Source organism: Microplitis demolitor, chromosome 9, assembly GCF_026212275.2.
Source record: "Microplitis demolitor isolate Queensland-Clemson2020A chromosome 9, iyMicDemo2.1a, whole genome shotgun sequence".
Lineage (NCBI taxonomy): Eukaryota > Metazoa > Arthropoda > Insecta > Hymenoptera > Braconidae > Microplitis > Microplitis demolitor.
In genome coordinates, this window is record NC_068553.1 from 288,570 (window position 1) to 423,647 (window position 135,078).

The window sequence follows — 135,078 nt, forward strand, 5'->3', positions numbered from 1 at the left end:
AAAAGTGAATATTATTAAAAATTATTTTTATATAGTTTTTTTTATTTAAAACAGAAAATTTTATTAAATTAAGACCTCAAATTTATATTAAACATTGCGAAGATTTTTTCAAGTGCACGCTAATAAATTTACGACACGAAGAAAGTATTCCAAAATGGGCCATCATGAAGAGAATATATAAAGCGATAACTCCCGTAATTCTTGATGGATTTAAATAAAATTTTCCACAAATATTTCTCACAATAAATATCTCCATAAAATTAAATTACGCCAACAATATAAATCCCATTAATAAAATACTACCAATTAAAAACTATAAAAAAAAAATCTCCCATAAATCGAGCTCTCAATGCCTTTAAATTGTCATAAATAAATAAATCTAAATATTTATTAAATTACATCGATTATTTAAAATTATGTCATTTAAAAAAATAAACTTTTATTATTTAACAATTTAACGTCCATTTAAATCCATAAGTACGATTTTCGTCCCAGCAGAAACTTGTCAGTTCGATAGCTTACATAATTACCAACAGATTAATATTTTATTTCCTATACCGATTCTCAGAGTCAACATCTCGGCCAAGTTCGACAACGAACTAAATCTGTCCCCCATTTGGACCCAGTGGGCATTTATAATTTAAACAATTATCAACAATCACCAGCCCGTTGATAAGAACCATTTTTCGTCCATAACCTTTTTCCGTTCCGTCAAACATGGCCGCGGTTTTCGGTTCTTCATTTAATTTATTAATTGATCCTTATATAGATCCACAACTTTTTATTATATGAATCTTTATGGATTTAACGGAAAAATTATAAAATAAATCTTGCTGTAGTATAATAAACTGTTTATATTTTAATCATTCTTGAATAAATGGTTGCATAAGATCCATGATCTTGGCCTTGACATTGCATCTTGATTACTACATGCAACTTATACATATTGTTGCACAATAAACCCAACATAATCCATTTCATATATTTATCTAGCCGATCATTTTACTTGCTCGTTGAAAAATAATATAAAAGTTGAATTGTTGAATTAAAGAATGAATTTTTTTTTTATTACGAAAGACATTACGTGTATTACGGGTACTAAATAACCACTAGTAAAAATACGTACTGATATATTAGAATAATGGCTGAGAATTGGTGTGCTTCTATGAAGACAGATTTAAATGGGCGGGGATTTAAAAATGAAAAATACTTTTTAAAATACAAATAGAAGAGAAAGTCTTGCTAGACCACTTTTTTATCTAACACAATACATAATAGTAATTTACAGATGTATATGTACGTTGGATACAAAAGTGGGGTAAAATGGACCTAATAAATGATAAATTTTCATTTTTTCGAGAAATAAAAATTTTTTTTTAGTTTTTACATGATTCTGCCTAATAAATTGAATTTATGACAAAATTTATAAGAAACTTTCTTGTAGGAAATTAAATTCTCTAAAAAAATGTTCCCTATAAATTTTATCATATCACTGATAGTTTAATCAGAATTTAAATTTAAAGTTTGGTAACTAGTAAATTTTTTTCCAAAAATCACAAAATTTTTTTTATTTTTCTTTGAATTCATTTTCTGATTAAATTATTAATTTTATAAAAAAATTTAATGAGAGCTTTTTTGTAGGAAATTTAATTCTCTACAATTTTGATTCTAACAATTTTTACCGCATCTCGAATATTTTACCCAGAATATCAATTTAAAGTTTAGTATATTTGTATTAGAATTTTTATAAAAAATTAGACTTTAAAAAATGAATAAAATAAGCTTACATTTTCCTACAATCAATCAAAACTCATGATCCATAGAGCTTACACATTATTTTATAGAAAAAAAATTTATTATAATGACTAACTCATTGTAATAAAAAGAGCCGGTGATTTGAATGCTCGGAACTGGTAGGAAAGACCGGCAAGACGTGAGACAGTCACGACTACCAATTTAAAACTATTATATTATATATTATATTCTCACAAAGTCACTGTCTTATATATTTTTTCCATCATCTATTACAATCTAACTAGTCTTCCGCATATTTTCCTCCATTAAATATTATTATAAATTATAATAATACAATAAAAAATTACTATTTTAACACTTTTACATTTCTAACCTCTATATATATTAATAAAATATATATATATATAAATATTGTAATAAATCAAACTAACGTTGGTTAAGCCAAGGTCAGGTGGTTTAGATCACCTTTCGATAATTGTCATTCACTACATTAATGTATACATAATTCATTTATTATGTATACATATATATATATTTTTTTTTTTTATCATACCAATCATTATTAATAACTCGTACGAGTAATTTGAATATTGATGAAATATTGAATTAAAAGACGGTAAATTAAATGAAGAACCGAAAACCGCGGCCATGTTTGACGGAACGGAATAAGGTTATGGACGAAAAATGGTTCTTATCAACGGGCTGGTGATTGTTGATAATTGTTTAAATTATAAATGCCCACTGGGTCCAAATGGGGGACAGATTTGGTTCGTTGTCGAACTTGGCCGAGATGTTGACTCTGAGAATCGGTGTAGGAAGTAAAATATTAATCTGTTGGTAATTATGTAAGCTATCGAACTGACAAGTTTCTGCTGGGACGAAAATCGTACTTATGGATTTAAATGGACGTTAAATTGTTAAATAATAAAAGTTTATTTTTTTAAATGACATAATTTTAAATAATCGATGTAATTTAATAAATATTTAGATTTATTTATTTATGACAATTTAAAGGCATTGAGAGCTCGATTTATGGGAGATTTTTTTTTTTATAGTTTTTAATTGGTAGTATTTTATTAATGGGATTTATATTGTTGGCGTAATTTAATTTTATGGAGATATTTATTGTGAGAAATATTTGTGGAAAATTTTATTTAAATCCATCAAGAATTACGGGAGTTATCGCTTTATATATTCTCTTCATGATGGCCCATTTTGGAATACTTTCTTCGTGTCGTAAATTTACTAGCGTGCACTTGAAAAAATCTTCGCAATGTTTAATATAAATTTGAGGTCTTAATTTAATAAAATTTTCTGTTTTAAATAAAAAAAACTATATAAAAATAATTTTTAATAATATTCACTTTTTTTGTAATTATCAAATAGTTTAAAAATGGCTATAACTCAATAAATTATCCATTTATAAAATTGTCCCCTGGACATTTTTTGTAGTCCACTCAATTTTCCTCAAAATCTTCCTCAGACTTTTTTACATAAACTCAAAATTTTACGCGTGATGAGTCATTTTAGTAAAAATTTTAATATCAAATCTAAATCATAGCTTACAAAATTCTCTTATACTTTTTATATTCCAATCATTAATATAAAAATATTTTCTTAAAAAACGAACCTGTATCTGAATATATATTATGTAAAATGTAGTTTTGCAATAAAAAATATAATATCCCCTATAGAAATGAAAGAAAATAAAAATGTTGAAAGCCATAATATAATAAAAATAAAAAAATAAAAAAAGGCAACAGTATAATGCCGTACAAGAGTACAGTATTATAACGTGTGATGATGATCCAGAGGATGAACGCAGGAGTAACTAAAAGGTCCGTTTTAAAACATACAAACACGGCATGGCAATGAAGCTCAACTCTCCAGTTCTCCAGTTCTCCATATAATACTCCGTATAGTAGCCTACAGCGTGTAGTATATAGTAAGCAAGTCTGAGCTCACACATGCTCATACATAAGTCCGTGCAGTATAATGATATATACTAAGAACCAAACTGAAGAACAGAGGGAACAGTAGATGTAGAGTATAGAGCGAACCGCTTCAAGTGCGTCGATTTGAGTCGAGGCATGACTATAGTCAGCTGTATAGACGCGGGGGTAGAGACGCCTGAGGTTCAAATTGAAGAGAAGAGTGGTATGTAAGGAGAAGTGAGGTGAGGATACAATTGTGGCGGCGGAGAATCTACTCGTAGTGGTAGTTGTATTATGGGAGCCAAGGTAGCTCAGGCAAGACGTGCGAGCCAGTACCCCGAGTCGGCTACACGGGGTGGGGAGAGGTGAGCGGGTGATCAGGTGAGAGGCTGCGGGGGAAGGGGCCAGAGTGAACCGGGGCCAGCAGGTACAAGTAAATACCTGTGCTTGGTAATCCGGTGGGGGAAAAAAATGACGACTAACTCACGGTCGGGGCCCAGGGTCCCGTCCGACATCTCTCAAAGCCCCAGTTGCTCGCGAGAGACCCTAACGTACTCTTCAGACAACGGAACTTGGACCACACCTTACATTTTTTTGCATTTTTTTAAAAAAATTTTACGACCAGTCGGTAAATCTTTGACGTGTCACGTTACAGTGAAGTGATAGTTGTTAAAGATTTTTTAAAACAATCAGTGCCCTAAGACATTTTTTAAACTAGGATATTAATCCTAGATGTCAACAAACAGCCTAAGAAATAACGATTGATTTTCAAGTGCTTTTGTATTATCAAAGTGCATAAGACTTTCAAGGTGATAGAAATAGTTATAACGTGGACATTTATCTACATGTGGTGACTTGACACTTGTCAAGGACTATTGTGATTTATGTTTATACGGAAAACGCTATTTTATAATTGTACCGTGGAGTAAAAGTTCAAGGTCAATGTGGAATCAATTGGGGAGACCCATTGTTTGAGTAGTCTATAAACTTGTTTATCAAGGGTGTAAATGTTTGTGAAACAGGTATTTTGAACTTGAGGGGGTTGTTAAAATGCCGAAAATATTTTTAATTAAAAACCGTTTGCACCAACAACAATTAAGGTTGTTGGAAGCACAACATTTGAGTAAATCGCCGCCTAATGGAAAGGATAGTCCATTAAGTACCGAACCACTCAGTCTTATTGTTAATAAACATCAGTGTAAGTATACAAATCTATATATATATATATATATTTTTTTTTTTTTTCAATTATACGATACTGTACGCTTGCAACAGGTGCCGACACCTGTTGCTGACCACCTTCCGGTTTTTATTCTTTACAATTACACAGTATAATTCACCTTTTATCCTTTCAACAGCCAGCATTTTTCGTCATATTCTACTAGCCGGTGATTAGGGAAAAATTAGATAATCGGTGAGTTCAATGCTGGACCGAGCAACGAACTTTGGATTAGTCAGTTTAAGTCGAAATTTAACAGAATACTGTCATTAGTAGAATCACGTTATACAATTACAGAATGACAGGGAAAAAAGGTTCTCCGATTTGAATCATGGTAGCATTCCTCGGTCTTAAAATGGACGCTTGAAGCGCCGCTATAAGAGTCGCGATTTGTTGCCTCGGATAAGTACCCTTATGCTACGGTATTCCATACATACATAGTGACTTACACTGTGAACCGAACAAGTTTTATCCCTACCAATGCATTAAATAAAAATAAAACGATACGGGACTACAGCAACCGAATAAGAGTTTATTGTCGATGCAGTACACGCGCATTCCAGTTAAATCTCACGGTCACAACGTTCTCTGGCTTCGAAACCTTCCTTTCAACGAATAAAAACAAAAAAAGCAATAAAGGTAAATCAGTAAGAAAAACAACTTTGTTTCAGATCGCGATAAAACAGAGGACGATCGTGCGACAACGCCTGAATCTGTACGCAGCAATAGTCCAGCAGTATCACCACCACCACAATGGCAACCAACATCCACACCCGCGAATCCAACCTCGACACCAAGGCGTTTTATATCAAGTATTTTAGGCGGTGATGTCCCGTACGGAAGTCGTACGCACGTACTTACGCGTGCTGAACGTAAAGAATATGGAAGTCCAGCGATTGTACCAACGGGAGACAAGTTTCCACGTAAAGCTGATAAAATTGAATTACCTAGACCACCGACTCCTCCCAAAACACCACGAGTTGAACCTCCGACGAGAGTTTCGGTGATACAGCGGGTGCCACCTCAGACCCAACCTCCTAGACAGGAGCATACTAAAATAGAGATACCGCGGACAACGGAACCAGAACAGGATCAGCCAATTGACTACGCGGTGCCGAAAAAAAATAAAGATGAAGATCAGGATGAGGAGCAGAGTCGTGAAGGGGCTAAAGCTTTGCGAATCGGTAATTCAATTGCCCGGCCACTTTTGGCGATGAGATTATCGGGTCCTCAGACAGTAAATGCAGCCGCTGGACATGGGAGAGCTAGTTCTGGTAATTCGGGATCCAGTGGTTCGAGCGGTGGTAGCTCTGCAGGAAGTGGTGGTGGTTATTCGGGTTCTGGGTCAGGTGGAGGTGATATTGGTGGAGGTGCTATGGGTGGTGGTGGAGCTGGGGCTGGGGCTGGGGGTGGAGCCAGTGGTGGTGCTGGAAATGGAGGTATGAATCCTGGTGGTAATGGTGGTCGGGGTAATTATGGACCAAGTTCACCACCTTCGGGTTCACTTCCCCCGTTTTATGAATCGCTAAAAGGTGGGAATAATCTAGCTAATTTTGTAAATCAATATACGGGACAGAATGGTGGATTTTTGACGCCAACTAACGTTGGTATGGAATGTGATACTGGGCAGCAAGATATTCAGCAGCAATACAACTCGCAAGAGGGTAAACAATACTCATTGATGCAGAATGTATGCGCCTATGGGCTAGTGCTTAAAGAAGAAACTGACGAAGACGAGTTAGGCGATTATAAGATTCAGCCCAATGACTTACTGTCTGGACAGTACGGAACTTACGATGTCACTGACTCGGGAATGATGGTTGACATGGTAACCGGTGCCGTAGTAGATCCTTTGCAGTTTACTGCAACCCTCACATTTAGCTCACCAACGGATCACACGGCACTCCTAGAAAGCTTGGCAGCAGACGCTACAGAATTATTTCTGCCACGTTTGCCAGCTGATGAAGGAGGCAACGATCTACTGGAAGATTCACTCCATTCTCCTGGATCAGCCACTAGCCTCGGCCACGATGGACAGATGGCTACCCCTGTAGAACCTTCAGTAGACCCATTCCCTGAACACAGTATGGCTCTTCGAGGTTTCGATACCACAAGACATTACAACGCGAATCAATTTTCCCTGTCAAAGTTATCAGCAATAACTTCGTATCCTTCCGATGAGTCTAGTTATCAGCCGCTTGCCAAAGAACGCCCTGAATTGGCGTTACACATCAACAACCAAAATCAGACGCATCAGGAACCGCAGCTCCAACAACTACAGATTCAGGTCCAGATGCAACAGCAGCAGCAACAACAACAACCTGCCACATCCCCACATCAGCATCATCATCAGGGATTGTTGAGCCCTGGTCTCACCTTCTCTGGAAGTGGTAGGCCTTTTTTTTTTTTTTTTTTTTATGAAATTTGATATCTGATAACACCGGAAGCTAATAACGATAACTTATTGTTTTGCATACAGGTTTAGACCTCGATACCGGAAGCAGTACAGGCGGTAGTTTACCCAGTCCAGGTGCCGGAAGCTGTTCCATTGACGCAACTTCAACAAGTACGTCACCAGCGTGCGGACTTATGGAACACGCACCAAGTCCATCGGGTGTCACAGCAACTGTGAGTTCATCAATCAGCGTTGGCGACCCGTCCTTAACACAACGGCCTGGCGTACTCCAGCAGAGGGTAAGCATTCCTGATTGATAAAGGCAAATAAAAGCATTAATTAATTATGCAGTGCCAATCAACTTGAGTGCTTAATCTCTTCCTAAATATGTTATCCCTTTCCATTAATTCAATATCCGAACTTAAAAGTGATCGGAATTTATAATTATATTTTATGTTTGTATTCAGTTGGGACTTCCGGGTGATTGTCAATTGGAATTCGTGAATGGCGGTCATGGAATCAAAAATCCATTGGCTATTGAGGGACAGCGGCAGACTAGTAATCGCGACGAGGAACGCGTTAGCCGACCAGCTTCTGGCAAAGTAAGTTTTGTTGAACAAAGACAATGCTTCTTATTGATTTAGAATGAAAATCTTATTGATTGGTCTTTGGGTTCTTTCAGGACGATGATCCAAATCGTTTCTCCTGCCGCATTTGCAGCAAAACTTTTAGCTTACAACGGCTACTAAACCGCCACATGAAATGTCACAGTGACGTTAAACGTTACTTGTGCACATTCTGCGGCAAAGGTTTCAATGATACATTTGACCTCAAGCGCCACACACGAACACATACTGGCGTAAGGCCGTACAAGTGCAATCTCTGCGAGAAAAGTTTTACACAGAGGTGCTCACTCGAGAGCCACTGTCTCAAGGTTCACGGTGTTCAGCATCAGTACGCTTACAAGGAGAGACGGACAAAGGTAAAATCTTAACTCTCAGGCAAATTCTTGGCTTGTTGGTACTCATTCCAAAGGGCTTTTAATCACGAGCACTAATTTTGCTATTACAGGTCTACGTTTGTGAAGAGTGTGGACACACAACTCAGGAGCCCGAAGTCCACTATATTCATCTCAAGGACAAACATCCTTACAGTCCAGCCCTGCTGAAATTTTACGACAAACGACACTTTAAATTTACCAACACTAATTTCGCTAATATGCTACTGCAGGTGCGCACCTAAGAAAAAAATTATATATACATATACTCCTCTCGCCTACTTTCGCCCTTCAAGTACCTAATCGTGATTCTCTTCGGCGACTTATTTGATTTTCATTAGCAAGAAAAAAAACTTACGAACGATCGATCGTTTTTCTGACACCGATTTAATTGTTAATCTAGTAACCGGAAACTAGGACTCAGTATTTTTAAATTGTTAAATGATAAAAGAAATTAATTTATTATTTTTAATGTATATAACTATCGACTATCGGGTGGTGGCGGGAATTTCTTTAAATAAATGGGTATATTCGAAAAAAAAAAAAAAAAAAAAAAAAAAAAAAAAAAAAATGGTTTACTCAGTTAAGCTGTGGATGTACGGAAAGATATTTTTTTAACGGGTCCACCGATTCTAATGATTTTTACAGTGATTGGAAGTGCCGATTTTTTATGATCTCTGACTTCTGATTGCCGTGAGGATTATTTAAAAGAATATCACGGAAAATTTTATATACATCTTATTATAGGGCATTTTAGGTCGAAATAAAAAGAATTTTGAATTTTTAGATAAAGTAAAAAACATATGAAAAGTTGATTATTTCATTGTAGTATCCGAAGATTTTACTTGAAAAATATTCAAAACAGAATACTTGAAAAAAAAATAGTTTTTTAAATCTTTTCATTATTCGAAAAAACCCAGATATGGTCATATATGGCTAAGTATGATCAAATATTATCATATATTAATTTTATTTTAATAAGCCATGAATATATGACTATGCATGGTATCTGACATTACAAATTACATGATCTGATGTGATCATATATGATCGTAATTGACATCAGACGTGATCATGTCCGTAGAAATACTCAGATTTGATAATGTATGATCAGATGAAAAAATTTATCGTATCTAATCAGATGTTTCATGACATTAACGTTCATACATGTTTATATTTGATCATATACCATCAGATATGACTATTCGTATATGATCATATGTAATAACTCGTATAGTATGATTATATATGATCAGATAAGACTATTTATATATGATCAAATGTAGTAACTCATATATTATGGTTACATATGATCAGATATGGCTATTTATATGTGATCATATTTAATAACTCATATAGTATGGTTATATATGATCAGATATGGCTATTTATATATGATCAGATATGATTGTTCATATATGATCAGATATGGCTATTTATATATGATCAGATATGACTGTTTATATATGATCAGATATGACTGTTTATATATGATCAGATATGACTGTTCATATATGATCAGATATGACTATTTTTATATGATCATGTATAATCAGACATAACTAGTCATATATAACCATATATAATTACTAGTCTAATATGATCATATATGAGTATTTATATTAGATCATATCTGAACGTATTTGGTCTTACAAAGGTATTCTTAGTATCTGGCACATATAGAATTTATATAAAGCCATATAGAATCACATCTGAGTATTTTAACTCGGATTTTAATGGAAAAAAAAAACTTATCTTGTTATTGACTGCCCTAAATTGCTCTATATATATTTAAAAAAAAGCATTTATACAACCGGTTAACCTGTGATACGGAATGGTTTAATTTTTCATAATATTTTTAAAAATTACATTAAAATAATTATATATATTTAATTTTATTTTCGCAGTGATCAAGAGGAAATCATAAATATAAGATGAGATTATTATAATTATTATATAAATATTAAAATGCAATAATTAAATTTCCTCATACGATCATTTATTTATTAATTGATCAATTAATTAATAATTTATAATTATTAAATTTTTGTTTATTTTATGATTATTTATCATAAAGGGGGTTCGTGCAATTATATATATTTTTTTTTTTAATTAAAAGGTTTTAAGATAATTATAATTTTGCACCCGGTTAATTATTATTGATAATAAAAAATAATTAATTGTTAGTGGGTATGTATTTTTTTATATTAATGGTGCATAAAATTTATCATAATAATAATTTTAAAAAATATATATACATATATATTTTATGTAAATAAATAAAATTGAAAATATATGACAAGACTTTGTCAAAGCTATCGATGCTGTTTTAAAAGACTGTAAATAATTAAATAATAATAATTATTATATTTAATGGCACGGTACTTATGCAATGTAATTTTTTTTTTAATTTTAATTAATTAGTTTTTTTATGAATAAAATCACATTTTTTTTTATCACAAATACTCAAATTATTAAAAAATTTTTGCGAAAAAAAAAACTATTTACTATAAATATTTTTTTTTTTTTTTTTTTACTAATTACTAGATAATTTAATTTATAATTTTTACTGTAATAGTTTATTTATTTGTTTATTGATAGTGATAATTATTAATAATAAATAACTAAAAAAAAATTTTTATATATATATTAAATATATGTTCTTAATTATATTTATAATGTTTAAAATATACGATACAGATTGTGACAAATAAAAGAATGAATAAAAAAAATTTTATTACTAATTTTAAAAGATTTTAATTTTTATCATCTATTGTCAACAAGCAAAATTAGCATCAATTCCCTGGTGGATCCGAACTATGGTAAATTACAGTAATTACCTAAATCGCTCGTAATTTGTGGTATTCGAAAGAGTTACGGTATTCTACAGTAAAATACCGGAATTTCCATAAAAATACAGTACGATAGTATTATTGAATGTGCTTGGAAACATCACAGTTTGTGGTAACATTGGGGTATTTTACCGTAAATGTGCAGATTAATTGCAACATTGAGGTATTTTACCGTAAAGTGAAATATTTCACTGAATTTCAGAAAATGCCACAAATTGCGGTAAATTTTCCGAATAACTTTCAATCGGATTTATTCCGAGTAAAAATTTTCAAGGTGTACGCTGCAAACATTACTTGTAATAAAATCTATACTAAAATAAACCTCATACTTCATGTACTTTAAGAGGCAAATTCTACAGTCATGCGATATTGCGATATGAGCTTAAGGCTTACGGCCTATTCATATGCGCCGTATGTCGCTAGTTGTGGATGAGTAGAATAAAAAATATCAGCTGATTGATGGAATTTTTTATAAATTTTTTATTTTTACTACAGAATATTTTTATAAGTCACCACACTATTATCCCATTTAAAAGTAATTAATAATTAAAATATTTTTTAATTTAAAATTTACCCGGGCATATCTAATATTACGTCATTTACGGTAGGTCTACCATAACTTACTGAAATCTACCGTAAAATTACCGTATTCCTACAGTGATGCTACGGAATTATCACCATAACTAGATGAAACTGATGCTAGCGGCTGAGATAAGTAGCGGCCAGAAATTTTTTGCGTGGCCGCTACTTATTACACCCGCTAGCTTCAGCTTCATCTGTAACTAGTGGTAAAATTACAGTCTATTGTCCAAGTACCATAATATACGTTAATTTACCGTAACCCTGGGTTCGCCAGGGTAGCTGACCTATAGTGTATTCTCAGGCATTGGACGGATTATACAAAGGATTTATCTCCTTGGTTAGACAAAGTTCGCCAGAAATTTTCAAACAATTGAATTCTACTGGGTCATTACCAACGGGTTTCCATTCAACAGGAATCAGCTTATGAGATTGATGATTATTAGGATTTCTAATTAAAACAACGTATGGTTATTAATTATTTACGACAGAGTAATTTGTTAATTTACCCGGTTTTTGCGAATGCAGTCCATAATTCAATAAATCGCTGCTGAATATTGTGCTCGGTGGAGCCTGATTTTGGCGGGTCTATTCCTATTTTTCTGTATACCTTCATATTAAACAAGTAGCTTGCATCCTCGCAGTGACATGCTCCTATTATAAATAAATTAAATTAAATTACCAATAATGATTTATAATAAATTATAATTTACGAAAGCTAACCTTTCAAATTCGTTCGCAATATCTTTTGCATCATAGATGTATTTTTACAATAATAATCAAATTTAAATAAATAAGTTGGCATATTAGGGAACTGCTGCTGAATTTTAATTATATGATAAATATTAATTATAAAATTTGTCATACTTATTAGATCAACAAATCGCTCGATATTTTCGAGTGAAATTTTATTGTCAGCCATATAAAATTTTCTAATACCCTCAAATGAAATTTTTTTTCGGTCTAAGAAATTTCTTACTGTCGGATGCAGTAATATGCGTTCATCAGCATCAATTTCTGATAAATTTTCTTCGGTCAGTTCTAAAAATCCGTAAAATAATAATGATTATTAATGGGTAACCTCAAAAACTGATATTGTGTTGATAAGAATTAATAATTTTTTTCAGTACCGGTAAGAATCATGATTGCTTCATGGCTAGTAACACCGAATATACATGGTACTCTAATCCCTGAATTAACAGCTTCATCTATTGGAATTTTTATAAATGGAGTCTTGGATTTTGAATCTATTGAGGGCCCAAATGTGTTGATACTTAGTCTGTTCTGATAGTGAAGGCAGGAAAACATTTAAAACACAAAAAACGATGGACAGAGGGGGAATGTAACATATTCGTTTGCACGCGTCCAAGAGAGAGAATGAACCTCGGGAACTGCTCCTACTACCCCGGGAAAAAATGCTTAGATATGATCATATCTGAACATTTTTTCCCGGGATTGCCCAATATCAAACTGTCTGAATAAAAGTGGGAGTAAAAACCGGGAACCGAGGTTCACTCTTTTGTTGGGGCAACTTTAGATGACGAGTGTGTTGGTAGCATTGGCCTTAGGCTCTTGGAACCAACTACTAAGTTCTAAGCTGAGTTTATAACTATAAGCGATATTATACCTTCCAACTCAAAAGGGATGCTTCTGCTTTCAGTATATCACCAAAATCCGCTTTTCTAAGAAACTCAATGAGCTTTTTGGGGTCTTTCGTCTCATAACCAAGTATAGCTGTGATTTTTTCGGCAGTATCTTTCATAGATTCTATGGAAACACTAGCCCATGGGTTTGTAGCAACGCCGCTTTGTAAAATAGCTTTATGAAATAATCCTGAAACGGGCAAAAGGAAATTAATCAATTTACAAGGAAATTATTAATAGAATACTGACCTTGAGCCAACGGTGAAAGGGTTAAATAATGAACTGAAGCACTTCCAGCACTGTATCCAAAAATAGTAACGTTATTCGGATCACCACCAAATTTAACTATATTACGTTGAACCCATTTCAATGCCATAACCTGATCTTTTAATCCCTGATTACCTGGCGCTTGTTCATCATCCAAATTAAGGAATCCTGTTATAGTAATAAATTTATTTATATTTAGTAATTTATATTCCACTATATGAAAACCAACCCAGTATTCCAACTCGATAATTTATTGCCACTAAAATGACGTCTTTTTCTACGATAAAATCCGGGCCATGAATGTCGTCATCGCCAGAACCAAATGAAAAATTTCCGCCATGTATTAAAAACATTACGGCCTTCAAATTTTTCGGATACAATTCCGTTGTATAAACATTTAAATACAAACAATCGTCGGTTCCTATTATTTTCCTAGAAAACCAGTTTATTTGGGCGCACTTGCTGGCATATTGAGTTGCGTCTTTGGTACCAGACCACGGTTCCAAGGGTTCAGGGTCCTAAATTATGATAAATAATTTATTTGAATAAATAATTTCTCATAATAACAATATACAAACTTTGAATCTTAATTCTCCAATTGGTGGCTTCGCGTACGGAATACCTCTAAAAGCGTAAAAATTGACTCCATTATAATTTAAATCTTTGATACCGCGTAATTTACCCTCCTGGACTTTAACGATCGGTCTCTCCATATTTAGTCACTCATAAATAATACTAACTTGCGAGCGTAATAATAATGACAAGTTATCAAAAATAACAGCTTTATATACTTACTAATAAGTAATAAATATTTATTTTAATATATATTTTAATGATAAATTGCTACTCTTTGATTCAACCTTGTACTTAGTAATAAAATAATAAGAATATTTATTAAGTAATAAACATTGAACGCAATAAAATTATGAAACTATTTATATATGTAAGGCAAAAGTTAACGATCAAGTTAATTGTTATACTTGAAAATACATTACGCAAGATAATGAAATTAAATTGTATTTTTTTTTTAATATATATATTAGGGTGGCTCAAAAAAACCGACTATTTTTTTTCGAGTCTCTTATGAAAATTTGTTAGTTTACGATGTTTTAAGAAGCCTCTCCAAAAATCGAAGATAAAAATTTTTCAAGAGGTCGCTCACGAATTTTTAAAATATAAAAAATTATTGAAATTTGAATTTTTATTTCAAATTTTTTTCTTTCTTGGCAGCAATAGTTTATATTTGTGAAATCATGACTACGCTGAAAATTCAAGCCCAAAATTTAAATATTTAAACGGCGCTCAAGAATTTTGAATGTTTTCTAGCGACCCTTGAATATTAATAATAAAGCTTCTCGATTTTTTGACCATCAGCTTGCATCACAATCAATAAAAAAATAACGGAGAAATATAAATAATAATTTATTTACATACTTTTTTATTTTTTAATTCAATTTTTCGGTTTTTTCGCTTATTAAAAACTTAGCAAATTTTATTGTTTAAGACTGCCCTGTATATTTTTCGTTATGCAAAAGTTATATTTTAGTGCAATGACAATAATTGAGTAATAAAAAAATACAAAAACTAATTCAAAGTATTAGTCACATATTATCAGTTAATACTCAAAATTTTTGAGCGCCATTTAAATATTTAAATTTTGGGCTGAAATTTTCAGCATAGACATGATTTTTCAAATATGAACTATTGCTGCCACGAAAAAAACAAAATTTCGAAGTAAAAAATCCGAATTTCAATTATTTTTTATATTTTCAAAATTCGTGAGCGACCTCTTGAAAATTTTTATCTTCGATTTTTGGAGAAGCTTCTTAAAACATCGTAAACTAACAAATTTTCATAAGAGACTCGAAAAAAAAAAAATAGTCGGTTTTTTTGGGCCACCCTAATATATTAAACAGTAAAAAAAAAATTTTTTTTTATTAAAGATATTTCAAAAGGTACTTTAATAAAAAAAATCTCAAGTACGGTTAAAACTCCAAAACTTCCCACTGGTTTCGAACTCAGGAAACAGAGTATAGATTTTCTATAGAATTTCTTCGACAGCGATCCTGATCACAATTGAGGGGTCGGTTAGATGTTTGAAGGCTTCAGGGGTATCAGGCAAGTCTTCTAAAAATAGGTCATTCACGATAAATACTGTAATTTATCATAATTCCGATCCATTAGGGTCAAATATAGTCATGTATTATCATTAAAAAAAAAATATTTACGGCATATATTAAAATTATTATTTATGGTTTATTGGTCATGAAGTTGTAATTGCTCGCAGCCATCCAAAATACAAGAGTTAAAGACACATAGTAAACATTGTTGTACACAGAGAGAAAATTATGGTAACTGTTCCTAGTACGTTTATGAAATATCATCCCATACCGTTATGGTAATGATTACTTGGGATTATGGGATATAGACCCATACTTTCTGGGAAAACTTTCCATAAGTATGGGAACAATTTCTATCATTATGGTAACAGTTTCCATATCGCATGTGAAAAAATCATGGTAATGACTACCATGCTTATAGGAATAGTTCCCACAAGCAAATAGTAAGCGATCCTATAACCACATTGTAATGGTTCCTAAGTGTATATGTAAATAAGCCCTATATATTATGGTAACTATTCCTATAATATTATTGTAAACATAACCATCATATTATGGTAATGGTTACCATAATATTATGGTAATCATTCCCATAATGTATGGAAATTATTACCATAATATCATGGTAATAATTTCCATAATAATATGGTTACCATTAACATAGTTATATGGTAACGATTACCATGATTCTATTGGAACTATTCCGATACCATATGGGAATTATACCCATAATTATAGGAATAATTACCATAATATATATGGGTGCCGTTCCTATAATCAACATTTCAAAAAAACCGGTTACCATGCAGTATGGGAACCATTCCCATAATATATTGTAACTGTTACCATAAATTTCTCTCCGTGTAATTAACATATTGTTGAAAATTATTTATATTACTTGAACTAGAAATGAATTATTATATTTAGCCCACGACAATTTGGCAGCACAAAACAATCTTGATATATATCACTTCTGTGAAAATGAGGCTCTATAATAAATGAATCTTTTTTAATAAATTATTTTTTATTTAAATACATAGTTTAATATATTAAGCAAGATAAGAAAAACTCACCCTTTATATTGTATTAGATGTTTGCACTTAATTATCCGAAATATGTAACGAACACAAACATGAAGCTTTCTCTGTAATCTAATTGGTTGTTGACTAGTAATACCAGTATATACATTGCAGCACAATAGTCAAAAATCGGAAATATTTAAATCATGAGTAATTTTTTTACTCATTGTAAATTGAATATATTACCGTACACTGATAGAAATTTTATATTGACTCAAGAAATACTTTATTGAGCCGAGAATTTATTTCGGTAGAAATCCAATTGTCTTGCTTCAAGAAATTCTTGTCTTGATTCCGATTTTCCTGGCTCTAAAGATTTTGTATCTTTGATGGATAACTCTCGTGTCTTGACCCGAAACTATATTATCTTCAATCGATACTATTGAATTTTTCAAGCAAGACCACTTGTCTCTTCAACTAAAAATATCCTATTATTATTTCAAGAATTTTAAATTTTTGGTTAAAGTAATAATTCCTTGACGGAAGATGTTTTTAAGGTAATGAAAAAAAAAAATTTTTTTTAAAATAAATTTCTACTTTAACATATTTGAAGTAAATGAATGTAGTCCTAACAAATCACTTTACAATTTTTTATTTTTAAAATAAAAAAAAAACGTTTTTTTTTCAAGCTGAGTAAATTGATATCTTGATTTAAAAATCCCGCCATTCTCGAAACAAGTCGGTAGTGCCTTGAACCTACATTTTGCCTATCTTAGTCCAAGAGCAAGAAATTCTTAAGCGAAATATGTCAGAATTTTGTTTCGAAACAAGAAAGACTTGATCGGAGAATAAAATTTTCAAACGAAGAATTTTTTTTCTCTATCAGAGAATTTGAATATTTTGATACAAAGACTTATTTTTTGAATTAAATCAATTAAAAATTTCGAAACAAGAACCACATTTTGAAGAAATAATTTTTCTTGAATCAAGATTGTTTTTCTATGAGTGTATATACTATGATTTATAATTACATCGTGCCAAAATCGAAATATAATTATTGACAATTTTTTTTTCTTAGTTATATATGAATTAAATAATAATAATAAAAATATAATAAAATATCTTTCGAACATTAATAGATTGTCTTTCGATAAACGGTTCGTATCATCTCTAACTGAAAGGCTACAATTGCAGGTGCTGCTGTCTCATTCAGCCATGCTACGAATTCCTGCCATTCTAAAGTCATCATACTCTGGATAAAAAAGTTAAAAAAAAATAATTAACACAAAATACGGTGAATTTATTAATCGATTTAATATAATTAACTTACTTTGAGTATAGAACCTCCGGCAGGGATTCGATAATTTAAATTTATGATCGAAAATCCGTAGAGCCATTTGGCTATCCTCCAATGCTGACAATCAACGACAAACATTATTGGGTCCAAATAGATCCATCTAGTTCCCAATGTATTGGGCTGCGGATACCCGATAACCAACGGTAACTTCATCAAATCCGATAAAGGTTTTCCATTGGCTTTTGTATAGATTGATACTATCTGATTAGCCGTAAAAAATAAATTCAAGTTGTGCTGCTTCCAAATTCGCTGGCTTAAAATTTCATGATGATCAAGACTGAGCTCAGTCATTACTAGGGGATTATCTATTTCGGCTAGCTTCTCATCATCAGTTAATGATGTCGAGATTGTGTCATCGTCATAATCGGATACGAAACAACTAGATTCAGGCACGTTATAAAATATCATTTTAGGCAAACTAGAGTATGTAGTGATGAAATTTTATTAATTTAGTAAATATCTTCACTTATCTGGTAATTAAGGTGCAGATAAACTTGATTTTTTTTAAGTTTGATTACGGAGAGAAAATTATGGTAATTGTTCCTAGTACAAAGTATAAAGTATTTATATATAAAATATCAACCGGCAATGTTATGGTGGTAATTATTTGGAATTATGGGGTATATACCCATAATTTTTGGAGAAAGTTACCACTTGTATGAAAAATACGTATATGGTCGAAATATATGATAAATAACAGAAAATATATGTGGCGAATTTAACTATATTTTATGATATATTTTTTATTATATTAAAAAATATAATATTCATCATATACGAGTCCGTATATGTTTAGTATATATAAAATATATATGTCGATCATATACAAAAAATATATTCTGATCATATATAAAAACATATATTTATATTGTGTATAGAAAAAAAAAGGTTTATTATTCGTATCTGTATGAATGAATATATGGTTAAGATATATAAAATCACATATATTTGCAACCAAAAAATTATATGATATATTATATTGTATATTATAAAAAATCATATAAGGATTTTCGCTGATTTTATATAAAATTATATACAGTAGCAAATATATGTATTCCATATATGTAACTTATATGTTTTTTATAATTAGCTATATATACATCTACATTTATCTTATAATATATTGTATTGATATATTTCTTTTTATATTAAAAAAATATAAAACTTTTATATGAAATGAAATATATGGTAGCATATAATTAATATTATATAATCCACCATATATTTTCTTTGTTATATTTAAGCATATATTATATTCAGTGTATATAAATGTATATGAGTATATTATATATTCGCATCAAATTAACTAATTTTGAAAATTTTATATGAATAAGAAACTTTTTTTTTCCATACACAATATAAATATATGTTTTTATATATGATCGGAATATATTTTTCGTATATGATAGAAATATATATTTTTATGTATATTGAAAATATATTTTTTTTATATGATTGATATATATATTTTTCGTATATGATTGACATATATATTTTTCATGTGTTAAATATATACGAACTTGTATATGATGAATATTATATTTTTTAATAAAAAAAAAAATATATCAGAAAATATAGTTAAATTGGCCACATATATTTTCTGATATTTATCATATATTTTGATTATATATGTTATTTTCATACGGGTATGACCCACTTCAATTAAATTAGATCTAAATTTTAGTATACTCTATTAACTGCAGATAAAATTATCGAAATTAGTTAATTTGAAGCGAATATATAATATACTCATATACATATATATACACCAAATAAAATATATGCATAAATATAACAAAGGAAATATATGATGCCATATATAATATAAATTATATCCTATCATATATTTCATTTCATATAAAACTTATATATTTTTTGAATGTAAAAAGAAATATATCAGTACAATATATTATAAGATAAATGTATATGTATATATAGCTAATTATAAAAAACATATAAGTTACATATATTTACTACTGTATATAATTTTATATTAAATCGGCGAAAATCTCTATACGATTTTTTATAACATACAATATATCATATATTTTTCTGTTGCAAACATATATGATTTTATATATTTTAACCATATATATTGTTTTTTCATACGAGCATAACAAAAAAAAAACTCACCCCCGGAACTTAGACCCGGTATCCCCTACTATAAAAAGTTAACGTGCGCAGCTCAGATACCAACTGACAGCTTTGCGGCATCGACGATTTCAAAACAATAGATTATTGATTTATATCGAAACCTAAAAGTCCGCGTGAATTATTTATTGCTACACGCATTCAAGTATCGACACGTCAGAGCGTCTCAACCCTATACTTATTTTTTAACTTCCTATTTTTTTTTTTTTTTTTTTATGTTTCGCACCTTTTATAATATGCAAGTTACAGACTGCATAAAAAAAAGTTTCAATAGATATATTTATTATTCACGTTCAAATAATATCAAAAGCAAGGCACGAAAACTAAAAAAAAATATATAAAAGACCGATCACTATACATTTCTTTTCAGTTAATGTTAAATATTATTTCGATTTTGATAACGTCAAATATATCACTCATTTTTTATACGAACAAAGGCTGGAAATAAATAAAAATATTACAATTTCAATATGGAAAGGACACCGATTAATAACCATCGTGGTTTGATGGAAAATTCCTCCTATTTATTAATGTACTCGAGATTAAAACTGTTGTTTCAAAACGGGGCTTCATCCATTTTCAATAAAGTTATAATTGTTTACAATATAAACAAAAACAAATACATATATATAATTGAAAATATTTTTTACGGTACTGTAATTATTTAAAAGATAATTTGGTCTACTGCACATGATACTTAACTACGACTTACATTCTGAGTATTAAAAACTGGTTACAAATATAGTGAATCTTTGAAAATTAAAATAAAATAAAGTTTTTTAATGTATGTTATACACTTAAAAAAACCGAGGTAAGTTTATGCGGTGTAGGTACTAATTTTCGGTATTACTTAAATTTCAACACCGCAAGCGGTAGAAATATTCTTTACCGGTGTTAAAATACATTGATAGAAAAACAATCTTGTTTCAAGAAAAATTATTTCTTCAAAATGTGGTTCTTGTTTCAAAATTTTTAATTGATTTAATTCAAAAAATAAGTCTTTGAATCAAAATATTCAAATTCTCTGATAGAGAAAAAAAATTCTTCGTTTGAAAATTTTATTCTCCGATCAAGTCTTTCTTGTTTCGAAACAAAATTCTGACATATTTCGCTTAAGAATTTCTTGCTCTTGGACTAAGATAGGCAAAATGTAGGTTCAAGGCACTACCGACTTGTTTCGAGAATGGCGGGATTTTTAAATCAAGATATCAATTTACTCAGCTTGAAAAAAAAACGTTTTTTTTTTTATTTTAAAAATAAAAAATTTTAAAGTGATTTTTTAGGACTACATTCATTTACTTCAAATATGTTAATGTAGAAATTTATTTTAAAAAAAATTTTTTTTTTTCATTACCTTAAAAACATCTTCCGTCAAGGAATTATTACTTTAACCAAAAATTTAAAATTCTTGAAATAATAATAGGATATTTTTAGTTGAAGAGACAAGTGGTCTTGCTTGAAAAATTCAATAGTATCGATTGAAGATAATATAGTTTCGGGTCAAGACACGAGAGTTATCCATCAAAGATACAAAATCTTTAAAGCCAGGAAAATCGGAATCAAGACAAGAATTTCTTGAAGCAAGACAATTGGATTTCTACCGAAATAAATTCTCGGCTCAATAAAGTATTTCTTGAGTCAATATAAAATTTCTATCAGTGTAGAGTTCACTTATCTCCAATTTTTTGCGGGCACCATGATGTTTTGAGACATAAAATGGCGGGGTTGGCCCACTCGGGAATAATATTCTCAAAGTAAAATATTTTAACACCAATAAGAATGTCTACATAAGCGGCGGCGTTATTTTAACACCGCTTTCGGTGTTTAAATTTAACACCGCCGATTTTAATAACTACACCACTTGGACTTACACCGGTTTTTTTTACAGTGTAGAACATTATTCAAAAGAAACCAATAGTTTTTAAATATTCCCTAGTCCAATATTTTTATTTGTTTACTTCGTCCATATTAGCAGAGGTGTAGTTTTAGACAATAAGATTAGATAACCTTAATTGTGATTGAAAACTGGTGGAGCCGCGGTTTTTAAACAATTACCGAAATAAAAAATAATTATTAAATATTTCTTTTCCTTTATATTAAAATTATATAAATTTTTATTCGCATTGAAGGATGTTTGGGCCTTTTCGCTATTACAGTTCAAATATATTTCTGCGAATCATTGTTAATTTATTTAAATTTGTTAATTTGGTAATGCAAGTGAGCGTTATAATAACAACAGGAATTGATACTGTTAGAAACATAAATAACATTCCAATTGTATCGAATAATATATGTTACATATTTCCAATGACAACGATATTGACTAAAGCGACATTTTCATTTTTTAATGAACAGAAAATGAAGGATCTTATTAAACGGGTATACAAACCTATTGATACATTACGTTTTTCTTCTGGTGAGTTTTTTTTATATTTTGTTATTTATTAATTAAATCTGTATTAAAAGCTGAATTGCATAGAAACTTTTTCTCAAATAATAAGTTTATAACAGCGTTATATGAAAAACGTGTCCGTATAAAAAAACAATATATGGTTAAGATATATAAAATCATATATGTTTGCAACAAAAAATTATATGATATATTATATTGTATATTATAAAAAATTATATAGAGATTTTGGCTGATTTAATATTAAATTATATACACGGAGAGATAATTATAGTAACAGTTACAATATATTATGGGAATGGTTCCCATACTGCATGGTAACCGGTTTTTTTGAAATGTTGATTATAGGAACGGCACCCATATATATTATGGTAATCATTCCTATAATTATGGATATAATTCCTATACGGTATCGGGATAGTTCCTATGAAATTATGGTAATCGTTACTATGTACCTATAGTAATGGTTACCATAATATGATGGGAATGGTTACCATAATATTATGGGAATAGTTACCATAATATTATGGAAATAGTAACCATAATATTATGGGAATGGTTACCATAGTATTATGGTAATGGTTACCATAATATTTAGAAATTATAATAATTTTTTATTTCTATAGAATTTTGCAGTGTAAATTATTATGAAGTTATTTATTATTATTATTATTATTATTATTTACAAATTAATTCTTATCTGACCAAAAATAATATTTTATTGTAATATAATTTCACAAAAAGATTAAATATACAAAAAAAATGCTTATTACAAAAAAAAAATTATTATAATTTCTAAATATTATGATAACCATACCCATAATATTATGGTAACCATTCCCATATACGCTTAGGAACTGTTTCAATGTGGTTATAGGATTGGTTCCTATTTGCTTATGGGAACTATTCCTATGAGTATGGTAATCATTACCATGATTCTTTCACATGCGATATGGGAACTGATACCATAATGATAGGAGTTGTTCCCATACTTATGGAAACTTTTCCCAGAAAGTATGGGTCTATATCCCATAATCCCAAGTAATCATTACCATAACGGTATGATGATATTTCATAAACGTACTAGGAACAGTTTCTTTAATTTTTTCTCCGTGTACAGTAGCAAATATATGTATGCCGTATATATAACTTATATGTTTTTTATATTAAGCCATATATACATTTACATTTACCTTGTAATATATTGTACTGATATATTTCCTTTTATATTAAAAAATATATGATTTTCATATGAAATGAAATATATGGTAGCATATAATTTATATAGTATATGGCATCATATATTTTCTTTGTTATATTTAAGCATATATTTTATTTGGTGTATGTATATGTATATAGATATATCATATATTTGCATCAAATTAACTAATTTTGAAAATTTTATACGAATAAGAAACTTTTTTTCCATACACAATATAAATATATGTTTTTATATATGATCAGAATATATTTTTCGTATATGATAGAAATATATATTTTTATGCATGATAAAAATATAGTTTTTATATATGACGAGAATATATATTTTCATATATTATAAAAATATATTTTTTGTATATGATCGACGTATATTTTTATTCATGCTAAACATATATGGACTCGTATATGATGAATATTATATTTTTTACAAATTTTTTTTTCTCAACTCACTTGTATCTAGATATCGGAGTATTAAAAATGATACGTACTGCATTGTCATACCAATTTTTCGACAGCGCAATATACATATTTGTATGTATAAGTGTCAGTGCATCGACATTTTTACTTGCGAATTACCACAATCGTGAGTTACCCATTCGTGGTGTGTTTCCAATAAATTCAACAGATACACCGAATTATCAGATAATATATGGACTCCAAGTGTACGCTATTTTAGTTAATTGCGTATGGGTGTACAGTTTTGACATGATACTTTTGGGAATGATAAGATGGATGACCATAGATTTAAAAATACTTCAACTTAATTACAGAATGTGTCCATATTACCAGGAACCACGTACTAATTTTGTTGTACCTAAAGAAGGATTTTCAGTAATCGAAAAATTTAGCTATTTTGCTGAAATAAAGCTAGATGATGAGATAAGCCGATTTGTGGCATTTAGTGAAAAAGAGGCCAACGTCAAAGACGATTCATTTCTAAAAAGATTTTTATCTTGTGTTATGCATCAACGTAAACTTATTGCTAATATAAATGATACTAATGATTTGTTTAGTGTTGTACTGTTTGTACAAACATTTTCGAATTGTTCGTTAACTTGTATGGGTCTTTTTGGACTCGTTGGTGTAAGAATTCATGGAATTATTTGAGTATACCCGGAAAAAATTACAGAGATATGACCATATATGTATGATCATATATAAAACTGTAAAAGTCGATACCGATGAAAATATATGATCATATTTGATATCATATATGATTTTATATGATCATTTGTAATCATGCCATAGTAACATGTGATCATACTTAAAGCTACGAAATTGAATCACTTCATCTATCATCATATTTTATCATAAATAAAATTTGTTTTCGTATCTGATCAGATATTGGTATTATCAGATAAATAGTTAAATACGACTGTATATGATCATGTCTTACATTACATATGATCTTATATGAATTAATCTAAAAAATTCGAAACAACTGCATATATATGATCATATTTGATATCATATATGATTTTATATGATCATTTGTAATCATGCCATAGTAACATGTGATCATACTTAAAGCTACGAAATTGAATCACTTCATCTATCATCATATTTTATCATAAATAAAATTTGTTTTCGTATCTGATCAGATATTGGTATTATCAGATAAATAGTTAAATACGACTGTATATGATCATATTGTACATTACATATGATCTTATATGAATTAATCTAAAAAATTCGATACAGCTGCATATATATGATCATATTTGATATCATATATGATTTTATATGATCATTTGTAATCATGTCATAGTAATATGTGATCATCCTTAAAGCTACAAAATTGAATCACTTCATCTATCATCATATATTATCATAAATAAAATTTGTTTTCGTATCTGATCAGATATCGGTATTATCAGATAAATAGTTAAATACGACTGTATATGATCATGTCTTACATTACATATGATCTACATGATTTTATCTAAAAAATTCTATGCAGCTGCATATGGTTATATTTGATATCATATGATCATATATTATCATAAATAATATTATTTGCCGTATATGATCAAATGTATCTAAAATCGATATTAAAGAATAATATTGTTGCAGTAGGCTACAGATCTAGCTGAGCTAAACATCAATCTTGTGCAGCAAAGACGCAACATATCTTAGTATTTTTTTCCTGTGTTATCTAATATTTATCTTAACTTTAAAAATAACTCAGGTCATTACCCTGAGCTTATATCGAATGAATAAATTTAATTTATCTTTCAGAGTATAAAAAAACACAGAAATCCAATGAATGACATCGTGATGCTACAAATTGGATTTTTAAATTTACTTTACTGGTGTGTGTTTGGGCATTTTTTGATAGTTCAGGTAATGTCACTAATTTATGGTTTTTGTCGAATTACCGCGAGGGCTAGAGTTCGAATCCTGCCTGGTGTTTTTGATAAAAATTATAAATAATAATTTTTTTTTTTTTTTTTCAGCATGACTGTTTGATAGACAGTATTTATGAATGTGGTTGGGAAGACCACTTGACAAATAAAAAAGTACCGCAGCTTATAATAAATACAATATTACATGGAATGCAACCGATTGTAATAACAGCTGGACACTTTTTCGATCTCTCTATGAAAACTTATCTTGAGGTAAATCTTAATATTATGGCTTTAATTTTATTTAACTTTTTTTAATTATCAATTTTTGTTATAAAATAACATAATTTTTTAAGTGCAGATCTAAAAATAGATAAAACTATTCCCTAGAAAAAAAATCAGATGTTTTGTATTTTTTTTAGGTTAAGTACTTAATTCCTTAGATTATTAATAAATAATTATTCGTTTAGGTTTTGAACAAATCATATTCATTTTTTGCAATTCTTAATACTGTAACAACCGAGGATGATTTTGAATAGATATTGAAACAATTTATAGAATAGAGAACAACTTTGGAGCCACTGTCTTTCAAGACTATTGCGATGGACATTGTCACTTTGTCACATGTACTTATTCTCGAGGGTCATTAATTTTATCTAAGCTTGTCGTGTTTGGTTATCCCTAATTTAAAAAAGGGATTTAAAAAGATTCAAAATAAAAAATTTTAAATACTTTATACTACTTTTGAATCGCTCTTCTTATGGGAATTTAATATTGCAAATCGTTTTAAATCCCTTTTTTAAATCAGGGATAGCGTAATGTACACATGCACTTTTGTATTTACTAAATAATGTCAATGAATAAAATGAAAAAAAAAAAAAAAAAAAAAAAAATTAATAAAAAAATGCTGCTGTTTCTTAATTTTTGACGTCATCTTAACCTATATTCAGTTACAGTTATCAAATTCAGTATTTACTTTGGCGAATTCAAATTAGGGCAATTTATCAAAATTTAACAGAATTTGAGATGAAAACAATAACTTTCCGAATTTTTCGAAAATCGATCTTACCTAAAAAATAAATAGGGGAGGCTAGCTTAGATTCCTATGTAGATTCCCTCAAGACGCGTATTAATAGACGATAGACACAGAAATCCAGATATCCCGAATTCTATAGAAATTACTTATATAAGAACTTGGATATATAGATTTTCCACAAAAAATTGTGGAAATATGGGAATTCAGAATTACTGTAATTTACGACGAAATGCCGTATTTTACGGTGATTCTCCTAAATACCGTAAATTACGGCAAACTTGCAGTAAAATATCGCAGTATTGCCGTAATTTTACCGCTAATTTGCCCCAAAATACCCCGAATGCCTTAAATTGCGGTAATTTACAGTTATTTGTGGTAAATTAGGGTAATTTACCGTAATTCAGATCTGCTAGAGTACCCATGCAATCTCACATGGATTTTTTTAATAGGGGTTGATTTTCATAGCGGGAGATTAAAAAAAAGTTGTTAAATAAAATACACTATCTAGACGGAGAGAAAAGTATGGTAACTGTTCCTAGTACGTTTATGAAATATCATCCTATACCGTTATGGTAATGATTACTTGGGATTATGGGATATAGACCCATACTTTCTGGAAAAAGTTTCCATAAGTATGGTAACAATTCCTATCATTATGGTAACAGTTTCCATATCGTATGTGAAAAAATCATGGTAATGATTACCATGCTTATAGGAATAGTTCCCACAAGCAAATAGTAAGCGATCCTATAACCACATTGTAATGGTTCCTAAGTGTATATGGGAATAAGCCCTATATATTATGGTAACTATTCCCATAATATTATTGTAAACATAACCATCATATTATGGTAATGGTTACCATAATATTATGGTAATCATTCCCATAATGTATGGAAATTATTACCAAAATATCATGGTAACTATTCCCATAATATTATGGTAACCATTACCATAGGTACATAGTAACGATTACCATGATTCTATTGGAACTATTCCGATACCATATGGGAATTATACCCATAATTATAGGAATGATTACCATAATATATATGGGTGCCGTTCCTATAATCAACATTTCAAAAAAACCGGTTACCATGCAGTATGGGAACCATTACCATAATATATTGTAACTGTTACCATAATTTTCTCTCCATGTAAGTTCTACTATCATACAACGTATATTTGAATTAAACTGTGCGTAATAGTATAAAAAGCATATTCCGCATGAAAATTTTTTATCTGATGAAGATATATTAAGGCTCGGCCGTACCTCACAAAATCTCGAATTTAAAAATTCTGATTAAATTTTGAATATCTATAGGGCACGAATAATAAAAATCTTCTAAGGATGATCGTCTTCTGCTTTTTGTCGGAAACTAATAAAATTGCTGTTATGATAATTATTCAATAAATATTTCGTAATCTTAAATTCGAGATTAGGTTAGGTGCGGCCCAGCCTTAAAAAATATATGTTACTGAATGAATATATATGTGACAATACATGAAATTTTATATAGAACTATATATATTTTTTGGCCAATTTTATTATATTTCTTCATATATGTTTTCTCTTATATAATTTCATATATTTCGCTATAATTTGAATATATTATTCATATATCTGAAAGCTTATAAGATATAATATATTAGAAAATAAATGTTTTTATATATGGAAACAAATAAGAATACATATATAATACACCAATATATGGTACGAAATACTGATCGAAGGATCTCTTAGCATTTAGAAATGTTGCAAACGGGATTTGTGTTGATTATATAGACTCATTAGATAAATAGGTGTGCTAATACTTATATATTATAGATAAACATTCATAAATTACTATTCCTCTCTCAGAGAATTTATGACTGTGAAATATGACATTGTTGTTTTCATTATCTGTAAAATGCAAATTAATTATATATTTTATTTGATGGTTATATATATATATTATCTTATAATATAGTATATAGTTACTGTACTGAAACACTCCAAGGATACACGATAAAGTTTACCCAATGTTATAGAACAGGGTGTTGACAACTTAACAATCATTGAAATCAACATTTTCTGTGATTTAGCTGAATATTTGTACCAATTGGTTTGACATCTTAAAAAGCATTAAAATGTTTATATTTAATATCTATTGATATCTCTAGAGTCATGTGGAACAAGTCTGCGCAAAACCATAAATTTCGGACTGAAAAGCATGAGTTTGCACAGTCTTACCCTTTGCGCACACTCGCCCCACATTACTCCATATTAACTTAGAAAGTAAATTAAATATAATTACGCGCAAAAATATAAATAATCACTGCTGTCTATTAATTTTTGGCCATACCAACAGAGAATAAAAACATCTGCTATTTCTGCTAGACCACAAGTTACGTATCTTATTACTTCAAAAAATTCGTCTTTTTTTATTATAGCCTGTTAAAAAAAATTATATTCATTTCATGGATTATTTAGAATTTTATTTTATATGAAAATCGACTATTTTTTTTTTTTCGAGTCTCTCATGAAAATTTGTTTGCATACGATGTTTTAAGAAGCCTCTCCAAAAATCGAAGATAAAAATTTTTCAAGAGGTCGCTCACGAATTTTTAAAATATAAAAAATGATCGAAATTTGAATTTTTATTTCAAATTTTTTTCTTTCTTGGCAGCAATAGTTTATATTTGTGAAATCATGACTACGCTGAAAATTTAAGCCCAAAATTTAAATATTTAAACCTCGCTCAAGAATTTTGAATGTTTTCTAGCGACCCTTGAATATTAATAATAAAGCTTCTCGATTTTTTTACCATCAATTTGCATCACAATCAATAAAAATATAACGGAGAAATATAAATAATAATTTATTTACATACTTTTTTATTTTTTAATTCAATTTTTCGGTTTTTTCGCTTATTAAAAACTTAGCAAATTTTATTATTTAAGACTGCCCTGTATATTTTTGGTTATGCAAAAGTTATATTCTAGTGCAATGACAATAATTGAGTAATAAAAAAATACAAAAACTAATTCAAAGTATTAGTCACATATTATCAGTTAATATTCAAAATTTTTGAGCGCCATTTAAATATTTAAATTTTGGGCTGAAATTTTCAGCATAGACATAATTTTATAAATATAAACTATTGCTGACACGAAAAAAACAAAATTTCGAAGTAAAAAATCCAAATTTCAATTATTTTTTATATTTTGAAAATTCGTGAGCAACCTCTTGAAAATTTTTTATCGTCGATTTTTTGGAGAGGCTTCTTACAACATCGTAAGCCAACAAATTTTCATAAGAGACTCGAAAAAAAAAAATAGTCGGTTTTTTCGGGCCACTCTAATATATATATATATATATATATATAATAATTATTCGACATACTTGCAAGCCGGTAATACACAGTGTAATTATACTTATAGTCATCGAAAAGCATAAAGTAACTGAATAAATATCCTGAAATTTTTCAACATATCTAAAAAATAAATATAATTTATTAGCATAAACAAAATTAATAATGACAATTACACTGAATTAAATTATATATTACTGGAGCATTTTTTGGTGCATTTGTTCACATGTTCTTAAGGATTTGAAGAAAATTTCATTATTAGTGCGATAACCTAAATTTTTTTCATTCATCGTTTCTTTGATCGTCATGTCAAGATTTTTGAGCCTGTAACTGTAGTAAATTTTAATTTACAAATAAATGAATATATATAGGATAAATACACCAATAGATGGACGAATATAAGACGAGTATAATTCATTTTATTATATCTTATTTATATTTTTTTGGAAAACATGAGAGTCTGCTTAACCGTCCATTTATTGGTACGCTTACCCTACCACATTTATCTATCCCGGAAGAAAACGCCATGTATTATCATGCATATTTGAAATATGCATGCTTAAAGCATGACTGCATGATATATGTGGTGTTTGATCATGGAGATTTATATTCAATGCATGACGAGTGGAGCAGTTACACGTGATACATGCATGATCCTACATGTTCATGTAGGTTTCAAACATGACTTTTCGTGATTTATACATTCATGCCTGCTCATGCAAAGTCATGTTTAATCATGCATGGTTTATATCCAGTTATGCCTGATCATGCATGACGAGGGAAGAATAGTCACATATGATCTGTGTGTGGTTCATGCATTGTCACACATGATTATACACTTTCATGCATGTTTCAATTAAGACTTTACGTAATTTATGTAGTCATACTTGATCATGTAGTTATATTAAATCATGCATGGTTCATGCAAAATCATGTCTGATCATTCATGACTATGCATGACGAGGGACGAATATTCACATGTCATCCATGCATATGGTTAATACAGGATCATCATACATGATCATGCATGTTTCAAGCATGACTGCATGATTATGCAAAATCATGTCTGATCATTCATGACTATGCATGACGAGGGACGAATATTCACATGTCATCCATGCATATGGTTAATACAGGATCATCATACATGATCATGCATGTTTCAAGCATGACTGCATGATTATGCAAAATCATGTCTGATCATTCATGACTATGCATGACGAGGGACGAATATTCACATGTGATCCATGCATATGGTTAATACAGAATCATCATACATGATCATGAATTTTTCAAGCATGATTATGTAAAATGACTGGTAATCATGCATGGATCATGCAAAATCATGTCTGATCATTCATGACTATGCATGACGAGGGACGAATATTCACATGTCATCCATGCATATGGTTAATACAGGATCATCATACATGATCATGCATGTTTCAAGCATGACTGCATGATTATGCAAAATCATGTCTGATCATTCATGACTATGCATGACGAGGGACGAATATTCACATGTGATCCATGCATATGGTTAATACAGAATCATCATACATGATCATGAATTTTTCAAGCATGATTATGTAAAATGACTGGTAATCATGCATGGATCATGCAAAATCATGTCTGATCATTCATGACTATGCATGACGAGGGACGAATATTCACATGTCATCCATGCATATGGTTAATACAGGATCATCATACATGATCATGCATGTTTCAAGCATGACTGCATGATTATGCAAAATCATGTCTGATCATTCATGACTATGCATGACGAGGGACGAATATTCACATGTCATCCATGCATATGGTTAATACAGAATCATCATACATGATCATGAATTTTTCAAGCATGATTATGTAAAATGACTGGTAATCATGCATGGATCATGCAAAATCATGTCTGATCATTCATGACTATGCATGACGCGGGACGAATATTCACATGTCATCCATGCATATGGTTAATACAGGATCATCATACATGATCATGCATGTTTCAAGCATGACTGCATGATTATGCAAAATCATGTCTGATCATTCATGACTATGCATGACGAGGGACGAATATTCACATGTGATCCATGCATATGGTTAATACAGAATCATCATACATGATCATGAATTTTTCAAGCATGATTATGTAAAATGACTGGTAATCATGCATGGATCATGCAAAATCATGTCTGATCATTCATGACTATGCATGACGAGGGACGAATATTCACATGTCATCCATGCATATGGTTAATACAGGATCATCATACATGATCATGCATGTTTCAAGCATGACTGCATGATTATGCAAAATCATGTCTGATCATTCATGACTATGCATGACGAGGGACGAATATTCACATGTCATCCATGCATATGGTTAATACAGGATCATCATACATGATCATGCATGTTTCAAGCATGACTGCATGATTATGCAAAATCATGTCTGATCATTCATGACTATGCATGACGAGGGACGAATATTCACATGTCATCCATGCATATGGTTAATACAGGATCATCATACATGATCATGCATGTTTCAAGCATGACTGCATGATTATGCAAAATCATGTCTGATCATTCATGACTATGCATGACGAGGGACGAATATTCACATGTCATCCATGCATATGGTTAATACAGGATCATCATACATGATCATGCATGTTTCAAGCATGACTGCATGATTATGCAAAATCACTGGTAATAATACATGGATCACGTGTGACTATTTTTTCCTCGTCATGCATGATTTAAACATGACTTTCATGCTGATAATGCAAAGCTGTATTCAAAAACTCACTTGTGAGATCAAAACTATCTTCAAGGAATCTATATTTTAAGCAAAGCCCCATTTTTCCCAAATATTTAAAATTAAAAAAAATAGAGCGTACTTAATTGAAAAAAAATTTTTTATTACTATTTTTTTTATGACAATCTGAAAAATTTTATACGATCAAGGTCGAAATTTTTTTGTAAAGAAGTAAAAATATTCTTGAGAATATCTTTAAGATGGAGTAAAAATGTCGCCATATACCAAATATGTAATTTTACAACATGTGTCACTTAAGCTTTGAAATTTATTTTTTTTTAAATTACTAATATCCGGATTCGACTAAATCGAATCGAAAAAGGATATTCTGAGTATAAATAAAATATTACATACCCTATTACTTCGAACATACCACAAGCATGCTGACAACAATTACAGTATAGTGATCCGGTTGCGATAATTATTATTGTTGGAAATGGACTTATTATACACTGATGGAGTAATATTACCCATGAATATTCAACAGAGTCGAATAGATACTCAGTGTGATATATTACGATTTTTGGCCGTGATTCATTGAGGGGCATAAAAAAGTCCATTGTTGAAGGTATTAATGGTACGAAAACCAAAAAAAGTATTGCAATCACGTAAATCCAAACTAATTCATGTTGTAAAGAATAAAACATTATTATATTTAGAAACAAAAAATTGAGCTGTTTTTTTTTTCGCTTATTTGACTTTAATTAACTATGAAAAAAAAATCATCTAGAAAAATAGGGGTACATGGAGAGAAATTACAGTAACCATTTTTCGTACGTTTATGAAAAATCAACCTATGACGTCATAGTAATAATTACTTGGAATATATGGAATATACGGCCATTTGCATGGGTATTCCTATAACCGAATGAAGCCATATGATATAGAAACCATTCTCACAGTATATTGTAATGATTACCATCAATTTTTTTCCGTGTACTGCTAGATGCTTGTAATCGTAACAATAAAAAAAGCTTAAAATAAATAATTATATCATAAATAACTTACTCGAATAAGCAAGAACAAATAGTCGGTTTAACCTTCCGGTATCTCGTAAAATCTGGTGCTCATCCTCAGTCAATTCTGCAGATAGATTATCTGATTTTATTACATTGAGCAAAGCTATAATCTGTAAGAAAAAAAAGCTTCTAAATTTTGTTTATTTAATATTATTTCGGAAATTGTTAGTATTATTTTACCTTATCCATATTTACAACACAACACATCCACTTAACAGTACACACACAATGGATTCCTATTAGTGGAAAACAATCAGCAAACTCTTCCATATCACGCCAAATATATGTGAATTTAATAACCTTCATTTGAAAAATAAGAAAGGTATGCATATATTAGAAATTTGGATTTGTTACTTTGAAATTTTTTCTTTGTGGTAGCAATAGTTTATATTTGAAAAATCATGTCTATGCTGAAAATATAAGCCCAAAATTTAAATATTTAAATGGCGCTCGAGAATTTTGAGTATTAACTGATAATATGTGACTAATACTTTGAATTAGTTTTTGTATTTTTTTATTACTCAATTATTGTCATTGCCCTAAAATATAACTTTTGCATAACCAAAAATATACAGGACAGTCTTAAACAATAAAATTTGCTGAGTTTTGAATAAGCGAAAAAACCGAAAAATTGAATTAAAAAATAAAAAAGTATGTAAATAAATTATTATTTATATTTCTCCGTTATATTTTTATTGAATGTGATGCAAATTGATGGTGAAAAAATCGAGAAGCTTTATTATTAATATTCAAGGGTCGCTAGAAAACATTCAAAATTCTTGAGCGAGGTTTAAATATTTAAATTTTGGGTTTATATTTTCAGCGTAGTCATGATTTCACAAATATAAACTATTTCTGCCACAATAAAGAAAAAAATTTGAAATAAAAATTCAAATTTCAATCATTGTATATATTTTCAAAATTCGTGAGCGTCTTCTTGAAAATTTTTTATTGTCGATTTTTTGGAGAAGCTTCTTAAAACATCGTAAGCCAACAAATTTTCATCACCGACTCGAAAAACAAGAAATTGTCGGTTTTTTTGGGTCACCTTAATATATATATATATATTTATTAGGGTGCTACATTTTTTTTTTTTTTTTGAGTGCTTTTAGAAAAAATCATAGTTCACCAGAAAAGAAAAATTTTTTAACAAAAAAAAATTCTATATCGATTACAAAATCTCCTGAACGATTAATCCGATTCCGAAAATCGGACCGAAACCAATAACTTTCGTATTTTTCAAAATTTCACATTTTCTTAGCGGAAAGTTAAAAAAATATTCGGTTTTCTCAGCACAATTCAATTTATATTTTAAAAAAAAGTAATGTTTTTTTTTTTTATTTTTAAATTATTATTTCACCTCTGGTAAGGTAATGCTTTGGACAGACAGAATAACAAAGAACCCTATCGCCTTTTGGAGAATTGATTTTTGAAAAGGCCATACACCTAAAGTACACAATTGAAAACGTAAAAAACGCCAGTCTGAATTTCTCCAGAAATCCATGCTTAGATCTTTATCAAGGTTTATAAACGAGTGATAATTTTATAAAACCATAAATAAAAGCTTACGGGGTGAATATTGACCTTTGATAATAGTTTAATTAAAAAATTAAATATTCAAAAGTTTTAAGATCTAACAGACTTTATTCAAAGTTATAAAGTCAATTAATATTTAATCCTTCTAAAATAGCTTTTGCTGACGTGTGTCACGCAATAATAAATAATCAATCTATAGTTACAGTTGCCATAACACTTGACTTGATGTTCAGTTTGTCAAGAACCCTCTTTAAGTTTAAATCATATCGAGAACACTAGATATATAGTGGGCAAACAGGTGTCAAACAATTTTTTTTTTTTTTTTTTTTTTTTTTTTTTTTTTTTTTTTTTTTTTTTTTTGTAAACATACTTTAAAATACACATAAATATTTTTTTTATACATGTTATCTTGAATACTCATACTGTTTATTATGAATAGACTATTATTAAATGAATATTTAATCGAAAAAGTAGACTTGGGCGCCATTACTGTTTAGATGAGGTACCATTTTGAGCAACGATGACAAGTAATATAATCTATGGGTGTAATTAATCTGATGGATTACTCTTACTAATAAGCTATCGGAGATATCGTAAGGTATTGTAATTTTCCAACCCACAGTTTAATAAAAAAAATGTTTGAATTATAGAATAAATGATTTTAGGCACGTTTGTGGTTGGACATTATCTTACATTAACAGATTAAATTATTTAATATAATTAAGAGTTGTTTTTATTTTTAACACGAAATAGGGTCTAAACGTCACTAAACGATAAAAATAATGATTATCATTGAACATATTATTTTCAATGATTTACTGTATTATAACTTTGTTACTTTTAGGCGTATTCCATTTAATGGAGCCAGCAGAAACAGCTTTTCATCAATTGTGTAATTCACGTCTGTTTCATCGCAAACATCAATTTTGAAATGCTGGATAAGTTTTATCACAGCTATTTTAACTTCCATCTTTGCGAAACGTAATCCTGTTTTAAGAATAATAAAATTATTTTACTATTTCAGATTTTTTAAACCACATGTAAAATAATAGTGAATTGTGTGGCATATATGATCACGTGTGGATTATGATCATATGTAAGTATTATTTAGTAGATAGTATACTTTATTACTAAAAAGTTGTATTTCCTACCGATACAATTTCGCGGGCCGGCGCCAAATGGCAAATAAGACATTTGAGGACGATTATTTATTTCCTCGGTTTTAAAACGCTCGGGATCGAATACATCGGGGTTTGGGTAGTATTCGGAATTGCGGTGAATCCCAGCAATTGGAATCCAAATTATTGTACCTTTGGGAATTGTTAAATTAGTACCGGAAAATTTATATGATTGTGTAGATCTTCTCAGTGTAAAATTTATTGGTGGATATTTTCTCAAAGTTTCTGAAATAAAAAATATATGTACATATTTATTTATTTATTTATTTACTTATACTCACCACAAACAACTTTATCAAGATATTTCATATTTTCAATTCCATCATATGTAATATTGCCATCACAAGAAATTAATTCACAATTTATTTCATCTCGCAATTTATTTTGGATTTCGGAATTTATTGCCAATTCAAAAACACAATTACTTATTGTCGATGCTGAAGTTTCATAACCAGCAACGAAAAAAATAAACAATTGGGCTGCCAAAACTGAATCTGTTATTGCTACAAAAATAATATATATTTTTATCCTACGTCAAAAATATATGATCATATATACTCTTAGATATGATCCTGCTTCGTAATTTATAGTAATGCCTGATATTAGATATGATCATATATGACTATATTTGGTATCATGTATGACCATATAAAATTTTATCCGGTATTACGTATAATCATATATGATCATATTTATAATCAGGTTTCAATTCATATACAATTATGTGATCATATTTGGTATTATCTGATATCATATATTACCATTAAAAATTATATCTGATACGATATGTGATCAATCATCCGTAGTCTTATCTGATATTATATATAATCAATCAATGATCATATATGTATAGTCATACATAATCACATATGATCATATCTAATCAGGTTTAATTTCATATATGACTGTATGTGATCATATCTGGTTTTATTTGATACCAAATATGTGATCAGTCATCTATAACCATATATCTGATAATATGTATAACCATATATGATCAATGATCTTATATGACTATACACGATCACATATGATCATATCTAATCAGGTTTGAATTCATATATGACTGTATGTGATCATATCTGGTTTTATCTGATACCAAATATGTGATCAGTCATCTATAGCCATATATCTGATAATATGTATAACCATATATAATCATATCTAATCAGGTTTGAATTCATAAATGATTATATGTGATCATATCTGGTTTTATCTGATACCAAATATGTGATCAGTCATCTATAGCCATATATCTGATAATATGTATAACCATATATGATCATATCTAATCAGGTTTGAATTCATAAATGATTATATGTGATCATATCTGGTTTTATCTGATACCAAATATGTGATCAGTCATCTATAGCCATATATCTGATAATATGTATAACCATATATGATCATATCTAATCAGGTTTGAATTCATAAATGATTATATGTGATCATATCTGGTTTTATCTGATACCAAATATGTGATCAGTCATCTATAGCCATATATCTGATAATATGTATAACCATATATAATCATATCTAATCAGGTTTGAATTCATATATGACTATATGTGATCATATCAGGTTTTATCTGATACCAAATATGTGATCAGTCATCTATAGCCATGTACCTGATATTACGTATAACCATATATGATCATATCTAATCAGGTTTAAATTCATATATGATTGTATATGATCATGTGTGATTTTATCTGATACGATACGTCATCACGAAAGATCATGTCGGATACCAGATATGTGACCATCATCCATTATGTTTTATATTAAGTATGATCATATATATTATTTCTGATGTTATGTATGATCACATATGATCTCATTTGATAAATTATATTTGATCATATTTATAAATAGTTTTACCAAGGAATTAGTAATTTTAATTAAAAAATTTACCTGTATCATATGAATCCTGAGAATTTTCTTTTAATGTCATTAATAAATCAATAAAATCATTACGATTTTCATTAAATTTTTTGCGATGTTCAATATTATCACGTGTGAGTGTAATAAAAAATTTCTGAAGCTCCCAGTCTGTAAACCACCCGCCAATAAATTTGTACAAAAATGGCGCGTATGATTTGAGTCTCAATCTTAAGAAATTTTTAAGAGTTGGTTTGAAAAATCTGTGACCCATTTTATAAAAAAGGTTATCGTCATCGAGCAGTGCGTCAATTTTAAGACCAAATGCGCAGACTCCAATTACATCGATTGCGTATTTCTTCATCACCGGTCCTATGTCAACAACATGGCCGTCAACTGACGTGAGATTTTTAATGAGAGGATCAGTGCAGCCAATCAAAAGACTGAACATTTTTTTTAGTTTCGTTGACGAAAATACCGGCGTTAATTGACGTCGCAATAAGCGCCATCTACCTTCATCAACTAAACCGACATTTGCTGACAATGGCTCATGTTTGTCGTGATATCCTAACCCTCGATCGACGAAACTGGAAAAATCTTTTACCATAACGTCTCGAATTAATTCTAAGTCACGCAAGATCAGAACTTTTTTAGTTCCCGCGTAAACGCCGACCATACGCTCGCCGGGATACTGATCGTATATTTTTTTAGTGTAATTTCCTATTGACAGTTTGCCAATAAGAACTTGAATTATCGTACCGACAAATGGAAATGGCTTTGGTCCATTTATTTTGTTTAATTTCCAATAGCTATAGTTTTTTATATAAAAATATAATAACAATATTGTTATTATTAACAAAATGATTATAAAAACATCCATGATAATTTTTCGGATGAAATTTGAAACTTTATCTAAAAAAAAGAAAGATTATATAAATTTCGAATCAAATTTTACTATTTAATTCGACCTAATAATTACCAAGTTCGAATTGTTTATATACCCCTAATATAATACGTATAATATATATATATATTAGGGTGGCCCAAAAAACCGACTATTTTTTTTTTTTCGAGTCTCTTATGAAAATTTGTTTGCTTACGATGTTTTAAGAAGCCTGTCCAAAAAATCGACGATAAAAAATTTTCGAGAGGTCGCTCACGAATTTTGAAAATATAAAAAATAATTGAAATTCGGATTTTTTACTTCGAAATTTTGTTTTTTTCGTGGCAGCAATAGTTTATATTTGAAAAATCATGTCTATGCTGAAAATTTAAGCCCAAAATTTAAATATTTAAATGGCGCTCAAAAATTTTGAATATTAACTGATAACATGTGACTAATACTTTGAATTAGTTTTTGTATTTTTTTATTACTCAATTATTGTCATTGCACTAAAATATAACTTTTGCATAACCAAAAATATACAGGGCAGTCTTAAACAATAAAATTTGCTAAGTTTTGAATAAGCGAAAAAACCGAAAAATTGAATTAAAAAATAAAAAAGTATGTAAATAAATTATTATTTATATTTCTCCGTTATATTTTTATTGATTGTGATGCAAATTGATGGTAAAAAAATCGAGAAGCTTTATTATTAATATTCAAGGGTCGCTAGAAAACATTCAAAATTCTTGAGCGAGGTTTAAATATTTAAATTTTGGGCTTAAATTTTCAGCGTAGTCATAATTTCACAAATATAAACTATTGTTGCCACGATAAAGAAAAAATTTGAAATAAAAATTCAAATTTCGATCATTTTTTATATTTTCGAAATTCGTGAGCGACCTCTTGAAAAATTTTTATCTTCGATTTTTGGAGAGGCTTCTTAAAACATCGTAAACTAACAAATTTTCATAAGAGACTCGAAAAAAAATAGTCGTTTTTTTTGGGCCACCCTACTATACATATATATACGTCTAATAATTACCTGAACGATTGCCGATAGAATGTTTTACTATGAACACTTCGAAAGTTGAATGTGTTGTAATGTCTTACTACAAAATCGATTGATGTTTTAACCAAAATAAAATAGTATATCGGGTGGTTGAAAAAAAACTTTTTTTATTAGGTCTTAAATAAATGAATTTAGTTATGATAAAAATTAAAAGCATTACAAACTCAGTACTGACGCATTAAATATATTAAATTTATAAAAGGTTTTTTTTTAGTCCCGACCTGAATAATAAAATAAGTCAAGGATCTTGGAGCATAAAAGTATATTATAGATACTTTATAAAATTGCTAGTATCTAAGTATTACTTTGTTGTGTAATTATCTATAATGGGATCATATCAATATCAATAAATAAAAATTATTAGTTTTTAGGAACTGTAATATTTATTAGCGAAATAATTTATTTTATTATTAATAACATTTTATGCTTTAGGTCAAGCAAATAATTTTATCTGAACAAATTCATTTGATAAAAAATTTCTATGTGACCTCGGGGTGACGTCAAATTGAATACTATGATTATCAGTGCGTGAGACTGGAAAAGAGCCTAAAAAATTGTGAAGGATGAAAATTAGTTGGTAAAATAAAAAAAAAATATTAAATGGACCGACAGAGCAGATGACCGACATGGATCTCACGAGTCTCGGACTCTAATAATTTTTTTCCTCCAGTATTTTCTATTATTTTACATTGAAAGTCTTAGAAATGATGTCTGCTGTAACAGACCTGATTCACCGCAAATTACCGTAAATTTACCGCAATGTGCGGTAAATCGACCGTAAAAAAATTCGGGCATATTTACCGTAATTTACGGTAAATTGGTAAATTGCTGTGGAAATACCGTAATTTACGAAAAATCCACCGTAAAATACGATAGAGTGCGTTACAGCCTCCGTAAAATATGATAATTTCACAAAGATACGATTGCGAAATCCATCTAAAATTCCCTAATGAACCCGAATGAAGGTAAATGACCGCAAATTACGATAAAGTATTTATTTACCGTACAATGCGGTAAGTTTACCGAAATTTACGGTAAGTTACCGTAATTTGGGTCCGTTAGCGCGATGATAATCAATAGGTAAAAAAAAAATTGAAAGTTGTCTGACTGCTGGTCAGCCCCGAAATTTTCCGGTGTTTTCGAGCTCAAGAAGTTTGGTATCATCGACAAACCACTTTTGATCTTTTGAAGCTCGAAAATAGTAATGTTGCATATTTCATTGCGAAAATTTGAGTAATTAACAAGAAAAAAATGAAGTAAATCGTTTATTTCTATCACCTTATGGATCGGAATTACGGTAAATTACCTTATTTTGCGGCAAATTCGCCGTAATTTACGGCAAAATGCCATATTTTACGGTAATTCTTTTCAATACCGTAAATTACGGCAAATTGGCGGTAAACCGCCACAATTTTACCGTAAAATTGCCGTAAAATAAGGTATTTACCGCAAACTACCGTAATTTGCGGTAAATTACGGCAAACTACGGTAATTTACCGTAATTCTGATCTGGTAGGGTCAGCAATGTCTTTTGAAATAATAAACCGATTTTGACGTTCAAGGTAATATTCATCGCAGTTTTTTTTTCTACTAACGTAAAAAAACAAAATTGTCATCAATTAGTTTTTCGAAATTCTTCCGACTTTTTTTTTTTTGCACTAATGAACCGATTTTGATAATTTAGGTAGCATTTGACGCGACTTCGAAACTTTCTGAGCTTATTAGATTTTAGAATTAATCCACCGAGTAGATCACAAATTATCCGAAAATATAATTCTTGAAAAAATCCAATTTTCGGAATATCTCCGAATACAATGTACTGATTATGCTCAATTTTTGAAACTAGTAAGCCGGTTCAAACGCCCTCAAAAAGCCAAATTGGTTCATTTTGTTCAAAAGTTTTAATATTTACATACATACATATACATACACTTGGACATCATTCTGAAAATGGTCAGAATAGGTTCTTAGGATCCCAAAAATTCAAGATCTGTTAAAAACTCGATTTTCAAAAATCGAAACGAAACCAATATTGTAGGGGGAAGTCAAAAAAATTAATTAGAATTAAAGTAAAAATTTTAATATGCTATCACTAAAATTTTTTTTTCTTATCATCAATATGATATTATTTTTTTTCTTGTAAAAATAATTCAGCCTCAGTAAATTTCTTTAAACTATTTCCCACTGATATTAAATATGTACATATTATATTAACACACCCCTCTGAGGTGTGAAATATTATTTATTATTCATAAATTTACTGTGAGGTAGAGGCGGTTTTTTATAGTCTAATCCTTATAAAAAGATATAAGAGGTAAAAATACTTTTGTTTAAACTAAAACGTTAGCACATTGAAAAAAAAAAAAATATAATTTCAATATGGAAAAAACGCCAATAGATTCACACTGCAAAGTTTTGGACATTGGGTTGCGTTTCGCAAAGTGAATAATAATTTTAAAAATACAACGTTTATATAATTTATAATTGTAATTTTTTAAAATTTTTAATTTAAAGAATTTGGGGATTATTCGAATTTAATAATGAACCGCCAGGTAAATATATTGCGATAGTTGCGTTTCAAATATTCAATTGGGTGATGACGACGGTTCTCATCATTCTAAACACCGCTGACTTCATTGTTAATTTTGCCGACCTGGGTGAAGTATCCTATAATTTGGGTTATATATTCCCAATGGTAACGGCAACTATGAAAGCTTACACACTTATTAAACATCAAAAAAGTATTCGTAAGCTCCTTGATGATATTCATGAGCCTATTACGAAATTGAAATACTCATCAGGTAAGTTAACATATATATATTTAGTTTAATTACTTTTTTATCTTTGCACTCTTTCAACGCTGTGGTATGATCATATATGATCAATTATGACGACACATTTTATCATATATGATCATATGGGAAGCTATATTAGCTACTACAGCTTTAAACATGATCATAAATTACCATAATTAATCTTATATGATCTTCCATAATATCATGTGTGATCAAGTATGATCACAGTAAAGTAATGGTGTTTTCACCATGATTTCACAGTAAATTAATGGTGATTTCACCATGATTCCACAGAAAATTTATGATGATTTGCCTATAGTTTTATGGTGATTTTAGAATAGCAAACAAAAAGTTGTTCAAACATTCTTCAACTTTTTTATGTAATTTTTTTAAATAAACTGAATATTTGTGTCATGATGGCCATTTTTAATTTTTGTTTGTATTCTTTTTTTTTTTTATTTCAAAGTTCTCTGAACACTTAAAAATTTTCAAGATGTGTTTTGAGAAATGAGTTTAATGGAAAAAATTGCAAAAAGCTTCAAAGTTTGATATTATAGAATGACAAAAAAAAAATAAAAAATGATAGTCATTGAAAATTTTTGTTTTTTCTTTTATTTGAAATAAAAAAATGATGGTAGGTTTTAATAACTTTTTTGTATTTTTTTTCCACAGTGAATTTCCAGTAAACTTACAGTAAATTCACTGTGAATTTACTGTAAGTTTACTGGAAATTCACTGTGGATTCACTGTGAATTGGCTGACCTTTGCAAATTTAGCGTCTCATCGAAGAAATTGCGAAATCAAAATGACCTGAATTGAGAGGTCTACGTTAGGTCCGTATAGGTCCACCAAAATTATCGTTAGGTCCCCTACAGTTTTTTTATGAATAATTTTTGAAATTTTGCAAAAACAAATATTTCATTTTAGCATGAAAAACTAAAGACCAATACGGACCTAATGATAAGGAATGCAAAAATGATCAAATTTATTGGTTTCTTTCTGAATGAGGTGCTAAAATGAAATTTTTTTTTTTTGCAAAATTTCAAAAATTATTTATAAAAAAACTATAGGGGACCTAACGATAATTTTTGTTGACCTATACGGACCTAACGTAGACCTATCAATCCAGGTCATTTTGATTTCGCAATTCCTTCAATGACACGCTAAATTTTCAAGATGTGTTTTGAGAAATAAGTTTAATGGAAAAAATTGCAAAAAGCTTCAAAGTTTGATATTATAGAATGACAAAAAAAAAATAAAAAATGATAGTCATTGAAAATTTTTGTTTTTTCTTTTATTTGAAATAAAAAAATGATGGTAGGTTTTAATAATTTTTTTGTATTTTTTTTCCACAGTGAATTTCCAGTAAGCTTACAGTAAATTCACTGTGAATTTACTGTAAGTTTACTGGAAATTCACTGTGGATTCACTGTGAATTGGCTGACCTGTGCAAATTTAGCGTCTCATCGAAGAAATTGCGAAATCAAAATGACCTGAATTGAGAGGTCTACGTTAGGTCCGTATAGGTCCACCAAAATTATCGTTAGGTCCCCTACAGTTTTTTTATGAATAATTTTTGAAATTTTGCAAAAACAAATATTTCATTTTAGCATGAAAAACTAAAGACCAATACGGACCTAATGATAAGGAATGCAAAAATGATCAAATTTATTGGTTTCTTTCTGAATGAGGTGCTAAAATGAAATTTTTTTTTTTTTGCAAAATTTTAAAAATTATTTATAAAAAAACTATAGGGGACCTAACGATAATTTTGGTTGACCTATACGGACCTAACGTAGACCTATCAATCCAGGTCATTTTGATTTCGCAATTTCTTCGATGAGACGCTAAATTCGCACAGATGAATTGGCTGTGGTGCCACACTAAAATTACTGCAATACCACTGTGAGGTAACTATGAATCGACTGTGATAACATAATAAGATCACTGTGAAACCACTATCGAATCACTGTGAGATAACCATAAAACTACAGTGACCGAATGGCACAAAATCACTGTGATTTTACAGTGATTCCAGGTCCGCGAGGGCATGTGTGAATTCACACATGGTCATATAATTATTTAAATGATCATAGATAATTATTTGTTCATATCTAAAGCTCATTATTGAACATAGATCTAGGAGCGTTAACAACTGTCAGAATAGGACTAACATACCAAAATATGGATTTCATTATATTTATAATTGCCTGTACATTTGTTGTGTTAACACTTGTATTGCCATTGCCAATAATATTGAAGACACGTCAATTACCAATACGTGTTGTTGTTCCATTTGATAAAGAACCGGATCCGATATTTCAATTAGTATATCTATTTGAACTTTACGGCTTATGTACCGAATGCATGTGGACTGTTATATACGACCCAATGGTTATGGGACTTATAAGATGGATTGTCGTTCAAACAATTATACTAGAAGCCAACTATGGTCATTGCAATAGTCTCGAGATACCTCGTGCGACTTTTTCAATGGACGAACAAGAATACAGAACAATTAAAAACTACAAGTATCTCGACGTAACTTCAGAACAAACAAAAATACATGCATTCGTACCTTTTTCATCGAAAGAGGCCCATGTTAAAAATGATTCATTTGTAAAAAGATTTACACTTTGTGTTAAGCATCATCGTCGACTATTAAGTCTTATCGATAGATTTAACAGTACATATAGCGTTGTATTGTTTGCCCAAATATCATCAGATTGTTTATTAACATGCATTGGACTTTTTCAAATGGCTTTAGTGAGTATGATTGTTTATATATTTTTTCTAATGTCCCTGATTGAGAAATCCGATTAATTTCGATAAGATTCTTCTTCAACAACAACCTAACCTATATTAGCCGCGCGCATATGGCTCATAACTTTTTGACAATATTGTAGCAGGTCAACTACCTTAAAAATATAATTTTTTATTTTATAGGCACTCAAGAAAAAAAGAAACATTTTCCGAGATGTTATTATGCTCGGATCCGGTTTGATCCATTTAGTTTATTGGTGCATTCTTGGAAATCGATTAATTATCGAGGTGTTTCAAAGATATACAAGTGATAAATCATCATTAAATTAACATTTTTCGTTGTTACAAAAAAATATATAGTTACTGATGTTTAGAGTCATGGCTTCACCTGTTTTTAATTAGAAAAAATCAAATTTTAGATACATCACTTTAAAACGAATTTTAACATCTTAAGCAACAATAATTGATAAGTTATACAAAAGTTATAAAATATGATTAATTTAAAAAATATATATGAAAATTTTTAGTTCAGTTAAATTTAACATGGGAAAAGGATTTATTTATGAATATTCAGAGTGTGAGCACTTGGAACATTGATAAATCTGTGGAGCCACGCACCTAAACAATATTAACCAAGTATATTTTCATTTTTCATAGTCATCATTAGAAAATCATTATCAACCAACGTCCAGATAATCCTATCAAAAAAATCCATGTGGGATTGCATGGGAATCCATAGGAATCTGTACAGAAAAGTATGAAATTATGTACGGATTCATGAGGTTTAATATAGGAGTGTATGAATTTATATAAGAATCCATTTAGGAAACCATGGGTTTCTATATAAGTAATTTATATATAATCTGGCGGATCTTGATTTCTATGTCTATCATTTATTGATACGCGTTTATAAATAAAACAACAGATTAATATTCCTATGGGAAACCATTCGAAAACGCCATGTGGGAACCCACTAGGAATTTCGACTGGATTTTCATATGGACTTTTTGATAGGGAACTTCAAAATTGTAAACCAACCAATTTTTATAAGGAACTCGAAAAAAAAAAAAATAGTCGGTTTTTTTGGGCCACCCTTGTATATATATATATATATATATATATATATATATATATATATATATATATATATATATATATAAGTAAAGAAATTAATCATCATACATGTAATTATTCATTTTTGCATTTACCATGCATTAAATAAGCATTGTTTTCACGTTTGGAATTTTTTTTTTTTTCTGAGATATCACATTATAATTAAAAAAAAATTTTTTCGAACATAGGATGATAAATTATGGAAATCTATATATACGAGCGGATGGGAAAATAATATTGGGTCTAAATCGAAGCAGCTTGTGCTGAATGGATTATTACAAGGGTTGACTCCCCTGGAAATGAAGGCTGGCTATTTTTTTGTTTTCTCCATGAAAACATATTTATCGGTAATTATAAGCAGCTATCTATACAGCGAAATTCAGTTAACAATATATGAAGATCTAGTGAATGGTTGAATTTTTATTGGTTGCGAATCTATACCAGAACGACCATTATTTGAATAATATATTTTTTTTTAGGTTATACAGAAGTCTTACTCATATTTCGCGATTCTTAACACTGTGATGGATGACGAGGAATAATTCGTATCAGAAATTATTGGAGAAATAACATTATATACGAATAATGTATTTTAATAAAAAAAATTCAGCACGAAAATTTATTTTTACATAATTATTTTAAACAATAAATACATAATTTTAGATTCTTTTTTATCAACGGCACTCTCGGTGGCGGAATAAATCTGTAGAGCAATCACACATATACATATATATATATATATATATATATATATATATAAGTGATTATTAACAATAATTTATAAATTTATAATACTTGTTTATCAATGGCATCAAATTGCCATTTCCACGTGTGATTATAAAGAAATGGACGATGATCGTAACGATTGTCGTCCGGCGAATAAGATTCGATGTGACAAGATGGCGTCAGTATTGTCATTTTATGACGATTTATTGCGTAGCAGCGATAAAAATGTTTAACCTAAAATAAATAAAATTTATCGAATTAGGTTGGAATTTTTTTATGATCATATATCATCATATTTTTCAATGCAGCCTTATATGATCATATAGTATCATATACTGACATAATATAAAATTAAATATGACTATATACAATCATATATGATCACATCATCATATATGACCAGATAATGTCCTATGTAGCCACATAAAACTCTATATGATCATATAGTATCATATATTGACATAATATAAAAGTATATATGACATATACAATCATATATGATCATATCATCCCATAGACCATATAATGTCATATGTGGCCGCATAGAATGCTATATGATCATATACAGTCATACTTTATCATATATAATCATATTCCGTCATATATGACCATATAGTATCATATAGTACATTACTCCTGACTTGTAATAATGTAATATAAATTAATGAAACAAACCTTATCAGCAACTTCTTTAGGTGTACAATTGTTCCAAAGTGGTACCAATTTGCAAAACATTGAAAATGGGCCAGCGCAATGAATTTTTCTCAATTTTCCATAAGTCGAAAGTTCCGAGTAGGTCATGCCCATATCAATCTCATCAAGTTGTGCCAGCTGTCCATCCATCAGTGGCTCGAGTTCAGCAGTCGCTGGGGCCTTGATAATTCCCTCTAAAGCCGTTAGATTAAATTTTTTACCAAAGTACACTATGAATTTTTTTAAATCCTCTTTGGAGATTCCACCAATAGGATTTATGTCAGCGCTACTGCAGTCGTATTTTGTGAAATAACCTCTGAGTGATTCATCGACGTTGCTGGAGCCCAGGACGAGCAGACCACCAGGTCGCCCACGTACCCAGAGCATCAACTGGGCCAGCAAATACGATATCACCATACGCAAACGCGCCTGGACATTTTGCAAGGCCAAATTTTCTCTGGGCGAGCCGCCATGGACTCGGAATCGGGGGGTCAGTTTTGAAATCTGTTGGAATATTCCAAGTACCGCAGAAACTGCAGCGTCGATTACTATGTTGTGGTGATAGGATCCTATTTGGGCGGCTAATTCACTGGCACGGACTTTTGTTTCGGCGCTGGAATTTTCCGTGCCCATGTAACACGTCACTAATAAGGTGTTGCAGAGTTGCTTTGGATCTTTGGGTACGTATTCATAGTCGCCGACTATTTTCTGTACATCTGCCAGAACTTGATTGTCTGTAAATATGTTTAAAGAAACTTATTTCCTGTTCAAAAGGTTCTGGGTTCAAATTCCTGATGGATTTGTTTTTAAAAATACCTCCATTTTCGATAGCATCGACAATCATATTACACATGGAATAAACTAAGCAAGCAGTTGATGACGAATCAACACCACCACTTAGAGGTAAAAAAAATCCTCCCTGACAAGAACGTCGCAAATAATCCCACATCCAGCACGCGGGCGCCATTGAAATTTCTTCCTCAGCAGAATGAAACTTCAAATTGTCCTCGAGATTTTTATTTCCGGTGCCCAACTCTATTGGTTCGTTGGTCAATTTAAAAACAACGTCATCGGCTGACAATGAAAAGTCTATTTTAACTCTCGGATACGGACTGCTACGGGCGGCCGAGTGTGTGCGAGAGCGAATATTGTTTCTGTAGGTTCTAAAATATTAAAATCAGTTAATTGGCTAAAGTCCTCAAGCGAGACGTCTTATTTATTAATAATCCAAACCTTATATCCTCAAGATCGATTGTAGCAACAGTAATTTCGACTTCAGCAAGCGAAAACTGTTTACCTGCGCTTATTATTTCCCCATTCATTGAAATCGATGACGAGCCATTGAAAAACATGCGGCCACCATCACAGCCACGTAAATTGCTGTACAAATACAACCCACCAGATTTTGCGGTTGCCGATTTAACACGATCGGTTATCGTATAGGCTTTACGGATTACAAAAACAGAACCACTGGAATTAGATATTATTTCAACGCCATCTAGTGACATATTTATGTGATTGGACGCCGGATGCCATAGCTCTTCGCATATTTCAAACCCGATACACGTGTCACGTGTCGATATCACAGCGTCACCTATCGGTACGACTGTTTGACCGGTAATTTGAGTTATTATAAGAGGTAGAAAGTAATCTTCAACAGTTCGTTCCTGTAACATTAAAATTTTTCATGATTTCAATGAAAAACTTCTTGTATATGATGGTATATGACCGTGAATATCTGATCAGATACAAGAAAAGGTATTATCTGATCAAATATGATCATATGTGATTATATATGACTAGCAATATTTGATCAGATGCAAGAAAAGGTATTATCTGATCGAATATGATCATATGTGATTTTATATGACTAGCAATATCTGATCAGATGCAAGAAAAGGTATTATCTGATCGAATATGATCATATGTGATTATATATGACTAGCAATATCTGATCAGATGCAAGAAAAGGTATTATCTGATCGAATATGATCATATGTGATTATATATGACTAGCAATATTTGATCAGATGCAAGAAAAGGTATTATCTGATCGAATATGATCATATGTGATTATATATGACTACTAATATCTGATCAGATGTAAAAAAAGTTATTATCTGATTGAGTAACGTCAAATATGACGACATATGACCACATATTTCTCATTAAATACCAAAAGTACCCTATCTGATCATATGTGATGATATGTGACCACTTATATCTGATCAGATAAAAATAATAGACGTATCTGATAATAAATGATAACCCAGAATAAAATATTTAAATATGATTATATACAATCACTAGTATCTGATCAGTTACAGATATATTTGATAATATTTGATGTTATATATAATCATTCACGATCATATAAGGTCATATAACTGATAATAATTTACCAGATATGATCATATATGACAATATCTGACCATTTTTACCCAAGTGAGTCAATTATTTTACTAACTTTGGTCCATGGAGAAAACCATCTGCTCTCACGATACATCATTGAGTCACATAATTGCATTTTTGGGCGTATCAATAAAATACGTGAATTTAAGAATGCAATACGGCAATTATATGTTACATTTTTGTGCATCACTGGCATTCCAACATCAACAATGATATCTTTGCAAACACTTGACGACAACAGTGTCGCCAATACTTGCCAACTGTGATACCGAGTATCACTTTCGAAAAAATGATCCTCGCAGTTGTATCCTCTGTAAATTTATTTTTCAAATAGCCTGATTATTTTTATTATGATTTCTATTAAAACAATTAATTAATTACTCACGTTATTTCTAATTCAGGCCCACTGCGAAATTTGGCGCCAGCCAATTTAGCTTTTTCAATGCTTTCTAATATTCGACGTAAATTACCCTCGAAATCCATTGACCACTGGTTCAAAGTACTTACAGCGACTGTTACAATTCGACCCATCTTGTTTATTTATTTTTATCAAAATTACTAGAAGAAATTTTTAAAAAATTCGGTTAAAATAATTTTTCTTAACCTCAAAAATAAAAAAAATTTAACTATGCTTTAATTACATTCTAAATGCAGTAAGTTCGTTAAAAAATCACTAAATTCCCTTTGTTCACTTCTGTTACGTCAGAAAAAAATTTATTTTTAAATTAATCAGTCTAATTAAATTTACTATAGTCGTTTGAAAATTCCAGGTGACACAAAATGGCCGACGTATTTATTTTTGTATAGGGAATTGATTAAAAAATTCAGGTTTTTTTAAATTTTCAGTAAAGTTAAATGAAAATTTGTAATACGGAACTGATATTAAGTATCGCTACGTACGTTGTTAGACAGAGTAGGGTAAACTGATTGATCGATACGCGGTTACATAAAGTAGTAAACATAAAATCAGAGTTCGGATGGATTAAAAAGTTTTATCACGTGAAAATATGGATAAATGGATTTATTAAGTAGTCAAGTTCAATTATTACAAGCTGCCTTATTTCCGGTTCATCCTATACCAGGTAATTGTACTAAATAAATAACTGATTTAAATCAACAATAATTTTTCATGAGTCAAAAAAATAAAATGTATTAATTTACAATGAGCAGAATATTAAATAAATTTTTGAGGAAATGAAAAATTAAAGAAATTATAAATATGAAGATATAATGCAAGAATACTTTGAATCCAAGACTGCCGAAGAAAATGCTGGTGAATAATTTTTTATGTAAAAAAAAATCGGCATTAAAATCGGCATATTTTTTTTTTTGTAAAAGTAAAATTAAATGTAAAATTTAAAAAATTATTTACAGGAGGTCTTATATCATCGGAATGTATTCAAGACCGTTTTGGAATAATAAGACGTGATTTAGATTCAGTGTTGCCAATAACAACGAGTGTGTACAAGTATCGTGAAGTTGACGTTCAATTGACAGATGTAGTAGCGCAAGAACCACGTTGGCCAACAGAGTGTAAAGTTTGTAAAAAAAAGCAGCATAAATTTATATAATTTAATTGAATTTTTCTCTGCATTTGTGTGTGAGCTTTAATATAAAGCATATAAAGCTAAAACACTTATGCAGAATAAAATTCGGTAAACGTCAGCGAAAAATTTTAAATTGCGCACATCAAGTGTGGAAACGCTGAGAGTGCTACGATCGACTCATTCACTTAAATTAGATTATCTCAACACCTTAGATGACACTAAAAGTGCTCGAATTATTTATTAATACACAGAAAGATAATTCCACTGAAATTTATATTGTTATCGTAATCCTGGACTACCCTAGCGGATCTGAATTACGGTAAACTACTGTATTTTCTCGTAAAATACCGTAATTTACGGTAAATTGAGTGAAAATGCGGTAAATAACCACAATTTGCCGTAGATGACTGCATTTTTACCGAAAACTGTTGTATGCTATGATAAAAAAAGCCGTATTTACGGTAGTTTTTCTCAAGTATCATAAATTACGATATTTTGCGGTAAAATACCGCAAATTCACCTTAAAATCACGTAGTTAACGTAGTTTACCGCAAAATACCATAATTTACGGTAAATGCAGTAAATAATCACAATTTGTCGCAAATTACTGCATTTTACCGAAAGATGCTGTATGCTATGGTAAAAACACTGTATTTACGGTAGTTTTTCCGGAAGCCGTAAATTACGATATTTTACGGTAAACTACCGCAATATTGCCACAAATTTACAGTAAAATACCGTAGTTGCCATATATTACCGCAAATTACCGAGTTTTGCGGTAATTTACGGTAATCCTTCTGATCACCTTACAGGATGCTAATTTACCGTAATTCGGATCTGCTTCTTAAATGAAGTTTTCAATACTACATCGTAAAAATTATGCTTTTAAAGGTATTGTCGTCCGCTACAGTAACTATTAGGACAAATTACCATGCTAGCATCGTAAATTTGACTGGAATTTTTTTTCGTGTACTACATCTATACATTTCAGCATTGCAGCTCTAAAATATATATATGTATATATATATATTTTTTTTTCATGGAAAAAAGTTTTAATTATAATGTTTATGCAATAATTATTTTATTGATTATTATAAGGTTATAGCTGAACGAATACGACATATTGATTACATTCCACCAATACCAGAGCCGTATTATATACCAACAAATCGTGAACCTAAACCTAAACCAGTTAGTGATGAATTTGGTACTGTTATATTTAATTATTGTCCGACGAGTGTTACTAATTATGTGCGTATTATTTAATTATGATCAATTAGATTTAATCGAATTATTAAATTTTATTAACTGATACGTATGAGAAAAAATAAGCAGATATTACCTATAAAACAGAATATGATCAGATACAATCGTACAGAAGTATATATGGTCATATATAATCAGAAATATTTACGTATGACCTTATCTGTTCATACATGATTATATAAGATCACATAGAACCAGATAGGAACATATCTGGACAAATATAATAATATATTACGGTGATCATATATAATTAGATACAACCATATAAAATAAGATATTGTCATATATAATAAAAATACTCACATATGACCTTATATGATCACATATAATCAGATACACCTATATAACATCATATATGGTCATGTATAACCACATGAATCATATTGAACTAAAAATAGATTTAGTTAGTCATATATGACCAGATATAATCATATATAACTAGATTTTATCATATATTGTCACATATGCTTATATATGACCAGCTATTGATTCAAGTAACAAAGTATGATCATATATGACTTTATATGAACATTTACACTAAATTCGACTAAAACTCATTCATGATCATATACGATCATATATAAATTTATATCTGATCATATTTATCCATATATCTGAATGTTTTTTCCGGGTATCAAATTTTAGACAGATGAAGGATAATCTATATAGTTTTCAAATCAACAATTATTTCACAGTTTAGTAGATCTTGTATCGGTGGTACGTCAATCGATTCAGTATCGTCATATTTAGTTGACATCGATGACCATAATGATTTACAATTCGAATCACGTTTCGAGTCTGGTAATCTAGGAAAAGTTATTAAAATAACTGATACTTATTACCAGTTATATTTACGCAAAGATCTCTACACTCAACGTCACATGCAGTGGTTTTACTTTAGAATTTCTAATACTCGCAGCCGTACGATATATCGACTGTCGATAGTTAATCTATGCAAAGAAGACAGCCTTTACAATGAAGGACTCAAACCGTTGCTGTATTCTCTTAAAGACGCAAATCTTCATTCCGTAGGATGGCGGCGCTGCGGCGAAAATATAAGTTACTACAAAAACGACTCGTCGTAAGTTCAGAATAGCCATCAACAAAAAATTACCACGACTTTTATATAAACTTCATTCATATTTAGGGATGAAGAACGCGAAAAACACACATTAACTTTCAATATAACCTTTCCACATGACCAGGACACAGTTTATTTAGCACATTGTTATCCATACACGTACAGCGATTTGCAAGAGTATTTGTCAAAATTATCTAGCGACCCTGTTAAAATAAAGTTCACAAAACTACGGCTACTTTGTCGTACACTAGCGGGTAATTGTGTTCATTACTTGACAATAACAGCACCGAATAATAATGATGAGGGTAAAAAGAAGAAGGGTATTGTTATAACGGCACGTGTACATCCTGGTGAGACTCCTTCAAGTTGGATGATGAAAGGAATAATTGATTTTTTGACTGGCGAATCAAATCAGGCACGAGTAAGTTCATTTTAGTTGACTTTATTTAATTTATTGGCAGCCGAGTGGAAGGGGACCGCAGCGCAAAAGAGGGGATCGAAGCGGAGTGGTGGGGGCAAGAGAACTCGCAGTCTGCGGGCGGACGAAGTTGCGGTAACATCGTCCAGAAATGAAGATCTTACTTTATATTGGTGGTTAACTGTCTAGAAAATGTTTTACAGATAAAAATGAAATGTTTTCGATGTTGCAGGAACTGAGAGAGAGATTTATCTTCAAATTAGTGCCGATGCTAAATCCAGATGGCGTAATTGTCGGCAATAATAGATGCTCTCTAAGTGGAAAAGACTTGAATCGTCAGTACCGTACAGTAATGCGGGAAAGTTATCCATCTGTTTGGCACACGAAGCTGATGATTCGCCGTCTGATGGAAGAGTGTGGGATCGCGATGTACTGCGACTTGCATGCGCACTCGCGAAAGCACAATATTTTTATATACGGATGTGAGAGCAAACGTGCTAATTGCTATGGGAAATTGGCTGAACAAATTTTCCCACTTATGTTACACAAAAATGCTGCAGATAAATTTTCATTCGAGAATTGTAAATTTTATATTGAAAAGGGCAAAGAGGGCACTAGTCGCGTTGTCGTTTGGCTGATGGGCATTCAGAACAGCTACACAATGGAGGCTTCTATGGGTGGATCGAAATTAGGTTCGCGCAGCGGAACCCATTTTTCGGCTCAAGATTATGAACAAATTGGAAAGGCCTTTTGCGAAACTCTTATTGACTTTTCGGATGACGATCCTATGAAGGTGGAAACTCAATTTTTTCTAATAATGTGTTCAATAAATTTGAATATTTTTTTTTTAGGAAAAATTGCGTAATAAAATATTATTACGGCTGATCAAAGAAGGATCAAGTGCCGACGAGCCGACGAATATAAATCTTACAGACTACTCGAGGTAGGGAAAGACCTTCAGCGAGTAGTTTATGAGATTGTAAATAAATAAATTTTTTAGCGACGAGGGGGACGACAGCGAGAGTTCAGAAGAAGAAAAAATTCATTTAAACAAAATAAGTAACGAAAATGATAATTTTTACGAGGATCGAAAACAAACTAAGTTTATGTGCGTTCCACCTCCGTCTCCTCAGATCACGAAACCGCAAGCTTTGAATAAATTTAAAAAAATACGATCGAAAGCTCAATTGCGTGAGACTCATCGCGTTAAGAGAAAACATATGGTAATTTATTCAAGGGATTTTATATCAATAAATCGACTAATGATTAATCATTGACAGAATCGTCGGGCATTGGATTTACCATCAACCGATCCCGGGAGTGATATGTGCTGCGATTTAATTGAGGACGAGTTTACTACCCAGGAAACTCAAGTACGGAAAGAATCCACAGTTACTATCACGACAGAGCTTACTACTAAAAAATTAAATGATGATTTTCCAATACGAGGAAATCCATCACCATTTCTTGATGATTTACTTGATGACAAATCAGTTAAATTGCGATTACGAAGCCCCCGGCCTAGGTAATGAAGCTGCGTTACTAAAAATTAAATTATGAATAAACTGTTAGAGATACGATAAAATTATATTAGATCAAATTTGTAGAGAATTAAATTTCCTATAAAATTGATTCTGGGTAATTTTTATGTAAGTCCATTAGTTTAGACAGAAATTTAGTTTAAAGTTAGCTATGAGGTTATAACTGATTTTTCAGATCGATACGACATCTATCGCCCGTATTACGAAATAATGACATACAGATGAAACTGACGTCTTTGAGGCAGCAAATATGGGCGACAGGTGTCTTGATGAATCAAGATGTTGATAATTTATTTGAAAAGAATACAATTGATAGTGAGCTGTCTGAATTTGCGTTGGCCAATAATGAGAGCGAAGCTGTACTCAAGTAATTATTTTCTTTTTTAATTATTTTAGAGGGAAATAGTATAGGTTAGCATCACAAGCCTGAGGCTAATGCTGCCAACACTACATAGAATTAATTTGTACTGATAGCAAGATAAAGAGTAATGAAAAACTATAATTTATCTTTAAAAATAACTCTTAAACGTTCTAAAGTGTGTTGGCATCGCGAGCCTTAGGCTAATGCTGCCAATGTAACCTAAAAACACTTTTTACTTTGTTAGCATGAAAAAAATTTTTTCAACGATATTTGTAATACATCTTTATAATGTTTTTTGGCCTCACAAGCCTAAGGCTAGTGCTGCCAACACATGAGTTACACTTTTTTTTTACTGATCTCGGAGTAAAGAATAATAGCAAATTATAATTAAACTCCATAGATATGAATTTATGAGCTTTTTAAAGTCGGTTGGCATTATCAGCCTAAGGCTATTGCTACCAACATAGAAGTCAAAATCCCTTTTCTGGGTGGGCCTAGTAGAAATTGATATCCGAAACTTAACAAAGAAGCTTTTTGGAGTCTATTGGCATCAAAAGCCGAAGGCTAGTGCTGCAAACGCAAGGCTCAAACCATTGAAGTTTTGGTAGTGAAGTAAAAAAATTTTTGTTTCAGATTATGTTCAAAAAAATTAAAATCACTAGAGTACGCGAATAAATTAGAAGCGAAAAAATTGAAAAAATTGACAAAAAAATCAACAAAAAGCGATAGAGCAGATGAAAAAAAATCTAGTGATAAAAAGAAATCTAAACGTGATAAGACTGAAAATTTTAATTCTGCTGAAAATTTAGCGCCTAAAAAAAATGATTCATTGGATGGATTAAAATTATTTGGAATAGCTAAATTACCCAAAGCACAAAAAATGAATAATAAGCAAGACTCACGGAATAAATTTCGTAAGACTGGATTAGTTGCAAGTGCGGCTGTTCATGTAGCGAAGGTTAAAAGCAAATCGTCAGAAATTTCATCTGATTTAGGAGGTAAAAATTCAAGTTCAAGTTCTGATGAAATTTTGGTTCCGATTTCGACTGCCACGAGGCCAAGAACAAACCGTAAAAAAATAAATGAAAGACGGAAACTTCACGCTTTTAGTGCAAATGTTTTGTTAATTAGTTCAAGTAAAAATCGTGATAAATAAATCGACTTATTCAATAGTTGATAGTTTTAGATAATTTATAATTACTGTTATAATTGAATGCACAATTTTTAAGTTTTTATTTCAAGAGTAAAAATGTATCAAAGCAAACCTAGGCTTGTGGGTACTCTTTCCAGAAGATTTTTGATGCAGATTCTCTAGGAAGTTGATCGGAAGTCGTAACTCTTATAGTTTCTAAGATAAAAAGATTTTTTTAATTTTCACTTCCGGTTAAAAATCAATCAAAGCAAACCTATGCTTGTTGGTACTCATTCCAGAGAATTTTTGATGCAGATTCTCTAGGAAGTTGACCGGAAGTCATAACTTTTATATTTTCAAAGATAACTGAATTTTAAGAATTTTCATTTCCGGTTAAAAATCTATGAAAGCAAACCTAGGCTTGTTGGTACTCATTCTACAAGTTTTACGACGCAGAACCTCTAGAAAGTTAACCGGAAGTCGTAACTCTTATAGTTTCTAAGATAAATAGATTTTTTTAATTTTCACTTCCGGTTAAAAATCTATGAAAGCAAACCTAGGCTTGTTGGTACTCATTCCAGAGAATTTTTGATGCAGATTCTCTAGGAATTTGACCGGAAGTCATAACTTTTATATTTTCAAAGATAACTGAATTTTAAGAATTTTCATTTCCGGTTAAAAATCTATGAAAGCAAACCTAGGCTTGTCGGTACTCATTCCAGAGAATTTTTGATGCAGATTCTCTAGGAATTTGACCGGAAGTCATAACTCTTATAGTTTCAAAGATAACTGAATTTTCAAAATTTTTACTTTCGGTTAAAAATATATCGGAGTAAATCTAAGCTTGTTGGTACTCATCTCAAAGAGAATTCAATGACTAACACATTGAACATAATTTTACAAATAATTTTTTAAAAATCAATGATTGAAATTCTAAAATTTCTTTGCTTTGAATTTTAAATTTACAAAATTGTGCATTCAATTATTTTAATAAACTAATTAAAATTAAAATTAGCTAAAATTTTGTTATAAAAAAAACACTGCCTGTTGTTACGACAAATAAAGAATTGAAAAAATACATTTTTTTTTTTTAATCAAAAAATTCAATTATAATTTACGTTAATAAATATTTATTCAGAGGTTAGAATATTGTAGATAAAAAAATTAATTTTCAATTAATAAAAAAAAAATTTAGTCTACTATACTTACAATCATAAATTACTCTTCTACATTAACCAAACACATTTGATTATTTCAGTATTAATTTTGAATAAAATTAAATAATCACCACGTAATTGATCAACTAAAATAAAAAATAAACAAAGATAAAAAATGACAATATTATTATACCGGCATAATAGCTCTCGACCTCGACACCTTACCAGTACCGCACTGATAAAAAGAATCCTTAGACAAAAAATTTTAACTGTGCCGCCATCTTTGATTTTAGTTTGTACTAATAACTATAAGCTACCTCCTATAATAGCCACTTTAAATTGAAATTTCAGGTTATTTGATGTTAAAATTACCTGAAATCTGCTGCCCGAATTTGCAGATAATTTTACAGCAAAAGTTTAAAATAAAAATTTGCGGCTAATTTTTCTTCAATTCAAAGGTAAATTTTTGCGAAAAAAAAGTCGGTAATGTTCATTCTCACCATTTCAGAAGGTAAGCAAATTTATACATGAAATTTGAAGGTAAAAATATACTTAAAAATTTATCAAGTCAAATTAACGATAAATTGACATCAAATTTGCATATAAATTGTCGTAAAAAATGAAAAAGTCCGAATTTGCCGGAAATTTTATGAAAAATAGAACAAGAGTGCCAATGTTGAAAACAAACTTCTTGCTCACTACCGATCATACTGTCAGCTCTCTTACCGATCTTAAAAAAATTTTCCAAAAAAACTTTTCTACAAAATTTTCTTCTTTTTTATTCAAAAATTAAAATAAAAAAAAAAAAGTATTATGATTTTTTCTACCGATCGTTAATCGAATCGATCGTATCGAAATCGTGCAGACCTCGAGACTCGAATCTCGAGCCAATCGAGCTATCGAACAGCAACGTGTCGATAAGTGCCAAACCCAACTTCAGTTGATCACGGAATTTTTTCGTGGGCGATTCACTATTTAGGAATTAATTTTTTTTTATACAATAACTTTATAGTAAATATATAAATATATATATAATAATTATTATTATTATTATTGCAATGGATTTTTAATATTTTTTTGATATTAAATGCTTTTTGTAATAATTATTATATATAATAATAATAAAAATAATAATAATAATAATAAATTATAGTAACTAGTGTGTCAATATGGTAAAAAAAAAAAATATTCTATAAAAAAAAAAAAAAAAAGAAAAAAAAAAATGAAATAATGAATAAATGAAATTATAATAATTCATTACTGTGTTGCAATAACAGTAAAATGAAAGTTGTTTTTATAATTTAGACATTTATTGTTGTTACAATACGTATATATTATTTATATAAATAAATAAATTAATTTATATTTTTAATTAGAAAAGTAATTATTATTTTTTTGTTTAAAATGTCAAAATATTTAAAACATCGCGATCAAAAAATAAATCGCAATTACAAAATTTATGGAATTTTATCGTGATAATTTTAAATAAAAGTCTTCCTGTAGTTTTTTTAATTATTTTTTTATAAAAAGTGAAATGAGCTGGAAGTGTATTGTCGTCATATTGACGATTGAGGTAAGTGATAATTATTTTTTAATTTATTTTAGCTGCCAAACCTGTACTTTCTCGGGTTATCAATGCTGGGCGGAGATTAACTGGGTACTTTTGGAAAACTATTGGGGATAGAATTTTTTTATCAGCCTCAAAATGTTACATTTTTGCTGCCCTTTTGTTAGAGTACCCACAAGACTGGGTTTGCTTTCATAAAATTTTTGGAAATTTTAATTTTTTCAAAATTGTAAAATTGGTTTTTTTTCAATGTTTAGAAGACTGAGTATTTTATTTTGCTCTACAGATTATTTACTCCCGTTTATCTGTTAATAATCAGTTATTTAATTAAATACGAAGGATATTAAAAATTCACTTTTTTCGAAAACTATCAAAATTAGAATTTTTATTTTTGTTCCAAAATGTTAATTTTTTGAAGCCCTTTTGAAAGACTACCCACATGATCATATTTGCTTCGGTCATTTTTTGAGAATCCAACCTGGGGACGATAAAAAATTTTCCCCACAAAAACTTACCCCTGTAAATTTCTTACGAAAAATATCTTTTTAAAAGGCTTATCAGCTTAAGCTTCACTAGTTTAAATTATTTTCACATAATCCCCGCCTCAATTAACAAAATAATTGATAAATCCTGACATTTTAGGTCTGGTCATCAAATTCAGCAGACCTGGCAATAGAAATCCCTGGGAATCTGACCCAACACGGCACATGGTACCGTTTGGACTACAACCCACCAGTTGGGGACCCGCCACCTAACACCCGGATCCCCGCAGTAGACATCGGAGACGTGATAAAGTTCCAAAACGGCCTACCGGGAACTAAATACGAGTTCTGGTTGTATTACAACAACGGAACCTTGCATGACTGGTTAACATGGACCGCGTCTATAACGACAGCACCCGACCCACCATCAAACCTGACTGTCCTAGTCAGGAACGGCAAGACCGCGATCGTCTACTGGTCACCTCCCGCGCAAGGCAACTACTCGGGCTTCCGAATGCGCGTCCAAAGCTTCAACGACGCGACAAATCCTCCATCCACAACTCGTACCAGCGTTATTTCTGCAGACGCGATTCCTTATACCCTTCGCGATCTGACTCCCGGTGCCACGTACTCGCTTCAGCTCTTTACCGTACTCGAGGCCAAAGAGAGTGTCGCGTACACCAGTCGTAATTTTACCACCAAACCCAACACTCCAGGGAAATTCATCGTCTGGTTCCGTAATGAAACGACTTTGCTAGTGCTTTGGCAGCCACCTTACCCTGCTGGGATCTACACCCACTACAAGGTGAGCATCGAGCCACCAGATGCAATCGAATCAGTATTTTACGTTGAAAAAGAAGGCGAGCCACCTGGACCAGCTCAGGCGGCATTCAAAGATCTGGTGCCTGGTCGCGCTTACAACATCTCCGTCCAAACGGTCTCCGAAGACGAGACGTCTGCCCCCACTACTGCTCAATATCGGACTGTGCCTCTAAGGCCACTTAATGTTACATTTGATCGTTCTTCCATTACCTCCAGTAGCTTTCGTGTCTTCTGGAGTCCGCCTAATGGCTCATCCGAGTTCGATAAGTACCAGGTGTCATTAGGCAGCAATAGACGTTTTCCCCCAGTTACGCGGAATCGCTACGAAGAAGACAGCACCATGTGGGAGTTTAATGATCTAGAAGCTGGTAAATCCTACCAGGTTGTTGTCAAAACCGTTTCTGGCAAAGTCACCAGCTGGCCAGCGAGTGGTGACATCACATTGAAACCACTTCCAGTCCGTGATCTGCGTGCTAGCATTGACGAGCGTATGCTTGAAGTTTCTTGGCGACCCGACAATGCCAGCACTCAGGACAGCTATCGGCTGGAGTATCATGAAGTTGACTCGACATCCATTACCGGTGACAGCAACACACTGACTATTGAAAAGACTCGCGTTGTCTTGGAAGCGCTACTACCTGGTAGGAACTACACGATAATAGTCGCCGCGATCTCCAACAAAGTCGAGTCCAATGAAACGATCATTTACCAGGTGACGAGACCTTCGAGTCCGATCATCGAGGACCTCAAGTCCATTGAACGCGGGCTGAATATCTCGTGGAAGAGTGACGTTAACTCACGGCAAGAAAAGTTTGAAATAACTCACACGAGGAATGATACCGGGGAAAGCGCAACCACGTTGACGACCGAGTCGCATATTATCCTGGAAGATCTGTACCCTGGAGCGGGGTATGAAGTAAAGGTCTTTGCAATAAGTCACGGTCTTAAGAGCGAACCCCATGACTATTTCCAAGCGGTCTTGCCTCACCCGCCTCAGCATTTGAGAATTGATCGCATTGATCAGCATAACAAGTCAGTATTTGTGCACTGGAGCCCACCAATCAGTTCGCTCTTCAGTGAGTACACCATCAGGTACCGCACTGAAGACGATCCCCACTGGACCAGGTTGCCTAGTGTCCGTAGAACCGAAGCGGAGGTTACAGAAATGACTCCTGGCGAACGATACACCATCCAAGTGAACACAGTGAGCTTTGGCGTTGAAAGTCTCTACCCGTTGCAAGTAAACCACACCGTAGCACCAAACCCCGTGGTCAATATCACCCCCGTGATTGATTCCACCAACGTTACCCTCGAGTTCGTGCGTCCTGTAGGCAGAATTGAACTGTTCATCATCACATGGTGGCCTACAGACAATCTGTCAGACGTCAGGTCCAAGAACGTCACCGGGCTAGATGATGAGTCCGAGCATGACCTAGAGGAGAAGACCGAGAGGTTCGTAGTCGAGGGCCTTATGCCAGGTGCCGAGTACTCTTTCTCTATCATTACGACATCCTACGAGCTGTTTAGCGACGTAACCAATATTACAAGTCGCACGATGCCCCTGATTCAGTCTGAGGTCGTGATCGTCATCGACCGTGACGTTGTCAATGTCCTGGCACTGCGTTACACTCCAACGCCGGTTCTATCGTCACGGTTCGATCTCTACAGGTTCCGTATCAGTGACGAAGTGAACACGACCACGGAAAAGCTGGTTGATGATAGCGATACAAAGGTGACCTTCAACAATTTGACAGCTGGTAGACTTTACAACGTAACTGCCTGGACCGTGAGCCATGGGGTTGCTAGTCGGCCGCTCTACCGTCAGGATCGTCTTTATCCTCAACCAATAATGGCGATCCAGGCCGTAGAAATAAACGCCACATGGATCAGTCTCACTTGGGATGTTCCCACTGGGGAATTCGACGCTTTCGAAGTCCAGTTCATCAACAGTGAAGGTGTTCTCGTGCAGAACATCACCGCGGACAACCATATCACCATAAAAGACCTACATCCTTGGCGTAACTACACGTTCACTCTGGTAGTCTGTTCCGGTTATCAATCTAACCATCATCTGAGACGGTCTCATCCAGTAAGCGCGAGTTTTACCACCAGCGAATCATTCCCCGGTCGCGTAGAGAAGTTCGATCCCACGGACATACAACCCAGTGACATCAGCTTTCAGTGGCACTTGTCCGCTGCGGAATTCAATGGCGTGATTACTAAATTCACTATCACCTACCAATTGGACGGGTCCAAGCACACTCAGGCCAAGGACTTCAAGGCCACAGAATCTCGGGGTATCATCAAAGGATTGATACCCGGTAAAACGTATGCTTTTAGCATCCAGGCAAAGACCAAAGTTGGCTACGGCCCGGAAACTGTTTGGAGACAGAAGATGCCCATTTTGGCGCCACCGAAACCACCCACTCAGGTCGTGCCAACTGAAGTCTGCCGGACCAGTACCACGATCCAGATTAGATTCAGAAAGAATTACTTCAGCGAGCAGCATGGATCCGTTATTGCTTACACGGTCATTGTCGCAGAAGATGACAGCAAGAATGCTTCCGGTTTAGAGATGCCCAGTTGGAGGGACGTTCAGGCCTACAGTATTTGGCCTCCTTACCAGGTAAGTCTTGATCATTCCATGCAGGAACTAGGTCAGGTTTCCATTCCTACTAGGTCTTCCCAGAATGTTTTCACCCTCGTGACCTAATTTTGTATTCAAGGTCATGGAGCCTTACTACCCATTCAAGAACAGTTCGGTCGAGGATTTTACAATAGGGACTGAAAACTGTGACCTCAAATTAGTTGGTTACTGCAATGGACCTTTGAAATCTGGGTCTACTTATCGGGTCAAAGTGCGCGCATTCACGGCACCCGATAAGTTTACCGACACCAGTTACAGCTTCGCAATACAAACTGGTAAGTTATTGATGATGGTCATCGATCATCAATCATCAGTAGCATTATAAATAAATAAAATAACGACTAATTTAAGGCTTTGCTTTTTAATGTCTGTAAAGAAGGATTGCTGCTAATGGCAGCTGGTGAGCTTACATATTTATTTAGATACTTGATGACAATTATTACTGATGATGTCTTTATCTTTGGGTTGTATTAAATAGATAAGGACAATACGGCGATTATTGTGGGTGTTACTGTGCCAATTGTTTTGCTGTTGACGTTGCTGGGGATCGGGTTGCTCGTAAGGAGACACAGGAACCAGCTGAGGAAGATCGCTGAGCCTAGGGGAGGGGGTCCAACGGATAATTTGTCATTGCCGGATAGTGTCATTGAGACTAGGTGAGTGGAGGGAACCTGGTGTTGTGGGTACTCGTTTCAGAGGAAATTTTACGGAGATTACTAAAATAATTGAGCCAAGTCTCCAGAGTCTATTGGTTTGAAAAAAAATTAACTGGCCACAGATTTGGTTTTTCGTTGCATGCAAAAGTTTGGCTTGTTGGTACTCATTTTAAAGGAAAATTAATGAGGAACACGTAAAAAATGTAAATGAACATGTTACTCTATTAATTTTTAAAAAGAAATAATTTGGGAGGTTGAAAAATTTTTTGAGCTGAACCTAGCCTTGTGGGTACTCGTTCCAAAGGGAATTCCACGAGGATCATTTTACCCCACAATTACGACCTAGATCTCCAAAACTTCTAGACTTCTTTTATTTTTCCAGCCGACCAGTGAGAATAGAAAACTTCGCCGAGCATTACAGAATAATGTCAGCAGACTCGGACTTCCGGTTCTCCGAAGAGTTCGAGGAACTGAAACATGTCGGTCGTGACCAGCCGTGCACTGCAGCAGACTTGCCATGCAATCGTCCGAAGAATCGTTTCACCAACATCTTGCCTTACGACCACAGCCGCTTCAAGCTCCAGCCCGTCGACGACGAAGAGGGCTCCGATTACATAAACGCAAACTACGTGCCGGGTCACAATTCCCCACGTGAATTCATCGTCACACAAGGGCCGCTGCACTCGACTCGCGACGACTTCTGGCGCATGGTCTGGGAGAGTAACAGTCGTGCTATCGTCATGCTGACGAGATGTATCGAGAAGGGAAGAGAAAAATGCGACCACTACTGGCCCATGGACACGGGGCCTGTTTATTATGGCGATATATCTGTTACTATACTCAATGAAACACGTTATCCTGATTGGAGTATCACCGAATTTATGCTCTGTCGTGTAAGTTTAGATTTTAATCTATCAAAGCAAAACTAGGCTTGTTGGTACTCATTCCAGAGGATTTTTGATACAGAACCTCTAGTATGTTGACCAGTAGTCGTAACTCTAATAGTATCAAAGATAAATGAATTTTTACAATTTTCATTTCCGGTTAAAAATCTATCGAAGCAAAACTAGGCTTGTTGGTACTCGTTTCAAAGTATTTTTGATACAGAATCTTTAGAAACTTGACCGGAAGTCGTACCTTCAATAATTTAGGAAATAAGTGAACTTTTGATAATAGTTTTTAATTTCTAAAAAAATTTTTTTTTTATTTATTAAATAGGGTGACGTCAAAAGAGTGATCCAGCACTTCCATTTCACAACTTGGCCCGATTTCGGAGTCCCAAGTCCACCCCAAACTCTTGCGCGGTTCGTAAGAGCGTTTCGCGAGCGAGTGAGACCCGATCAGCGGCCGATCGTCGTCCACTGCAGCGCCGGCGTAGGTCGCAGCGGTACGTTTATAACTCTCGACCGAATTCTACAGCAGATCCAGGTCTCCGATTACGTCGATATCTTTGGGATCGTCTGGATAATGCGGAAAGAGCGGGTATGGATGGTACAAACAGAGCAACAGTACATTTGCATACATCAGTGTCTGCTTGCGGTTCTCGAGGGCCAAGACACTACGGGACCACCAAGAGAAATTCATGACAATGCCGGTTTCGAAGGTAATTTTTTGTTTTTTTTTTTTTAAATGAAATTCATTAATGCAAGGTGGTGGTAATTGTTTTATTAATAAGTTAAAGTATTACTATTTTGTATGTGTTGTAATTGTATATAGAAAAAAATCGGTCACTGGAAAATTCGGTGAATCAAGATGAGAAGGAAAGGTGATGGTCTTGTAATCAAGACGATTATTATTATGGAATTTATTTATTATGTGGGTAATTGCTTATCTAATTCTTCTATTTATATATTTATAATTAGTTGTATATAGCACATATATATTTTATTTTTTATTAATTTTCACGCTATTTAACCAGCCTGCATGTTTTAGTTAAATTCTGGCTAAAGTATTGAAGATATGGAAAAAGTGTAAGAGATCGATTTTTTAGGAAATTTAATTTCCTATAGAAAAGGTTTCTATGACTTTTTTCGTAAGTGTGATAGTTTAGCCAGAATTTAAAGTTGAAGAAATTAGAAGGATAAGTAGAAAAAAATAGAGATTTTTTTAGACTTTGGACTTTGAATTTGAATTCTGGCTAAAGGATGGCAGATATGAGAAAATTGTAAGAGACCGATTTTTTAGGAAATTTTATTTCCTACAAAAAAGGTCCTTATAATTTTTCCCGTAAGTGTAATACTTTAGCTAGAATTTGAATTTAAAGTATTTAGAAAGATGAGTAAAAAAAAATTTAGATTTTTTTAAACTTTGGACTTTGAATTTAAATTCTGACTAAAGGATGGCAGATATGAGAAAATTATAAGAAACCGATTTTTTAGGAAATTTAATTCTCTACAAAAAAGGTCCTTATAATTTTTTACGTAAGTGTGATACTTTAGCTAGAATTTAAGTTTGAAATACTAGGTATAATAAGTAGATAGAAATTATAGTTGTAATTTTATGTAATTAATTAATCAATTATAATAAGTGACTGGTAGTGATAGATAATAATTTGCATGGGTTTAAGATTGATTAAAAAAAATGATATTAATTATTTGATAATTAATTTTTCAGATGATGAAGGAATTGCTGAGTCAGGAATGTGAAGAATAACCCGAGCTTTATACCCGAGATTAAAACCCTACAGTAAAAAAAAAAAAAAAAACATTTTTTTTTATCAATTATTTTTTCTGTTGACAAAGGAAAAAAATAAAAAAAAAGTTTGTCTGTCTGTTTGTTTGATGAACGGTCACACAAATCTCCGTCCAAAGAAAAAATGAGAGAGTAAGTACACAAGTAATGTGGATTTGTGAAGTACTTAAAAACTTTTAATCATTTATTATTATTTTCGCACTAGCACATGCATTTTTTTTAGATTTACTTTTTTTTATTTAAGAACAAATACTTTTTTTGTAGCTAATGGATATTTTTTACGTAATTGATGAAAAAAAAATTTTTTGATAGCATTAAAGGCGATTGGTAACGAGTTTGCTTCACTAGCCAAAGGCTAATGTAGCAAACACTTGAGTGTCTGTCGCTATCACTCGAAATTAATTTGAAAATAGTAAAAGAATGATTTTATCTACAAACATTATTAATTTAATGTATTTCATGGTTACTTTGCTTCAGGAGCCAAAGGCTAATGCTGCAAACATTTAATATTTTTTGGTTTAATTTAAATTGACGTAAAACATGATGACAAACCATTTTAATATTAATTCTTATAAATGCATTTAATGACTTTGCTTCAAAAGCCAATGGCTAATGCAGCAAACGCTTGAGCATGTAGCGTTTTTTACACGAAATTAAATTAAAAACCGTAAAAAAATGATATTATTTATAATTACTATCAGTTTACATACATTTGATTACTACTTTGCCCCACAAGCCAAAGGCTAATGCAGCAAACACTTGAGTGTCTGTCACTATCATTCGAAATTAATTTGAAAATCGTAAAAAAATGATATTATCTACAAACATTATTATTTTTAATGCATTTCATGATTACTTTGCTTCGCGAGCCAAAGGCTAATGCTGCAAACATTTAATATTTTTTGGTTGAATTAAAAATTGACGTAAAACTTAATGACAAACCATTTTAATATCAATTCTTATAAAGACATTTAATAACTTTGCTTCAAAAGCCAATGGCTAATGCAACAAACAAGTATACTACTTTTGTTTTTAATGATTAGTCTTAGAACTTCAAACAAATCTCTCGACTCGCGACTGTCATAACTTCCGTAATAATCAGTTTGTTTCACGAGCCAAAGGCTACTGTGGCAAATTAATAGTACAACCACAAAATAATCTTTCACAAACTCTCCTAATAAACTAATATCGTAAGAAGACTTGAAATTTGAAAATTAGTTTGCTCCACTAGCCTTCGGCTTCTGAAACAAACTCGTTACCAAACGCCCCCTTTTATCGAAAAAAAAAAATTTTTTTTCGTAATTTTCAATTCTTATGAAAATGTCAATTATTTACTCACCAGCTACAAAAAAAAACTCAATTAAAAATGACAATTATTATTTTTTAAGTAAATTTAAATTTTTAAAATAAGAAAACACGGACGTATCCATTTTTAAAAATCAATTATATGTACATATCATTAATGAATCTCTACAAAAAAAAAACACAAAGTAATTAAATAATTAATTGATTAATTAGCGTAATATTCTTGTTATCGTTGCTATATTTTTTATTATTATTATTAATTATTAATTATTATTATTATTATTATTATTAATGAATTATTATCTCATTTTAAATGGTATTATAAATAGTATTTTAAAAAAAAGTAATGAATAATATTCCAGTGCCAATTTATAATTTTTATAATCGGCACAAGTAAGCAATTAAAGCCGCATATTTTTTATATATAAATTTTATTAATTTATCATTGGTCACAAATTATTATTTTTTATTGGTGTAATTATTTATTTTGTGAAAAAAAAAAATAAATGAACAAATTTTATATTTTAAATAATTAATTTAAAAAATTAAGACAAATATCAAAGGATCAAATGCGAATTATAATTTTTCTAAGCCTGTGATAAATTATATACAATTGTAAATTTATAATTTGACATATCAAATAAATAAAGAAACATGTTTATAATAGGCTAAAAATAGTACTCCATTATTTCTAATAGATGAATCTATTAAAAAAATTTTTTAACATTTCATTAATAAAAATCCATTACGAAAATTTTATTCAATAAATAGTTGATAGAATTCCATTTAATAGTCCATTAATGAAATTCTATTAACATGTACCTAGTCAATAGTCCATTACGAAGATTCTAGCACTAGGCTTCTATTTAATGGACCATTAATAGAACTCTATTTAATAGATTAGTAATATAATTCATTCAATAGTCCAACAGTGAAATTTTATCGACAGAAATCCGTTTAATAATCCATTAAATAGATTTTATTAATCGGCATCTATTTAATGGACCATTAATAGAACTCTATTTAATAGATTAGTAATAGAATTCATTCAATAGTCCAACAGTGAAATTTTATCGACAGAAATCCGTTTAATAATCCATTAAATAGATTCTATTAATCGGCATCTATTTAATGGACCATTAATAGAAATCTATTTAATAGATTAGTAATAGAATTCGTTCAATAGTCCAATAGTGAAATTCTATTGACGAAAATTCATTCAATAATCTATTAAATAGATTCTATTAATCGGCATCTATTTAATGGACCATTAATAGAACTCTATTTAATAGATTAGTAATAGAATTCATTTAATAGTCCAACAGTGAAATTTTATCGACAAACATCCGTTTAATAATCCATTAAATAGATTCTATTAATCGGCATCTATTTAATGGACCATTAATAGAAATCTATTTAATAGATTAGTAATAGAATTCATTCAATAGTCTAATAGTAAAATTCTATTGACGAAAATCCATTCAATAATCTATTAAATAGATTCTATTAATCGGCATCTATTTAATGGACTATTAATAGAACTCTATTTAATAGATTTGTACTAGAATTCATTCAATAGTCCAATAGTGAAATTTTATCGACAGAAATCCATCCAATAATCTTTTGAATAGATTCTATTAATCGGCATCTATTTAATGGACCATTAATTGAACTCTATTTAATAGATTTGTACTAGAATTCATTCAATTGTCCAATAGTGAAATTTTATCGAAAGAAATCCATCCAATAATCTATTGAATAGATTCTATTCATCGGCATCTATTTAATGGACCTTTAATGGAACTCTATTTAATAAATTATAAATTGAAATCTATTAATAGTAATTCAGTCAATAGTCCACTCATAAGATTCCATTAATAGACATTTAATAGTCTATTAGTATTAATCGTCTTATCCGAATGAATCAAACGCTGCATTAATAGAATTCTATTAATCCACAATACAAAGTAACCCATTAAAAAATTCTCTTAATAAAATTCTATTAATAATGCTTTATCTAATTGTCTATTAGAAAGATTCCATTAATAGAATTCCATTAAATAATCCATCACCCAAATTCCATTAGTAGAATTCCGTTAAATAGTCTATCACCAAAATTCCATTAATAGAATTCCATTAATAGACTATTACTTAAATTTCATTAATAAAATTCCTTAAACTAGTCTATTAATGAAATTCTATTAATATAATCATATACAACTTTAAAAAAATCCATTAAAAAGAAATTCAACTGAAAAATCTCATAAAATATTCCATTACTAAAATTCTATTAATAACGGTTTATTGAAATTTTAAAAAATGATTATTTATTTAAATTAATACAAAAAATTTTAACAAATTTATTTTTAAATAAATGTAATAACAGCATAATTAACAATTATTTATTATATTTATTAAATTAAGGTTAATAATCAATTAATTTAAAGGAATGGCTCGTGAATGATCATTTCCGGTAGAGGATACCGAGATGTTGTTGCTGATTGGCCAGCTGGGGCGCAAAGTCTTTCCAAAATGAGAAGTCGATTGACGGTAATGAGTCGCAAGGGACGATTGGGTTCGAGAGCGAGGGTAATTTGAATGCGTGGCGCTGTAGACTTTTAATGCTGTCGCTGTTGTCGCACATGAATCGGGCCAGAGTTGACTTTCGTATTTCGCGAAGTTGTTCTGCAAAAAAAAAAAAAAAAACATTTCCTGATTAACAGAAAAAAATATTAATATTGATAATTATGGAAAAAATTTACCGCGAGTAAAAGCAACAACCGGATCAGGTGACTCGAACCAATACCGATCGCCCACGCGCGATCGATAAAACTGTTCGATCAAAACACAGAGGAATGTGGGCCCGGCTAGGGCCCCTTCGGTGTTTACTTCCAGTCCCCCACCAACCGCGAAATCAACGTCGTCCGGGTGCTCATACAGCTGCGCCAATTTCTTGACGTTCTCCGGACTGATGTAGTCACTGAAATCCGCCCAGGTTTTAGCGCGAGGTATTTTGCAGAATTCACGGTAGTCGTTGTAACTCGCAAGTCCATGGTCACGTGCTCGCTGAATGTCAGTCGACCGTAAATCACCACCCAGTTTACTATTTCCGCGAAATAGGTACAGTGTCACCTGTAAAAAAAATTTTTCCATTAATTGGAGTCTAAAAATTCCATTGAAATTGGTCAATTAATGAAATTCTATTAATCAAATTTATCAATAAAATTCCACTAAAATTTTATGGAGAAATTCTGGTAAAAAATTCCATTACAATGACGTTATTAGAACCCTGGTTAAAATTCTAATGGAATAGTCCATTAATGGGACTTGATGAATCTTCCATTGGAAATTTCAAATTAATGTCACCTTAAAAAATTCTATTAATAAAATTCCAATAAAATTTTATTGGAAAATTTTATTCATAGAACTTTTTTCATTCTATTAAAAATACCATTGAAATTTCATTGGAAATTTTCATTAATGGAACTTTTGATACTTTATTAAAGGTGATATTAATAGAATTCCATTAAAAATTCCATTGAAAAATTCCATAAATAGAAATCCATTAAATATTATATTAAAAATTCCATTGAAATTTTATTGGAAATTTCCATTAATGGAACTTTTGATAATTTATTAAAGATGGTATTAATATAATTCCATTCAAAATTCCATTTTAAAAAATCGTTACTAGAATTCCATTAAATATTCTATTAAAAATCCATTGAAATTTTATTGAAAAATTCCATTAATGGAACTTTTGATAATTTATTAAAAATGGTATTAATAGAATTCCATTGGAAATTCCATTAATAGAATTCCATTAAATATTATATTTAAAATCCACTGAAATTTTATTGGAAAATTCCATTAATGGTCCTTATGTCATTCTATTAATAAAATTCCATTAGAATTTCATTGAAAAATTTCATTAATAGAATTCCATTAAAAATTCTATTAAAAATTCATTGAAGTTTTATTGGAAAATTCCATTAATGGGCCTGAAGCTATTCTATTACTAGAATTCCAGGAATAATTCTATTGCAAAATTTAATTAATAGAATTCCATTAAAAATTCTAGTGAATAAATTCATTAATAGAATTCCATTAAAAATTCAATTACGTGAACCCTCATTAAAATTCTATTAAAAAATTTCCTTACTATAACTCCATCGAATACTTTTGACTCATTCCATTAATAGAACTCAATTTCATATTCCATTGTAAATAGTCCATTAAAAAGGTTCCATTAATCCCCTTATGACAAAATTCTTACAGGGTAAAATGGACTCCCAAAATTAGAAAAAAAAAATCTAAAATTACCTCATGATCGTAATATTCATCTCGCGCTTGTTCTGGTTGGTCAGCCAGCCCACGTGTCAAGTCGTCCATGTTGTCGGCTTGCTCAATGATACCGGGCCGCATAAACCAGTCGCTCAATCTCAGTAGACCCCTTGACACTCGATTTTCCTGTACCAATCTTTATCAAAAAAATGAATTATTAGAGAGTTTATTATGTAACGACATTTGAATATTTAAACTCGCTCTAGCTTACTTGAGATAACCGGCAATGAGAGAGTGAAAGACACGGAATGCGCCATTAGAATGTTCATTTAGAACAGTCGGATCAACATTTGGACTGTAGTCGTTTATATATTCGGTGTCTGGGACATCGTAAATTAGTTTATATTTAAGCGCGTTATCGAGTCCTGTAAATAAATTATGTAATGTGGAATGCCATGTGATTTAATAACTAGTTTAAGGAGGAAATTCTCTAATTACTTACCGATAATCGCGGGCAGCCACTCGTAATAAGTTATTTGCTGATAAGAAGCGATAGCAATCCGACGGGTTTCTTGGTAAATTGTTTCGTCATTCCAGTGAGGGTTTATGCGAGCTAAATTTGTTGCGATACGATTGTGCTCGCGGACCAAGAGGATCTGGAGCACCGTCAGTTGAGGGTTTTGATTTACGCGGTTGTCACCTAATGGGGATTTTTAGTTATTTTTATTTTCAAAGTGGAATTGGGGGAAAACTATTGGGTTTAGAGAAAAAGTGAAAGAGAGCTTTTTTGTAGAGAATTGAATTCTGAATAAAAAAGGTTCTTTGAGATTTTTTCGTATCTCTGATATTTGGGCTAGAATTGAGGGTCAAAGTTATGTTAACAGAATTCCATTAGAATTCCATTAAAAATGTAAAAATAAATTTTTGTTTTTGAGATTTAATGAAACATTTTCATTAATCGAGGTATTGATAAGACTATCGAAATTCTATTAATGTTAGCCTATTAATGGAATTCCATTAAATTCTATTAATTATTCATAAACTTCCATAGAATGTATATTAGAATTTTTTTGATTTAGAACAGGTCTTTGAAAATTTCAGTAAAATATTCTATTAAAAATTCCACTGAAAAATCTATTAATAGTCCATTAATAAAACTCCATTGAAAAAATTTGTCAAAATTCCATTAAAAATCTTTTGGAATGTTCTTTTTTTCAAATTGAGTTTATACAAAATTTATCAAACTCCATTACAAAATCCATTATTAGATTCTATTAGTAATAGTCCAATAATAAAACTCCATTGAAAAATTTGTCAAAATTTCATTAAAAATCTTTTGGAATGTACTTTTTTTCAAATTTAATTTATACAAAATTTATCGAACTCCATTACAAAATCCATTATTAGATTCTGTTAGTAATAGTCCATTAATAAAACTCCATTGAAAAAATTTCTCAAAATTCCATTAACAATATGTCAAAATGTTTTTTTTTTTTTCAAATTGAATTTAAAAAAAAAAAATTCGTCACATTTCATTACGAAATCCATTATTACATTCTATTAGTAATAGTCCAATAATGAAATTCCATTTAAAAATTTTGTCGAAATTCCATTAACAATATTTTGAAATTTTTTTTTATTTATATTGAATTTTAAAAAAAATTTGTCAAACTCCATTACTAAATCCATTATTAAATTCTATTAGTAATAGTCCATTAGTAAAACTCCATTAAAAAAAATTTCAAAATTCCATTAACAATATTTCGAAATATTTTTTTTTTTTTCAAATTGAATTTTTTAGAAAATTTGTCAAACTCCATTACAAAATTCTATTAATAATAGTCCATTAATAAAATTCCATTAATAATATTTCAAATTAAATTTACAAAAAAACCATTAATTAAAATTCAGTTACTAAATTCATTATTTAAATTTTATTAATTAATTCCATTGAAAAAATTGAAAAAAAAAATTTCAAATAAATTTACTTACGATTAATATTAGACAGCTAAAAAAACTCATATATATTGATATATTGATATATTACCTGCATCATAACAAACATGATTTTGCGTTTCTATTACACATTGTCCAGTGACATTTACAGGATTTGCCGGTGGCAACCATTCTCTTTGCCTCCGTATCTGTGTTCTCATTTTGCCTCCTTGAAATTTACGTAAATTTCTAGCTTGACTTTCCGATGATCCATAAAGAACCGAAAGATCAAGAAATTGGGTTACTAATGTTATCTATAAGTCATTACGTATAAATTATTCAATAAATCCGTCAATCAAATAACAATTATCATCACTAAGTTTCCTACAATCAACTACCTGGTCAGCGGATTTTTGTTGACCGTAACAATCGTCAGGTATCTGAAAGTCAGCAGCCGCGCGCGTAAATGTCAAACACTCTGATGACCGCGGGTCATAATTCGGGTCATCGGGTCCGAGCAAGATTGGAAAACATGAAGGGTCATTTAAATATTTCCTCACCAACTTGTCATCATTTGTGCAACATTCTACTGATTCCATCTCTGTAATAAATTTTATTTATTTTATGGACCAATGAATGTTTTTTGGCTGAAAATTTTCTATTTTCTCAAGAAAAAAAGTCAGTAATTAAATTGTAACTTTCACTTACGCAACATCGGGGCGGTGGCCAGTTGCGCCGTGTCATGGGTGACAATTTGTCCGAATTGCATGGTAGCCAGTGTCCATTTTGGATCTTTTACCCTTAACTCTGGGAATAATGTGTAACTTAAAACTCTACTTCGCGGTAATGCACGGCCACTTTTAGCAACTGCTGGTTGCCAAATTCCTTAGTACGAAAAATAATTTATTATTAATTAATATTCACAAATATTACCAATTATATACATGTATTTGTTACGTCATACTTTTTTTCCAATAAATTTCGTATGAAAATTTTGCAGTCGTATTTTCAGTGATCGGATTAAAAATTTTATTAATGGACTATTTTTCAAAAAGTATACTTCCATTTGAAATTCTATTAGAAATAGTCTAGAATATAAATTCTATTAAAAATATTCCATTAAAATTTCTATAGAGAATGTCTGAAAAATTCCATTGAAAATTTTTATTGCATAATTCCATTAATAGAACTTAATTTAAAATTCTATTAAAATTGGTCTATTTGAATTCTGAGAAATAATAATTCTCTATGAATTCCATTAGAAATTTGAATTGTGAAAATCCATTAATAGAATTCCATTAGTTTATTTTTGATAGTCCATTGAGTGAATATAAAAAAATAATTATAATATTTCCATTGAAAATTTTACGGTAATAGAATTCTATTAATTATTCCATTGATAATAGTCCATTATAATATTGATAATAAATAGTTGTCCGAAGACTTCCATTGAAAAATTTGTCGTCATTTCTCTAATAGAACTCCATTAAATTTTCCATTAAAAATAGTTCATTAATTAATATTTGACAAATTTTCTGATAATTTCCATTGGAAACTTTTAGTACATACTTTTACTAATGGAATTCTATTAGTTCTTTTTTTAATAGTCTATTGAAGAAATATAAAAAATAATTATAACATTTCCATTGAAATTTTTTACGGTAAAATTCCATTAGAACTCTATTAATTATTGCATTGATAATAGTCCGTTAGATTATTCACAATGAAGTTGCCCGACAAATTCCATTAAAAATGGTCCATTGAATAGAAATTGAATTTTTTTTCGAAAATTTCCACTGAAAATTTTCTATAGCATACTTCCATTAATAGAATTCCGTTTGGATATCTATTAAATAGACCATTAAAAATTGATCGAGAAATTCCATTAAATTTTCCATTAAAAATAGTCCATTAAATAGAATTTGAATTTTTTTTCGAAAATTTCCACTGAAAATTTTCTATAGCATACTTCCATCAATAGAATTCAGTTTTGATTTCTATTAAATAGACCATTAAAAATTGATCCCGAAATTCCATTAAAAATAGTCTATTAAAAATTTATGAAAAATAATTGTTTGAAAAATTTTACTGAAAAATTTATATCATAACTCTATTAATAGAATTCCATTAAAGTTTCTATTAAAAATAGTCCATTAAATAGAATTTAAAATTTTTTTCGAAAATTTCCACTGAAAATTTCCTGTAGCATACTTCTATTAATAGAATTCAGTTTGGATTTCTATTAAATAGACCATTTAAAATTGATCCCGAAATTCCATTAAAAATAGTCCATTAAAAATTTATAAAAAATAATTGTTTGAAAAATTTTACAGAAAAAATTTATATCATAACTCTGTTAATAGAATTCCATTAAATTTTTCATTAAAAATAGTCCATTAAATAGAATTTAAAATTTTTTTCGAAAATTTCCACTGAAAATTGTCTATAGCATACTTCCATTAATAGAATTCCGTTTGGATATCTATTAAATAGTCCATTGAAAATTGATGGGGAAATTCCATTGAAATTTCCATTAATAATAGTCCATTAAAAATTTATAAAAAATAATTGCTTGAAAAATTTTACTGAAAAAATTTATACCATAACTCTAATAATAGAATTCCATTAAATTTTCCATTAAATCGAATTTTTAAAGTGAACTTTTAAAATTTTCATACGAGATTTAGAAAATATAATCTAGATGATTACTTTTTAACTCCACCATATATATATATATATATATATATATATATATATATATATATATATATATATATATTAATAAATAATAATGCGTATAAATTTACCGTCAGAATAAATTGGAGGTAATAGTCGAGCGTAACGAGTTTTTGCCATTCCCCAGGTTGGGTTTTCTAAATTATTACACGAACCATCGAAACTACGGTACGGTAATTCTTGTGTACATGATTGTGGTTTTGTTCTGTCACATGTCCATGGATTTTTACTTTTACTTGTACCAATATTATTATTATTATTATTATTATAAGAGTTTATTCCTTTTGGTCCAAAATAATTTGTCGCGGGAGGCGCGTGGACGAATTGTACATTCGCGTTTATTATGGGATTTGCTGTGGGGTTTAAGTAATTTTGTATAAGTGAGATGAAGTTCAAGTAATTCCATGCCTGACTTTGAGATTCTGAAAAAAAAAAAAATTAAAAATTAATTCACTGACCGCGTACTGGACCGCGAATTTTCTCTAGGACTTCAAAGGGATTTTTTACCAAAATTTCTGACGATTGAATTTTAGAAAAAATTATGCGCAATCTTTCAAACGAATTCCAGGATTAAATTAATTAATAAAAAAATTTTGGCAGCAGACTTTCTTCCATTAATCGCGTAAACAAAAAAATCTTTATGTCGGACACGCCTCGGGGAATTTTTAAAAAAATAATTTCGCAGATGAATACTAAAACTAATCAGTAAATGATTAACTTTAGACGCGAATATTAATGTCAGACAGTTAATTTTGAAAGCCGGAAACAAAAACCAAGTGATAATGAATCATAAATAAATAAAGAATAAAGACGTGAGATGATTAATGCGGTTATAAAAGACTCGCTATTTTTTTTGTATTTAGAGTGGGTATAGAAATTCATAGTTTTATTACAATTACAATAACAATACAGTACTTTCACACTTAAATTATTTTTTAATACTTTTTATCGGTCTTTCTTATTCTTTTTTTTTTTTTCATAAATACTGATAATTAATAATTATTATAATTATGACCATAACTCTTGAACTGTCAGTCTGACAAAAAACTTTACGAAATCGATTTTGTAGAGAATTTAATTTACTACAAATTTGTAATCAATAAACTTTTTTATATCTCTGCTCGTTTTTGAGTTATGGGCAAAAATAAGAAAGTAAAAAATACCAAAATATGTAAAGTGGCGCTTCGCGATTTTTTATGGATGCCCATAACTTTTGAACTAGCAGTCTGGCAAAAAATTTTATTTAATCGATTTTATAGAAAATTTAATTAGCTACAAATTTGTATTTCTTGAATTTTTTCGTATCTCCATCCGTTTTTGAGTTATGGGAAAAAATAAAAAAGTTTAAAATCCGAAATTGGCACTACGCGATTTTTTATGGATGTCCATAACTTTTGTACTGTCAGTTTGAGAAAAAATTTTATGGGACTGATTTTGTAGGAAATTTAATTTGCTACAAATTTGTATTCCTTTAATTTTATCGTATCTCCATCCATTTTTGAGTTATGGGCAAAAATAAAAAAGTTTGAAATCCGAAATTGGTGCTTTGCGATTTTTTATGAATGTCCATAACTTTTAAACTGTCAGTCTGGCAAAAAATTTTACTAGACCTATTTTGTAGGAAATTTAATTTGCTACAAAATTGTATTCTTTTAATTTTTTTGTATCTCCTCTAGTTTAGAAAATATCGTGGTCAAAAGGTAAATAAATGAAAAATTCCGACTGCGTCGCAATTTTTTAAAAATTCAAATTAATTAAAATAAAAATCAATTTTTTTTCGAAAAAACTACCCCCAGGTTTTTTAGTTCATTGAATTTTATATAAAATGATCTACAATTGAATTAATTTTCTAAAAATAAAAAAAAATTTTGACTTTAACAATTCAATTGTTAATTAAATAAAAATTCTTTACTCCAAATATAATTGGGATCACACTTCACCTCTTACAATTCAACATAAATTGACCTACTCTATAAAATTTATTTGAATCCATTTACTAAAGAAAAAAAAAATTCCATAAAAAAAATCCCAACAAAAAAAAAATAATTTCAATTTATTTAAATTAAATATTTTGTTGATTTTTAATAAAAAAAAAAAAAAAAAAAAAAAAAAACAAAATGAATAACTCATTCCCGATAATTGGATCCCGTTAATTAATCTCTTGTAATTATTTTTTCAATTAACTTTTTTTTTTTATTAAAAATTAATTAAGAAAAAAACTTACCGGGTGTAGACGTGACTTGTAAGCCGCATACATTATTTACATAAAAAAAAATAATATAAATAAACGGTTTCATTTTAAACAATATCTGTAACAATAAAAAAAGTATATAGAGTTAAAAGTAGTGAGTGAAAGGAAAAGTTCTAAATATCATTAGAATAATTAGAGTACAAGTACAAGGATTAACTTAAGTTATTTATTTCGTTACTATTTTTATAACAAAAGATTTAAAATGACGCAAATGTATGACAAATGGAACGTGATAATGACCATTGAGAATTCGCAATCGCGTAAACAAAAAATTTTAAGGAAATTATTATTATTTAGAATTTTAACATAAATTACGATAAATTTGATTTAATTTAATAAATTGAGTGACAGCTCATATTTTATTTATATATATGTGATTGAATTTTTATTTTTTTACTTAAAAATTCATGCAGTTGATATTTGAGAACCGATAACTGGCATATGGTACGAGATAGGAAAAAATTTGACTGATAATAATTTGTAGGAAATTTAATTTTCTACAAATTTTATTTTGAAAGTTTTTTTCTCAGAGTTGAAGGTGAAAAGTTATGGGGTTTGATAAGAAAGACAATCGCGAAGCATGGGTTTTGGTGTATTTTTTATTTTTTACCGATAACTCAAAAACTATTGGAGATACAAAAAAGTTGTAAGAGTACAAATTTGTAGAGAATAGAATTTCCTATAATTTTTGTTTAAACAACTTTTTTATGGGAGTCACAGTTAAAAAGTTACGGAGTTCAATAAATAGAACAATCGCGAAGCACGGATTTTAGTGTATTTTGTATTCTTTACCGATAACTCAAAAACTATTAGAGATACGAAAAAATGATAAGAGTATAAACTTGTAGACAATTGAATTTCCTATAAATTTTGTTTAAACAACTTTTTCATGGGAATCATAGTTAAAAAGTTACGGAGTTTAATATATAGAACAATCGCGAAGCACGGGTTTTAGTGTATTTTTTATTTTTCACCTACAACTCAAAAACTATTGGAGATACGGAAAAATTGTAAGAATACAAATTTGTAGAGAATCGAATTCCCTATAAATTTTATCTAAAAAACTTTTTTATAAGAGTTGCAGTTAAAAAGTTACGGAGTTTAATAAATAAAACGATCGCGAAGCACAGGTTTCGATATATTTTCAATTTTTCACCGATAATTCAAAAACTATTGGAGATACGAAAAAATTATAAGAGTACAAATTTGTAGAAAATTAAATTTCCTAATAAGATAGCCTACAAATTATATTTTAAAACTCATCGCTTCAAAATTGTAGAGGTTTAAAAGATCGCGTTGCACTGTCTCGAATTCAACAACTTTGTCACTTCTTATCGATAACTCAACAACCGATAGATCGAAAATCCGAGAGTAAAAATCAGTAGACTTAAATTTGCGTCAAAAATTTTATCATCAGACCTTAAGTTAAAAATTAATTGCCACTAAAATAAATCGCGCACGTGTCAATTGCGCGGTTAAAAAAAAAATAACTTACCATTAGTTAAAAAAGTGATTGAATCGTTATTATAATTGAAAAACAATTTAAAGTATTCAGAGGTCAACGCGTGGATTTAGTAGGAAGCCAACTGAGCGGCTAACCGATTCTTAGGTCGCTTATAAACAACCGGAGAAAGTCCATATTTGTACTTGATTTAATTGCGCGAGTAATTAACAACAGACATACATATTATTGACGGTGAGACTTTTATCTAAATCGTGTAATTCTATCATACATAAACTTGAGCTAATTTAGTTGCTGCAATTTTCGTCATTTTCCTTTTACTTCCTATCCTTGTTTGGGCAGAAAACAATTATTAGTTATTATTTTTTCTCATTCAAACAATAGAAACCTATTTAAATGAATAATTTATTTCTTACCATCTATTGGATGATAAATTATTCCAGTAATCAAGTAATTAACTAATTGATAAGACATTTAATTGAAATTCGCTGGCCCGCCTCGAAAAACCAGTAGAAGTATCATCAGTACACAATCTTGATGAAAACAATTTTATCTGGTGTTGGTAAGTAGGCGGCAGCTGATAAGAAACTTTTCTGCTCTGACTGACCGGCGGCCGATCTGTTGCTGGCCTATGATACCGACTCAGGACATTCTCGCGGCTTCTATAGCTTCTTTATCCGGTGGCTTGCTGCCGATATTTAAAAAAAACAAATGACTGTGAAGGTAACCGTCAGTTACAATCATGCTGCTAAGCCACGACTGCGAATTAAAAAGCGAAACTGCTCCCATACCCCACAGAACCCGTTTTCAAAAGTACGCTCACCAGTTTCGTAAAATATTTATGGCTTCGACGAAAAACCCGCGGGCGCATCGCTACCTCAGAAATCACAGCGCGATAACCAATGAAAAGCGCCTCCACTTACGCAACAACACGTGGACCATTCATCCCTTCAGTATATTTCGGTAAGTGATCAGTTACTCTCATGACCTGCGCTAAGAAACCTGAATTTTTAGTCAATGGTGGGATTTCTTGATCATCATTCACTTGGCAGCGAGCTTGCTGTTCATTCCCTACCGGGCAGCGTTCGATGTCCATCGATCCCGATCCTCCTGGGGCGTAATCAAGAACTATCTGTTGGCTATCTGCTGCCTTGATGTCTTCTTTAACTTCATAACTGGGTAAGTGGCCAGATTAGCATCGGTCCCAGTTCCTAGATGACAGTTCAAACATTCCTATCCAGATACTATGACGAAGCACGAGGACAGGTAGAAATGACCTGGAGACGGGTATTAAGGCACTACGGTCATTCCAGTTCAGTCCCTGACATCTTGGGATCATTCCCCACGGATTTAGTCTTCTTGGGTCGGTTTCAAATCAATGAAGAGCCTCTTGATGTCCTACAGAAGCTAGCAAGCCTGGTGCACATCTTCCGTATCTTTTCGACTTACTCGTATCTGATCAAAGTCGCGGAGACCTATGATGTCTCTCCAGGATACTTTGGGATCTTCTGCTTCATTCCTCTGCTGATGGTCATCCTTCACTGGTTATCCTGCATCACGTGGATAGTCCCTGTGGTGATGACTTCGATTTCCGTGGTACGACAGCCAGTTCCTGGATCCTGGATCAACCAGAATGGGCTATGGGAGCAAACGGGCAATGAAGCCTACTGGGCGAGTTTGATAAGAACAGTCACGATTTTGACGAGATCTGGAGTGCTGACCAACGAGATGCAGACCACGGAGGATCAATATGTGGTAATGATCCTTCAGTCCTTCAGCATGTTGGTTCTCTGCTATATAGTTAGTCACGCAATGAGACTCTACAAGGCACGGAACTCTTCCCAGTTGAAGTATCAAGCGACAGTTGCTCAATTGCAGAAATACATGCGGCATAAACACCTTTCCCATTTGGCTCAAAGGCGATTTCTTACTTACTACGAGTTTCGGTTCCAGAGGAGGTTCTTCAGGGAATCGGAGATACTGGGAACTATTTCAACGCAGATGCGTCAAGAGATCAGGATGCATGCCTGCAGGAAACTGGTTGAGAACGTGGCTTTCTTCAATAATCTACCAGTAGGACTTCTGACCCGGATCGTGGGTCAGTTGCTCCCGGAAGTGTTTCTCACCAACGATGTCATTGTCAGGGCCAATCAACCAGGCGACTGCATGTACTTCATTGCAACGGGCACGGTTGCTATCTACGGGCTCTCTGGGACTGAAATTTGTCATCTAGAAGATGGTGCTCATTTTGGGGAGGTTGCTATGGTCATGCCCAATGAACGCCGCGTTGCAACTGTCGTTGCCGTTGAAGTCTGCGAGCTCTACAAACTAGAGAGAAGTGATTTTATGAGGACTATTTATCCATATCCAGTTTTGTGGGAGAGAATCAAGAAGATTGCCGTCGAAAGGCATGAGAAGACTTTGACCATTGACGCACGTTAGAATTTCGACAATTTCCATGATTTCCCTGTTTGGTTCCTAATTTCGGGAATGAAAGCTGCTTTATTATTTAAGAGGAATAAAAGTGGAGACTCCAGGCCAAACAGACCTTTTCGTTTCCGGTCCAATGACTTGGGCCAAAGTTACAGATCACGTTGCTGGTGGTTCATCCCCTGCTAGATTCATTGGGCTCTAGAACAATGCGCAGGAATCGGTGTGTCTATATACCTGTGGGGTGTGGCTACCGTGAGTAACCAACGTAAATGTATTGCTGATTTGCGGAGAAGACCCAGATACAACACCGACTAATAACAATAGGCTGGTAACGCTGTAGTTGTTATTGTAGGTAGGCAGGTAGAAAGAGACACTGTTGGATAAATGTAGATCCAGAATGAGAGAGGGATATGCGAAAGAGGGAGTAGATCGTTTGTGAAAGCCGCGAGCTACCAAGCACGCGCATCCACCGACGCCGTTACAATGTCCAGCCCTCTTATTGTCATATGCGCGAGCATTGTGATACTCTGCGCAGCTATTGTCACCCAGGTAGACACCATTTTAAATTCCTGGATTATATACACGCCATGTTTGGTTATTTTGCTAAATGTTACCGGATTCGAATGTTGTTTGTTCGGTTCCCTCCATTTGCTCATCTGCCATTCAATTAATCAATCAGCTTTGCTCCAAGTCATCGTAATGGAAATAAATGATGAATGTGAACCAGCTTTCATTTCCTGGATTGAGGACCAAATACCAGGTCCGAAAATTTTCGAGGGTTCGTCGTAGGAAGATTTTAAAAAATGGAAATTGAAGCTGAGACAACCAGCTTTCGAGCCAGCCTGGGGTCATCTTTGAAATTTTTCCAGCTGATTTCCAAAGGAATTTTTAAAACGTATCCAGATGACGCTATTAGAAAGTAGTGTTCTCGAGCTTAAAAAATTTTTTTTATGGTATGGTGATTTTTCACCGAGATAATTAGCTAAATGTCAATCATTAGATAATCAATTTTGTTCAGCGGCCCGTTTTGCCCACTCACTATTCTTACCCAATTAATTATTTAATAATTTATTTTTTTTCTAACATAATCGCAGGTGTTATAAATAATAACACAACTTAATAGATACGTTTGTTACATAATAAAAAAGTGAGCAACCAGCGAGACTGAGCGGGTTTGGATTTTATCCGCGAGCCCATAGCTGCCGCCGTCTGTCGTACCACTGGTGCATGGACGAAGTAAACCGGTCGATACTCTGCGGGCTACCGGTTTTCTGTCTCACTTATATGCCGCAACTTAGCTCCTACTCTCTCTTACTGGCTCATACTTAGCAAACCCCTTTTCATGCTACTCTTCTTCCCACCAAATATACACACCCCCACCCCATATATATTTTTTTCTCTGTTTCTAACCCTTGATATTGTGGAGCATTAAGATAATTAATTTTTTTTATGGTGTGCATTTTTGCGGTGTGTATTTTTATGATGTTGATTTTTGTGGTATGCATTTCTGTGGTGTGCAATTTAGTCAATTAGTAGGAATTCTTATAAATATATGATGAAGATAAATAAAATGAGTGGTGTGCATAAAAAATGAGCTCGGTTTATCGATATTGTGACACTATCCTGTGGTGTGTAGTCAGTATTGTTATTGTTGATAGAAGGTTTCACACACACCAGGGGGTCGCTAGAGATGTCACGTCACGCAACATTGAGCTTTATGTCTAGTCGATTATTTTCGATTTCGTTTTATTGGAATGGGGTGTGCATTGAGGTGTGATTTTTTTTCTGCATATGTATAGTAATTTTATGATTCTGTATATATACATATATGTATACATGTATACATGAATGACAAAAAAAATATATGATAGCTAATAAATGAATTTTTAATGACTAGTCTTAAAATTTAGAAAGCTTTGCAGGTTTTTTAACTTTGAATTTAATTTCTAGTTCAACTGTCATATTTATGTAAAAGCGCGTAAGGACCTTTTTTGTAGAAAATTAAATTTCCTAAAAAATCGGTCTCTTATAATTTCATCGTATCTTTAATATCTTAGCCATAATTTTGATCCAAAGTTAATTTGAGAGAATTCAAAAATTTTTGCAAATTCATTTATGTATCAAAGGTGATATATATATATACTAGGGTGAAACTGATAACTTTAAAAAATGACGGAAATAATTGTCACTCCAATACATAACAGTACGATAACATGAAAAAAAAAGATAACAGAAACTAACGAGCAAGTGGCGTACGACCGAGTTAAAAAACCGTCAAAGGAGCAGTTTCTGCAATTCATCTTTAAAACGTTATAACTCACCCCGGTAGCGCATACAGGCGATTATCTCGACACCGTTAAAGCCAGACATTCATCGCTACTGATGCATAGTCAAAATCTACACGCGCATCCTGACGCATCATTTGCCGACTCATCCGCAGTTTTAATTAATACACACCCCTAGCACACCGCAACCCTTCCGCGGATGCTTCTCCTGTTTTTAACTTTCGCTGCTCTCAAAGCTCACAACCCACCAGCTCAAAGCTCATTCCTCATAGCTCAGTTATTTATTTATTTTGTTTTTACCGTTTTTTCTTGTTGTTCTACCAGACTAAATTTATCATTGTAAATTCTTAATGAGTTACCAACTTTCTCTTTGTTACATTACATTCTCATAAATAAGGAGCTTCCTTTAAAACTTTCTTATATATAACAACTATTGCGTAAAATTAATTACATTCTAGAGTAAATGGGTTCAAAATTTCATTTTTTAATTTTTATATGCATATACTTATGAGGGTGTGCAATTTTCGTAATTTTATTGTTCGATACGACATCCTATTTTTTTTAGAATTTCGGATTTGGAAATTTACTAATAAGTCGAATTATTCGATGCAAAGAACATTTTTTGCACACCTTTTATATATTTATAAGAAGGTGTGCATTTGTGGTGTGCAAATTATTTAAAGTTACTAATTAATGGAGTAATTTTAAAATTGACAAACAATTTGAATTATTCGATGCGACTCGAATATTTTCTGCACACCCTCTGTATATTCATAAGAAGGTGTGCATTTAGGGTGTGCAAATTAATTCGAACTTTCTAATTAGTGGAACAATTTAAAAAATGACGAGTAATTCGAAGTAATCGATGCAAATTGAACACTTTTTGCACACCACGAATTTCTATATTAATGTATTATTAAAAAAGGTGTGTACTAGGGGTGTGCAAATCATTTTAACAAATTATTCATATAAAATTTTGAATTTTTTATGATTTTATAACTATTCAAATTATCCTATGTGACTTGAACATTTTTTGCACACCCCTAATTTATATATATACATATGAGGGTGTGCAAATAAACTTTTAAATAATTTGTAATTTTATTATTTGATACAAAATTCAAATTTTTTAAGTATTCGAATTCAAAATTTTCAATACGGTTTGATCACTTCCGCACACCCCTAGTATATTTATATAAATAGATTTTTTTCAATGGGGGTGTGCAAGTAATTCTTAAAAATAATTCGATACAAATTTGAAATTTTCTTAATATTCTAATAATTCGAAAACTGGCGGATATTTCGAAATATTCGATGCAACTTGAACACGTTTTGCACACCCTTAATATATATATATGTATATGTATGTATGTATGGGTATATACATATGAAAAGGTATAGTGACCACCCGGTGTGCAGGACATGTGAATTAATTATTTGTTTTAATATAAAATCCACGGGGTGTGATTTAGTTGGCTGCCACAGGGGCAAGTGGATGTAGCTGAGCGCATAAACAAGTCGATGTCGTGTTGTTATCTTAGTGGGGGTAAAAAAAATGTATATATGAGTGTAGTAACAAGTAAGAGAAAGATGTATTATAAGTAAAGTAACAAGTTGTTGTTGCATGCAAGAAATATTTAAAAATAATAATAATAATAAAAAATTAAACATGCGATGTCTTTTGAATTTTTTTAAAAAAATCTTTATATAGTTGGCCAATTGTCGAAATTACTCGTGAGATTTCTGTGGGGTAGACTACTAATCACTGTATAATGTTAATATTATGCGATCTTACAATACGTTTTATTATTGTCTGGATGTGGATACGTAGGGCTGAGGTGCTGGGGAAGGAGACAGGGCAGGAGAGGGGAGAGAAGTGAGGGGCAGGGGAAAGGGGGTTGTATGTGTGGTGTGTGAATGAGTGAGTAAGAGTCGCTGAGGATAGAGACGATGAATCACTTGGAAGATGTATTAACATCGCACATGCAATCGTAGGTATCTTAAATTAACGTGGAATTTTTTTTTTTATGAAAATATAACAGATTATTGTTATTGTTAAGCCAAGTAAATTATTGTTTTTATTGTGGTTTAAAATTTGAAGAGATAATTTTTAGAAATTTTTGGTTATTATGTGCCAAGTAAAAAATTTTTAACATACTTGGCATCATATTTACAAAAGTAAACTGATTATTTTTTTGTGCCAAGTAAATAATTTGTGAGGAATTAAAGTATTTGGTGTTATAGTTCAATAACTGAAATAATCATGCCAAGTACTTAAATAATTTGTTTGAGATTTTTTATCAATGCCAAGTATAAGCATACTTTACTTCACACCATTGTTATAATTTTGATTTATTTACTTGGCGTCGTACATAAATGCGAAGTAATAAAATAATTTACTTGGCATTTATTATCCCTCTTAAGTACTCAAAAAATTTACTTGGCATATTATATCAATACCAAGTAATTAATTATCTTACTTGGCATTTACTGTCACCATTAAGTACTTAAAAAATATACTTGGCATATTATATCAATGCCAAGTAATTAAATAATCTACTTGGCATGTAATATTACTTTTAAGTACTCAAAAAAAATATATTTGGCATAATATATCCATGCCAAGTAATTAAATATTTTACTTAGCATATTATATCAATGCCAAGTACTCAAAAAATTTACTTGGCATATTATATCAATGCCAAGTACTCAAAAAATTTACTTGGCATATTATATCATTACCAAGTAATTAATTATCTTACTTGGCATATACTATCACCATTAAGTACTCAAAAAATATACTTGGCATATGATATCAATGCCAAGTAATTAAATATTTTACTTGGCATCTTATATAACTTCCAAGTACTCAAAATTCATAAAAAAAAATTTCCAATCTATTTCTTCTCTCTTTTCCTGTCCCTCTTGATTTTTATATTCATATAATCCTTGCAACCAAACAAAATAAAATTTACCATCTAATCTTTATTTTTTTTATAAAAAAAAAAATAAAAATAAATAAATTGAAAAATATGTTTACATAAATACCCACGTTGACTTTTATCGAGATTATTCTGATGGGTGATTAACATTCCCGATGCTCGACTACCGGCACATTTATCAGTATATATAACCATGTGTAACGCTCTGCTAGTTTTATCAACACCCAACAATTTGAATTATCAGTTTGATTATTATCTATATTATAATTATTATATTCATACATTTATATACATATATACAATTGACAATTTTAATTGTAATTATAATTTATTGATAAGTAATTTAAGGGTGGCTAATTAATTATTTATTTTCATTTACTATATATATGTATATATATATATATATATATATATATATATAAATAAAAGGAATGATCATAGCTGGTTGCGGACGTTTGGGGTCGGTGACTCGAACGGTCGCCGATCCGTCAGTCGATTACTCCGGGGATCTTACGTGAACATGGAAACAGGTTCTTGGAATCCGGTTCTTGATTTTACATACGACTCTAATCAACGCGGTTAGATTGCTGCATCGTTCGCTGCTTCACCTCTCTTTACTCTTAAAGAATTGTTCTTACATATATATACATATATATAGACTTTCTTTAATAAACCATAATAGGTATTTTACTTGTTTTTTACCTCCACAAGATAATTTTATTAACAAAAAAAGCTCAACGTTTAATTATATATTTTTTACTATTTTTAATATAATCGATAAAATAATACGGCAATAAATATTCTTTTCCTTATAACATAAACAATCGACTTATAATTACATTTTTTTTTCTTCCGAATCACACCTTACATCCTTATTTTCATAGAAAAATTTTTTCGCTGCCCAAACTTAAATAACTTGCAAACTATTGAGTTTATCAAAAAATTATATCAGATCTTTTTTATAGGAAATTTAATTCTCTATAAAAAAGGTCCTTAGACTTTTTTTCATAACTCCAGTAGTTTAGCCTGAAATCTCAATTAAGTAGACTAAAAATTTCTATAATAAAAAATACTGCTTTATCCCCCCCCCCCCAACCCTGGTATATATTTGTATATATACATATATATGTTCAAAGTACCTCATTATCCAATACTATCAAAATTATCCTCCTAATTATTTCCACGTTACTCAGTACCGCGGGATGGAATCGAACGAAATTCATCACAATGGCGCCCAAAAAAAGTAAATTTACGCACATGTGTTAATGTAATCGAACATAGCGACGTATTTAGCACACATACAATATCCTACATATATTAATATATACATATATGTGAAGAACAGCAGCAGGAGCATCAGCAGCAGCTTGCCCGAGGCCGCTGGTCCGACGGCATTCCTCTACCTTCTCGATGGCTACACCGTGTACGGGTCTCTTCATTCTTCTTATCGGATCCTCTTTCTCTTGTATTGGACTACTATGTATGTGAAATAAAGTGTACCAATTGTTATTCTATAATTGACCTTGAATTGTAAGTAAATTAAACAATCGGTAAAGGTGGGATCGAATAAAGTGGATTTGGCGGTTGACGTTAAATTGACTGGAGAATCTGGGAAGGATAGGACCGAATAATATTTACGAATGTGATGTGTAATAATAATGTTAGGTCATTATCATTCTGATAATCTGTAGAGCGGATCGGATGGAGAATGGGGCAGAGTTGAGTATCGGCTGAAGAATGACCAGTGGTAGCAATAAACGCATATCTGCGGACGGAGTTGAGGCTGGAGACTTAACTGGAGAGTGGAGAGCAAGGAGTAGAGCTCCAGTACAGTAGCAAGTGAGCTACAGAAACAGAGGCTACCTCGTCTTAGCATTACAATCCGTCGTACATATTCATTATGGCTTCAGGGCAAACAGGTATTATCTTGGATGGCTGCTTTGGAACACTCTCTGTGTACAGCTTGTAATTTTGACTCAGCCACACATGCATCGCTTCATATACCCTTTTTTTTACTTACTTATATACTTGTATTACTACTTTTATTTCTTATTAACGATATTTTATGCCTTACTTTTCCTTTGTTCGTAAAATCTGTTTTTTCTTTTTTAGAAAAATATATAAGTGGATTTTTAAACTTTCGACTTTAATATGTTGGTTATTTATTTTTTATTATTTTTTTTTACTGACAAAATTTTTTAAAATTTAAAAAAAAAATATTAATTAAAATCGATATATAGAACTTCATAAAATCGATATTATGAACTTCATATCATTGATACACTAAACTTCACAACTTCAATGCATCGAACTTCATAACACCGATATCATGAACTTCATGTCTTCGATAATCGAACTTCAAAACTTCGATAATCGAACTTCACAACTTCAATACATTAAACTTCACAACTTCAATACATTGAACTTCACAACTTTGATACATCGAACTTCACAACTTCGATGTATCGAACTTCATTTAATCGATATCATGAACTTAATTTAATCAATATCATGAACTTCATGTCTTCGATAGTCGAACTTCAAAACTTCGATAATCGAACTTCACAACTTCGATAATCGAACTTCACAACTTTGATGTATCGAACTTCATTTAATCGATATCATGAACTTAATTTAATCAATATCATGAACTTCATGTCTTCGATAATCGAACTTCAAAACTTCGATAATCGAACTTCACAACTTTGATGTATCGAACTTCATTTAATCGATATCAGAACTTAATTTAATCAATATCATGAACTTCATGTCTTCGATAGTCGAACTTCAAAACTTCGATAATCGAACTTCACAACTTCGATAATCGAACTTCACAACTTTGATGTATCGAACTTCATTTAATCGATATCATGAACTTCATGTCTTCGATAATCGAACTTCAAAACTTCGATAATCGAACTTCACAACTTTGATGTATCGAACTTCATTTAATCGATATCATGAACTTAATTTAATCAATATCATGAACTTCATGTCTTCGATAATCGAACTTCAAAACTTCGATAATCGAACTTCACAACTTTGATGTATCGAACTTCATTTAATCGATATCATGAACTTAATTTAATCAATATCATGAACTTCATGTCTTCGATAATCGAACTTCACAACTTCGATAATCGAACTTCACAACTTCGATGTATCGAACTTCATTTAATCGATATCATGAACTTAATTTAATCAATATCATGAACTTCATGTCTTCGATATATCAAACTTCACAACTTCGATATATCGAACTTTATTAAATCGATATATCGAACTTCATTAAATCCATACACTGAACTTCGTTAATTCGATATATCAAACATCATAGCATCGATATATCGAACTTCATTATTTCGATATATCAAACATCAGAACATCGATATATCGAACTTCATGGAATCGATGTATCGAACTTTACGAAGTACATAGAACGAACTTTGTGAAATTGATTATTCGAACTTCATAAAATTGATAATTCGATAATTTTTTATTCAAGACATAAAAAATAAAAAAAAATTGCCCTGACCTGATATTAAATTGACAATTTTTTTATGTCATCGAAAACTTTCTATGTCGGAACATTGATACTTTTTTTTGCATCACGAGGGGAGTTGACATAATTGCTCCATCGAAATTGACCGTAGGGTTTATAATGTATTATTAACAGCGACCAGGATATGACGCAAAACAATTGTAAGCTATTGTGTACTGTGATATGTTAGTCCGCAAGTGATAGTCAGTCAGAACAAAAGACCAAAGAGCAAAAGCCCGAGCACTTATTCCCGTAAATTAAAAGAAAAAGAATAAAAAAAAAAAAAAAACAATTAACCTCGCCCATTTAATATTCATACTCATAATTATAATTATAATTACAATTATAATAATATATAAATGTTTTTAATGTGTTAAGAATATTTTTTAAAAAAATTCAGCATAATAATTGGTTTGAGTGAAATATAAATGACACGAAGAGGAGCCGGAACATCACGCGTGTGTGTACGTAAGTGTACGGAATAAGGTAAGAAGACGTGTGTTGCGAATTGCCCATCGGGTGGCTCTCTCTCTCTCTCTCTCTCTCTTTTCTTTTCTTTTCATGAGTATTTTTTTTCCTGGCATATTCACAAGCAGATATATGAAGCATGATACAACAGCATCAGTACCAGCACCAGCTCCAGCTTGAGCTTGAGTGCGTGGTTATGCGCTCGCTGATACCGAAGGGCGGCTGCTGGCTGTTGCTGATGCTGATGCTGTTGCTGTTGCATCGCCCCTTACGGTTGCTACTTGGTACGCAAGACGTACACGCACGTAATTGCGTGCCAGTCTTGAAATTATTCATCTCTCCCTGAGGACGGATGATTCTATGGAGCCAAGTCGACCGACCGCCCAGACTTAGTGAACATGGAGGTGGTATTATATACATTTATATTTATATTTATATATATGAATATATGTATCTACATATATACAAGTGCCAGTCAAGTCATCATAGCCAAAGATATCCCGGCAGCTATCTATTATTATTGTATACCAAACAATTTATTTAGTTCTTTTTTTTGTTATTGTTGTGATGATAACAATTATTGTAATTGTTGGTTAGATTTATGTTCCTATTAAATTATCCTCCTTTATATTTTACATTTCTTGTTCTATTGGTTCTTTTTTTTTAATCATTGTTTTTGGATTTATTGGAAGTTTTGTAGAATTGATGTCAATTTCTTGTTTTTTTTTTTGTATTTAATGTTCTTGTTGTTGTTGTTCTTGTTATTGTTCTTGTTCAGCTGTTGTTGTTGTTGCTGTTGTCATTTTTCAGTTGTTGTTTGTTGTTTGTCTCTGCTTAGGATAGTGTTATTGTTGCTGTAGTTGCTGCTGTTGTTGATCGTGTTGTTGATGCTGCCACTGTTATTGTTGTTGTTGTTATTGTTGCTGCTGCTGTCATTGTTGTTGTTGATGTCATTGTTATTATCATTGTTGTCGTTGTTCATGTTGCTGTCACTGCTTCAGATAGTGTTGATGTTCATGTGGTTGTTGTTGCTGTTGTTATTCATGTTGTTGCAGCTACCACTGTTGTTGTTATTGTTGTTGCTGCTGCTATTGTTGTTGTTTGCGTTGTTGCTGTCATTGTTGTTGTTGTTGTTGTTGTTGTTTTTGTTGTCACTGACTCGGATAGAGTTGTTGTTCATGTGGTTGTTGTTGCTGCTGTGGTTGTTCATATTGTTGCAGCTGCCACTGTTGGTGTTGTTGTTGTTGCTGCTATCATTGTTGTTGTTACTGCTGTTGTTGTCATTGTTGTTGTTGCTGCTCTTGTTGTTCATGTTGTGGCAGCTGCCACTGTTGTTGTTGTTGTTGTTGCTGTTGTTACTGTTGTTGTTGTTGCTGTTGTTTGACTAAAAATAAAAAATTTTCCTTTAATTATTTTATCAGTAATTTTAATATTATATTCCATCAACTTGTTCTTCCTTAAACAAATAAAAATTCAATAATTATTCCCCAACAAAAACAATAAAAAAAAAACCCTAGAAGAATTAAGTTCAATGGCTCCAGCGTGAGTATTATAGTCTCATCGTTTGTAAACTTATCGGACAGAGACTTGAAAATCCGGTCGCATTAAGATATCTATCGAAACAACGGATGTACGCTATTAAAACTTTTATTTTATTTTTATTACATACCCTACTCACATCAGCCCTAAGTATTTCACATATTATTATTTTATTTTTATCATTATCATTTTTTTTTTTTATTGTCATTATTATTTATTCCCTTCTCTCATGAAAGCATACCTACACTATACAATCCTGTCATTCACTATTAATTTCTTAGAACATTTTAATAAAATATCTCTTTACGCACTTTTTTTTGTTTAACAACAATTTTCTTATCCGTAGTAATCATTTTACATTAATTAATATACAAAATACATTTTTTTATTCAATTTTAAATCCAAACTTGTTAACTTTTTTATTCAGAAGCCTATCTGACATTAAATATATATATATATATATATATATATATATATATATATATATATATATATGAACAGTGATATACAACACATATGCAAGTCAATTTGTACCTGCATGAATATACCAAACTTATATATATATATATATATATATATATATATATATATATATATATATATATATATATATATATATTTATTGTTATATACATTAACAATAAAAAACAAAAATGGACGATGAGCAATCGAGTTTAATCGCAATATCCAAGCGAGTAAACGCATATCATATATATATGGGTATATATATTTATATGTGAAAATACTACAACAAGGAACTTTAGAGCGTTATAATCTCGATATCTCATATATTCATGTGCAAGACATGCCTACCCATTTTAAATATAGCATCGTGTAATTCATAATAAATGACTTATAAATGTAATGGACTTTTTGTTAAAACTTATCATCTTTTGTGTATATGTGTGTGTGTGATATTTATATGAAAATATCTGAGATCACATATTCTACTGTCTGTAAGCCTTTCATTTTTCAATGCAGCTATGGATTTTTTTGTTCTGGGTTGTTTTTCGTTTATTTCCGAGCTTTGTTTGCGTTTGTATGAGAGCTGAAGTTTGTTCGGGCTGCGGTCGCTTTTATTTAACTATGTTTTTCTGTATTGTGGATGGATTGTTGAGAAAAAACGGAAATACTCGAGCTTTGAGATACTGCAAGGGAGTTCGGTTTGTTTAGGTTTGTTTGGAAACAAAGTTAAAAGGTAATGTAAATTTTGGCTAGGATTTTTGTTTTAGGGGTGGAAAAAAGTGGGAGAAAAAAATTTTAGTACCACCGGAAGGATAGAAAGTACTTTGTTTCACTTTGTTCAACTTTGTTTCATCCAAAATAATTTGGAAAATCTTTCCAAAAATCTTACTCTCATTCACTCTCAAACTTTGTCCTCAGATAAAAACAATAAAACTCTTCAATTTCTCCCGAAACAATCGAAATTTCATTGTTTCACTTTGTTTGACCCAAAACAAATTCCAAAATTTTTTTGAAAAGTCCTATTCTCTATCACTCATAACTACTGTCCTCAACCAGAAACAAAAAATCTCCACAATTTACCCCTAAACAATCAAAAACCCATTGTTTCACTTTGTTTGACCCAAAACACATTTCAAAATTTTTTCGAAAAATTCTATTCTCTACCACTCATAACTACTGTCCCCAACTCGAAACAACAAATCTCCACAATTTACCCCAAAACAACCAAAAACCCATTGTTTCACATCTACCACCCATTAAAATTATTTCTCCCTAACCCCCAGCTCTGACCACAAGCTTTACTACCTAATTCCATAAACACAAAAAAAAAAAAAACAATCCACTCTTAACTTTGTATCACATTGTTTTTCTCAATTAATCTTTATCCAATTTAGCATAGCTTATACTTTGTTTAGCCGTTGGAATGTTAAGATAAAAATAAGTATTAAAAAATGACGATGATGACTCGCTACGGGATAAGAGGACTTGAAAGGTATGTGTGGATACAAGCATACAACATATATATATATATATATATATATATATATATATATATATATAAATGAGTGTGTCGGTTTCGAGGTGGAGTAAGGAAAGGTTGCCACTTGGTTGCGTGTCGAGTCTTAATGAATGCAAACCACGATCAGGAGGTAGGCCTCGGAACCTTCTACCTGTTGTTTTCCAGTCCAGATAGCCTATAATTTTTATTGTCACGGGAAGAAATAGCGGGCTGATGGAGGCACGGCTTATCTCAGCTTCTCGTTTTGTGTGTTGCCTTCGTGTAAGTCTGAGATGTGCACTTGTTATTCTTCTTCTTCTTCTTCTCCCTTTACCTCTTCTCCCTTCCCTTTTCTCCTCCTCTTCTCCCTGTCCTTTTATATTTATCCCTATACATCATTCCCTCTTTGTTCCCCTTTCTCTCTATCCTCGTTCCTTGTTTTTCCAGTTGATTGTTTGTCTTTGTTCATCGGCCACGTCCTTACAATTCTTTACGCCTTCTCTAATCTTTAGCATTTTCACTTTGTCCTGTCTTGTCAAATCCTCGCTTGTTTCAAACCTTGTTTATAGTTTTTTTTTTTTTTTTTTTTTTTTACGGAACAATGGAATTTAACCTTACAATTTATACTAGTTTATTTACGTTTTAAATGCTTGGTATTAAACTCCACGACAGTGGACATTGCCAGACTAATTGACAAACATTTACGTACACTTAGGTGACACTTAAGCGACACTAAACTGACAGTTCTCCGACACGAGTGCAATCAAGTTTCATTCCAAATTAACTTTGTTTGTTTATTGGACGGCCCTTTCACTGATACATCTAACATCCTTTCGCGACTATCTTCGGCATTAAACCTTACACTAGCACCATTAGTTCCGTCGCTCTATCGAAAAAAATCCAATATTTTCAATTACTTATTTTAAAATCTCACTTCATTTCTTATTTATGGCTAAACTATCAAAGATACAGCAAAAATTCAAAGGAAATATTTTGTAGGAAATTTAATTTTCTACAAAAAAGGTTCTTAGTAGTTTCTTCCTAAATCCAATAGTTTCATAGAAATTTTGATTTAAATATTTTTTGAAAAAAAATTTCCCGCGATTTGTATATTTAGACTTTGAATTTAAATTGTGGCCAAATTATTAGAGATAAAAAAAAAATTTACATAAAATAATTTATAGAGAATTTAATTTCCTACAAAAAAGGTATCTTATACTTTTTTTCTCAAATCAATAGTTTCCTCGCAATGACAATAAACAAAAAGACAATTCTTTATCGCAATCAACCAAATCCTCAGAACAAATCCCTTGGCTTTGTTGCACCCGGAAGTAATTGTATAAATTTTTTCGTATTGTCTAAGCATTGTATTGTCACCTCACATTCATCAGAGTGTTCATTCATTCAATCTGCAGTCATTGTCTAGAGATTTTTTCCTCCCCACCCTCGACTCCATTTGTTTTCCGTCCGCCATCTTCTCGTCCCTTACCTCTAGACATTTCCCCAAGTTTTTTCATTGTTCCCAGCTTAAATTAACGTCACTAGGTCACCGATACATTTAACACTTGTTATATTTTATGTAATTTAATAATTTAACTAAATTATAATTCCATAGGTGGCGCTAGTGTTCTTAGAGCCAGAATTTGAAAGTGAATAGATTATTAATGCGTGCAAGTGAGGTTAGGAGCCACAAAATAATTATTGTCGTTTGTTTATATCAGAATAGGTATAGTGATGATTGTCGGGTTTTAGTTTGAATCTTAAGTAAAGTTAGTAGTTCCTCGGCTTTACAAACTTCCTCCCTAGGTTAGGTACTACTGCTGTTGTTGCTACTCCTGTCGAACTACCGAGCGTGGAAATACAATTATCACGTCGAATACCAACGTCTAGATGGATGATGGATGCAATCTCACTCCCTCTTTCTCTTACATACCCCCTATGCCCTTTCTCTCTTCCCCAACCCCTGTACTAGGAACCTCCCCGTTAGTAACGACGGTTGATTGTATAAACTCTTGGTAGGATATTGCCTTAAATAAACAATATTGAATTCCCAAATGTCATTTACGTCGTCGCTTACGATCATTTTATAAAAATATATCAAATTTTATTACATAACCTTACTTTATTTTTTACAGTTGACTTAAAATCGAAATTTGCCCAAGTAAAATTAAAGTTACGTCAAAAATTCTTAGAATCTTTTTTGTAGAGAATTTAATTTACTACAAAATTTGTTCCAAGACTTTTTTTGTATCTTTGATAGTTTAGTTGAGATTTGAATTTGAAGTTAAAGTATATAAATATATAAATACTTCTATAAAATAAATTTATAATTTCGAGTATAAGAAAAAAATATCAAAGGCAATCATAGTTTACAAAGTATTACATTTGGTAGCAATATTTCCGCGATTGAATGGAGCGAGATATTTTAGCTGACGGTTCAATTCGACAGCCAGAGAAAGTTTAAATTTTTGTTTTTCTTTATAGATTGCTACGCATAAGAGAAATAATAATCGAGAAATATAAATAATGTGTACACAAGTATGAAGCCTGATAGATTGAATGAATTTACCGAGAAAAGTTGCCATTAAAACTTTTATTTATAAAATTTAATATTTTATTTAACATAAGTGTGTAAAAATATAATGATACGTATTAAGCGAGTGTGTCAAATGGGGATGCTTGAGAGAATGTAAGGGTAGGTCGACGACGTGCTATGTAATGTAATTAGGTTGTCTGGAACACTCATGTCACGTCACGTCTCGATGCAAGGCTTTCGGAGGACATAATACCCCCATCAGCAACGCTGCACAAATCTACTAACTTGTCAGCGCTTGAGACTGAGACTTTTCTTAATACAAATCTTATAATTATCAATACAAACTCCCTAGGAATTCAAATTTATGGAAATAACCCAAGAAAATGCTTGGTCCTTCGAGCCAGTGATAATTTGATTGAATTTCTTAAACCAGGGACTTGTTTGGTCCGTTGAGATAGAAAACTTTATAAAATATCTTTTGTAAGCTCTTTAGTATGTAAATATATGATTTTCACACTGACTAACGACGTTTACCTCATCACTTGCTAAATAACGAAAAAGACCTTTTTTCTCGAAAAATATCACTATTGTTAATAAAAACTTTCTAGGATATGAAATTTGAGTTAACCCTATATGATACAATACATTTGGTCCTTCGAGCCAATAAAATGTGATAAAATATAGTAAACTATAAAATTTTGTATTCGGAATGCTGCCATAAAAAATATTTGGTTTTTCGAGCCAGTGATAACCTGATAGAATTTCTTAAACCAGGGATTTGTTTGGTCTGCTGAGCTAGGGACATTTAGAAAATATCTTTTGTCAACTCTTCAGTATGTATATATACGATGTCACTGATTAACAACTTTTACCTCATCATTTGCTAAATAACGAGAAAGACTGTTTTTCTTTTACTAAAAATATCAATGAAAACTTTCTGGGATATGAAATTTGAGTTAACCGCACAATATACACTACATTTGGTCGTTCGAGCCAGTAAAATGTGATAAAATAAAATAAACTATAAATTTTTTGTTCTGAATGATACAATAAAAAATAGTTGGCCCTTCGAACCAGTAAAAATTTAATAATATAGTGATGTTTTTGGTCTATCGAGCCGAACAAATTTATAGAATATCTTCGGTTAATTCATGTGTGTATACATAAAGGGTTTTTCATCGTCTAACATGTTTTGCTTCATCATTTGCTCCATCATGAGGAAGACCGTTACAGAAGGTAGGCTGATGTTGATGCCGGTATGCCCACTTATATGAGAACCGAGTAAATGGGTAGACTCTATCTCTTTCTGATGTCGTATCCTGCATCGCAATCACGATCCGAGATCCCTCAAAGCGAGGTCCTCTGCTAAAATAATACTGGCTATGCCACTAATTATAAGACTGCCAACCGAACCTGGTGTGGAGTAATTGATCATATTCGCTTGGATTCTAAACTTTTTTTTATCTTTTTTTGCCACACAACAATACACATTTTTTGTGTCATATATTATTTTACAGTAAATTTTTTTATTTAAAAATATTATAATGTCTCTAAGTGGCTTAAAAATAAATTGAGCTTAGGAAATATTTTCTCTATTCTAATATATCGATAAAAAAAATTTTTTAACCGTTAGCATATAAAGTAAATAATAAATTTAAAAATATTTCTAATTTGTTAATAAACATATTAAATTAATAACATCATATATTAATGAAATAACGCTCGGAGTTTAAATTAAATTAAAATAATTGTAAAGATTAGCTATCGACCTCGACCCAGAATGGAATGCCATCCATGTAAATACTATTACAAACAAGTTTACGCATTAAAATAATAAAAAAATAGTTAAATGTTCATCTTTAGTAATAATAAATAAATAAATAAATAATATAATGAAATGTGAATAAACCCTGGGTCTTTCTCTTCTCTTATAACTTTGAACTACACACAAACTAATATACCCGGCATATAAAAACGCTTAGACGTCCAATAGATTTAAATAAATATACATGTTTTATAGTACAGCCTATCTTACTGTAAAATGTTAATAAATTGTTTGAAGCCAAGATGATAACGTTAATGAAGAGTTCAACCTATTTCAATAACTATTCATTTATTGTGAAATTCCTTGTTATTACTTTTATTTAAGCTGGGGAAATTTACTTTTTTTAATTGGCAATGGCCATGGCGCCCAGTGGCGGGGAATCAGCGAGGTCTGTGTTACGGATTTGATTGGTGGATTTTGAGGTTTGTAGGAAGTAATTTGGCTTTGTCTTTGTGCAAAGATGGAGCAGAGACGATAATATGGGTGTAAAATGAGCTGGTAAGAAGTATGAGGGGTAATATGGAGAAGGAGTCAACTTTTTGGAAGAAGGTTTCAAAAGGGCGTTTTGGAATCAGTTGTTTTTGGCAGGAAGGGGTTGGGGGTTCTTTAGGAAATTGTCAGGGAGGTTATAAAGTATCGTAGGGAAGGTAGAAAAAAAATTTTAAGTCAAACGGAAGCTTAGTTTGGTTATAATCCACAAAAATGTAAAATTTCGGAAATTTGAATTTCGGAAAAATTTCTGAATTTCTGAGTTTTTGATGTTATTTGTGATAGAAACAGTATAGAAATAGTTTATTTAAAGTGTTTTGATAATTAGAAATGGTTAAATTAGCCTGGAGCAATTTTTTGACGTTTCCGTTTTCGGAAGGGTTGAGGCTGCTTTGGATTCTATTGTTTTTGTTACGAACGGGTTGAAGGATCTTTGGCAAATTGTAGGGGAGGTCATAAGATGTCTTGGGAAAGGCAGAAAAAAATTTCCAAGCCAAACTGAAGTCTAGTTTAGTAATAACCCACAAAAAAGTAAAATTCCGGGAATTCGGTTTTCCGAAAAAAATCGAAAAACAAGTACAAATCTCTTGTCAATGACTTTGTGCCATTAATATTTTTACAGGGCAGTATCATTGACAGCCAATAAGATCAATCTGCTAAATAACCATCTTTATACGCGATTTAAATACCTCATGTCGATTTTAAAACAAAAGAAAAGTTCATTTTCCCCCCAGCTATTGATCGCATGTCTATAATGGATCTCTGCTATCCATACTTAGTAAATTGCATTGAATTTGCTCTACAATGTTGCATAGTCATTAATACACCTGCAATTTATCCTATAAAAGTAACTAAGCAAGTTGTCGTTTTTTTCTTTGTGGAATTCAAATTTAATTGTACTGATTTTTAGACATATATATGTGTGCATGTATGGATGTATGGACGCACGTATACATGAGGAATGATATAGAAATGTTGGCGACAACTCTCTCTTATGTAGAATAGAACAATCAAGAGTGAATCAAGGGAGCACTTGTTCTACATGCCCAGGGACGTTGGACAGTTTGCCTTGTTTCCTTCAAGTGTTTCATTCAACTTCATATCCGACACCTACAATATAATATCACAATTAATGCAATCACTCATATACATTCATAAGTGCTGGAGATATTTGACAAAAAAGTTTTATTTATTTTTCAGAGAATGAATAAGAATAAAAAATGACATTTCGCATCATTATTTTCTGGTGAATGAAACTAAAAAATTATTTTAGCGCCAGGAGTCGAGTAATGAAGCAAAAATATATATTATTATTATTATGATTGTTTTACTTGTAAAAGAGGAAGAAAATAAAATTTAAATGGGTTTTTGTTGGAATTAAATCGGAAGTGATGTGATGAAAAAAAAATATGTGGGGTGACAGAATGAGATTGAGATAAAAATAATAATGATAATAATAAGAATCGATATATGATTTTATTGTTTTTATTTATTTCTATAAAAGGTGAAGGTAACAAGAGAGATGTGTGAAATAAAGTTGGATAAATGTTAGGTGGTGAGAGTATAATTTGTCACGTGTGTACGCTGAAGACAAGGAGTTTTATCGAGTCAACACATCTCGGTACACCCGCACTCAACAGAGATGTCAGCAGACTGATGCTTATATATTCTTTGGCATATTGTGTCATGGTGTATAGAAACGGTGGTTTTGTATTAATCATACGAGTTGAGTGTCATGTGTGTTTAATAATGCACAGATATTTTTTCTCTTATTTTTATTTTTAATCATTTCTGTTTTACTATGAAATGTGCTGAAATTTTTTTTTTATAATGAAAGTATATATTATCGATTTGAAGTACAAAATATCTATTTGAAGTACGAAATATCGATTTGAAGTACGAAATATCGATTTGAAGTACGAAATATCGATTTCAAGTACGAAATATCGATTTCAAGTACGAAATATCGATTTCAAGTACGAAATATCGATTTGAAGTACAAAATATCGATTTGAAGTACAAAATATCGATTTGAAGTACAAAATATCGATTTGAAGTACAAAATATCGATTTGAAGTACAAAATATCGATTTGAAGTACAAAATATCAATTTGAAGTACAAAATATCGATTTGAAGTACGAAATATCGATTTGAAGTACGAAATATCGATTTGAAGTACAAAATATCGATTTGAAGTACAAAATATCGATTTGAAGTACGGCCTATTGATACGAAGTTCGATATAATTTATTTGAAGTACATCCTATTCATATGAAGTTCTATATAACTGATTTGAAGTTCCGCCCATTAATGTGAAGTTCAACCTATTATTATTAAATATAGTATATTGACTTGAAGTGCAGTGTGTTGATTTGAAGCACGGCCTATCGACTTGTAGTTATATGGACTGATTTGAAGTTCAGTGTGTTAATGTGAAGTATGGTCTATCGATTTGAATTTCAGTGTATTATATTGAAGTACGGTGCATCGAATTGAAGTACGACCTATTAATTTGTTTACTGTATTTATTTGTACGGTGGATGGGTTTGAAGTACGGCTTATTGACTTGAAGTTATATGGACTGATTTGAAATTTAGTGCATTGATGTGATAGACTGTTCATAGATTTAAAGTACGGCCTATCGATTTAAAGTACCGTGTATTACATTGAAGTAAGGCCTGTCGATTTGAAGTACGACCTATTAATTTGAAAGTCCATGAGTTCATTGGAAGTAGGGTGGATTGGTTTGGAGTACGGTCTATCGATTTAAAGTTCGGTGTATTACATTGAAGTACGACCTATCGATTTGAAGTACGACCTATCGATTTGAAGTACGGCCTATCGATTTGAAGTATGACCTATCGATTTGAAGTACGACCTATCGATTTGAAGTATGACCTATCGATTTAAAATACGACCTATCGATTTGAAGTACGACCTATCGATTTGAAGTACGACCTATCGATTTGAAGTATGACCTATCGATTTGAAGTATGACCTATCGATTTGAAGTATGATCTATCGATTTGAAGTATGACCTATCGATTTGAAGTACGACCTCTCGATTTGAAGTACGACCTATCGATTTGAAGTATGACCTATCGATTTGAAGTACGGCCTATCGATTTGAAGTATGACCTATCGATTTGAAGTGCGATATAATGAACTAAAAAATCCGAACGTATTAAGTTCATTCCATCGAAAAGTTAATGAAAATTTTTTACAGAAATTTTATTTATAAAATAAAAACTAAAATTTGTCGAAAATGTAGTATATAAAAAAAAATTATCATATATGATAAACCTGTAAAATTGGACACACTGACATCTTAATAAGTGCGGTTGAGTTTAATATCCATGGAATTTACACATAAGTATCCACATATATTGCCTGAATTGAGAATATAACATACGAACGTGTATATGCCCAAGAAACATTGTGGTTACTCTCAAAATGGGCTTTGTGGTAACGTAGTTACAACAAGACCCACGATTGGTGTATTACACACGAGTCTTTTGATATACCGGAATAGAAAAACAAATACAGATCTACTATTAGTCAACCACTTTAAAAAAACCGTAAAGATGACTGTAAACGATGTAAATGTATGTATGTATGTACATATTTACGAGCCTTTCAAAAGCCTCCTCAATGTTTGTTATAACTTATAGCATTAACTCAGCTCCTCACACTAAAAACCGGTGATTTAACTGCCGTAGCGTGAAAACCCGGGTACCAGATATTCCAACAACTTTATATCCATTCTTCCCTGGAACTAACGCGTCTGTTGATCAGAACTCGGCTATCCTCAGTGGTCTTATTTTTTCAATAGCCCATGTCCAGCAAACAAACTAGAAGATATTAACAAACAATTCTGCGCAGATTGTGAACGTATCAGCCAATAAACACTCACGGTAAGAACTTGAGTTGAGTTAAAAAATTATCGTGTTAATAATTGTTACGCTAAAATTATGCACATGGCTCAATTTAACGCAGATCAAAGCTACGCGGAAAAGGAAGTCGTTATTCGCGATATTAAGAGCTGATGATTTGCTCATACGTCTGCTACAGACTTGCAAGATAATATTGTTGTATTTATTTAAAAATTTTTATTTTAAATAAGAAATATATTTTTTTTTTTAATTCATCAAATTTATACTAGGAAATAGAATTATTGAGGTGCTGGGAAAAAATAACAAGTTTTTTTTCTTCAATTTCTAGAGGTCGCAAAAAAAATTTTTTTAATGGACTATATTCAATGGAATTCCATTTATGTAACGTTCCATTAAAATTTTTCAATAGAATTTTAGAAAAAAATTTTTAAATAAATTTCAGTGGAAATTTATTAATGGACTATTTGTAATAGAATTCCATTAACGAATAGATGTAAGAGATATTTTTAACTCCATTAAAATAGGCCATTAATGGAATTCCATTAAGACTGTGACAAATTTTTATTACATTAAAGATTTCATTGGAAATTTCATTATGAATACTGTTAATAGAGCTCCATTAAAAATTCCATTGAAAATATTCTATTAATAGAATTCTATTAAAAAATTTCAAAAACGTTGTATCCAAAATTTTATTGGAAAATTCTTTAAAAAAATTTATTCATAAAATTCCATTGAAATCAGCCAATTAATAGAATTATATAGAATACTCCATTTAAAATAGTCCATTAATGGAACTCTATTAAAATTATGTCCAATTTTTGTCCCATCAAAAATTCCATTGAAAATAGTATATTAATAGAATTCCATTAAAAATATCAGAAACTTGTTGTATCCAAAGTTTCATTGCAAAATTCTATAAACAAAACTCTTAATGGAATTCCATTGAAATTAGCCCATTAGTAGAATCCTATCAAAGAATCCATTAAAAATAGCCCATTAATGGAATTCCATTAAAACTGTGTCCACTTTTTGTTCCAGCAAAAATTTCATTGGAAAATTCCATTATGAATACTATCAATAGAGCCCCATCAAAAATTCCATTGAAAATAGTCTATTAATAGAATTCCATTAAAAATATCAGAAACTTGTTGTATCCAAAATTTCATTGGAAAATTCTATAAACAAAACTGTTAATAGATTACCATTGAAATTAGCCCATTAATAGAATCCTATCAAAGACTCCATTAAAAATAGTCCATTAATGGAACTCCATTAAAACTGTGTCCACTTTTTGTTCCAGCAAAAATTTCATTAGAAAATTCCATTATGAATACTATCAATAGATCCCCATAAAAAATTCCATTGAAAATAGTCTATTGATTGAATTCCATTAAAAATATCAGAAACTTGTTGCATCCAAAATTTCATTGGAAAATTCTATAAACAAAAACATTAATAGAATTCCATTCAAATTAGTCCATTAATGAAATTCCATTGAAACTGTGTCCAATTTTCGTTAATTAGAAGTGTCATTGGAAAATTCCATTATGAATACCATTAATAGAACCCCATTGAAAATTCCATTGAAATAGTCTATTAATAGAATTCTATCAAATGATTCATTAGAAATAGTGAATTAAAAAATTTTTCCGAGTAAAATTATTATTTTTTCCACATTTTACTAAAAAATTATTCACCTCATCCAATAATTTAATAAAATATAAATTTAAAATTAATTTATAATAATCAGCATTGCCTATTTTAAACAAGTAGATTTTATGGTTTTACATTACCCAGTAAATAAATATAACATGCATATATATATATATATATATATATATATATATATATATATATAAATGTTATAAGCAGTATACATGGGTATGAAACAGAGTGAGCGGTTAATTGGAATGCTGTTGGTTGGATAAAATTATTAAATGAGAATAATCTAAGTAACAGCAACAGCAGCAGCAGCAGTAACAGCAAAATCATCAACATCAACATCAGCAGGTAGAGACATGATACGAGAGTAGAGTAGTGTAGTGTATTATATCGTATATTGGCGCACTGCCATTCTCCTTTCATCGACAACTACTTTTCTCTTCGCAAAATACAACATCAGATCAAGTCTCGGTGGTTTATAAACCCGATAGTTGTTACTGGCGTATTACTATACATTACACATTATAAGTACGACCGAGATGTCACCGGACACGGTACGATCATATTTGGCAGGTTGCTCCCCATATCCGAAGCCAGTGTCTCCATACCGACCTATTTGGTTCTTCCTGATGTTTATATATATATACATATAAATACATAACAACAATTCCAGTCATTTTAGTTCAATAAAAATCATGTTGCCAGTTACATGTTCGCTGTCAATAATTGATTAATTAGTGCCGCTGATGCATTTTTTTTAATTATTAATTTTTTTTCAAACATATTTTATTAATTATAATTATTATGTCTTAATTATAGCAATTATGGCCTTGTTTTTAGGATTATGGTCACTTTATGGCTTTTTGGGATAATTATTACTAATTGTAATAAAAGCGTATACACAGTGCATTTTCACTTTATTTCTGAGGATACAATTTACTACCGGATGATAATTATCGAAAATAGCCAATTAATTGATGATAAGTTCGAAAACCGAATTTCGGATTTTTTCCATTTTTTGGGTTTGTAACCAAACTAGGTTTCCGTTTAACTTGAAATCTTTTTCGGTATTATCTAAGACACTTTCTGAGCTTCCAAGAATTTCAACTCAGCTTCCTAAGTCCTTTTCCGTAAGAGCAAATAGATTCCGAAGCAGTCTTACCCCTTTTGAAAACGGATCCCTGAAAAAATGATTCAAGTTAATTTCAACCATCTCTCCCGTGAAAGTACTTCCTCTTCGCTATTTTTGATCTTTTTCTGCTGCAGAAAAAGCCAGATGTCATTAAAAATTTGAAATTAGTTAATTTTTCCAAAAACCGAATTTCCGAAATTTTCCTTATTTTGCGTCTTATAACCAAACTAAGCTTCCGTTTGACTTGCAATTTTTTTTCTACATTCCACAAAACACCTTGTGACCTCCCAAGAGTTTTGCCTAAGCTTCTTAAACCCTTTCCCATAAAAACAAATAGATTTCAAAGCAGCCTTACTCCTTCTGAAAACGGATTCCCGAAAAAATTACTCAAGCTAATTACAACCATCTATACTTGTGTAAACACTTTTTTTACTATTTTTTAACTTTCCCCACTCAAGAAAAAGTCTAATTACGTAAGAAATTCAAAATCATCTAATTTTTCCAAAAACCGAATTTCCGAAATTTTCCTTTTTTTGCGTCTTATAACCAAACTAAGCTTCCGTTTGACTTGCAATTTTTTTTCTACATTCCCCAAGACACCTTGTGACCTCCCAAGAGTTTTGCCTAGGCTTCTTAAACCCTTTCCCATAAAAACAAATAGATTTCAAAGCAGCCTTACTCCTTCTGAAAACGGATTCCCGAAAAACTTACTCAAGCTTATTACAACCATCTATACTTGTGTAAACACTTTTTTTACTATTTTTTAACTTTCCCCACTCAAGAAAAAGTCTAATTACATAAAAAATTCAAAATCATCAAATTTTTCCAAAAACCGAATTTCCGAAATTTTCCTTATTTTGCGTCTTATAACCAAACTAAGCTTCCGTTTGACTTGAAATTTTTTTTCTACATTCCACAAGACACCTTGTGACCTCTTAAGAATTTTGCCTGAGCTTCTTAAACCCTTTCCCATAAAAACAAATAGATTTCAAAGCAGCCTTACTCCTTCTGAAAACGGATTCCCGAAAAAATTACTCAAGCTAATTACAACCATCTATACTTGTGTAAACACTTTTTTTACTATTTTTTAACTTTCCCCACTCAAGAAAAAGTCTAATTACGTAAGAAATTCAAAATCATCTAATTTTTCCAAAAACCGAATTTCCGAAATTTTCCTTTTTTTGCGTCTTATAACCAAACTAAGCTTCCGTTTGACTTGCAATTTTTTTTCTACATTCCCCAAGACACCTTGTGACCTCCCAAGAGTTTTGCCTAGGCTTCTTAAACCCTTTCCCATAAAAACAAATAGATTTCAAAGCAGCCTTACTCCTTCTGAAAACGGATTCCCGAAAAACTTACTCAAGCTTATTACAACCATCTATACTTGTGTAAACACTTTTTTTACTATTTTTTAACTTTCCCCACTCAAGAAAAAGTCTAATTACATAAAAAATTCAAAATCATCAAATTTTTCCAAAAACCGAATTTCCGAAATTTTCCTTATTTTGCGTCTTATAACCAAACTAAGCTTCCGTTTGACTTGAAATTTTTTTTCTACATTCCACAAGACACCTTGTGACCTCTTAAGAATTTTGCCTGAGCTTCTTAAACCCTTTCCCATAAAAACAAATAGATTTCAAAGCAGCCTTACCTCTTCTGAAAACGGATCCCCAAAAACTGAGTCTATAAAAAAACTAATAATACCGACAATGCTAAACATACAGATCAATAAATGATTGACGAAAATGAATGAAATATGACAGGAATACCCTCCATCTGGGTTATAAAAATAACTTTGTATACGTAAACACAGCGTACGTAGATCAAAGATGTTTTGGTTTTAATAGAAAGCCTTAGAGGCGTTTGTTCCATCTTTCTCTCATCTGACTAAATATTCCTTGGATTCAGAACCTACAGATTACTGATGACAGTCACAAATACATATCTCTATATATACATATATATATATTTATACACGTTTAAACGTTATCTATAAAGCACATTTGACTTTACCAAAGTTTAATATCCCTTACGCCTTGAGTTTATTTTAAGTAAATCGTCGTCTTCTCGGTAGCTAACCAGCTCACTATATCGCCAAACTAGGAGGTGAATTCACCAGATGAGGATTTACTAAAGTTTTACAAAGAAAATTTAGTTTGTAAACCACCATCAGTTTCCAGCAATTGCCTTTAAGCTAAAGTTTATAGCAAACGTTGTCTGTGATTTTCTCTAATTAATATCTCTGTTGACGTAACTAAATCCCGGTATCTAGATCTGGCTCTGGTTCTGGTTCTGGTTCTGGATCTACATCAGCAACATCAACAAAGACACAAACTCTTTAATTCATAATCAATCAGTCCATAATCTACGGATGGGTAACAAATTATTTTAAATTGTAAATTTTGTCCCAGACTAGGACCGAGCCAGACCTGAATCTGGACCTGGACCTGGATGAATGATGATGCTAATGGTTAAAATTCGGCTTGACGATACTTTTTAGCGAGGATGAAATTTTATTTGATTGATAATCTAGATGACAAAGACAAATGAATACAATTTGCCAGCAAAGTAAGACTTGAGTGTTTTGTATGTGGGCTTGTAGAATTATACTACGAGCTTTGTGGCGAGTAATCCTTTTGGGGATGCGTGGATATGTTACGGTTCGGTTAAGCAATATAAATAGATGGGGATATTTCCAATCAGTGGTACTGTTAATGCCGTGATGACATATAATTGTATATTACAAACCATCATTATTCGTCATTTGCTAGCTGTGACTTTAAGTCATCCTGGTACCCAAATTATTGGATTTAGGTCAAACTTACTTAGGACCTTTTTTGTAGAAAATTCAATTTTAAAGAACTTTGTCTCTTATCATTTTTATCATATCTCTGATAGTTTTCCTAAAATGTGCGTTCAAAGTTTCAGGACCTGGTAAATTGGATACGCCATTTTGTAGGAGTCATTGTAAGTTTTTTATGATAATAAATAAATGAGTAAATAGTTGTTCAGCAGCCATCTTACCAGGTGGGTGGGTAAATAAATAATAAAGTTATAAAATAATAAACAGACAATCCGAGGGTGAGGACGCGGTGCCAATTCATTAAAACCTTTTACCATTATATTGTTTAAATACAATTTTGTCGTTTACTAATTAATGCGTCTCTGAGATCAAAGAAGATATTTATTGGTTCATGTGATACTAAAGAGACGGTATAACGAGAAGAGGTAGCAGTAACTGAGGGAGCAGTTTGAGTGTAGCTGGGTTAGAGTTTGGCTGAGTTGAGTCGAGTTGAGTTGGTTGAGGTGGATAGAGGATGCTAGCATGGCTAGCATAAGGATACCAAGACCCCAACTACCACGTAGACGATGAACGGTTTAAGTATCTATAGCTAGCAAGAAATGTTTCCATCCGTCCCTTCCTCCAGCTCCCTTTTCCCTCTCAGCCCCTAACCCCCCAGTCCAACCCAGGCTCGTTTCGCTCTTTCCTTTCACCCCTTTTGCTTTAAAACTCACCCTCAGTCTCGAAAGCTTTCCAGCCTTGTCATTCTACAGCAACCTGCCTCACTCGTGATCATCCTGTCACACTGGTTTTCGCGGATTCTCTGATTCTCATCACTCTAGACTAAACTAACTTTGTTAATACACTCGTTTCAGCATGGGCTGGCGCAACTACAAAGATCGCGATTAATGACGTCGCGGTCATCGCGCATATAAAAATCAGCATCTCTTAGGATTTTCTTAGGGGAATGAAATAAATGACGATTTGAAGCTCAGAGTCTCTAATTTCACTAGACTTTCCATAAAAATACCCTCGAGCTTCAAATCAATGAGCTCCAGGTCAGCGAGCAACGATCAGTAAAATCCTGTAGAAGGATGCGTTTTTCTGGCCATAGCTTCAAAGGATCGACTCGCGGATTACTCGCTTAGGGTGCTTTGGAAAGTGTGTAGTCTAAGCTTCAAAATGAACGATTAAAAGTCTCGGTTCGATGATTTGACGCTGATTTATGTCAACTTATAGTAAAATCCGTACTTTTGCTTGACCCTGCGGTAAAACGGCAATGAATCATCGTAGGAAAATTTAAAAAAAAGGAAATTTAAGCTGAAAGCACAAGCTTTCATGTCAGACCATCGCAATTGAAGTAAAAAAACTTTTTACAACCCGTGGAGCAGATTCAAGATAAACGAAATCAACCGAAATTGTGCATAAATTTATTTTTCGGAAAAAAGGTCTGAAAATTTTTTCAGGAGACCTTGGGAATCTGATAACTGTAAAGTAGAGATTTAGAGCTTTAAAACCCATTTTTTAAATTTTCTGTAGGGCAATTTGTCACTGAGTTATCAATAGATTAATTCAGAAAGGGAGATGACCAAAGGACACAAAGATCGATACCGAGATTCCTTTTATCCTGAAAAGCTTCTCAACTCCTTTGGCCTCAACACCTTGGATACGTACGTGGAATACCTAAAAAACAGGATAGACAACACTAAACCGACAATCTCACCTAATGGTTTTCTCCCTTTCCACTCCTCGCCTCGTTGTGTAGGCCTCGCACATAAAATGTACCTTTGGCTGTACAACAGTACGTATTTTGTCTGGGTAATGAATGCAGGATGTTACGTGAAAAGGACGTTACAAAAGACGGCTTAGAAGCTGAGAACAAAAGACGCCTACAAAGCGAGTAAGCGAGAGAGAAGAGCCGAGATCCCGAGCGGAGCCGAACCAGAGTCGGAGGTACTGAGCAGTACTGGGGCAACGCGAGCCCATTCAATGTGATTGATCGGATAAATTTATGCGGAGCCTTTTGGAGATCAGACAAGTGAACCCAACAAAAATAGAATAAAATAAAAGAGAGAAAGGAAGGAAAGGAAGGAATAAAAATAGCTGATTATTTGATGGAGATGTTGTAATGTCCTCGCTATTGCTGATGCCCTTGCCCTTGCTCTAGCTGTTCCCTTGTGTCAATAGAGCATTTCCCTTTCAAGTTGCCTGTTGTCAACTCTTTATGTATGCCTAGTAAATTGTTAAAAGTCTACGTCCAGCTCGCCGTTGGCTGATGGCTTAAATTAACATTATTGTGATTGTAGATAGAGTGGGACCACCAAAGTCACGGGATGCTTTCCACGGAACGATTCTTCAGTAAACAATCCGTCTTGATGATCGAATACTACTTTGATCTTGCCTGATTACCCTCCTATCATAAACAATCTACCCTCGATAAAAATTATCAATGTTTATTTTAATGTCAGGCCAAATTGTCTCCGGGAAATGGGGTGGCTTCATAAGTTTACTTCAGATAACTTTTCTGGCTCAAATATTTAAAATATCCAAAAAGTTCATCATACCTTTTTTGTAGCCCTTTAAATTCTCTACAAAAAAGGTTTAAATGACTTTTAACCTCAGATCAATATTTCAAGCTCTAAAAGCCTGTCAATATGGACCATCAATTCTAGTGGCGCCCAATCTGATATTTTCTAAAATTAAAATCATAAATTAAAAGTAACAATAAACTGATAAATAATCTTTGATTTTATAAGTGTTCCATTAAAAAAACCGGGCTAATTAGCAAGATGTTAAGATTACTTTGAATTGAAGCCATTGGAAGCCCATAAGATAATTGACAATGGAATTGGAATGGCTCCAATCATAAAAGCAGTTGCCGTAGAGCCAGTGGCTTTCGCAAACGCGTAATCTGAATAAAATATACGATCGCATCGATAGATAAGGGGACAATGCTCTTTCAAGTGGATCCACAGGGGCTGATACTCTCCAAGTCCAGCATAGAATCCACGATAATTTAAGCGCGTATCAGGATTCGACGATTGTCTTGAGCCTCAAACCATAATTATATGAATTATTAGTTATCAAAAATCTTAAATGTCACATTCCCCCCCTGGGGACTCGTGTCGGGGATGTGACGAGGGTCGAGCAAGGTAACTAAGTTACGAAGCTACGGTAAATAACTGTCCTTGGTTTGCTATTTTTAGTGCTTTCCTACATCGATACCCGATTCTTTTGGATAAAAAGGGCCATTGCATTGAAGGTATTGTCAAGCGGCGTTGAACGAACTGGAGGGTAAATTCTTAAAGCTTTCCGCTTGTTGTATAGAGAAGTACTCTACACACGAGCCACAGCTTACGACAAATCGTTGTTGGTATGTATACTTGTCAGAAAAAAAATCCATCCATTCTTGAGAAGAAAACCCAAAGCACCCTCTTACCCTCTTTCCCTTGCGGAAAACCCTAAGGATCGAGACGACTCGTATCAAAAAAAAAAAAAAACCAGTCCCCTTGACAAAATTCCTGGAGCCTTATAAATAATATTAAATTACGTATTGCCATATAAAACACAAGTTTTAAAGTTGTTTTACATATGAGTTGCATAAAAAATATTCAAAGGATGGAAAAAAAAAAAATTAAAACAAGAGAATGGGAGAATATAAGGGAAGTATTAGTTTGGATTGCAATAAAAGGGAAAGAAATCGCAAAGGCATTTCCGTCGGCCTTATTTAGAGACAACGTATATAACTAAGTGGTACTTGTGTGATGCTGGAGATGCTGGCTCCGATGTAATAGCGGTGAAGATGGAGACGAGGAGAAGGACAAGGAGGGAAAGAAGAAGGAAGAGAAGATGGAGATGGAAGTGGAGGTAGAACTAGTGTACAAGTGTCACCGTTTCTCGCGTAAGTTATTGCCTTTCCTGCGGTGAATATAAATCCACGTACAAGCCGTATTGTTTTCCAGATCAAGCGGAAATATATGTACCCCGCTGTACTAGTGTTATTGTCGGCAGGCTTTTGTGAGTGTCTATGCCGAACCGAGGAACAAACTGCTTTAAGATTGTTAGCCTTCTTTCATTTTTTACTCTTTCAGCATTTATGATGTGAGATTAATGCTTCCAGGACGTTTCGTGAATTATTTTTAGTTTTAGCTATACTATGGTGGCTGTTCATAATATTTTGAACGAAAAAACTGAATCATTGATAACTCTATCAAAAAAATCCACCATAGATTAGTGTATAGAACCATAATTATTATTCTGTAACCTGATTTAATAATGTCCTGCAGCATATAATGGATTTATAATGAGGGCAATTAATAATTGATAACGTATATAAAAATAAAATGACAAGGGTTAGGAGCCAGAGGATCATGAAATGTCCCAATGAATGTCAGTGGATTGAAAATGGGGTTGCTCTGAACTAGACCAACAAGGGGAATGTCTGCAGTCGGTAGAGGCCGAGGGGATGATACATAATTTATAGATGCCATCGATCATCATGATTACGGCACAACACGTAACACGGATTACATTACACATGACAACTGTTTCGACTTTTATTTTTAATTGTTCGGTTCCAGCCTGATGATTAATCTCCCGAGTTAAATATAAATGTATTTTTTAAAAAAATGTTGCCTTAAACGTGGCTGTCTTACATCCGACGTCTAACACTCGTTCATATTTAAGTATTTATATTTTTTTATTAAACGGATAATTGTTGGTGCATTGACTTGAAGCACCTTATTCGCAACGAGCTAGAAAGGTATGAACCTCATATATTTTTAGATTTTTTTATTCATGACTATACCTCATGTGCAAAACCATTATCTTGGCCTGCGTGAAGCGATTATGATTTATGATACCCTCTCATACATTCTCGTGTATTCATACATGCGTCCGTTCATTTTTATATGAGAGAGTGTAGATGTGATGATGTTGAGCTCCGTGGGTTCGTGGATGTCTAGATATATTGTGTAGAGTATAGCGTTCATACTCGGACAGAAACCGTAAATTAGATTTAACTTAAACACAGGGAAATTTTCATCGGGGCAACTTTCATAAATAACATGCGTGCTCGACGGCAAATCCCAACCGCTGCATTTGTAAGATGGGATTTATTGCGAATACGCGCGACTGTATGTATATTAATGGACGAGTGGATCCTTTTGCTGAATCCTTATTTTTACTCTTTGGCTATAATTAAATTTTTGATATTAAAATTTAATACTATTGACCTTTGATTATAAATATTAGATCTTTGTATTCCTGGCTATTCTCAATTTCCAGCAAAAGAATCTTTGAAATCCTGACTGTCATCACTTTCCAACAAAAGGATCTTTGAAATCCTGACTGTCATCAATTTCCAGCAGAAGGATCTACCTGGTCCTAGTTGTCATCAATGTTTAGCAGAAGGATCTTCCAGATCCTGAGTGTTACCAATTACCAATAGAAGAATCTTTGAAATCCTGGCTGCTATCAACTTCTAACAGAAGGATCTTTTAAATCCTGCTAGTCATAAATTCTCAGGAGAAGGATCGTTTTGACCCTGGCTGTAATCAATTTCCAGTAGAAGGATCTTTTTGATCCTGGTTGTCATCAGTTTCAAGTAAAAGGATCTTCCTCATACTGGCTGTCATCAATATTCAGCAGAAGGATTTTTGACATCCTGGCTGCTATCAACTGCCAGTACAAGGATCTTTTTGATCCTGGCTGTCATCAATTTCTATCAAAAAGATCATTGTCATCCTGGTTGTCATCAATATCCAGTGTAAGGATCTTTCCAATTCTGGCTGCCAATTTTCAGTCGAAAGATCTTCCTGATCATGTTTATCATCAATTCCCAGCAGAAGGATCTTTGTGACCCTGACTGGTACGAATTTTCAGCAAAAGAAACTTTTAGACTATAATGAATTTCCAGCAGAAAGATCTTTTCAACTCTGATTAATTTGAATGATACGAACACAAAAGTTAATTGTAAGGTGTCAGATAATAGAGTTTTCCTCGCTTGGGTCTATCCCTCTGAGTTTTTGAACATCTTTGCTGTGATGAGGATGAGGGTGATGGTGATTCTTTATAATTTGTCTTGCCCTCGGTTTTATTTCGTCGATTCAATAAGATAATATAAGAGTATAAGGTCGTAGTTTTAGTATCTCAAGTACAGTGAGTGAGCGAATAAACGAATGAATGAATGAGAGTGAATAAGTTACGGTAGCTCTATATCTATATATGTATATATATATATTTGTGTGTATATATATAGAAGGATGGAGTAGTTGAAGCAGTTGGAGCAGCAGGCGTCTCCTCCATTACTTTTCTAATGATAGCTAGCGTCGACGCGGGTCGGGTCCACGACAAAGCTGGGTAATGAGAGCAGAAGTAAATCATCGGCCATTGTGGGGTAATCCGACTGTATTGTCTGCCTTACACGTGATGTATTATGATGTTATATTGATAAAAACTCTTTTTCTATTTTTTTTTTTTCTTCTACATTCTATTTCTTTTATTTGTTAATAAACATATCTTATCATCAGCATTTTTGCGAGGCAATATGGCCTGGGTCAATTTCGAAGCTCGTTGTCATTACGGACGCCAGTGTTTTGACCACGATAAATATTCAAATTAGTGTATCTCCGGCTAGAATTGTCGTATTGTGATGAAAAAAATGGCATTTTCAAGCTTAGAACCTGTATTTTACTTTGTGATCATAGTAAGATAACGAGAGAGTAATTGTCGCATAGTCGGGGGCCAAAAACCAAAATCCCAAAATTCCGGAAATTGGAAGCCAATTTTATTGAGGGGAATCATTAAGACGATACGATTTTTAATTACTCACTTAGGGTGCTTCGGATAGTGTGTAGTTTAAGCTGTAAAACGAGCCCTCAAAGAGCATTGAACAATAATTAGTCGCTGAGTTATGCCCATTTGTAGCAAAAGTGACATTTTCGCTTTCTCATACGATAAAACGCGAACGCGTTGACATAAAAATATTTTCAAAAAAAGAAATTAAAGCTCAAGAAACAAGCTTTGAGGTCAATAAATTGAAAGTAGGCCGAAAAATTTTTTTTCTTTTCAAAATGGAGGTTCAAACTAAGTCTCACTTATCTCCAAAACAGGGGTGTCCGTTTTACCCTCAAGATGGTTGATTTCAGTTGGTTTTATTATTTCCCCGTCAATCCGCAGTACATTTGAGTTGTTCGGCGCATTAGCGGAGACCAAGAATTCTTCAACAGGTTTTTTAGTTGATCTCAGTAACACGTGATATAACGAGGCCGTGGATTGGGGCGATGTTATATTATTATATATTACATTTAAAAATAATAATAGGATTCTGAAACGACTACATAAGAATAAGACAAAACGACAAAACACGATGATCAAATGGATGAGAATGTTAAGACCAGCTTAATACCGTTATTTTATGTCCATCTCTCCTTCGGTTTTTATTCTCCTTCTTATTCTACTTCTCCATCATCTCCATTTACCATTTTCATTTCCATTGGAGTATTTACAAACACACGTACACACATACGCACATTTAAAAAAAAAAACTTAAGATTTGTGATATTGTCTTGTTTTATAATGTGATCTGAGATACCTATTTCCATACTTAGTCTTTTCTCAATTCGATGAGAAAGTACGATAACATGAATATTTTTTTTTTATTTATTTCCTATCTTTACTACAGTGCACATTGTTTTGTATTTTATTTTTTTATTATTAATATTATTATTATTATTATTGAATATAATGATACAATAAATATATAATAATATTATTAAATGAAATAAAGTGTTAGATAAAAATAAAATAGGATTTGTTACGAGGATACTTGTGTCCTGTAGTTAAGTCTAATGGAAAGAGTTGTTTATGCTATACAAGATTATAACTGTACTTGGATTTAGTTTGTCTTCGAAAACAACTTTAGATATTTTATTAACGATGTTTTAGCTATTACTATTTTTACAAGACTTTTAAATACTAATTGTTGAAATTTCGAGATCTGCAAATCTCACTGAAAAAATAACGATTTTTTTCTAAATAATCTATTCTTACAAGGTGTCATTCTCCATATGGTCATAAATCAAAAAAACAATTTTTATATATTAGACCATACATATATTCATATATTTAATATATGTACATGCATATGTATATATTTGAGTAGCTAATAAAATGTAGAATTGAAAGCCCTTTTAAATGAATACCCACATGCTATATTAATTTCCAATTATTAACACTAGTTATATATATAATTATATATAAATATATATGTATTGTATTAAAATAATTGAAATAAGTATGACTTGTTGGTATTCATTTGAAAGGGCATTAAATTTTCTATACTTTCCTATCCACATGTATATATATATATATATATATATATATATATGTATTGCTTAGAAATATTAAAAATAAATATGACTTGTTGGTACTCATTTGAAAGGGCATTAAATTTTCTATACTTTTCTCAATCTATATATATACATATATATATACAATTGTGTCTAATAGAAGCTTAAAAGAAAAAAAAAAAACAAGTAAATTTTGTCCGTTTTCATTTTCGCGGTTAAAGTCGCGGGCAAATAGCCAGTCCACGGGGTATTTTATCAGAGTCGTTTCGCCGAAGAGAATTACTAGTAAAGGGAAACATATTTTTTTTTAAGGGATACTCTATCATATATATATGTATATATGTTGAGAGCTCTCCGCTTTCATCCGCTAATGGGCAGGTCTCTCCACCCGCGTCTGCTCCTTTACTGCGTCATTAATACAAGTTGCATATACGTCTAGAATCTTTCTCATTCTAATATTACTTTCTCTCTCTAATTTTTAAACTCGCTACAATAATTTACATGAATGGAATTGAAAAAATATTTTCTACTTGGTATTTTTATTACCGAGAAAACGAAACGGCCAAGTGCTATGTGCTTTGAAAAATAAAAAAGACCCACTGAGAAAAAATCTTGAGCGTTTATATATCAGTAATTATGTATAAAGATGGCATTAACCAGTGGCGACTATCATGCCGTTTTTTTTTTTTCATAAGCTTCATGTCCCCACTGAGGTAATAGCAGTTACTTTGGTTATGTTACTCGTTAAATGTTGTCGGATGGTTTTAGATAAATAAGATCAAGTATTATACATATTTTTTTAGTTTTTATGGTAAATTAATAGTTGCTGTGGAAAAGGGATTTAACAGCCATGGGAGGAATGAGTTTGAATAGAAATTAGAGCGCTGCCCATTTTAGAACACTTTAAGAATGGGCTGATGGAAAATTTTTTTTTTTTCAAATGGAAAATGTGTATTAAGGTCATGTAAAGATGTAATTAAGGATACGAATCATTAGAATCACAGAAAATATTTTTTTTCAATAAAGCGAGTCGTCGAAATTATCCAGAGTATTGTTTTTTCTGAAATATCTTGTTTTAGGTAATTAAGTTTTCCTTTTGATCTTTTAAAGTCACAGTTAATGATTTCGAATCATTCTCAGGCAGGAAAATATTTTCCAAGCCATTTTTTCGGTATCGATAGAAAATTCATAGAAAATCTAAAGAAAATTCATGAAAATGTGTGGAAAACTTATAGAAAATTCATGGAAAATCGATGGAAAATTCATAGAAAATCAATGGAAATGAATAGACTGACTATAGAAAATTTTATAAAAAATGTGTGGAATGTTCATGGAAAATTTATAGAAAATTCATAAAATATCCATAGAAAATCTAAAGAAAATTTACCGAAAATTCACAGAAAATTCATAGAAAATGTGTGGAAAATTCATAGAAAATTCACAGAAAATCTATAGAAAGTTCATAGAAAATCTACAGAAAATTTACAGAAAATCAAATCCATAGAAAATTCATAAAATATTCATAGAAAATCTAAAGAAAATTTACAAAAAATTCACAGAAAATCTACAGAAAATTAATAGAAAATGTGTGGAAAATTTATAGAAAATTCATAGAAAATTCACAGAAACTTCATAGAAAATCTACAGAAAATTCACAGAAAATCAAATCCATAGAAAATCTATAGAAAATCTAAAGAAAATTTACAAAAACTTCACAGAAAATCAAATCCATAGAAAATCTATAGAAAATCTACAGCAAATTCACAGAAAATTCATAAAATATTCATAGAAAATCTACAGAAAATTCACAGAAAATCTATAGAAAGTTAATAGAAAAAGTGTGGAAAATTCACAGAAAATCTATAGAAAGTTTATAGAAAATCAAATTCATAGAAAATCTAAAAAAAACTCACAGAAAATGCATGGAAAATATATAGAAAATCCATCGGTTAAGTTCTGCTAGAATGCACCCCAGCCATTACTATCAAGAAAATCCGTCATCTAAAATATTCCACAGAAAATCTATAGAAAATCTCAGAATAAAAAAATTTTGAAAAATCGTCTGAATTGAAAAATTGATCGGTAACACGTGTCGTAAAAATCCTACCTCAGATTTGTCTTCAACCAAAAAAATTTTCCTCCCAAAAAAAAGTAGTATCCCCCTCCTGCTCACTTTACAGCCTCTTGCTCCACTAAAAAAATCCAGTATCATAAAAACAATTTTTTCCAGTACATAAAACTAAAAATACCGGCAATCGACATAATAGCTAAATAATCAGCATAAAGTTGCTTAGGCCGAGCATCTTAGCTCCCTAGTTGCCGCAATAATTTTCCTAGTGTGCGTGTGGATGCATGCGTATATCTGCATCACAAACAGTTGCAGAACAAGGAGTCTGGCGCCAACTACTCGGCGTAGATGTCGCGGACTTTCTCATTTAAGAGACGCTGGACAAGACCAAGACCAATACCGAGACAAAGACAAACCACCAGCTCTTCTTCTTCTTCTTCTTATTCGTCTCCTCTACGTCTTGATCGTTTTTTTACAACCGACCATTTTAATTCCACAGCAATTTACCTTAGATTCCATTCGACTAATTAACTCAATGTTATGCTAAATCCCGTCTATATTTAAACCCAAACGCATTGATTCGACTCTTACATTTTATAAATCTTATGCCTTTTATAAAATAAATTTTAATTATCGCCAAATAAGTATCCATTTATTATTTATTTTATTCATTACTTATATATATGTATATATTTATATATTTATATAGAGATGTAGTATAAATATCTATCACAAATACCAACTTCTAATTGCCAGTAATGTCTTATTTAACTCGAGTATGATCTGAATCGGTAATTGGCTGAGTGATTGCCGATCGGTTATTGCAGAGGACTTAAATTTTTTATTTTCATTTTAATAGTTTACGCTGCGTTCAACTTATCATTGCATCAAGTCAGTTTTTAGTGTTATTTTAATTTAATTACACGATTTTTTTGCAGTAATTATTATTAGAATAGTTTTTGCGTCTGGTGTTTGCTAATTTATAAATCAGGTAATTTACTGTAAATTAATTAATTAGTTTTTTTTTAAGAACAGTGAAGGGGGCTATTGAAATTGTGGTGGGGATGATTTTTTGAAATTTTACTAGAGAATTTTGGGTGGGGTTTTTTTTGGGAACGAATTGTTGGGTGGCTTAAATGGTAATTTTGTGGGGAGTTGTGAGTTTTTGAGTCAAGGTGAGAAATTTGAAACACGTGTCGAAATTTGAATCAAGTATCAAAATTTGAGCCAAATATCAAAATTTGGGTCTTTTTAAGACTTGAGTCGAGTAAAAAAATTGTAATAGGCTCAAAATTTGAGTTGTCTAGAAATTTGAGGCAACTCAAAATTTAGGTTGACTTAAAATTTGGGTCATGCCACAATTTAAATCCAATCATCTAGAAATTTGAATCAAATATCAAAATTTGAGTCAACTCAAGATTTAAGACGCGTATAAAAATTTAAATCAAGTCTCAAAATTTGCGTTATGTATCTAAATTTGGATCAAGTCTCAAAATGTGAATCACGTATCAAAATTTGACTCACGTATCAAAATTTGACTCACGTATCAAAATTTAAATCGCGGTTCGAAATTTGAGCCATCTAGAAATTTGAGATCCTAAAATTTGACTCACGTATCAAAATTTTAATCAAGTCTCAAAATTTGACGCAGGTATCAAAATTTGAATCAAATCTCAAAATTTGAGTCACGTATTAAAATTTGAATTACGCCTCAAAATTTGAGTCACGAATCAAAATTTGAATTATGCCTTAAAATTTGAGTCAATTGAAAATTTGAATCAGATCTCAAAATTTGAGTCACGTATCAAAATTCGAACCAAGTCTCAAAATTTGAGACATATATTAAAATTTGAATCACGTCTCAAAATTTTAATCAAGTCTCAAAATTTGACGCAGGTATCAATATTTGAATCAGACCTCAAAATTTGGGTCATCCTAAAATTTGAATCACGTATCAAAGTTTGAATCAAGTCTCAAAATTTGACGCAGGTATCAAAATTTGAATCAAATCTCAAAATTTGAGTCACGTATCAAAATTTGAATTACGCCTCAAAATTTGAGTCAATTTAAAATTTGAATCAGATCTCAAAATTTGAGTCACGTATCAAAATTCGAACCAAGTCTCAAAATTTGAGACATATATCAAAATTTGAATCACGTCTCAAAATTTAAATCATCTAGAAATTTGACTCACGTATCAAAATTTGAATTAAGTCTCAAAATTTGACGCAGGTATCAAAATTCGAACCAAGTCTCAAAATTTGAGACATATATCAAAATTTGAATAAAGTCTCAAAATTTGATTCAAGCATCAAAATTTCAAAAATTCCAGTTACAGCAGCCTTTAAATCAAAATATCTCACAAAATATCAAATTTATCAAAAAATCTTATCAGACCTTTTTTACATACAATTAAATTTCCTAAAAATTACTTCTCATGAACATTTTCGTATCTCCATTCCTTAGCCCATCATCAGAATAATACTTGGAAAAAAAATGTCCATCTAAAACCACTTCATAAAACTTCTCCCAATAAAATAAAATAAAATGAAATAAAAGAATTATTTATTGTCTAATTGCATAAGCATCCAGCGTGAGACTAGTCTCCAGCATCTTACAACTAAAACATCATAAAATCCTCGAGATTTAACTGCGTATGCACTCATTCCCCTACGTAACAACTAACAAGACAATTGCAATAAAAATATAAAAAAAAAAAAAAAAAATAACTTTCTCCTCTAATTCACGTTCTATTCCCTAGAAAACGCAACGAATTTAATTTCAAAATTTTTTATTTACTTACATATATTTTCCTTTATCAATTAAATTATTTATTTATTTTTATTATTTTCCTGAGTTTTTAAATAAAATGTATATAAAAATATAACCGGATTTACTTTACCGTTAATGCCGTAATTTTTATTACCCGTCGTATCATCTTCGTCATTTCACGTCTTTTCGATTAAATTCCATTTAATATATCCGCCTTTCACAATACTATTATAATAATAATCATAAAAATATATATGTATATATAAATATAAATATTACAATAGAATATTTAAAAGGTATCGGCTTTTCTCAATTTAACTTTATCATTTTTTTTTTTTTTTATATATTTTTTTTATATTATGGAGACTTAGGAATGCTATAAATCAGTTTAAGTCAGTTGACATCATGGAGAAGCTTAGGGCCGAGAAAATAAAAGGTTTTTTTTTATATATATAATGTGAGTGGTCGGGAATGGAAGTGAGAATGGGAACGAAAGTCAAGTGCGTAAAATCGTTAATCATGGTAATGAAATAAAAATATATATGTGTTTTTTTTTATATATATTGAAAAGGAAAAGGTAAAATTGAGGATTTTTAGAGCGAGCACCGAATTTATTAGTTTTAAAAAGGAACTGTAGGTAAACTATTGGAGCGGGAGAAAAGTTGTAAGGAAAACATTTGTAGGGAATTTAATTTCCTACAAAAATGATAAGAATAAATTTTTTCGTAAAATTGATATTTGAGTTAATATTTCAATTTAACAACTGTTATAATCAAAGTAAAAATTTTAAAAAATGAAATTTTGGCGCGAACCGAATTCATAAGTTTGAAAGTACAATTGCGAGTAAACTATTGAAGTAAGAAAAAAGTTGTAAGGAAGAAATTTGTAGAGAATTTAATTTCCTACAAAAAAGATATGAATGAATTTTTTTGTGAAATTGATATTTGAGTCAATATTTTGATTCAAAAATTGTTATAATCAAGTAGGAATTTAAAAAAATGAAATTTTGGCGCGAACCGAATTCATAAGTTTGAAAGTACAATTGCGAGTAAACTATTGAAGTAAGAAAAAAGTTGTAAAGAAGAAATTTGTAGAGAATTTAATTTCCTACAAAAAAGATACGAATGAATTTTTTTGTAAAATTGATATTTGAGTCAATATTTTGATTAAAATATTGTTATTATCAAGTAGGAATTTAAAAAAATGAAATTTTGGCGCGCACTTAATTTTAGAGTCTTAAAGTAAAATTGTGGGTAAACTATTGAAGTAAGAGAAAAGTTGTAAGAAAGAAATTTGTAGGGAATTTAATTTGCTACAAAAAAGGTAAGTATTATTTTTTGTGTAAAATTGATATTTGAGTCAATATTTCAATTTTAAGACTAATAATTAAAAGGAAAATTTAAAAAAATGAAATTTTGTCGTGTACTGAATTTATAGCTTTGAAAGTGAAATTGCGAGTAATCTATCAAAGTGGGAGAAAATTCGTAAAGAATGAATTTATAGTAAATTTAATTTTCTACAAAAAAGATATCTTTGACTTTGTCCTCAAACCCCATAGTTTTGTTGTAATTGTAACTTCAATATCTATATATATTTGATGTCATAAAAGTAAAAAAATCGCAATTATAATCATGAGAAATGTAAGGTCGAGTAAAATGTTTTCATTAGGAAATGGATGAAACAGTTAAATATATAAAGACACTCGTGTATGAAGTAAAAGGCGAATAAGAGGGAGGCAGTTTTCGTTTGCGGAGTCGCGATGAACACGAGCTCTAGTAAAGAGACGTAATAAAAAGAGAGTAAGAGTTTGCGATAGACAGAGGGCATGTAGTGGTGGTGGTACACTTGGATGCTTTGAAGCATTACCGATGACTCGGACTGATAATCCATTAGTAGGATCCGTCTACTTACCGAGTATAACATCTATTTGAATGCAAATCAATAGCTCTAGTAGCAGAAGCTCAAGCTGAAGCTGTACCAGTACCAGTAGCTCCTGCTGCTGCCTCTGTCTCAGCCTCTGGTTCTGCAAATCGTGGAATGGGTAAAGGACGGCGCCCAGTAATTGGTCTGGCTTTATTGGTTGGTACCTCTCCAGTGTCTCAAAGAGCATCTCGTCCGGTCATCTTGTAATACCAAGATGTAATACTCCTTTATACTCATACTAAATACTAACTTTACCTTTAAATATATAAATATACAAATTTGTCAAAAATAATCACTTTTTTTTTTTTTAATTAATTTTTATGGCTCAACTATCAACTTTACGACTAAATGCAAAGAATACTTTTTTGTAGGCAATTAAATTTTGAATAGAAAGCAATTTTTTTCAAATTTTTTTATCGATAATTTTAGCTGCTGTGAAAATTAAAAAATTTTGGATTTTTTAAATTTGGGAAGCATTAAATTTTTTTTTGTAAAACTCAAAATTCTGGCTAAAGTTACAGAGATTTTCGAAAAATTACTGAGACCTTTTTTATAGAGAATTAAATTCCCTACATAAATGATTCTATACATTTTTTCTGTAAACTCAATAGTTTCCGAGATATTTTTTAAAAATCAAGTATAAATTCGGTGTCAGAGTTGAAAAATTATTGAGGAAGACAATACTAATAAAAAAAAAAAAATAATTTAAGTAGTGGCCATCTTGCCTCGGATGTATATTCTGCAACAATGAATTCTGAGTATAATTTTTATTTAAAATATAATAACAAAAATAGATAAAGTACGTAAATTTTAATTTAATCTCTTTTAAATTTCCGATCAGCGTATACTATCTCGAACTCCTGCAGTGCGTTGTAACTTTATGCGCTGTATCCTTACACACATTACACATTGCATTATACTACACTACAGTACACTATAGACAACATATAAGACACGATATGCGTGTGGTAGGAATTAAATCTACCAACCAATAGAAGCTTTAACTTTAACTTCTACTGAATTATTACGTTGCGTAAATTTACAAGCTATATATATATATATATATATATATATATATATTGTAACAAAATTACAACTCCAATAATTTTCGGATTATTATTATTTTATATGATAACTACGATGAATTATTATTCAACTATATCGCTCATGCTGACAGAAATATATAATAAATTTAATGATATAAATAAAGAGTTACTTTCTTCATATAAATTTAAAATAAAAACATATATTATAATAAATTGGAGGTGTAAAAATAAATTTTTAATTTTTGGATTTAAATTCTGGGCAAACTATTAGAAATAGGGAAAAATTGATAAGATATTAATTTATAGGGAATTAAATTTCCTATAAAAATGATTTCAGTAATTTTTTACGTAAATTCAATAGTTTAGGTGTTATTTTAAAAATAAGAGTTATTGTTTCTTTTCACTACGAATATAAATGATGTCATAAAAAATTACCCATAGGAATTACTCATAAAAATTACTCACGAAAAATACTGGTGAAAAATAACCCATCGAAGTTCTCTATGAAAAATAAATCATAAAAATCACCCATAAAAAATAATCTATGAAAAATTACCCATAAAAATAACCTATGAAAAAAGCCCCACAAAAATTACCCATGAAAAATATCGTGTAAAAATTGCCCACAAAATGCATACCCACGAAAAATAACTCATAAGAATTTCCTATAAAAAATAATTCATGAAAAATTTCCCACAAAAATTACCCATAAAAATAATCTATGAAAAATTCCCCACAAAAATTACCCATAAAAATAATCTATGAAAAATTCCCCACAAAAATTACCCATAAAAATAATCTATGAAAAATTTCCCACAAAAATTAGTCATAAAAATAATCTATGAAAAATTCCCCACAAAAATTACCCATAAAAATAATCTATAAAAAATTCCCCACAAAAATTACCCATAAAAATAATCTATGAAAAATTCCCCACAAAAATTACCCATAAAAATAATCTATGAAAAATTTCCCACAAAAATTACCCATAAAAATAATCTATGAAAAATTTCCCACAGAAATTACCCATAAAAATAATCTATGAAAAATTTCCTACAAAAATTACCCATAAAAATAATCTATGAAAAATTTCCCACAAAAATTACCCATAAAAATAATCTATGAAAAATTCCCCACAAAAATTACCCATAAAAATAATCTATGAAAAATTCCCCACAAAAATTACCCATAAAAATAATCTATGAAAAATTTCCCACAAAAATTACCCATAAAAATAATCTATGAAAAATTTCCCACAGAAATTACCCATAAAAATAATCTATGAAAAATTTCCTACAAAAATTACCCATAAAAATAATCTATGAAAAATTTCCCACAAAAATTACCCATAAAAATAATCTATGAAAAATTCCCCACAAAAATTACCCATAAAAATAATCTATGAAAAATTCCCCACAAAAATTACCCATAAAAATAATCTATGAAAAATTCCATGTAAAAATTATTTTCAAAAAATCACCCATCAAAGTTACCCATGAAAAATAATTCATAAAAATTACGCATAAAAATTTACCCACGATAAATTCTTAAAAAAATGACCTAAAAATTACCGATAAAAAATAAACCAGTAAAAATAACTCATATGATTAAATGGGTTATTTTGTTATGGAGCCACATAAATACTAAAAAACCAAGGTGAGTAAAAAATCTTAAAGTACCTCGGAACATAACGCGGCTCAATAACGCCCCTAAGATACATACAGCGGCTAGTGTTTCAATCGGCTCAGCATCATCACTGATACCCTCGGTTGTAGATCTGTAGTCGCCTGTTCAGAGTATCGTAATCCCGTAAATAAATACAATAATGCAGTAAACACTTGCTGAGAAAAGGGTTAAATAAATAATAATTTTATGATATCGGTGATATAAATATATATAAAAGATTGTTGATGTAGGTTAACAATGACGTGCACCTGAATCGGTTTCTTTGATCGGGTATGAAATAATGCTCTTACCTCTCCCCCTTGTTCTCTCTTTGTTTCGTGGGCACAGCAATGAGCAAATAAAAATTTCGAGATACGAAAAACGATGAAAACGATGCCGCTTAGGATGAGAACCTTGTGGACAGAACAATGCTGGTCTCTTTCATTTCAAACTCTCGAGTCGCGTTCAACCATTTGTTCGCAAAACACCGATTGTACACACCCCGTACTCTTGTTTCATGCCTGTTGTTAAACACACGTATCTTAAGACAGCTCTTTGTCTTTGTCTTTGTCTAACCATTTTTTATTTCATTATTCTTTCAGGACATTTATCTTTTTTATCCATCAAATCGTCTGGATGTCACATTTATTTATAACCGACCGGTTAAATTCATTACTTATTTTTTAAATTACTCGGCAACCAGCCAGCCGATTTATTTGAAAATTTTGTGGGCTACATCTGGTGACCAGCCCTTTTGATCGCCACCAAAATTTGCCCAATCAGTTCATTCATTTCTGAGATATTTAAAGTCCGCACATCCGTACATCAGCAAAAAAAAATATGTACGGGATACAAAACTTGGATTTCCAAGTCAACTATTGGAGATACGGCAAAAAACAAAGAATACTTTTTTTTAGGAAATAAAATTTCCTACAAAAAAGGTCCTTAGAGATTTTTACGTAGGTACGATAGTTTAGCCGTTGAATCGGGTCCCGTAACTGACGGAGCTGATGGAGTTTAAAAAAATGATAAAATATTGGATTTCTTTGACAATAAGCAATCTATACATATTGCACAAATATATAATTTACTGTAGTTGATATAATAAATGTAATACGTTAAAATAGGTGGTAGGTATTTAAAAGGAAGTGGTAAAAAAATAAATCCAGGGAGGTAAAGCGAGAGGTTGATGGTGGGCGAGAGAATCTTGCCGCGATGTCAGGCCTATAAATAGAGCCTTGGATAATCACTCTGGATTTATGGTAACCACGGATTATCAAGTTGTACAAGGGGATATATTTCATATCGCGACGTTGGCTTATTTCAATGGGCAGGAATACCTGTTTCAGACACACTACACGGAGCGTACATTCAAGACGAAGAAGAATAAGAAAAGACTAAGACCAAGAATAACAAAACAAGACCAAGACCAATACCAACTCCAAGAGCAACCGAGACCAAGACCAAGACTAAGAATAAGAAGATGAAGCTTATACCTAACACTGTCTCTATCTAGTTTTCATTGCTCTTCCTTCATGTAGAGAACTCGCTTCGCTCCTTCTTATTTAGCTTATATACATACACTCACTCCTCTTTGTCTCGATACACAACGAGATATCGAGCTCTAGCTGGACAGAACCCAGCCAATTGAGTGAGTTCCAAGTGATTCCCACGACAACTTAACGTTTGTTTTTTTTAGTCCCTCCACCCTTTCATCCTACGGAACCGAGCCGAGCACCAAGTCCAGGTCCAGGACCAGGTCCACGTCCAGCTCGCGATGTTCCTTTTGCATTTAATCCAATCCATGTTTTCCATGGTCAAGAATGACCGATTGTAGCTGTCGATATCGATCAATCGAACAGCGATCGTAGCAACACTATGATGGTTATGATCCTGGATGGTAGAGCTAGAATCATACCCAGTTAACGAACTGTGAAATTGATGAATCGATGGATCCATTAAATAAATATTCATCATCAATTAAAATATATATGGATATTTTTAAAAGCGTTAACTGTTCGATATGATCAGCAATAATCGCAAGTCAAGTTAACATCTAGAGTTTCCGAACATCATTAGTCTAATTTATTTTATTACAATTAGCGGACTGGCAATTTGTAAATGAAGCTATCGCTAGCTGTCATGTGGCTGTTTAATTTTATTGAGTTAAATGTTTATTATAAAAACTTGTTGTGAATGAGGAGTTTTAAATAGACAAGACGCCTACGGAAGCTGGACTCGATTCCACGTCGTGTATTGCAGAGAAAAAACATCAGCAAGTTTAAAAAAAATAATAACTTGTAGTCAATAGACCATTGGTGTAGTCCAGGCTAGGTTTTAGTCCTTTATACTGTCGGAGGTTAGAAACCGCGATCGAAAGACGGGACAATGGAGCAATCAATAGGGTAATGAGAGGACACTTTATTGAATTATCGATGCCGGCACGGGCAGCTTTGACATCAGACACTTTACGTGACTGCACGGTCGATGCCCCGCGGCTCGCTTTTTAGACACCTCTTACTCTGACACTACCATCAGCATACACTTGCTACGACACCTAGAAGGACCTTTGTAAGTGTCAGTGTCCTGTGTATTTAATATACGGTTGTGTGTGCCTGTGTCTATTGCATCCCGTATTCTTATCTCATTTTAGTCGTAGTCGTCTCAGCAACTTACCATGTTTCGATTGAGCATGTCTGCGTAAGTGATATCACACCAATGACTTATTATACCTACAGTATTTCCCCCTTAATTTGCATACTCACTATCATTTTAAATTATACTGCATCCATAATTACTATTCCAATAAAAAGCCAGCCTTCATTGGCTGTTTTGGATGCTGCTTGTTTAATCATACTACGGATACTTCCTACTGAACTCTGATTATTGATTGCAGTAATTGTTCGTCTGTTATCGTAGAATGAAGCCCTAAACAGGTGGCTCAAACTGCAGCTTCCAGAATAAACGCGAACCAAGAATCGAATTCGGTCAAAATCTGTTTTCGGAGTGATTTTAGGCGCATTTGTTACTTTATTATATTCCGCATATTTACTGATAAATCTTGATAGTTGCTGGCGAAAATTGTTCGTCTGTTATCGTAGAATGAAGCCCTAAACAGGTGGCTCAAACTGCAGCCTCTAGTATGAACGCGAACCAATGATCGAATTCGGTTAAAATCTGTTTTTGAAGTGATTTTAGACGCCTTTGTTCCCTTATCATATCACGCATCCTTATTGCTAAATTTTGATAGCTGCTGGTGAAATTTGTGCGTCTACTATCGTAGAATGAAGCCCTAAACAGGCGATTCAAATTGTAGCCTCTGGTATGAACGCGAACCAAAAATCGAATTCGGTCAAAATCTGTTTTTGAAGTGATTTTAGACGCCTTTGTTCCCTTATGATATCACGCATCCTTATTGCTAAATTTTGATAGCTGCTGGTGGAATTTGTGCGTCTACTATCGTAGAATGAAGCCCTAAACAGGCGATTCAAATTGTAGCCTCTAGTATGAACGCGAACCAAAAATCGAATTCGGTCAAAATCTGTTTTTGAAGTGATTTTAGACGCCTTTGTTCCCTTATCATATCACGCATCCTTATTGCTAAATTTTGATAGCTGCTGGTGAAATTTGTGCGTCTACTATCGTAGAATGAAGCCCTAAACAGGCGATTCAAATTGTAGCCTCTGGTATGAACGCGAACCAAAAATCGAATTCGGTCAAAATCTGTTTTTGAAGTGATTTTAGACGCCTTTGTTCCCTTATGATATCACGCATCCTTATTGCTAAATTTTGATAGCTGCTGGTGGAATTTGTGCGTCTACTATCGTAGAATGAAGCCCTAAACAGGCGATTCAAATTGTAGCCTCTAGTATGAACGCGAACCAAAAATCGAATTCGGTCAAAATCTGTTTTTGAAGTGATTTTAGACGCCTTTGTTCCCTTATCATATCACGCATCCTTATTGCTAAATTTTGATAGCTGCTGGTGAAATTTGTGCGTCTACTATCGTAGAATGAAGCCCTGAACAGGCGATTCAAATTGTAGCCTCTAGTATGAACGCGAACCAAAAATCGAATTCGGTCAAAATCCGTTTTCGGAGTGATTTTAGGCGCATTAGTTGTTTTATTATATTCCGCATATTTACTGCTAAATCTTGATAACTGCTGGCGAAAATTGTTCGTCTGTTATCGTGGAATGAAGCTCTAGATCGACGATTCAAATTGCAGCCTTCAGAACAAACGCGAACTAAAATTCAAATTCAATAATAATAAACTTTTAGGCTGGTTTTGGAGACTATGGTTCTTGTAGGAGATTGACATTGATAGCAGGCTGTCACCCAGGAAGAAAACCATGGAACATATAAATTGAAAATAAAGGAGATTTGAAAGCTTATCAATGAAGGAACATGAATGATCAGATTGAAACGTGAAAGTTAATATATATACATATATCTGAGTATCTTTGTCTGGCGATTTAAAATTCCGTGAGTAAATGTGTGCGTTTAAAACAGGCAGGTGAAGTGTAGCATAATACATGGTAGGCTTTGTCCATACCACTGTCCTCCGAGGAATATTACCCAAGCGTACTGTTATCATTCTCTCTTTGTCCAGTCTCCAGCATCATCAAGACAGTTGTTCTCCGTTACCCACACAAACCAACACATACTTTGATATGAGTATAGAAAATACTCGTTGACTGGTCTCTGGTCGTTTTCACCTGAGCCTTTCATTCTCGTACTCTGTCACATGGTATCTCCGTCTGGCACCTCAGGTAGGCTCCACACACATATCCCCAGTATTTAACGTACATGAGCGACTTCCACATGAGATGTCGTTGGTTCGGTTCGCTGGATCTCTTAAGTCGTGTT

At 31.5% G+C, this 135,078-nt stretch overlaps 10 protein-coding genes across 13 annotated transcripts; 5 read left to right on the forward strand and 5 right to left on the reverse strand.

Annotated features, from left to right (window-relative positions):
* The first annotated feature begins 4,100 nt into the window (after positions 1–4,100).
* On the forward strand, positions 4,101–10,506 carry LOC103575359 (transcriptional regulator ovo). 3 transcript variants are annotated; one of them, XM_053741950.1, is made up of 7 exons: positions 4,101–4,887; positions 5,580–7,298; positions 7,388–7,602; positions 7,771–7,905; positions 7,986–8,285; positions 8,375–8,533; positions 10,208–10,506. In XM_053741950.1, exons 1-7 carry the CDS (start codon positions 4,740–4,742, stop codon positions 10,208–10,210), a joined length of 2,679 nt encoding a protein of 892 aa, XP_053597925.1. In that variant the 5' UTR covers positions 4,101–4,739; the 3' UTR covers positions 10,211–10,506. The 3 variants fall into 3 exon arrangements, with proteins under 3 accessions (XP_053597925.1, XP_053597924.1, XP_053597926.1); XM_053741949.1 differs by lacking the exon at positions 10,208–10,506 and having other exon boundaries at positions 8,375–8,860; XM_053741951.1 differs by lacking the exon at positions 10,208–10,506 and having other exon boundaries at positions 4,102–4,887; positions 7,388–7,536; positions 8,375–8,860.
* A 1,203-nt stretch (positions 10,507–11,709) lies between these two features.
* Positions 11,710–14,354, reverse strand: LOC103575358 (esterase FE4-like). The gene is made up of 8 exons (XM_014444820.2): positions 14,220–14,354; positions 13,871–14,159; positions 13,624–13,809; positions 13,359–13,564; positions 12,862–13,015; positions 12,455–12,772; positions 12,241–12,385; positions 11,710–12,182 (listed from the first exon to the last, which is right to left on the reverse strand). The coding sequence occupies exons 1-8, from the start codon at positions 14,352–14,354 to the stop codon at positions 12,032–12,034; spliced, it is 1,584 nt and encodes a 527-aa protein (XP_014300306.1). The 3' UTR covers positions 11,710–12,031.
* A 14,792-nt stretch (positions 14,355–29,146) lies between these two features.
* LOC103575357 (odorant receptor 49b-like) lies at positions 29,147–36,003 on the reverse strand. Its single transcript, XM_008555111.1, has 9 exons — positions 35,860–36,003; positions 34,680–34,799; positions 34,489–34,609; positions 33,835–34,099; positions 30,852–30,983; positions 30,686–30,776; positions 29,598–29,734; positions 29,282–29,414; positions 29,147–29,203 (listed from the first exon to the last, which is right to left on the reverse strand). Exons 1-9 carry the CDS (start codon positions 36,001–36,003, stop codon positions 29,147–29,149), a joined length of 1,200 nt encoding a protein of 399 aa, XP_008553333.1.
* A 489-nt stretch (positions 36,004–36,492) lies between these two features.
* Positions 36,493–42,399, reverse strand: LOC103575373 (probable cytochrome P450 6a13). The gene is made up of 5 exons (XM_053742004.1): positions 42,356–42,399; positions 39,128–39,903; positions 37,495–37,701; positions 37,187–37,438; positions 36,493–37,022 (listed from the first exon to the last, which is right to left on the reverse strand). The coding sequence occupies exons 1-5, from the start codon at positions 42,397–42,399 to the stop codon at positions 36,859–36,861; spliced, it is 1,443 nt and encodes a 480-aa protein (XP_053597979.1). The 3' UTR covers positions 36,493–36,858.
* A 3,439-nt stretch (positions 42,400–45,838) lies between these two features.
* LOC103575356 (uncharacterized) lies at positions 45,839–48,308 on the forward strand. The gene is made up of 4 exons (XM_008555110.3): positions 45,839–46,610; positions 46,791–46,895; positions 47,909–48,067; positions 48,200–48,308. The coding sequence occupies exons 1-4, from the start codon at positions 46,029–46,031 to the stop codon at positions 48,260–48,262; spliced, it is 909 nt and encodes a 302-aa protein (XP_008553332.3). The 5' UTR covers positions 45,839–46,028; the 3' UTR covers positions 48,263–48,308.
* Positions 48,309–48,316: 8 nt separating this feature from the next.
* LOC103575355 (glutamine-dependent NAD(+) synthetase) lies at positions 48,317–60,276 on the reverse strand. The gene is made up of 7 exons (XM_008555109.2): positions 60,107–60,276; positions 51,937–52,109; positions 51,607–51,862; positions 50,373–50,806; positions 49,956–50,302; positions 49,122–49,873; positions 48,317–48,680 (listed from the first exon to the last, which is right to left on the reverse strand). The coding sequence occupies exons 2-7, from the start codon at positions 52,080–52,082 to the stop codon at positions 48,507–48,509; spliced, it is 2,109 nt and encodes a 702-aa protein (XP_008553331.1). The 5' UTR covers positions 52,083–52,109; positions 60,107–60,276; the 3' UTR covers positions 48,317–48,506.
* Positions 52,567–58,921, forward strand: LOC103575371 (cytosolic carboxypeptidase Nna1). Its single transcript, XM_053742005.1, has 11 exons — positions 52,567–52,633; positions 52,926–53,089; positions 54,197–54,349; positions 55,060–55,445; positions 55,512–55,866; positions 56,096–56,656; positions 56,715–56,806; positions 56,864–56,903; positions 57,144–57,388; positions 57,580–57,771; positions 58,489–58,921. The coding sequence occupies exons 1-11, from the start codon at positions 52,567–52,569 to the stop codon at positions 58,919–58,921; spliced, it is 2,688 nt and encodes an 895-aa protein (XP_053597980.1).
* Positions 60,277–61,015: 739 nt separating the features above from the next.
* On the forward strand, positions 61,016–70,453 carry LOC103575354 (tyrosine-protein phosphatase 10D). 2 transcript variants are annotated; one of them, XM_008555107.3, is made up of 9 exons: positions 61,016–61,065; positions 61,431–61,627; positions 62,264–65,551; positions 65,652–65,847; positions 66,051–66,228; positions 66,611–67,121; positions 67,447–67,831; positions 67,945–68,043; positions 68,842–70,453. In XM_008555107.3, exons 2-8 carry the CDS (start codon positions 61,589–61,591, stop codon positions 67,995–67,997), a joined length of 4,650 nt encoding a protein of 1,549 aa, XP_008553329.1. In that variant the 5' UTR covers positions 61,016–61,065; positions 61,431–61,588; the 3' UTR covers positions 67,998–68,043; positions 68,842–70,453. The 2 variants fall into 2 exon arrangements, with proteins under 2 accessions (XP_008553329.1, XP_008553330.1); XM_008555108.3 differs by lacking the exon at positions 67,945–68,043.
* Positions 70,454–72,688: 2,235 nt separating this feature from the next.
* Positions 72,689–82,998, reverse strand: LOC103575370 (peroxidase). Its single transcript, XM_053742006.1, has 11 exons — positions 82,926–82,998; positions 81,404–81,488; positions 79,251–79,601; positions 77,152–77,328; positions 76,842–77,044; positions 76,556–76,757; positions 75,011–75,208; positions 74,780–74,933; positions 74,548–74,704; positions 72,987–73,356; positions 72,689–72,909 (listed from the first exon to the last, which is right to left on the reverse strand). Exons 1-11 carry the CDS (start codon positions 82,926–82,928, stop codon positions 72,689–72,691), a joined length of 2,121 nt encoding a protein of 706 aa, XP_053597981.1. The 5' UTR covers positions 82,929–82,998.
* A 636-nt stretch (positions 82,999–83,634) lies between these two features.
* On the forward strand, positions 83,635–85,334 carry LOC103575369 (potassium/sodium hyperpolarization-activated cyclic nucleotide-gated channel 2-like). Its single transcript, XM_053742007.1, has 2 exons — positions 83,635–83,855; positions 84,134–85,334. The coding sequence occupies exons 1-2, from the start codon at positions 83,635–83,637 to the stop codon at positions 85,332–85,334; spliced, it is 1,422 nt and encodes a 473-aa protein (XP_053597982.1).
* Positions 85,335–135,078: the final 49,744 nt, after the last annotated feature.

Coding starts and splice junctions, on each gene's coding strand:
- LOC103575359 (XM_053741949.1), top strand. CDS start 4,740: ATGCCGAAAATATTTTTAATTAAAAACCGTTTGCACCAACAACAATTA. Junction 7,603..7,770: donor CTGGCGTACTCCAGCAGAGG/GTAAGCATTCCT, acceptor GTTTGTATTCAG/TTGGGACTTCCGGGTGATTG. Junction 8,286..8,374: donor ACAAGGAGAGACGGACAAAG/GTAAAATCTTAA, acceptor TTGCTATTACAG/GTCTACGTTTGTGAAGAGTG.
- LOC103575358 (XM_014444820.2), bottom strand. CDS start 14,354: ATGGAGAGACCGATCGTTAAAGTCCAGGAGGGTAAATTACGCGGTATC. Junction 13,810..13,870: donor TTATCGAGTTGGAATACTGG/GTTGGTTTTCAT, acceptor TTACTATAACAG/GATTCCTTAATTTGGATGAT. Junction 12,773..12,861: donor AGCAATCATGATTCTTACCG/GTACTGAAAAAA, acceptor ACGGATTTTTAG/AACTGACCGAAGAAAATTTA.
- LOC103575357 (XM_008555111.1), bottom strand. CDS start 36,003: ATGGATTTCTGGAGAAATTCAGACTGGCGTTTTTTACGTTTTCAATTG. Junction 34,100..34,488: donor ATTTGTTCTTGCTTATTCGA/GTAAGTTATTTA, acceptor AACATGAATTAG/TTTGGATTTACGTGATTGCA. Junction 29,415..29,597: donor GATTATTTATATTTTTGCGC/GTAATTATATTT, acceptor ATGCTTTTTAAG/ATGTCAAACCAATTGGTACA.
- LOC103575373 (XM_053742004.1), bottom strand. CDS start 42,399: ATGGCATTTTGCCGTAAATTACGGCGAATTTGCCGCAAAATAAG. Junction 39,904..42,355: donor CGAATTTGCCGCAAAATAAG/GTAATTTACCGT, acceptor AAAAAACTATAG/CTATTGGAAATTAAACAAAA. Junction 37,702..39,127: donor TCAGGATTCATATGATACAG/GTAAATTTTTTA, acceptor TAACAGATTCAG/TTTTGGCAGCCCAATTGTTT.
- LOC103575356 (XM_008555110.3), top strand. CDS start 46,029: ATGGATTTCATTATATTTATAATTGCCTGTACATTTGTTGTGTTAACA. Junction 46,611..46,790: donor GACTTTTTCAAATGGCTTTA/GTGAGTATGATT, acceptor TTTATTTTATAG/GCACTCAAGAAAAAAAGAAA. Junction 46,896..47,908: donor GAAATCGATTAATTATCGAG/GTGTTTCAAAGA, acceptor TTTCGAACATAG/GATGATAAATTATGGAAATC.
- LOC103575355 (XM_008555109.2), bottom strand. CDS start 52,082: ATGGGTCGAATTGTAACAGTCGCTGTAAGTACTTTGAACCAGTGGTCA. Junction 51,863..51,936: donor GGGCCTGAATTAGAAATAAC/GTGAGTAATTAA, acceptor ATAAATTTACAG/AGGATACAACTGCGAGGATC. Junction 48,681..49,121: donor CTAAAGAAGTTGCTGATAAG/GTTTGTTTCATT, acceptor TATTTATTTTAG/GTTAAACATTTTTATCGCTG.
- LOC103575371 (XM_053742005.1), top strand. CDS start 52,567: ATGGATTTATTAAGTAGTCAAGTTCAATTATTACAAGCTGCCTTATTT. Junction 56,904..57,143: donor AGAGTTCAGAAGAAGAAAAA/ATTCATTTAAAC, acceptor AATCATTGACAG/AATCGTCGGGCATTGGATTT. Junction 57,772..58,488: donor GAGAGCGAAGCTGTACTCAA/GTAATTATTTTC, acceptor ATCAACAAAAAG/CGATAGAGCAGATGAAAAAA.
- LOC103575354 (XM_008555107.3), top strand. CDS start 61,589: ATGAGCTGGAAGTGTATTGTCGTCATATTGACGATTGAG. Junction 65,552..65,651: donor GTATTTGGCCTCCTTACCAG/GTAAGTCTTGAT, acceptor TTTGTATTCAAG/GTCATGGAGCCTTACTACCC. Junction 67,832..67,944: donor TGACAATGCCGGTTTCGAAG/GTAATTTTTTGT, acceptor AATTGTATATAG/AAAAAAATCGGTCACTGGAA.
- LOC103575370 (XM_053742006.1), bottom strand. Junction 77,329..79,250: donor ACCTCCAATTTATTCTGACG/GTAAATTTATAC, acceptor TTTCGTACTAAG/GAATTTGGCAACCAGCAGTT. Junction 76,758..76,841: donor AACAAAAATCCGCTGACCAG/GTAGTTGATTGT, acceptor AATGACTTATAG/ATAACATTAGTAACCCAATT.
- LOC103575369 (XM_053742007.1), top strand. CDS start 83,635: ATGCTGCTAAGCCACGACTGCGAATTAAAAAGCGAAACTGCTCCCATA. Junction 83,856..84,133: donor CATCCCTTCAGTATATTTCG/GTAAGTGATCAG, acceptor ATTCCTATCCAG/ATACTATGACGAAGCACGAG.